This window comes from Gouania willdenowi, chromosome 9, assembly GCF_900634775.1.
Source record: "Gouania willdenowi chromosome 9, fGouWil2.1, whole genome shotgun sequence".
Classification (NCBI taxonomy): domain Eukaryota; kingdom Metazoa; phylum Chordata; class Actinopteri; order Blenniiformes; family Gobiesocidae; genus Gouania; species Gouania willdenowi.
Window position 1 is genome coordinate 22,265,885 of NC_041052.1, and position 144,179 is coordinate 22,410,063.

The 144,179-nt window shown below is 38.7% G+C and overlaps 3 protein-coding genes across 4 annotated transcripts; 2 read left to right on the forward strand and 1 right to left on the reverse strand.

Moving 5' to 3' along the window:
- Positions 1 to 7,116: 7,116 nt before the first annotated feature.
- tcf7l1b (transcription factor 7 like 1b) lies at positions 7,117 to 52,003 on the forward strand. 2 transcript variants are annotated; one of them, XM_028457182.1, is made up of 12 exons: positions 7,117 to 8,129; positions 8,243 to 8,318; positions 8,436 to 8,563; positions 33,265 to 33,348; positions 41,332 to 41,467; positions 41,748 to 41,850; positions 42,280 to 42,363; positions 48,722 to 48,865; positions 48,970 to 49,132; positions 49,268 to 49,375; positions 49,492 to 49,543; positions 51,232 to 52,003. In XM_028457182.1, exons 1-12 carry the CDS (start codon positions 7,944 to 7,946, stop codon positions 51,723 to 51,725), a joined length of 1,758 nt encoding a protein of 585 aa, XP_028312983.1. In that variant the 5' UTR covers positions 7,117 to 7,943; the 3' UTR covers positions 51,726 to 52,003. The 2 variants fall into 2 exon arrangements, with proteins under 2 accessions (XP_028312983.1, XP_028312984.1); XM_028457183.1 differs by having other exon boundaries at positions 7,118 to 8,129; positions 48,973 to 49,132.
- Positions 52,004 to 70,599: 18,596 nt separating this feature from the next.
- tgoln2 (trans-golgi network protein 2) lies at positions 70,600 to 75,851 on the forward strand. The gene is made up of 4 exons (XM_028457509.1): positions 70,600 to 70,796; positions 72,712 to 73,589; positions 74,249 to 74,332; positions 74,413 to 75,851. Exons 1-4 carry the CDS (start codon positions 70,742 to 70,744, stop codon positions 74,416 to 74,418), a joined length of 1,023 nt encoding a protein of 340 aa, XP_028313310.1. The 5' UTR covers positions 70,600 to 70,741; the 3' UTR covers positions 74,419 to 75,851.
- A 2,238-nt stretch (positions 75,852 to 78,089) lies between these two features.
- LOC114470140 (dual specificity protein phosphatase 18-like) lies at positions 78,090 to 78,905 on the reverse strand. The gene has a single exon (XM_028458150.1). It carries the CDS (start codon positions 78,753 to 78,755, stop codon positions 78,213 to 78,215), a length of 543 nt encoding a protein of 180 aa, XP_028313951.1. The 5' UTR covers positions 78,756 to 78,905; the 3' UTR covers positions 78,090 to 78,212.
- Positions 78,906 to 144,179: the final 65,274 nt, after the last annotated feature.

The window sequence follows — 144,179 nt, forward strand, 5'->3', positions numbered from 1 at the left end:
GGTCCGCCCGGACAATGTCAGTGAGGAAATCGGGAGAAAATCAAATCCAACCATGTGTAGGGAAGTGTTTCTGTTATGGTTATAGCCGTTGTTGTATAGGCTATGTTTAATTTTCCTTTTGTTGATTATTTTTATTTCAAGCATACATTGCATAGATTGATGGATAATTTATGCAATGTATGCCTTTTTTGTTTAATTTTATGTTATTTATTCTACTACTACCACCATTTACCATTTGCACGGGTACTGTGGAATTTGTTCTTTACTTTATATGTGTTTTTCAAATAAAAGAACACTGTGAAATTGAATTATTTCATTTTCTCTTTAAAAAGCAAACTTACCCCCCCTCCCCCCCGCTCTTTTGAAAATCTCCCTAATTATTATTTAAGTGTGTATCAAACTGGTAGCCCTTCGCATTAATCAGTACCCAAGAAGTAGCTCTTGGTTTCAAAAAGGTTGGTGACCCCTGATCTAAGGTGATAATCATTTGTTTTGTCCAACCGCTGCCTCGCATTGTGTCACAAACACATCAGATCAAGTCAAAGGTGATAAGAGGCGATGTAACGGATACTAAAAATGGAACTGCTCCTTTGGCTCCACACCATTGCTGCCCACTGCTCCTCAGGGAGGGGTTAAATGCAGAGAACACATTTTGTGTATGTAGCTTGCATGCCTTTAGCTTCGAGAGAGTGGGCGTGTATATTTACTGTGGAGGTGTGGCCGGCAGCAGGCACCTCCTGGAGGGGGTGGTTCACACTTTTGTGATGTCACAAAAGTCTGCTCATTTTTCAGAAGAGGGCAGAGCAGCAGCTCAGAGAGCAGGATTAGTGAGGATTGCTCAGCGATGCAGGAAGGAAGCCCGATAATACCTTGGGGGTGTTTTTGATAAGGAATTAACATTGTAACAAGGTTAAAAGCTCCAAAAAGTTGATTTAGCATGATATAGGCCCTTCAAATGAGAAATGAAAACCTCAATTACTTTCATTGAAAAAGATAATCAAAATTGTCTAATTGTCCGATTGGCTGAGCTGCAAACAATCAGACAACACGACGACTCTTGTCTGCACACTCTTGGCTGCTTTTAAACAAATTTAAAATCGGCTTCAAAATATACTTTAAAAATGTAAAACTTGAGAGAACAAAAATCTCACATGGATAGATAACAATTTAACTGATAGGAAGATTAATGAAGACATTCTACTGGACTTTCTGTTAAAAAGACCAAACGTGACTTGGGCATAATTCAGACCAGAAAGTAAGACTTCAATCTAGTAATGTGACAAATGCAACAGTTATGCTCTATGATCTAACGATTCTTCAATTCCTTTTTACGTGTAATTTTAAACAACTTGACAGGGTGCGTTTGGGCAAGCAAGACATGTTGAACACTTTACAGAAGATCAGAAAAAAAGTAGAGCCCATGGCTGCTTTAACACCTCTAAAACAGTGTGGGGAAATGGGATGAGGCAATGGGAATTACTGCTGAATTAAGCACCACTTTGATTGGAAACTGATTGACTGGTGGTTGGCAAAACATGAAAGGATGACCTTGAATTCTCTAAAGCGAGTATGGATTGGCAGTGGCACATACTGCATCTCTCTCTCGCCCTCTTTTTACACTTGCCCTTTTTTTCCCCCTACTCCATCTAACACACATGCAAAAACCATGTATGCACTCTGATAGCAGCAGCACACATTGTACTGTGAAAAAGTGTGAGCAAGCACTCACGGCCACTCCATTCCTACTGTTTCATTCTCTTTCTTTGGAAAATAAATAAATAAAAAATTCCCACATCAACGCGCAGTCACGTACAACATGCCAGAGTTTAGAGAGCAACTTCAAAGTAAGGCAGATGCAGGGACAGCACCCTCTGAATAAATTTTCTGGCCACCAGTCGATCTACCCCGAGGCTAAGATTGTGGCTGTTCGCATCTCTCCTGACCCTCATCAGCTCCCAGTTCCAACCGATCCCACTCCAACATGGCAGTTATAGATGTAAGGAACAGTGTGCTGTTAAATAGGAAGAGATGACATTTTATTTCACATATTGTATGAGCTGAGAAATGTTTTCCAAGAAATAAATAAATAAATAAAAATAATGGGAAATATGTTAACATTGGATTTTGATGGAATTGCTTCAAAACTAAACAGTACTGTATTTAGTGCAGACTGCTTTACTTACACATAACCCACGTTGGACAAATTCTTCCATCTTGTGATGAGATTGTATCTCCAGAAGGATGTCATGTCATAAAGGAAACACACACATCACAAGGAAACAATCATTTTAGACACAATGGCTTTTTATTTACTTATTTTTTTACAGACCTGCTGTTAGTGTTCTTTTGCAGCTTACCATGAACTCACCAGTATAGTTCCTGCATGCCAGTGATGTCCAAGGACACAACTGAACAATGATGTGTGTGAAAAGCATCATTCTTCAAGATGTATGTGCTTGCTTGTCTGTCGAGAAACTACTTACGAGTAGCTTTAGTCAACATGGACTCATCACTACGTGCGCACGTCTAACTGGCAAGGACGTCTCGTACTAAATGTTTTCAATGCATCCACGAACAAAAACTTTTCCTTTATGTTGTCTGTTATGTACTGTATGTAGGAAAAACAATAGTCGCTTTGTGTCAAACCACAAAATGGTGTCGCAGCTTTACATAAAACAATAGGAAACCAAACAGCTGAAGCAACATTCGGAAAATGCACTCGTTACATTCTCTGCATACTTTAAAAATCCACCGCAACCACCACCACCACAAAAAAGACATGATGATGTGCAGCCCTGGGGGCAAAAGTTTACCTGTGTGTGTGTTTGCACATGCATGTTCAGCCATGTGTGTGTATGTGTGCATGAAGAACCCTCTATCAGTAAAGGACCTGGCACACTTTTCATAGAGGCTGCGGAATGCAACTACAGTATATATTACTTTTACCTGAATATAAATACACTCACTGACAGGCAGGCACGCGCACACACATGCACACGCACGCACACACACATAGTAGGAATCTGGGGATCTAATGAGGCCCATGGAGACTCCACTGAATTGTCAGTCAATCCTCAGCCTGCTGACACACAGTCAACAACATCAATGGCTTTCCCTCCCTCACCCCCCAAACAAGGATAGGCTGTCAAACTGCATCAGAACCAAGGAGGAGTCTAAGGATCTGTTGGACTCAGTTTGAAAAGGTAAAAATAAGAATGGGTGATGTAGAAAAAACACATAATAAGTGTGCGACAAATAAAAAACAGCATTTAACGACCTATATCTAGTTCCAAAACACCTGGTTGTAAAAGGAATTTGTGTTGTGGGAGCGTGTGAATTCAAAATGTGTTCATCTGTAAAAATAATATATAGATATTGACATTTAGAATGCTAACCCCTGATTAGGCAAACGCAGTATAAACGCCTTGGATAGGAGGGCCGTTTATCACAAGCAGGACTCGAACCCATGATCTCTACACAGACAGAGGCTACAAAGCTAACCACTGCTTTGCATTACAATTTCAATCCCATTATTGATGATCTAATCACTTCATAAACAATTGAAACAACAACTAATGCACATTTTCCTTAGCTACATTTGAAACTTCCAACGCCGCATGCTGACATTACAAATACACCACATTTACATTATTGTCCTGCATTTACGTAAAATGACTGCCTTATAGCTATTCATCTGTGGCTTTATTCTTGTTTTCAAAGTACGTTTATCTTTCCTAATTGACATAAAGAAAGCTAATGATTACCTTACAAAAAGACAGACATCGCGTGTGAGATTCCGTGGTATCTGTTGCAGGCTTGCAGCATCATTAGCATAATTAGGATTAGTGGATAAACATTTATTAAACCAGAGCACTGAGACAGTGCAAACCTCCACCAAGCGCCAAATCTCCTCTTTACCAGATATTGGCAGTTATCTGAAACAGTAATCCTGATCATTCATGCTTTAATGGGTTGAGTTTATAGCTTTAATTTCTATCCCCATTAATAAAGATACAGCAGGTCCAAATGTTTGGGCATTTTTGTTTTTTTAAATCCCGATGAAATGCGCAATCTGGATTCGATTCAGATGAAACTCAGTGGGGTGATTGAGGAACCCAACCCGCCATAACTGAGCCAAATTTCATAAAGTTTGGTCAATTAAAAATGTTGCCATTGATGAGAGATATATAGAGATTTGTTAATATTTCAAACGGATCCAGAATCTGTATATTGATCATGATCTTCTCAAAAAATGTACTGGAATCTTCCATGACGTACGGTCTATTGTTTGGTTGAGATTTTGGCAAAATGTGTTAGATTTGAACAAAATCAGGAAATCAGACCAGAACATTAATTCAGAAATTCCTTGGAGATATTACCAATAAATCAATCGACACCTAATTGTTCTAATTAATATGAATAAAGTCTTTTTTTTAAACTCATAAAATAAATGCTAGTGTCAGTTTGGTTACTAATAAAGCTGTCTTTAGTGGGAAGAAACAATTAAAACCTCTCCTCATGATGCAGGTTCTTAAGTAACCCATTATAGCAGACCTTGTGTATAAGAAGATTATTTCCATTAGTTCCTTTGAACCAACGGAAAACATGATGATTTCCAGTCTTAACAAAGCAAGAAGCAGAAAGGTAAGCCAGATGTGTTCTCTTACTGTTGGCCTAAATGCAGAATTATTCAATCATCCACTTTGACAATGACTACCAAAGACGTGATGGTGTGTTATCAAACTACTAATCTTCACATAAACAGAAGGTGAAATATATGTAAAATTCTGTGTTTTTATTTAAGTTAAATAAAAAAGGCCCATCTCTAGATACAGGCATTGGTATCTGAATAAGCAAGATGGATCAGAACGTGGCCTCAATTCAATTTTATTTGAACGTTTTTGTATAATTTGAGTTAAACCACATGTATGTTAGAATGTTTTTCACTTCCTGTGTCTGTGATTGTCTATAAGTGTGTTAGCCTAATGTTTGCCATTGAGCAGTTTTGCCAGACAAATCACATGTTCACATAGATTTTCGACAACAATTCCCTTTTAGTAAGAGTGGACTCAAACACACCATCACATGAATTCAATTTCAGAGTTTAACAAATAATTTTCCGGCTTCTTTGTTGGACAACTTATTAAAAAAGAGAACATGACAACTGCTTGGATGGCGGAAAAATATTCAAAGTCATGGCCTTAAAGTTTAGAACCTTTATTAATATTGAAAATTATGAACTTTATTGTATTTGTTTGTGTAAATGATGTCATGTTAATGTTTTTGTCGTAACCAAATAAAAGATTAAATTTAAAATAATAATAATAATAATAATTGACATTTTTTATACATTTTATATATATATATATATATAATATTTTTTTTTTTTTTTTTTAAAAAGAAACAAAACATTTTGGAGTAACTTCTTTATTCAAACATGCAAACTAACAATTTGGGCTTTTTCTTTTTTTAACATTTACTTGATAATTTAGAATTAATAATAATAATAATAATAATAAGCATAATAATAATAATAATAATAATAATAATAATAATAATAATAATAATAATAATAAATTAAAAATCTAATATGAATATAAAATGTTTTTATTTTGATAAAGAATAAACTATTTTCCATTTACACTTGTTTGGATTTTCCATGTGCACAGAAACAATATTAACGCCAATTGACATTATAGTCATCAATAATAAAAGTACAAACTGTTTACAAATGTCTGTCTTTTTTTTTAGAGCCTTTTACTTATGGAACAAATTGCCTATTGACCTGAAAGACATGTCAAACTTATGCATATTTTTTAAAAAAATCTTATTTTATTATACTTTTTTTTCATCAGCCTTAATGTATACATCATGTATGCCTTTTATTTATTTGTTGGTGTGTTGAAAATGTGTCTTGATGTACCTTTTTATGTAATATTTCTATTTTTAACCATCTTTATTTGTTTTCTGGTCACTAGAACAGGGATCACCAACCTTTCTGAAACTGTAAGTTATACATATAGGTACTGAATAATCCAAAGGCCTACCAGTTAGAAAAGCACTTCTTAAATACTAAATCTTCACGGTTTCATTTTAATTTGAGGGTAAGATAATAAGGAAGGCTAGCAGTAACTGAAAAAAAGTAGGAAATGTGGAAGTGTCAACTTGCAACACTTTTTTTTTCCTAAATATGAAATTGTTTCATTTTCATTACATTTCATAGAAAATGATCACATTCCTATTTTACTAACTACTAACATAGAATAATAGTGCAAAAAACAGCATAGGATAATAGTGTAAAAAATAAATAAATACCGTCATATGATAATAGTGCAAATAACAACATAGGATATGAGTGCAAAAAATACCAACATATGATAAAAGTGCATAAAATACCAACACAGGTTAATAGTGCAAAAAATAACAACAAAACATATGATAATAGTGCAAAAAAATGTATAACATGAAACATTTCTAAAATGTAGCAATTATTGCATATTTTATAAAAAGCCACTGTGCATATATATTATATTTTTTTATTTTATATAACAACCCATACAAATCTAGAACACCACTTAAAAACATGTCATAATATTTCAGTGAAAATAAACATTAAAAGATGGTTAATTTAACACTAAAACTTTATCAGCAGTATTTACATTTACTAAGCACTCACCACATCTACAATATGTATTTACCTTTTTGAGTTTCAATCCTGGAAAGTAAATCAGATTATAGCTCATTGGTGACAAGAGCTCCCGAGGGCCCCTCACATGGTCCATGTGGGCTACCGGGGGCCCGCGGGCACCGTGTTGGTGACACCAGGAAGATCCTAATGAGGATCCAACAATGAACATATAAATAAACACGATTCCAGTCAAATATAAGTATGTTATTGTAAATGATGACATTATATAAATATAATTTTCATACTTTTTAAATGTTCATTCATAGTTAAAAAGCGTGTGTTTCCAGTCATGACTGTGTTGGAGGGAGTGTATATGGAGCTGTGTCGGTGGTGTGAGGGTTAAGAATGGCTGATGTGATCTGCATGCTGCTGAATGAAGTGTCGGTTTTCAGTTCTAAACCCCTCCTCTACGGACGGACTCAGCTTTTCTTCCACTTGAACAAACCAAGTAGTTTTCGGAGCGCATTCCGCGGCGGCAGCAGCAGCAGCAGCAGCAGCAGCAGCAATAATGTGGAGGTAAAGGACGAACACGTCCTTCTGACCAGCCCCACACTTCACCCACCCACCCTGCCTGTGCCTGTGCCTGTGCCTGGTACTCCTCTCTGTCTCCTCAACGGTTATGAACTTTGTGTGCGTCAAAGAAGAAGAAGAAGACGACGAAGAAGAAAAAGAAGAAGAAGAAGAAGGCAGCGAATCGTCGGTTTGGGAGCAAAAGAAAACGAGCGAACGGTGGAGAAAGAAAGAAAGAAAGCTGTGTTGTACCGCGTTTGTCCCCTTTTCTCCACTTGAACCTTTGTTTTCTCACACATGGATATTAAGGAGGTGAAAACGGACGTGGCTGCTTGAGTGACATATTTTTTTTCCTCCGTTTTTTATACTCTGGAGGAGGAGATAGAGCAGAGAACCTACGAGGGACCACAAAGTTGTCCACAAGGAGACGAAAGTTTGCCAAGTTGCTGCGCATCCGGTCCCAGACACAGGCTCCTATCCACCGATAGATAGTTAGTTAGTGAGAGCGGCCCAGCTCCAGCCGTGGATTACTGCGGGTTGTTAACGTAGCAGGTCCAACATGGAGCACAGAGGATGAACGAGGCACACAGGAACATGAGCCGTTATTTGTTGTAGTTTTAGTTTCCAGAGGCTCGTTTGGACTACTACTACTACTACTACTGCTGCTACGCTGATTCCTGTTGATTGAATAGAAAAGTCCTATTGTTTCCGTTTGTTCTCGACTCAACCCATCGGCTGTGTGAACATGCCTCAGCTGAACGGAGGCGGTGGGGACGACCTGGGGGCCAACGATGAGATGATATCCTTCAAAGACGAAGGGGAGCAGGAGGAAAAGATCTCCGAAAACGTGTCGGCGGAAAGGGATCTGGATGATGTCAAGTCCTCCTTGGTCAACGAGTCTGAAAACAACAGCAGCTCGTCGGACTCAGAGGTAAATAAATAAGAGTGTTAGCAAGTGCTTCCACCTTCACATACACACACACACATAAACAGCCATTAACTGTGTTTTAAGCGTTTCATTCCGACCGTGTGTTTTCGTGTTAGCAAGCGGAGAGGCGTCCACTACTAACCCGAGCGGACACGGAAAGTTACGAGAAAACACGAGACTACTTCCACGAAGGTAAAAAAAAAACAAAAAAAAAAAAAAACATGCAAACAAACACTTTACACAAAGTCCATTCCTGGTGGCAAATGTGTTCATTTCCACTTTGAATAACTACGTTTTCCCCATTTGCAGCTCTCAGAAGACAGCAAGATGGTGGCTTTTTTAAGAGTCCTCACTACCCGGGCTACCCGTTTCTAATGATCCCAGACCTCACAAACCCATATCTGTCCAATGGGTCGCTGTCCCCAAGTGCCAGAACAGTAAGTGTACCTGTGCATTGTGTGTGTGTCCGTCTACGTGCTTATTTTCTTTTTTCTTCACTCTGCTAAAAACTTTGTCCGTGTGCGGAAAAGTTCCTTGTGCTCAGCCAAAACCGCCATATTCCCCTCCCAGTGGCCTCTTAAGGACTACTAACTACTTCTTTGTTCTTCACAGGGATGTGTTTGCTCCCCTTGCCACCCACAGCCTTGCATGTTACACTTTTTTGTGTGTTTTTTTTGTTTTTTTCCCCCCCCAAACTTTATTTCAAACACAGTTTCAAAAGTATTGCACACATCAGTTCAATTCCCTCTATTTCTGTTTAATTTATTTTTTTTAATTTATTTTTACATTGAGGGAGTGTTTTTCAAGCTGCATGCTTGTTTTAATTTGAAAGGATTCTGTATTGGGTTTGGTTACTTTTTTTTTTCTTTTTTTTTTTTTTTTTCAAGATTTCTGCTCACATGCATGCTGTGCACACACATGAGGCAAAAAAAAAGTGTGTTCCTGTAGTCAAGATCCACCAGTAACAACAATGTAATACCTCACTCTGACACACATGGGAGGTGTTTCACTGCAGTGTCCATGGCAGACATTGTCCAGAGGCTTTTAACGTGGAGATAACGATGAAGGCCAAGCAAGTGTGGCTGATGAAGGGTTTGCGTAGAGTCACTTGTTGCATAGCTGTCAGTTTCTGCTTTGTCTGTGGATGTTGTCAGTATTTATTTTTTGTTGTTGTTGCCATGTCCTTAATGCAAAAACACCCCCAAAACTTGTGATATTGGATCAAGGGAGCGTTTGACTTGTTGTCCGCAGCAAAGGTCAGACAACATGTTGAAGCGAACACTGATTTGAAACAAGCATGCACGATTTTTAGCGCGTTAATCTGCTAATGTTTGGCCCACAATTCAAAGACTGTTATGCAAACTTCCTTGAAATAATCCCTGCAGGAGAGCCGTGTTCCTCCGAGCTCGTACACCCCCCCTCCTCCACCTCCTCCCCAAGCCTTGTCAACCCCCCTCAAAAAACGAGTACTTTCGTTAAGGCCTGGCAGCCATCTGAGTGAAAAGACGCCCCACTCTCCCACCCCCCCTCCTTTTCTGTCTCCTTTTCACTGTTCCAGGGCCCACTCCCCTCACCACCCCGTACCTTCCATTCAATTAGAAAGGCGTTAGTTGACCATTGTTATTCTGAGCAGTCTTGATGGCTTCATTGGAGGTCTCCATTGGGGCTCATTACCTAAATGGCTGCTCTCCTCGTGCTTGTGTGATGCACTGGAGCCGTGTTGTTTGTCTGCATTGTTGGTTTTTGGCCAGCAGAGATCGATGGTTTAAAAAGTGAAAGAAAATGATACTCTTGGAATCATTTTCTTTCAAAACTAACAACTTTTATGATAGATTTTCTAGGTTTAGTTTTATGTCTGTTATGAAATGCTGTTTTTTTTGGGGTTGGATTGTTTTTGTCGTTGAAGTGATGCACATTTGGAGGTGGGGTTTGAAATTTTGTCTAATCCCTTCAATATTAGAAAATGAAGAATGAGGTCAATGGGACAGAGTGACCTGTGGGTGTCAATCATCTCTGTGGCAGAAAACAAGCAAGCTGACAATGGCTGACATACTTAACTGCCGCCTTAAGGTCTTCATATTACCCTGGTTTAGGGTGAGGGGCGCTTAACATTTATTTTTAATTTTTTATGTTGCATTTTAATGTTTACACCTGTTCATTTCAGGAATATTCAGTACTATTCACTGATATTTCCCAGTTGCCCACACACGTCTGGCCCAAGCAGCCGAGGCAAAAAAAAAAAAAGCTCCTGAGTAACGTTTTATTTTGTATCATTGGTGTTTGGAATTTGCTGGTTGTCTGAGAGAGAGAGAACATTTGCCCACAGGGTAACTGCATTCATGTTGTCACCTCCCTGGTGTTGAGAAACCAACAATCTTGGTGCCTGCAAACACTTTATGATATTGTGTGGTTTGGAAAGCTCTGTGGGGAATGACAGATTTGTTTTATTTACAAGGAGTGGTATGTGCTTGTACTTGTGCAACACGAGGGACATTTAAATTGGGATTAATACCAAGATTTGACTTTTATTTCACAGTTGGTGTTGGCGTTTTATTCTGTTTCGCTCTACCTCTTTCCAGGCAAAGGAATTTGCTGTCTTAGGTTTGCCTCTGCATCTCCACAGTATTAAAAACTCCTGATTTCTCTCAGGCAATCAATTATTGAAACCTTGAACTCTGAGTATAATTTGAAAATAACTCAAACTGTTTAAAAGTGCACTGTTAAAGTGTTAAATTTGTGTAAAAATCGAAACATCCAAGACACGCTCAGGCACACGCTGCTGAAAACAGCTTTTCCACGGATCAATCAACCTATTTCACCACAAAGATAAGCAACAATCGTGCTGCACTAGCTAACTTTAGTTTTTAATTTGAAATGGAATATCTTTAGGATGTGAAAAGTAAGAAAATATTTGTTTGCACCTACACAAATTTGGAAGTATTTCAACATGCCAGATACTTGTGTAATTGCATACTGTACATTAGGGCTGAAGGATTTTGGAAAATAATGTAATTGCGATTTTTTTTTTTCCCCTTTAATATGCGATTATTTTTTTTCAAGGGCCTCTGGTCATTTATTTTTCAATGAACACAAGCAATAAATCAATCTGTTTCATAATAAACCATTTCAGATTTATTTAAACTTTAAATAAATATAAAATATACATTTTAATGCTCAGATTCCAACAATAAAGCAAACAAATCTGTGGCTTTACCTCTTCAGCATATCTAACTAACTTCACGTATCATCAAACATGTAAAATTTGTGGACTGCACTTCTTAAAAACTCTCTGAACTTAACAGGAGAAGAAAATAAAAATAAATAAATTAAAATTGCAGCCTTTGCGATTAGAAAATTGCATTTTATGATATCACGATAATATCGCAAATGCAATTAATTGTTCAGCCTTATCCAAGACATGCTCAGGCACACGCTCCTGAAAACAGCTTTCCCACGGATCAATCAACCCATTTCACCACAAAGATAAGCGACAGTCGTGCTGCACTAGCTAACTTTAGTGTTTAATTTGAAATGTAATAACAGAAATGTGTTTTTGGGATGTGAAAACTAAGAAAATATTTGTTTGCACCTTAAATTTGGAAGTATTTCAACAAACCAGATACTTTTGTAATTGCATAATCTACATACGGTACATGTATGTATTGGGATTCATGGATTCAAATTTGGATTTCCTGTCTGTAGTTATCCCCAATGCACCCACCCCCCACCCCCTCCTGGCCTTGGCTAACAAAAAAAAAAGTGAAAGCAGGAGAACTCATAGATTTCCAGCATAAGTTACAGGTACAATCTATTCCTTGTGAGTCATGTTTAAATCCCAAACTGCAAGACAATGAAGGATTTGATTCCTGAACTTAATTTTCTGGAAAAATTTTGGATGTGACAGCCCTATCATGAGCAATGAGAGACAGGCCTACATGGGATCAGCACACAGTTCCCCTGAGGGCCAAGCATAACTGATTTAAAGCCTGCTCAGAGCTGACATTCCGCTGTAATCCACCGAGAGCTGAGGAGGAGGTTTAATGTTTGCAGAGATGTTCCACCCGACTCCTGCTTGCTCTGGGGTGCAGGGCCAAACACTTTATTTTTCTTTGTGTCTCCTCACAGTTGGCTGGAAAAGAAAAAAAAACAACAATCATTGTTATTCCTTTGTCTGAATTGTGTTGTTTATCTAATGCCAGGTGAGTGCCACATCTAATTGTGACCAAACACTGTATCTGATGCCAGGGCTCGTCAGCTTCTTTGTCAGCACTTTTGGATAAGTCAGCAAGTACATCATCGTCCTCACTGAGGAGTGAAATGCCTCTTGTGTGTGAGAGGTTGCACGTTAGCGAGAGCGAGGTTAGCAGCTCAAACATATCTTTATCAAATACATAGTTGGACTCTAAAAGCTCCCGAGCATGATGGTTGAATAGAAAAATAAGTTGGAGATTGCGATATGAAAGCAGAGCTCGTGTATGAGTCTGAACATGTCGGTGGCTACCATTGCATGCCTCTCTGACTTCTTTTTTTTTTTTTCTCCCCCCCATTCTTTCTGCTGCTTTTGGTGCTTAAAAATGTGCAGACAAAGAAAAGTCAACACAGACATTGTCCCAGTGAATAAAAGGGCCTATCCCTGCATAAGCAAGGCCTTGTGTGTGTGGAGGTGTCTTTTCATCAGGTGGCTCACTTGGCATTTCACTCACCTTGCTGCGTTTGTGTGTGCAAATGAGCAAACATGCGATCATGCGTGGCGCACGTTTGTCTGTGCGGGGGCCCGCGAGTGTGAGGGGTGTGTGTGTGTGAGAGAGTGGGGGGGTTGTTCAGGTGAGGCTGTGTGCAACAGAGGCAGCAGTGTGTCGGCCTCACATCCTGACAACCCTCGGTGTTGTATTCCTGAAAGTTGCCGTGCAAATATTTTTTCAGCCAAGCACTGTGTCAACAGAGCTAGTGCTTTTTTTTTTCTTCTTTTTTTTTTTTAAACCAGATTTACAGTTTTTTTTAAAAGATTTTCTTGTTTTTATTTTTTTGCAAAAGTAAACATCTACTTCAGTTGGTGGCACTGTTCAATTAGAGACAAATCAAAGGTGCTGAGAGCTCAGGGTTCCTGTTTAAAGCAAATACTTTTTATGATAAATTCTAGGCCTGGGTGATAAAAACTATAACAATATATGAAGGGCTGGACAAAAAATGGACCAAAACTCATATCTCAATATTTTTTCTCAAAATGGCGATATACAATATAAATATCGATAATTTTATGTCAAATGAAGTCTGACAAGAAAGACAATTCTGGGTTAAAATGTGATGATCAAAATGCCACACAGGCACATTTATTAACATACAGCAGCACAGTATGTGCACTTAAGTCTTTTTCTCCTCTAAGGGACAGCACGTGTGAGTGAGGTCTATAGTGTGGCTTGTTTAGGGGAAGGACTGGTATTTTAAAACAAAATAAGCCATAATATATATCGATATATATTTATTTTTATATCCCCAAATATAAAACTCGATGTATCTTCAATCTCAATATATCACAATATGTATCGCGATAGATATGTGATCAATAAAAATAGAAAATATGTGCGATAGAATGTCTGATAACTTCACTGAACTGGGTTAGAAGAAAACCCAGAAGCGCAAGGCATTCTGGGGGATGTAGGCAGAAGAATGCCTGCACATTTTGTTTGATTAAGCATATATTTAAAGTTTATATTTATTTAATTGAGGGTTTTCTGTTCTTTCCATAGTTCTGTTTTAAATGGTAAATATTATGTTTAAAAAAAAAAATATATATATATATATAGAAGTATTTAAATTTGGCTATTTTTCTTCTGGTCCTTAATAAAACTAATCAATTACTATTGATATCGACTGATATGAAACACTTATATCGTGATTATGGCTGGGCAATATATCGAGATTCAAGATTTTCTATTTTGGCGATATAGAAAATGACAATATTGCCTATATTGAGATATATCTATTGTACAGTTAAACATTGTCCTTTACAATTTTTCCATATTCATGAGTTACATATTTAATAGCTTATTTTGTATTAAAATACTCAGTTAAAGCTCAGTTAGATGGATTACTGTTTGCATCCTAACCCAGACCTTTCCCTAAACAAGCCACACTACAGAACTCACTCACACGTGCTGTCCCTTAGAGCAGCGCTCTAAGGGACAGTGCTCTAAGGGACAGTAACCATCGTGTACCCCTAGGGGTACACGATGGTTCTACAGGAGGTACTTTTGAGAGAGCAAAAGGAAAAATTAACAAATGAAAGCATTAAAAATATTTGGTTTTACAATGTTTATTTTCAGTTTATTACTAGCAACTCACAAAACGACAACAAAAACACACAAAATAAGAGAATATACTGAATAATAAAAAGAACAGAAAAACAACAACAAAATGCACACATTGACACCAAAAACACACACAATAAGAGAGAAAAATACTTACTATTACCAGCAACACACAAAACGACAACAAAGACACTAAAGACAAAATACAGAAAAATATCAGAGAAACAACAAACGGCACTATAAACACACACACTGAGAGATAATAATAAAAATAGTACCAACAGCACAAAAACAGAAGAGAAAAAATATACTGAATAATAAAAAAGAACAGAAAAACAACAACAAAATACACAAAATGACACCAAAGAAACACAATATGATGGTAGACATGATCTTGGTTAGGAGGGAGATGATTTAAATGATTAAAAACTATCAAATACATCTATTCAGGAGGCACTAAATACTGTTTCTTTCCACTTATTTACAAAATGAGATTCTTTAAAATGTGTGTTATCACTCATTATGCTCTTCAGTGGTTTTTTCACAGAATTCTGAGCAAAATTTTTGGTCCAGCTCTAATCATGATATATTTTCCAGACATATCGCCCAGCCCTAATAAATTATCTTCTTGGGCTTAAAGGAATTCAACTATAAGAGTTTTAAAAAGGTTTATATTCAATATGAGTGGAATTGGAATGAATAGTTTCAAATGAGGTTGTCAAGATGATCTTTTTGCTCAATCTCAGTGCCAGACCATTCGCTTATCGACTGTTCTGGCCTGAGCGTAGCTGCTAATGCTGCCATCGTCATCACTCAGTTCACCACCGCTGTCTTTAAAAATCAGCTGATGTTATTGGTTATTTTGAGCACTGCGCATCCATTAGAAATGGTAAAAATAGGCTCAAATTGATTCCGCAGATCTGAGTGTGACGTCCCTCGGTTCAAATTTCATCGTAGAGGGCTCAACATCTTGTCCAAATAGTTCTATGGAAACCAGTAGCTGTTTATTACGGCAGGGCTTAAGTGACCACAGCAATGTGAGCAAGGACAAATCCCTCATAAACAAGTAAGGAATGAATTAGCCCAGGTTTTATTTGTGATCATATCCAGTGGCTCATGGGTTGTTTTTTCCCTTTCATGTGATCGTACGTCATCTGTTGGACTGAGTACTATGTGAAATGGTGTCAGTCCTGGTCTGCTTCCCTCACCAGTCTCTGCGGAGCACACGAGCTGGCTTCAGTTCCTCCTGCTCGCTCATACCCCATCTCCCGCTAGTTCCCCAGCTAACCCCACACACTCGCCCGCCTGACATTAGGAATTCTGTTTATAGCGTTCCCTGGCTTTCTCGCGCTCTGGGCCCATCAGGAGCAGCTCCGCACCACTTTGAGGAAAGGATAACCAACATCTCCCCTCTCCAGCCATAGGCTTCCCGTGTTCAGCGACATCAACAAGTCCCTTTGATGTGCTACGCCGAATATGTGCGCAAATGTTTTTTTTAATTAATTTATATGTTTTTCAAATACGCCGTGTTTGGACAGAGCTTACACGGTACGATAACATTTTCAAGAAGAGATGTTTTAACTTTAGTAAATATCTTGTAAAAAGTTTTGGGTTTTTTTAAGCTATTTTGATAGGTTTGTTTTGAGTCCCATAGGTGTTAGTTTAAGCCCTTAATCTGTGGAAGCCTGCCAGTCATGTTCACGCATGTCCTTTCTTTGCATCACTATTCATTTCTAAAAGTCCAGAACAATTGCAGTCCTTCAGGTGGGTGGTCAGTGCAGGAACAAGCACTGCTGTCTGTCACTCACAACTCACTAATCGTCTTACTAAGGCCGTGCAGTGTGCATATAATTAAAATTCCATTGTGATTTCAATTATTACACTCGATCACAATTACAAAAATAACATTTTAATTAATACTTTGCAGATTTTTATTTAATTGCTTTCAAATATACGTTTGCTTTTTCTTTTTACATTTTGATTTGTGCAAAAGTGAAAATACTTTATTTTATAATATATTTAAAAAAAAGAAATAGCTTTTTGCTTGACAAATAATCGCCAGTTCCATTATGACTAAAATAATTGTGATAATTAGTTTTTCTGTAATTCACCAGCCCTATACGTAACGTCTTGCCATTACAGTTTAAATTTTTCAGATCAGAAAACTAGGGAGAAAAAGTTTAGAGGTTGAGGAAAATGAGGTTTTTATGATCATCAGCGCAGGCTTTGCTGCTAACATTGGCTCCTTGTGCTGGTCAGAAGGGGTGGGTCATTACTTTCTAAGGAGGGGAAAAAACCTAAAGCAGTAAAAGTTTCCCTAATTTCAAACATGACACACGTGTTGTTGCCTATTATCTCAATTTGTGAGTATATTATAATGATTTTGTGTCTCAAGTCAAACTACAATAAAAAAAATAATTATGAGTTTTCACCTCATTTAGCACCTCACCTTTCACAAATGAATATCAAACTTTTTAACGTTACCTTTAACTCAATAAAATAAATGTAAATAAAGCGGGTTTTATGATTTTATATTGTTTAAATAAAAAAACAAAAAAACAGATCAAAATACTTTTTAATAAACTTTAGTAGTCCAGTTAAAATTAGAAAGTGACCGTTTGAAAATATTTCTGGCTCATAAAATGTCAGCAAATAAACTTTTTAAAGAAATCCACTCGTTCAGTTATCAATGTGAAATAATAGCAAACATTTGGTAGTTTTAAATTCTGTTGAAGGATCCACAACTTAGAGAATAGGCCAACCATAATAACCACTACTGTTTAAACAGAAAAGAACCACCTTTTTCTCTATAATAATACCTTAAATGCTTCGCTCCATGCTAATAAAACATGATTGTACAGCAGGAAGAAGAAGAGGGGGAAAAAACTCTAAACAGGGTTTCATCAGTCTGGCATTCCAGGCAGCTGTTTTCAGTTTAAGCTCTGCAGGCAGCAGGAGAGGGAGAGCAGAAGGAGATTGTTGATGAGATGTGGTGGTGGGAGCATAAAACTGGGACAGATACGGGTGCTGCTATTCCTTTTTGCCTGTTATCCCGAGGTGGGCCGCTTTCCAGACCTTGAGGCTCTCACTTATCTGAGGGATTCAGTCTCCCACAGAGAGCAGCTTCTCTTGAGTGGACCGGCGCGCTCTGCCATTCCACTACAGCCCTCAGCCTGATCAACAGGCAGCAGGAGGATATCAGATCACGCACATGTAGCATCAGCACAACTATAATTTACATCAGGCCTTGCTTGAGTTCACATACAAGCGGCAGAGCGGCTCTTTCTGCACAGAGCCCGTTAAGGGCCGCGTCACACGGTACAAGTGTCGTATCGGTGAGGTTGTAATGGTCATACTAAATTAGGAAGTGGATGGATAGCCTTCCAGGATGAGGTTAGTTGACAGTGAGCTCAGCAGCTGTTCTCGTCGCTGAGGTGATAAATCAGCTCTGTTGCTTCCCACCCAGTTCGTTCCTGCGGTGGAGGAGCAAATTTCGGACCACTGACATGTCTCATGTCCCTCGACGGAGCCGTCACGTTAACGCATTGCACCTGCATCCACGTGTGACCCAACACTTGCAGACACACATTTGGACGAGTGGTCTAACCTTATGTCATGCCAGGTATTATGAATCAAAGCGCACGTCTATATTTATTTATGGTTTAGGCAAGAGCATGAGCATTTCCTCTAACCTACATATATTGAATATTTAAACCCACGCTATTTAAACAAGGCATGGGCAACTGGCAGCCCGGGGACCACAAGTGGCCCTTGGACTAATTTTATATGGCCCCCAAAGTAAATGCACAAACTCAAGAAATGACGGAACAATACATAAAAGGACAACAAAATACAGCTAAAATAATCAGAATTACTCCAAAAAAACACACGAGATGACAAGAAAAATACACATAACGATTAATCAAATTTTAATTGTGATCACAATTTTAGTTGCCATGATTAAATTAACCTGATCGTCAGCATTTAATATACGGCTCTACACTCTGTAATAGTGTATTTATTCAGTTAGCTTTTGGTTCATTTCAAATTCTTGGGCTAATTTTTAAAAATATTTTTTTATTATAATTCAATTTTAAAGCTTACATTTACACTCCAAACTGTACACATATGGTTTGTTTAAAAGTAGTGCTATAAAAACAGATTTCTTTTAATATGATAAATAATTTTGATTATAATCGTGATTACAATATTAATCAAAATAATCATGATAATCATCTTGGCCATAATCGTGCAGCCCTACAAGAAATAGACAAAACGATAACAGAAATACACAAAATAATAAATTATGCACAACACCATACACACAATTACTCAAAAAATACACACATGACAAATTATATACAAAACATCTTTAAAAAATACACACAGTGACTCCAAAACTACACAAAATGACAACAAAATTCCACAAACCCTTTGTTCTTTCCTGTATTAATGCTCAGATTGATCATTTTTCTAAATAATAACGTGAATGTTAATAATTTGGCCCCTGGATAAGACGATCACGTTTTTGTGGCCCCCACTGTGTTAAAAGTTGTCCATCTCTGATCTAAACCCTCAGCCATATACTGATATATCTGATGTGACTAATGGGCCATCTGCATTCTGAAGTTTGCTCTGCCTCTAAAACCAAGTACTAAATGTCCCGGATCGTATGTTTGACAACGTAAATCTCAAAGGGAGCCATTAAGAATTTTCCATGCTTACTACAGCCTCAATACACCAGGGGAAGAGGAGACTTAAAAGATGAAGTCCAGAAAAAAAACCCCCAAAGATTATTTTCAAAACTGAGCAGATGCATCATAACAGACTTTGTTTCTCCTCTAACATTAGAAAACCTGTCCAGTGCAACAGTCTTTTCTCAGAAACTGTTTAAGATAGGATGACCAAATTCGGTGTGTGGCTTCAAGGTATCAATACCTTGATGGAGTTAGAAAATGAGAAGGGCGCAATAATTTTTTCCGGAGTTATTGCCCTTGTTCGGATTTTCTTTACTCTGTTCGAAGTATCCTCAAAGGGGACAGCTTTTCTAAAGGCTGGGATACACTGTGCGATTTTTTTTTAATCTTCGTGCTCAGCCCTAGCTCAAACTGTGTGACTCAAGTGCGGAGCCCGAATGTGCGCAGCTCACGATGCATGTTCTCACACTATACGGACCGACACTCTGACACGATCTGACTGCTCACATTGTACGTTCATACACGACACGTCGAAGTCTTGTTTCCGGAAATGCAACGTACAAACATACCTCTCTTCGAGGTGTCTTCAAAGGGGACAGCTTTTCTTAGAAACATTTTAAGACATTTAGTCATTTTATATTCTGATGTGATAATATTTTTTAATGTATACATCTATGTTCTTAGATTTAGGACATTTAGGAAAAGGTTGTGAGTTATAATGACAACCATTCTGGCGGGGGATGTTGATGACTATGTCTTTGTGTTTCAACTACTTTCATTTCTGTCATTTATTTTAATCATAAAAAGCCAAACAATTTTCTCCTTTTCTAGATAAATTACAGTGGTTTGCTTGATTGAAACACTGAATGTGGACTTCAAATCAGATTACAAACATCAAAAGCAAGAATGATTTGTCGAAAACTAATTTTAAAAAAAGTGTAAAAAATGTCTATTTGGTGAATAACAGAAATACTAAAGTAGAGTTTGCTCAAGAGATTATGCTGCTTGTCTTTATGCTGGTAAAAACTTTTTTACATAGTCTTAGACTCTGGCCAAACGAACATACAACAGCTGATCATTTTAACACCTTGATTTGCGTTCATTTTCACATTTCGATTGGCTCCAAAGTGAGAGGGAAAACCCTGTGAGTTACAGAGCTGCTTGTTTTTGATGCAGTATAACTCGGATTATGCAGGGTGGATATGATTTTCAGCATTAAAAATCAGGAAGAAGAACAGGGTGAAGGTAAAGCATGTCAGTGACTCAATCACTTCAGGGAAAACTTAGCTGTATTGTCTGCCCTAAACAAACCTTGTTATTGTTTTTTTACGTGCACTGTAGCATGCAGTCAGCCCTCTGTCAGAAGCCTGATACGCTCCAGACTGTGTTTACGTGTTCGCATTAGCCAAAACAAAACGGACATTCAGTACATAACAATCCTAGAGGGGTTAAAACTAGGAATCGCCGCTATGATCACGCTCTTAACCTCTGTGTGGCCCTTCTAGACCAATTGTACTCATTAAGAAGTCACAATGTTCTGCAGGGCATCAAATTGGATTAAACCGGAGTAAAGGCAACAAGTCATCTAAAATGTGTAGCCTCCTTATCTCAGAACAAACATGTGGATCCTGTTGGAATGAATGGCAGAAAACCTGAGACTTTCACATTGCCTCTGAGGATATCACTCCTTCCTGACCATATCTGCTCAATTTAATATTTTGAGGTAATGAACTTGATTAGTTACGAGTAATTACTGATAAATAGCCTTGTGCTTAGCAGATAGCAGAGAGTCTTTAGTTATAGGGGGATTCCCCTTGCGCCTGTCCTCAGATAATCAGCATGATTAAGCTTCTTTGTTCTGAGATCTCATCATTTGATTCTGTCAGATTGACGCACTTTGTAGAGAAATGTGTACCGAGGAGAGGTGATGCTTGGTTTAGCTAAGTTTGCCTGCACATCAACACCTCCTGGAATAATCCTACATTCATTCACATGGCTGGATACCAAATCCCTACAAATTTGCCTGACTTACTTGCGTCAAGTTCAGAGTAGCTACATTACGAGAAAAAAAAAAAAGATCTAATCAGCCCTATGTGACATGGAGTAGGCCAAGGAGTCCTTTTGTTTGATTTGTACATGGGCTGCAGGGGCTGGCCATTGGAAATCCCTGAAGCAGGCTTTAGGGGCAGGTCTGATTCTCGTGTGAAATGGGAAGGCTCTATAGCTCTCGGCTGACTTGACTGGGGCTGTATGGGTGTGTTGGCAGGGGGAGCGCCAGTCATGAATGGGCTCTTTGACTACCTCAGACTTGCCCTGAAAGGCAGGACAAAGACCCCAGGGCAACGGCTTAGAGCCTCACAGCTGAGCTACAGAATGCTTGGCCCAATCTTCCTCCCTCCTCGGCTGATTTAAATACTACAGTGGCTTTCAGGCGTTGTGACGACGGAGACTCGCATTCAAGGCAGCACATTTAGCGCCGACTTTCCTCCTTGCCAACCCCCAGTGCTCTGATGCAAGAAGTGTGTTTACGTAATCGATTGTGTTAAAAATGTCATCAGAATTACTGGAAAAGGGGCATCAGTGAAAAGTTGTTGAAAAAGAAAACTTGTGTTCTTCAGATTTGTCAGATTTGAATTTTCTTCAGACTTGCTGTTGTGTGTTGGTGTGTGTGTGCTGCTAATTACAGAAGATTACACACCCTTTCCACCTCTGTATGAATTGAATAAATTGGTAAGTAAACAAAACATAACTGGGTGCGCACCTCTAATTGCCCAACTATTTTTTGACAGATCTGTTGGACTCTTCAGCATCAACATTTTTAGTGGGAGAATAAATAGCCATAAATCTTTTCCGTAGAGTTAATGGGGTTATTCGAGTCCTGTCCAGACACTCTCTCTCCACAGAGTGTCTAGTTTCAGTTGTCACTCACAGCTTTGTTTGGCCCCCACCCCCTCCCAGCCCTGGGTGAAGGGTTAGAGGTCAAGGTTCAGGGCCAGTTGGCTGAGTGGCCACAAAAGCCCAGGCTTCCCCTCAACACATCCGATCCCGTCTTCTAAATGGGCCTGCAGCCACAATGCAGGGATCAGTTTGCACCATTTGTCTTAACCCGTTATAACGCGGGATTATTTTTGACTCCTCGTGTTCAGAGTGGAATTATAAGAATATTCAGTTTCATCGTGACAATGCGTAACTGGTTAGAATTTGAAGCTCTGCTTACAGTGAAATGTTTTAGTAAGAAATATCAGTTTGTTTTCTTTAAACTTCTGTTGTTAATTAAAGTTTCGTACTGGTTGCGTCCCATGACCTTTCCTAAATACCAAAACTTGCACCTCCAGCAAAATGTTCACACAGGTTGTGAAAAAAAAAAAAAAAAAAGTAGTTTCTTTGTTCCAAACCCCCAAAACTTTAAGCCCCCACCCACTATCTCGACTTCTCTCCCTGCCCCACCACCACCTAAACATGTCCTCCAGCCAGGTTTATTATGCCGTTTCACGCAGACCAAAATTGCAGCTGCATGGAGAACAATCTGGAGCACATTAGCTCAGGCGCTGTGATTTATAAATTGTTTCTCAGGCCATAAATCCCTGCTGTAATTGTGCACAAGCACCCCTCTTTTTCTCCAGTCACACTCCCTCCCTCCCTGCACCATTTCCTTCTTTCTTTCTCTCTCCTTCCCTTGCTCTCCCTCTCTCTCTCTCTGTGCAGCTTACAGTTCATGGGTTAACATTTAATTGTTTGCAGAAGTTTGCATTGAGCCGCAGTCGGTTGCACTGTCGCACACTATCAGGACTCGTAGGAACAAGTCTCGACGATGAACAAAACATAAAGTTTTCGACTTCATGCCAAGCTGCACGTAAAACCTTTTTTTCCTTTACTGTAAAAGTGGGATGGGGTGCATTTTGTCTTAGACTCCATGTTTCTTGCGCTCCATGCTCTGCATTCCTGAATACTGTGTAATTGTAAAGGGGCCTCTCCTAAACTCTGTCCCCGGGAATTTGATATTTACAGCAGCCCCTGATCGTAATCACCTAGCCATTCTTATTAGGTACCATTGAAACTGAAAGATAGCAGCAGCTGTATGCCTTGTTTAAAATAGTATATCCAGCCTTGAGATCTCAGTGGCCTGGTTAATGTCTTAGAAAGGAGACTTTATAAGAAAAAGAAACCTGTACGTGCATATATATTCACATCATTCCTCCTGGACATGGTCTATGTTCATTCTTAAAAAGTGTAAAACTGATTGTCTTAACAAAGACTTTTTTTTTTTTTTTAAAGATTAGTAATTATCTATTATTGTTTTACTTTCTAGAAACCAGATGAACCTGAAAACGGTACGGGACCTCATGATCCTGCTTTTTGATTCCCTTTTTCCCCTCTCAGCCCTATAACACTAGCCTGAAGGACACATTTATTCTTGACTAAGTTTTAGACATGTAAGCAGAGCCTTACATGGGAATTAATTTACTGCTCAAAGCATGACTTCAGTTCACGATTTAGCTTCCAATATCACCGTGCACAGCTTGATGAAAATGAAGCCTGTGGATATCGAGGAAATGACTTTTACAAGTGTTTCAGGTATAAAATGTGTTGGCAACCTTCCAGACCTCCCCAAAGTCTGCTGACAATACGCGTAACTAATCCTGGGGGATGTCATGGTGGTTTTTCTTTTTGTGCTGTGTCATGCGTTGTGAATGTCAGTCCCCGTTTTAGAAAAATGTCTGTTGACTCTTAACTCTATTCACTATCATGCTTTACAAAAAATAAGTTTCATCGCTGCAGGTTTGGCTTTGATTTCATCAAATTTTCTTAATTTTTAACTTAAGTTTGGCTAGTATTTATAAATGTTGTGGGCTTCATTGCCAACAGTGGGCCTCTGTGTCACCCAGTGACAGGAGCCAGTGCTGAAACATACCTGTGGCATATGAGAGAGGGTGTCTGTGTGTGTGTTTAAGCAGGCGGAGACAGAGTGAGTTAGCAGTGGGGTGATAGGGATGTCAGGTAGTAAAAACTGAGATGAGGCAGGGCCCACAAGTCCGAGAGGTCTGGAGATTTGCGCCTTTGCTCTTGGAGAGCAAACACAGGAGGCATCTGCAGGCAGCTGTGAGTGAGTGTGTGTGGGAGGGGGTTGGGGGGGCTGCTGCCTCTGCTTCTCAGGACAGGGGGTTGGGGGAGTGGAACTGGGTGGTGGTGAAGAGACAGAGCAGAGGGAGGGGGTGGACTTGCAGAGTGAACACAATCAGCCCTCTGTTTTCATAAGACTTGTGGTATGTGAGAGCAGAAACAAATGTGTTTAATTTAGCCTCTCTCTCTCTCGCTCTCTTGGTGACGCCCACTTTTGCCCACCCTTCTTTAAAAAAAAAAAAAGCTCAACTTTTTCCCGTTGTTGCTTCTCCTGCCACTGTCAGTCGCTTACAGGAAGTTTTTTTTTAATACTTTAAAAGATGAAAAAGACACCAAGGAACAATCTGCCACTGTGCCCTGTCCAAAAAAAAGGAGAGGGGAAAAAAGGCACACTTTTAGCGAGCATACTCAAGTTTACTCTTAGTGGGTGGGGGTAAATATTTATCTGCAGTTTCTGGAAAAATTACGAGAGAAAAATTCTGGTTTTCCGTTTTCCTGATGTGGCATTTGCTCTGTGCATTAGAGCTGGGCGATAGGGACCAAAACTTATATCTGGATATTTTTTCTCAAAGTGGCGATATACAATATTAATCTCAATATTTTGAAGTAGTCTTACAAGAAAGATAATTCTGGGTTAAAATTGCTGATGAAAAATGCCACACAGGCACATTTATTAACAAAAAACTGCACAATATGAGCCACTTTTGGCTTTTTCTGTTATGAGGGACAGCACGTGTGAGTGAGTTCTGTAGTGTGGCTTGTTTTCATGCTGTTGTGACTCCTAAAACGAGTATTTTAATACAAAATAAGCTGTAAAATATTTATCTGCAAAATATGGAAAAATTGTAAAGGACACTGTTTGACTGTGCTCTATGAATCATATTAAATACTTATATGATGTGCTTTGTACTATGTGAATAAAATAATAGTATATAGTATAGTATAAATAAAAAACAAGCTAAAAAAATACAGATATATCTTGATATAGGCGATACTGTTATTTTTCTATATCGGCAAAATAGAAAACTCGATATATCTTGTAACTCGATATATTGCCCAGCTCTACTGTGCAGCATGACAAGGTGCATGCTGGGCTTATTATTGCCCCCTAAAAAGCCTTGGCATGAAGACACTGAATTATTTCTGTAGCTCATGCTGTCTCAATTTGTGTTTGGTCATAAAAGAAAAATTCCAAGTCTCACTTGTATGTCATGGCGTAGACTTGACGCGCACACACACACACACACACACACACACACACACACACACACACACACACACACACACACACACACACACACACACACACACACACACAATTGATTTCCAAGTTTACTGTAAGCATTTAACCCACCGCTGGTAACCACCTCATGTTCTGGAGTTAATTATACTGGTGTTTACAGCTGTGAATTTCAATGAAATGAGGCTACTCCTCAAACAGTAAAAAAAACAAAACGTCTTCCTCTGAGACTGGGAAAACGATCACAAAATGGAACTAGATGGTATTTTTGACTCGGATGTGTTCCCTGCCTTGACATCAGATCACACTGACATTAGGGGAAGCAGTTTGTGACAATTGAAAGCAGATCTCTAAGGTACTGGAAACCACATAACTGACTTCACATAATTGACTAGAATAGCTTCGCACCCTACTTTCTGTCTTTATGAGAAGGCCGTGCTCGTACCAGATGCGTGATTATTTTCTGCTGTGCCTAATTACACAGTGTAGTTTATGTGACCTGCTGTTGTGCACCGTCACAAAAATTACCCACTTCTTCCAAACACAAAACCTCACTTTGCTTAAACAGGCTGATTAAAATTACCTGAAGAAAGAAAACAATTGCAGCCTTCATTTTTTTTTTTAAAAAAACACCCCTTACCAGCTCTATTGGATATGGGATGCTATAACTTTCCATCTTGTCATGCCAAAGAAAGAAAGACAGAAAGAGAGGAGGGGGAGGGGGGGGGGGGACCTCATAACTGCTTGAGTTGCAGAAATGCTAATGCCTGTTAAAGTTGGTGCTCACTCAGTGGGATGTTCACTAAGCATTGTTGGAAAGTTTGTCTTGGCCATGTGTTCACTTAATGCTGTTTTATTGCAACAGTAAATACTTCTTTCCCCCCATTAAGTAGTACGGCCTCTGCCCTGTTCTATATTAGATTTTTTTATTCTATTCTACAATGATATACTTAATTTTTGAGGGGTTATTTTCCACATATCACATTCAATAACATTTAGTAATTTTGGGGGGACAAATAACTGCTGCAATCCCAGTCATTTTGCTTATTGTCAATGACAATTATCATTTGATTATGCTGTTGACATGCTACACATACAGGTACACTAATGATGCAATGACAAGACCAATCAGTGAGCTACAATGTATATTTGTTACATTTTAATATATACCCCACCTGTTAAGCCTTTGACTAATCCCTGGAAGAAGAAAAAAAGAACGCTATGTACTTTTATTCTATTAAAACAAACAAAACTGGTGAAGAAATAAAATGGACTTGATTTATGTATAGCCTTTTAATAATATTAGTTCCAATGTGCTTTACAAAATCAGCAACATTCATCCATTCCAATGTTGACAGAGGTTCATGCAAAGCAATGATCTATGATTCAGCAAGTTAGGGCGCACTCCACAAGCAATCCGTGGCAGGCCTAGGCACGTTTTAAGATACATTTGGATTGTTTGGCTAGTGTGAGACCCCCCCTTACTGTGCCCCCCCCCCTTTACAATAAAACTGAACATTAGTGAGTGCTGCTTATTGTTATAGTGGATCTAAAATACCAACAGTCATACAAGTGTGAGCCTTGTTTTTAGGCTCGTTCTTTATCGTGCTGCTACAACAACATACAAATAAAATTCTAATGTAACGTGTACGTCTAATAAATAACATGATAACGTTTATGTCTGAGGGAACCCAGTGCTGACCAGTAGGGTGAAGGGGTGGAGGGCTCTCGTGCTTTGAGTGTGTGTTTAGGGTTCAGTTTGACACATGGACAGGTATAGCTGTGGAATTGAACCCTCAACCTCTTGAGTAGGATATACAGTACCACCTGAGCCATGGTTGCAATAAAAAACATTTACCTAGTGGATATATGGACATGTATGTCTGTCAAGATATATGGAACAATGGAGTAGGGCTGAACGATTTTGGAAAATAATCTAATTGTGATTTTTTTTTTGCTCAAAATTGCCATTTAATGTCATGTATTTTTCAATGAACGCAAGCAATAAGTCAATCTGTTTCATAATAAACAACTTCAGATTTATTTAAACTTTAAATGAATATAAAATATACTTTTTTAAAGCACAGATTACAACAATAAAGTAAACAAATATGTGGCTTTACCTCTTCAACATATCTAACTAACTTCACATTTCATGAAACATGTAAACATGTGGACTGCACTTCTTAAACACACTCTGAACTTAACAGGACAGGACACGACAGGACAAGAAAAAAAAAATTGTGTTTTATATCGCGATAATATCGCAAATGCCATTTTTCGTTCAGGCCTACAATAGAGTTTAATGCCTAATACGATTTGGAAAAAAGTCTAAATAATGACGGTGATGATGACTTGTTGCACGAATGTGATCTTTCTTCTTTACATTTAGCCTGGACTATTGTACATTAAACAAGCTGATGTCAATCCTTCACTAATGGTCACACAAATCATTCACCCCTTGCTTCATGTAGATAGCTGCAGCATCGATCTTGGAAAATCTTGGAGAAAACTTTACTCCATGTTGTCCAGGACCTCCCTGGCGCTGCCACCCCTCTCTCCCTCTTTGCACTAATAGTTCTTTTGTGTACAAGAGCATGTTAAGAGGCCAATGAGCCTGGCCTTAATAGGCCACATCACCATAGAAACCACAGCACTCTGGATGTCTGACCTTTGACCCAGTTTTTCTACCGGCTGTGAATAAGAGTGCGGGACGACCGGCCGGGTCACAATGGAAGCCCAGCAAACTGAGGGAGTGCCCCTGTCATAGTCACTTAACTTCATTCCTTTATGGGCTAATGGACACTTCAAATGTGGTAGCCATTAGCAGTGTGTAATTCCCACTGCACTATTCCAGGTTTTGCACAGTGTAAATGTGCAGTGTTTTTGGTCCTAATAAGTTTATGCATATTTAATAAAAATCAGACTATAGAAATGAAAAAAATTTCTCGTTTGAATGACAGAAAGAGGTTTCTCACACAAGCAAGTTTTTTTTCTCCTCTTTGGATGTTTGCTCTCGCTGTAATTAATAACTTCCTCCCTTTCTTCATGGTAGGTTGCGAAACGGCACGTGATCCCCTATTCCGTAAACATCCAATGGCTCATTTGCACGATGCCGGTCAGACCGGCTGAACTGCCTGTCGTTTCCCCATCAATGACACACTAATTAGCACAATGGCTGCCAAGGGTTGCCTAAGAATTGTCACAGTAATTGTCTCTAATGTTGCCAAACAATGAGGCTTAATGCAAACTCAGAGACAGGGCGGGGGCTCCTTATCACACCTTTTTTGTCCTGTAAGCTTTTAATTGTGCTTTGTGCATAGATCAGGTTCAGGTGTCAAAACCCCTGCATGAGCAGGTGATGGCAGCAGAGCAAAGCGGGGCGGGATCGTTGTGTAAGGGGCCCTGCGGAGTTATTGTTAAGGTGGCTGTTCATATGGACTGGGGACGGTAATTAACACCTCAACCAAACAGCAAGCTGTGTGGCCCATTTGTTTTCTGTTGGGGGGTAAAAGAAAACAATGGGGAGGGGTTCTCCACACAGTGGGTGATTGACATTATCTGCTGTGGCAATCCATGGAGGCATTCCTACTGCTCCACTATTCAACACAAGTTGAGCGAAGCTATTTGACAAGCAGAAGGCCTGCAACGCTGAGCTACTGGTTCAAATCTTTTTTGTTAGCGTATAGTATGCAGAAGTAGGACAGACACAATCACCCAGTACCATTTTAAACCATACCCATGACCAGGCTTTTTTCAGTTTAACCCAATTTATTGTCTGCTTCTTCCAAGCTGTACTTTTTGTTGCCTTTAGCAACAGTTTGACTTTTTGGTTTCTGTGGTCGCTTGCAAAGTTTAAAAAGTTTTTTCTCTCCTTGGCAGTGTCGTTGACTTAGTTTGACAGCAAATGTCCAGACATCTGTCTCTCCTCGGTGCTCTGATGTCGGGCTGCAGTGTGGCAGCATTCGGTTCAGAGATGACAAAGACTCTTGGCTAAATCTTCCACCTTCAGTGAGAGAAATGTAACAATTAGAATCCAGCTCTGGCAGGCCAAATGCCCCAAACCATATGTTGTATTCTCAAAAAACAGAAGGGCTCCAATGCAGCTGTTAGGAAAAAAGAAAATGTCATGGCATCACTGCCACCTTTGTCGCATATGGGCTCTTTAAAAGTGGAGCAAAATACTGATTTCTATTCTGAGTGTTGGAGGCAGCAAGTAGGCTGGAAGACAATTAGAGAACTGCAAACATGGACCAGATAAACTTCTTTTCAGATGCAAACTTTCTTCAGTACTCAGTCCCCGTGTTGTTACCATGACACACTGCTCCCAAGAAGATCCTATGAGCCCTCGACATATGTCTTGTGTTTTTTCAGATAGAATAAGACCTTTACTGTAAGGCAGGGGTGTCAAGCTCATTTTAGTTCAGGGGCCAAATATAAAGTAGTTTGATCTCAAGTAGGCCACAGATTTTTAGGTAGAAAAAGAACTATTTCAACATCAAGTTTGTACTTTTCACCCCGTAGGAATGATAAATGAAGTATGTAAGGCCCCAACAATATCCATGCAATAAGTGACAGACATTGTCAGTCCTAGCAGGATTTTCTCTTTTGAATTTCATTGATTTTGTGACCCATTTTTATTTGATTAGGGGAAATTATGTGAAATAATATGAGGAAAATTGAATTCTTTAAATAATCTTAAATCTAAAATGACAGCAGTCATATGAAAAAAAAAACAAAAAAAACATGGGAACATTGCGATCTTCCAAATATTGTGGAGTTTTTTTGAATTTGTGTATTTGAAACTGAATTATTTGGTAATTTAGACAATAATTTATGTTTTTTTTTCTGCCTATTTTAACTTTCTCCTGCAGGCCAAATTGGATGGTCTAAAGCAGTGATTCTCAACTGGTGGGTCGGGACCCAAAAGTGGGTCATGGAAAGCTAGCCAAAAATAAATACATACTTAATATGCCTTTTATTTTTTAATAAACTTTACTTTTGGCAGGCATGCTGTGAAATGCATGTTGCACAGGAAAATCTATAGATTTATGTTTTAAAAGGTATTTTATATTTGTGTTTTCAACAGCTATTATTGAAAAACTAAATTTAGTTAGTTGCATTCTTAAAAAAAAAAGTGGGTCGTGATTTAATGACCGTGGCAAAATGTGGGTCCCAGGGTGAGACCAGTTGAGAACCCCTGGTCTAAAGGGCCAGATACGGCCCCCGGGCCTGGAGTTGGACATGTGTACTCCAAGGCATCGCCATTTACACGATTGATTCAAATCTGTTTTTATTGGCTCATATTTACTTGATTTACTGAAAAGCAACACGTCCGATTCAAGTTGTATTCTTTTTGCTGGCCTCACACGTCTTTAGAATTCTTTTACTTTGGCATGGATGTTGCCCAACAACTCTCTTAATAATTATTCAACAAAAATGGGAAATGTTGAAGACAAAATAATGAATTATTAAGAAAAATAACAAAACCATTTGAGTTGGGCATCTGCTTGGTTTCTCCTTCATGTTTCAAGAGATTTATAACTCAGAAGGTGAGAGCCACACTTCCCCCAAATACACACGCTCCATTCCTACAAGTAAATGTAAGTCTTCCTTCTTTTAAAGTCTTATACCGTACTTGCCCGCTCTCATGCCATCCCCAGTGCAGCACTAAGAAAGTTTTAGCTAAGCAGCATCATCCAGACTTCCTCTCCTTTTGTTCCCCAAAACCTTTCACAGACTCTAACTTCCAGCCTTCCTCCCTTCCTTTCCCTCTCTTGTGTTTAGTGAGTGAGCAGTGTTTCTCGAGTGTGGACTCGAGCTAATGTGACAGCATGATGCTGGCATTACCCAGCAAGGTGTTTCAGTTCTTGCGTGAACAGTTGCTACACAGAGCACACTGGCAATTAAAAGAGAAGTAGGTGCTCAGGGAAAAGTGCCTGAGGGCATGTACCTCAGTCCCGGTGGTGGCTGTCAAATAAGGAATAGATTTGGTGGGCGAGCCTGGTCGGGCTGGACCAAACGCTCACAACAGCGCTTGTTTCATTTGTGGAAGGACTCATGATTGACATAGATTAGACAGGGAAAACTGCATTGTTTTGGATTTTTTCTCTCCTGAGGGTAGCATTCATTAGGCACCATGCACACAGCAGAGTAAAGTTTCAATAGGGAGCTAGAGCAGCCTCTAAAAGCAACTGCCTCCTGACAGTTGTATGGACTTGGGCCCATTAGTTGGAACCTACGATTCAGCCTTGAGCAGTATAGTGAAAATGAAGAGGGCTGATGTCAACTCCAAGAATTTCCCCTTTTTCGAAGGGAAAAGAGGGTCCCCTTCCCCCTGCCTCTGTGCTCTGTTGGACCCCAGCTGTCAGGAAACAATACCCTCTCCCTGCTCCGACAAACTCACTCCTGAAAATGTTTTTTTTCCCCTCCTCTCCCTTTTCCCCTTCTGCTATAATGTCTTTTCCATTTTTAACCCACAGCCATCCAAGCTTCCTTCCTCCTTACAAACTTTGAGTGATGAATGGAGCTTTAAAAATCCTAACCTGAATGCATCACTTCTCCAGTTTGCTTGTTTGTCATCATTTATCCTGCAACGACCCCTGAAAAGCGGACAAAGCTTTGCATATGCTTCCCTCTTGTAGTTAATTTTTAAAGCGTTTTCTAAGCATTCACCAGATGTTTGCAATAGGTGGAGTCGAGTTGCTTGCGCAGAGGAATTCATAATTTGCAAGGCTGTGTAAATAACAATAGTACACAATGTGGAGATGTAACAGTAGATTCCAAGCGGTCATCGCTGATGGGAATTGTAACCCCATTGCCCCAACGGCAAAGCAAATAATGAACCACAAAACCTCTCTGTGTTTGTTCAACAAGTCAGCATCTATAAAACAAAACCAGTTTAATGAATTGGAAATTGTACCAGAGAGAAAAATCCACATGCATGACAAGCTGCTGTATCCGGTATTTAAACTGATTCACAAACCAGATGGTTTAGCTGCTTTTTGGAACTCCGGCTTCATGCTATCCCTGCTGATAGAGGACGAAAGAGAAAAGGAAAAATAAATGCTTCAGCTTCTTGTGTCGTGCAGTAAATCACAGAAACCTCTCCTAGAACTTGTGGCGAGGGACCAGCAGCAGCAATGATCAGACAAACATTTGTTGAAACTTTTTTTTTTTTTTTGACAAGATACACAAACGGACAGAAAATGAGCTTACATGTCTACTTAAAGTGGTCTGTAGGTGTGGAAAAGAGGAAAATAGTGAGGCTAAAAGTAAAAGGCTGAGATCAGGTCAAAAGGCCAAACGAATGCAGTGTGTGGCGCCCTGCCCATCCTTTTGCTGCCGTGTAGATGGTCTTCCTTCCAGCTGTCTCTTCCCACCCGCACAGCGATGGGCGCCCACAGCTGGCCGCTTGTTTTTCCTTGACAAACGGCAATTTCACAGTTCTTCACTAGTCCGCTGTGTTCACATGGCTTTCCCTGCTCGCCCTGTGCCAGAACTCTCTGTCTGACTCCAGCAGTTATGTGGCTCATATACAGGTGTTTGCTGCAGTTCTCTGTGGGTTTAACACCATTTACAGCACTTTCACATACAGGGGGAAAAGGACTGCCTGCTTTTCTTTTATAGTGCAACTTCTTTTACAGTTATTTTATGTGTCTAAACACCTTTACTATTTAAGAAAAATTTTCCAACTTAACATGCATTTGTGTATCCTGTAGTAGTATTTCTTTCCATCTGTTTAATTCTGTTTTCCGGTTTCTCCCCAACAGTACCTGCAGATGAAATGGCCGCTTTTGGACGTTCCTGGATCTGCAGGATTAAAAGACTCTCGTTCACCAACACCAGGGCATTTAGTAAGTGGATTTTAACACTTAACACAAAGATGTGGATATAGTGAAACATACCGCTTTGCCAGAGAGCACACATTTGACATCTTTCAGACAGATTTCACAGCCTAAATGGGGAAAAAAGTGCACACCATGGCCCTCATTTATCAACCTTGAGTGAAAACGGGTGCAAATGTGAGCGCACATTTGGTCGTACGACGAGACTCGCGTGTAATTTATGAAGCATTCCTGTTTCATGATCAGGTGTTAATGAATTTGTCACTCCATGCCAATGCAATGCAAAATGGGAACAGGCTAAAATAAAGTGGTATCAGTAATAATGTGGGCTTTTAAATTCATTTTTATTTAATTTAATACGTTTAAATAATCGGTTCTGATCTGTTCTGAATGTGTGTCTGCTTATGCTTAAATGACAGCTGAGGTTTGTTTAATAATTATTTTCAGACTTAGTCAGATTTTGCTGTGCTGCACCTGAAATTTGCACAAACAGATTTGCATACATGTGCTGAGACCTTATGTGAAATCTGATGGTAATTTACACTCATGCCAAAATTGTTAAATAATAAGGCTTGCGTGGATGTGGTCCGGCTCGCAGATGTAAGCATATAAATGGTTGATAAATGAGGCCCCATGTGTGTACTCTTTCTTACATTGTGGCACTAATAAGATCTTCCCCTAAGGCACTATGCCATTAAAGAGCATTCCAGTTGTCAGATGAACCATGTAAACCAATTAATTTTCTACCTGAGTCATACACATTCATAAATCAGCCCATCTCTATATTTACAGGTTATTCACATTAATGATGCTACACACTGGACTTAAAACCTGCTCGTTCTCACTATGTATGTATAACTTCTGACCGCTGTTCCTGCATCAGCCACAGGCCAACCTCACAGCCTGTGCGTCTGTGAGTTCTCGCCACAATAACTCATTCTCCCTCATAAATCTCTCAAGATTTATCCTCCTTGCCATTCCTGAACTTTCCCACACAGGTGTGAACTAGTCATCATGGTGTCTCACTCCCGTTAGATAATGCGGGACCTCAACAGACCTGTTTGGTTTGTGGCTTCACTGAGGGATGTGTGCTCTGGATTGAAAACACGAGATAACACAAAGCCTGGAGCATCTATCTTGCATCTCACCTGTCGATGCTATCGGGGGGGTTGTTTTCGGCTTCAGGAAGTCGTTTTCAACAGTGCATGGAGCAGAAAGCCGCTGTCACTACACTAAAGTAAAAGGAGTCGTTGTGACTCAGCCTCTTGACCTCACATATCCTGACTAGATGGGCTTTGCTGAGTCTTTGGTTGATTTGCTGGATCCCATAATTGCTGTGACGCGTTCGACAAAGTCCCCTTTGAGAGCTGTCAATGGGAATTTGTGAAGTGCACAGAGCTTGCTCATGGGAGTCCAGCATTGGTTTGTGCCTCAATGAAAACCTATTAGTTATATTTTATGAGAATAACTGCTGACCTGCCCCTGACCTTGTTGGTTTTGCGGCAGTTGCAATAAGAACTGACTATTACTAAAAGAAGGCAAGAATTGGTCAATATTCAGCAAGACAACAAAAAAAAAGTAGACAGACTGATTGACTCAGACTGAGCAAAGGGTGCAATGTTGTTTAGAAGTAGAGTACACATGTAGCACAACAGCGTTTAAGTTACCTAAATGAAAAAAACTAAGGGATCTGAAGTGGGATTCTCAAACACAGGGTACCGCATATGCTACCCATTGGATAAAATGTAAAAATAAATAAGTAAAAAACCTGCAGTGCCCTTGTCTTCCTGAACCCTGGGCCAGGTGCCCATATGCCCCTCTGGTGTGCCGCTACTGAAAGGGGGTAAGACTTATTATGTGCTCATTACTCCAGCTGAGGAGAGGGAAGGGGAGCGGGAGGGGAGCTGCAGGCGGGCTCCCCAGGCCCTGAAACTGTGCTAATGAGAGCAAGGGGAGCGGATGGGCACACACAGGGGGTTAAAGATTACTGCCTACAGCCAAGAGGAGCCGGGGAGAGCGACCTGAGGAGACACCAGCAGGGACCCCTGAAACAGACCTGTTCTATGCAGTCCAGCTTGTTACCATTCATGATAAATCATTGTGTAGATAGGCCCCAGTGTGTCTTTGATAATCTACAAGGATGTTTGACTCCAAATATGCAGGATGCTTGTTTACTGATATGGGTTGGCAGTTATTTTTTTTTCCAAGTGCTGCTTGATGAGGGTAGGTCACCGTTTGACTTTTAGATAGTGCAAAATTATCTCAGATTCCTGCTTATCTGACAGTGATGAATAAATTTGCTTTTGTTAAAGACACGTTTCAAAACAGCCAAGTCTTCCGTGACAAAGAGATGTCCAAGCAACGGCTGTTGCCAATGAGCAGATTAGGTCCACAAGGCCTGTATGCTAATCGGACGCTGCTCCGCCCTGAGATTCTCAATTATTCAATGGACAGGTTTGTTTAGCATTCAGTTGGTATTGCTTCTAGTAGTCATGTTGGAGTTAGTGCTCGAGGTGGGGGTGTGAGGACTGCAGAGAGCAGAACAAGCTTCTCAAGCTCCTTTTTTTCTTTTTCATGAACACACCCACTGCTCGCCATGCATACAGACAAACCTTCGAAAAACCCATAGAACCCCCTCAAATCTGCCTCTGTCCATGTTCAGAGGGCGGCCTCTAGATGAATAATACATCAAAAGCGCTGCAGGGCCAGGTGATGCAGTATAAGGGAACCTATCGGCTCATCATGAGTGACCGAGCTGGAGAGGGAGCAGAGCGGTGCTGTGGAGGTGATGCGTGCGGCTGTAATCTCACAGTCAATCCCTACAATGTAGTGATTCAGAGTCATTAACGTGCTGCCGATAATGATGTCAAGGATGCGCGTTCCCCTCACTGAGGTCACTCAGTCACTTGCAGTAATTTGTCAATCAGGCCTAATCTCTGTGTAATTGCAGACTGAACAGACTCTGTTATTCTGGATTAGAAGGAGCTGTGACTGCCTTAATGAGGAAGGACTGACCAGTGTGTGCATCTCAGTCACTTATCAAATTACAGTGTGCTTTCTGCCTTAAAATGGGCTGCTTATACTTGACAAGGACACAAGAATCTCTCCTTTTGTTTCAATATTGCATTAGTGACTCGAGTCATCAAGTCACACAGAGACCTGGACCTGTCAGTGTGTCATAAGTCACTGAGTCGCTGGATTGTTTAAATGACTTCAAGTGGTATAGTCCAGATCAGCATTCTGCAGCTCTGTTTATGTCTGCTCAGCTTTTAGGACTTCACATTTTAAATCAGTACAATAAATAAAAAAAGGTCCCCCGCACTCCCCCGCCCTACCCCTCTCATAGCACTTCCTATGCGTCCTTCTGACCCATATTTTTAGGCCGGGCTCCTGGACTTGAAACGCCACTCACTTTGTTCTTCTTGTTGTTGTGTACACTAGTTAAAACTACTCCTCTGTTATTTGTAAACGGATCGGGATGAAATTTGGGAGGTATAATCTATGGATGTGTACACATCAACACTCGTAGACCGATTTTCGATTTCGGGCCCCAAAAGAAAAAACTATACAAAAGTCAATTTCTCATTTATTTGTGACTCAAATATTATGACAGTCGGTGGTGGTACCGAATCATTGGCACATACCGATATATAAATGGGGCCCATTACCCCGTAGGTGTTACGAGGGTACCATGGGGCCCCCGGGGACCCCATCTTTCAAATGACTACTCCTTTGTTAGTTGTCATTAGATTGGAATGCAGTTTGGTATGAAGACTTTATGAAAGAATATGATGAGATGCTCTGAGCTTTTTTTTTTTAAAATAGGGCCCACCCCTCATTTCTGTTAATTTCCAAATTTATGGGAACATAGTCATGTGATATATCGTTTCAAAGGTCAGTCAACGTAGATTACGATTATGCCTCGCACTATTCGATTTGTGAGTCTAATATTCCGACCGTTGATGGTACTGAATCATTGACACATACCAATATATGGATGGGGCCCATTACTCCATATGTGCCACCGTAATGCTCGTTGAATCGGGCTGTAATGTGACATGGATATTCTATGAGCGGATGTCAAGAGCCTCTCGGAGACCTTTTACGTGCTATTCGGCGTGGAGACGTTTTGCGGACCCAGCCATTGTTCATCCAAACTTGTTCCAACAGAGCTTTCAGGGGAAGTCTGGTGAGATTTTTCTTGTTTTGCATTAGGCAGTGAACAACTGGGATCCAACGTGAAATCAAAGGCTTTGGGAGGACTGAACTGAATACTGATCTGAAGTGTGCAATCCTGCTGTGCCGCTGCAGAGATCCCCTTCAGAAAAGCAATAAGGAGCCAGTGCTTTGATTTCAGCCAAATTCTGCTTTAAGGAAGAGTTCATGAGCAAGATTAGCCTTGAAGCTGTTTAATAATGGTACAGGGACCAGGGAGAAATGTTAGCGTTTGTCTGTCAATGCACAAATATTTATAATCAAGGTTGGCTTCAAGTAAGATTTCCTTGTGTTTTTGTCTATACATGCTTTGCTGCTTTTACTAGCTCTCCTCATTTATTTAATGTCCACTGGGTATATTGGCCTTGGTAATCTGATGCTGCTGTGCACGGTATTATTCTAACCTGGAGTATTGCTGCCATTGACCTTTTCGGAGGCGATGACCAGACGTAAAGCACACGTTGTCTGTGATGAATGGCACAGTTTTTGGAGTGAGTTGATTTTAAAGACATATGACACGGTCAGTCCCCTCTCGCGTCCGCTTCCTGTTGGCGTTGACAAACAAGGCTTGGATTTCTCAGCATGCCTGGCATTCTTTTCACCCTGTCTTTCCTGGAGTTTTGAAAGGCCTCTGAGCCTCCCACCCAGGATCGCCCTGCATAAAGACACACAAAGCTGCAGGGTTATTCAGTTTGTTCTAAGCTCTCTTCCCCATCGGCTGTTTGCCTAGTAATTCAATTCAGATGTGCAGGATCCAAAAACATGTTTGCTTGAATGAAATCCACCCTCCACCCACCCTGACCAAGGACTGTGCTTATCTTAGCACCGTTCCAAGTTGGACAGCCAGGCAAGGTACTACCATCTCTGCCTTTTTAGCTTCAAACCCCTCAGGGGACGCACATCTTTTTCTCCACATGGGCTCAGCTACTTTTTCAGCTGTTTTCCCCCAATCTTAAGCTTTACTCTCATAATGTCAAATTGCTCTCAGACCTGTTCTAAAGGGTTTTCACTCTTCAACTATGCATCGCTGTCGACCTGTTTGCAGTGAGCACTTCCACGTAAAAGGAGTGCTTTCTGCCTGTGAAGGGAGGGAAATACCATCTGGAATATGTTCTATCGCGTACATGTTGTGTGTATTTAAAACACTGCTTGTGTTGCTTGTGGTCTGCCTTTTACACGTTGCTTGTGAGTCGGGAAATCAGACATGACGCCGGCATGAGGTGAAGGAATATTATTACCACTCTACATATTTCAAGTCAAAGAGGCATTGATATATTAGTGTGGGGGCCTCAAACTCCAGTCCTTGAGGGCTGCAGTGTTGCATGGTTAAGTGATCTCCTTTCCAACACAGATTGTGTGAAAATTTCTACTTTAACTGTATTAAAGCATGTTGACAGCACATTTTGATTTAGTTTTTATTGTAGTCCTTTCACTAAGATGCAAGTTTTTGGGCAAAATTTAGTCATCAGAACTCTTTTAGTTATAGTCTAGTTTTAGTCAACTAAATCTATTACAGATATAGTCGACTTAAATATACAGAATAAGAGTTCATGCTTTTTTTTTTTTTAGAGATTCAAATACCATTTATTAACCTGATATGGTTATTATTATTTATAAATACACTCAGACAGATTTGATGTGATCACTGTGTAAGACCACATGATCACATGAGTTCTGATTGGATACCATCCAATGTGACAAAATTAGAGTTTAAAAAAAAATGTATTTGTTAATGAAAATATCAGTATTGTTTGATATAGTTTTCATTCATTCATTCATTCATTCATTCATTCATTCATTCATTCATTCATTCATTCATTCATTCATTCATTCATTCATTCATTCATTCATTCATTCATTCATTCATTCATTCATTCATTCATTCATTCATGTACCAGTATTTTTTTTTAGGTATAGTCTTGTTTTTGTCACTTTAAAAACTGACAGAAAGTTCTTAGTCAAGTCAAGTTTATTTATATAGCACCTTTCATATACTAGACAATTCAAAGTGCTTTACACAAAACAAACATAGTAGCGCTAGCACAGCATAAAATTACATTTAAAAAATGAGGAAGAATCAAAACACGTAAAACAATATCAATCACTCAAACAAGATAATATCAGATTAAATAGTGTCACTGTTTAGTTTTCCTAGTCAACATAATGAACACTGTAAAGCAGGGAACTATTTAAAACAGGAACGGAGTTTGTGATCTCTTAATTCGTGCTCAATCTGATAATTTTGTCCCTAAAATAGGTTTTTTTTATCCATAATTAAGAAAAAAGATGTGGAAAACCATATTAATTTATTTATGGAACTTGTGTCATTTAGTCCAAAAGAAACACACAAAATGTGGTAGTTGGATAGGTATGCTTAGTTAGTTAGCTGAAAGTATTGCCCTCAAACTTTGAAATATGTTTAGAGCCCATATTTCATGTATTCCAGGACTTGAATAATTAATATGCATGATTTCCAATTCTCACTGAACCGCTTCCCAAAATGTGTTGGCACTGAGGTCTAGAGGTCTCAAACAACCCTCACAGTATATGGGAAATGCAGGCATATTGTACATCAACTAGAACAACAAAGCACATCTCAAATATACATGACATGAGGGACCTGGGAGTTTGCTCGAACAAGTTGACACCATTTCTACTGCAAACCTTCATCAAAGGCCTTTCTGTGCTCTGTGAAATTGTGTTGCTCGGCCCACCGTCCCCTGCCTTGACCTTAAATGCTCCAAATGTGGACAAACCAAAACAAATCCCTGATTCTAGCCGTGTTTAACACCAGTAAATATTTTCCTTGCTTCGTCTGCGTTGCCAGAATCAAAGCTGGCTTTAAACACTGAAGATGCCAATTTGCTGGAGGTTTAAAGGGAGGAAAAGGTTGGCCCTTCCTTTGAGGAAGAAACACTCCAATTTTGGAACAATTCTAAGCAGGGTGAAGCAAGAGTGTACAGAAGTCTCAATGCAAACCTTGTTCCCCTGCAGACCATGTTGAAGAGACAGAGGTTGGGGAGGGGGGTACTGAAGAAAGGTTAGCCCGGAGGAACAAGACTCCTTTCTCCCCTCCCTCCCCTTGACCCTCCCATGTGACAAGTTGAGCCAACAAGTGCTCCATTCAGCCAGGCAGGCAGGGGAAATGACTGCTAGGCCGAGGCACTGCCTAATGAAAGTGGAGACGCCGGTTATTATTGTTATTATTGTCTTCACCATCCCCACCTTGGCCATAATGTGGCCAGGATCCGTACGGGTTTAGAGTTCATGAGTCTTGGTTATAAAACTGCACCGCTTGTCGTCTGTTACATTTGATATAAAGGAGTTTTCCCTCTATTGTTGACTTCTTTTCTGTTTACCTGAGCCCAGGAGTGTGCGGTTGTGGCTTTGTTGTGAAATGTCTGGGCTTGGACCCTTTGTGTTTCCTGTTGGACTGAACAAACCGTTCTCTTCTCGACTAAATAAGTGTAATGATCCTGGCATGTGTTTGCAGGGGCTTTTGAGTGCTCCTCTGTGGTGCTCCAGATTGCATCACACGATCCAATAAGTGTGATGGTGTTTGTGGAGAGGAATTGCAAAATGATGTCCTCTTTCTTTACTGAACATCTATTGAAAAATTATCTGTGTGGAATAACTGGCTTTGATATATATTTAAAGAACAACAACAGTAAAACGAATCATGAAACGAGTTGAAATGATTGCCATTCCTTAAAAAAATGAGTTGAAATGCAACAAACTAAAGAAACTTTTTGTGTTTTTTTTTTTTTTTTTCTTCAGTCCAACAAAGTCCCAGTGGTACAGCATGCACCTCACGTCCACCCACTGACGCCCCTCATCACTTACAGCAACGAACACTTCTCACCTGGAACGCCACCATCACACCTCTCACCAGAGATCCTCGACCCAAAGACAGGTAAAGGACACTTATTCCAGGTTTTTACCATAGACTCTATTTAAGAATCTAAGTTAATACACTTAACATTTTTTAATCACTGCTGCTTCTGTTTGGTAGAATCTGTGCATGTTTTTGTTTAAATTCTCTTTTTTTTTCTGGTGCCAAACCTTTAAAAGTGACTATTGATGTGGGGTTTTAATCTTCAAAAGAAAAAAAGATGATTTGCATTCCTAAAAGTGATGATATAAAGGGATGAAAGCATTTCCAGTGCAGTTTTTAAGCGTTTCATCCCTTCCAGGTATCCCCAGGACACCTCACCCATCGGAGCTCTCTCCATACTACCCACTGTCACCTGGTGCTGTGGGCTCCATCGCACACCCTCTGAGCTGGTTCATGCCACAGTAAGTCATTGTTCTCTCAGTACAATAGGTAGAGAAAAGTTTTTCTATACTAAGGTTTTCTCTCATTATGTTATTCTGAAAGGCACCCAGTGTGTTCACTTTCTTCATATGGGATGTTGCATTACAAATGTGATAAAGCGTAACTGGTAATTTAAAAAAGTTTTAAATGGGATTTCATAAAAAATTTAGCTTAGGACATTTGTTATAGTAGCACATGTTGTCTATAATGCCTTTTAGGAGAAGTGTTGGGTTATTTAAACTCAAAGTTGCATCATATTGTATTTATGCATTAAGCAGTTTACAGGAAAGGAAAAAAAAAGTTATTTGAAATCTTTTTGCTCCATCATAGCTATTATTTGAGTTAGTAAGTTAGTGGAGGCAGAGCACCGATTCACTGTGTCACCCCTCCATCTCCCCTCTGTTTCTCAGGCAGGGTCAGCACATGTACTCCATCCCTCCAGGAGGATTCCGTCACCCTTATCCCGCTCTAGCAATGAACGCCTCCATGTCAAGGTGAGTGGATCACGTTCTGAAACGGCCCCACCCATTAAAAATGGGATTCATCTACTATTGCACACTTTTATGACAGGGTGTCATCACACTTCCCCTCTAGTTGTTTTTTTTAATTGTAGGCCTGGGACAATACACGATAAATCAAGTCATCACGCAAGAAATGGAAATGAACTAGATAACTTTGGCAGCTATGTGTTGGTTTTCCTCGTCTCCCGCCTGCAAACAGGTCGTGAAGCGTGTGCTCGGCTTTACAAAGAAGCTGTAGCTACTGTTACTATGGTAAAAAATACTTGAAAGAAATGCGTGTATTGCACTTAAATGGGTGTATTTGCATTAATATTAGACCCCCAGCCAATGTGGGATCGATATATCGACTGATATATGAAATAAAAAAAACATTGATATGCACAACATGTATACTGTACATCACCACAAATTCCTATAATACTCAAAATAGGATTCAAGACAAAGAAGCAGAACACTACTAAATTAAAATAAGGAACTTGAATTACTAATACTGATGAATAACTTGTGAAACCAATGTTTCTGGAATACAATGTGAAAAACATATTTCAGAAGTTGCTCAAATCTCAAACAATAAACATGAATAAATCATTAAATGCAAAATGTAACTGTACATGAACAATAGCCAGACTGATTAATCAGCTGGGTTATTGACCGATGTCCATTAATGCAGGACCACCAGACTGAGGAACTCCTTCTTTCCCTCTGCCATCAGACTCCTCAACAGCTGATCATAGGCTCCATTCATTCTCCCACTGCACAATACACTTTATTCTTTACATTTGATTTTTCTATCTTTTCTACCTTGTACATACAGTATATAACTTTATTATTTTTTTAAATTATTGTAATTATTATTATTATACTTTTTGTTGCTTTTGTTTTTTTGTTTGTTCTTTGTTTTTTTCTTTGTGGCATCAAGTGTGGACAACAAAGTAGGAATTTTCATTCTGTGCATATGGCAAAAAACAATTTGAATTTAATCTGTAATGTCTAGAATCAGCCGCACCGATTAATCTGTCTGGCTCTATTTATGATATGTTATCATTAAATTAGTGGTTAATTGGGTTACAAATGAATGTTGACAGTAATATTGTTTTCATCACAGTCCTACTGGAGTGTTTGTTGACTGTTGGTGGGACTTCACAGTAATGCTGAACAATTAACCTTAATCGCATCGATATTAAGGTTTTCACTACTGCGAATACGTAACCTCAGATGGTGAGGTTTTTCTTCCGTCTCCATCATTTGAGTGACGTATATGTTCGCCAATCAAAATTGCTGAGAACCGCCTTCCTGGGCTGCTGGCCAATCAGAGATGGCTACAGGACACATGCAACTACACCACAACAACTACACTAGGGCTCTATGAAATCCACGTTAACGGAGTCACGGAATCAATCAATGAAAACGTAATCTACTGTTGAACGCGGAAATAGACAGACTCGGGTTGAAACGCCATCACCGTGAAGGAAAGGACGTTTTTTTATGCGAAAATGTCCTCCCCACTCATCCTGGCCGATTCCTAAATCAGAGCCGACTAGTGCCCGCTTAACTTTAACGTGTCTGTGAAAACAACAGCAGCTTTAATTAGTTTCACCTGCTCAGAGCGTTTAAACATCATCTCATCAGAACTACAAAAGATCCATTGTTGACGAGACCATCAATGCCAGGGATTGTAGAGTCTGAAACATCATAGGTTAATGATAACTTCTGATACTGTCAAATATTCTGTCCCCTCGTGGTGAAATAATTGATGCATCCTTGCGTCCATTTATTTTCGTTTAATCATTATGGTCTGGAATGATGTCATCAGGATTATTTGAATTAGGTTAATTTAGTCATTTAAATTAGGTTAATTTAAATATCTGGAAGTTGATCAAATCGTAATCAATAAACCTGATCAGATTCAGTAAACCATTGATCTCTGAGGGGGAATTGGGTGACATTAATGCTGTTCTCATACATATGACATGAATAATTAAAAAGGAGCAGAACAATCCATGTCAGTACAACTTATATTTACCTTTTAATTGTATCTTACTCATTATTTTAAATTACATTTCTATTTTTGACATACATTTTGGTTTTTTATTTAATTGGTATTTATTTTGTTTCCTCACAGTACAACTTGTATCTTCCTTTTAATTCTAACTTACTTTATTTTTGACATACATTTTTGTTTAATAATGGGCTTTTTGTTTATTAGTATTTATTTTGTTTGCACACAGGAGTTAAAAAACAAATATTTTCTAAAAAAAAAAAAAAAACTAAAGTTTTAAAAATTGATGTGGAAAACACTGCATTTGGAAAAATGCATATACATTTAAATGTATATCCAATCCAATCCAATCCACTTTATTTATATAGCACATTTAAACAACAAAACGTTTCCAAAGTGCTGAACATGCGACCACAACAATAAAACCAAAACAATACAAATGAGCTCTGCCACTAAATGAGTATAAAACAATAAATAAAAATAAAACAGTTTAAAAGAATAAATATAAATAAAAACACACTAAAAACTATAAATAAGAATAAAACTCAAAAACATAAAATAAAAGACACAGAGGACCACACAACTTACGCGGTGCTAAAAGCCAGAGAATAAAAGTGAGTTTTGAGACGAGATTTAAAACACTCCACGGTGGGGGCCGTACGGATGTGGAGGGGAAGAGCGTTCCACAGCTTAGGGCCGACAACGGAAAACGCTCTGTCCCCTTTAGTTTTACGGTTCGCCTTCGGAACCACGAGCTGGAGCTGGCCCTCAGACCTCAAAGCGCGCGGGGGTCGGTAAATTTGGATGAGGTCTGTGATATACTGAGGGGCCAGTCCATTCCAAGCTTTAAAAACAAACAATAAAATTTTAAAATCAATTCTAAATTTAACAGGGAGCCAATGCAAAGAAGCAAGGATTGGGGTGATGTGTTCACGCTTTTTGGTCCCTGTTAAAAGTCGTGCCGCTGCGTTCTGGACTAACTGCAAGCGGTAAAGTGCCTTTTGGCTGATGCCTGAGTAAAGTGCGTTGCAGTAGTCCAGACGGCTTGAAATAAAAGCGTGCACGACTTGTTCAAAAAGATTAAATGATAAAAAAGGCTTAACTTTGGATAAAAGACGAAGATGATAAAAACCCGATTTTAAAACGCCATTGATCTGTTTATCAAATTTAAAATCACTGTCTATGGTGACGCCAAGGCTGGTGACTTTGGGATGCAAATACTTTTGGAGTGATCCCAAGTCTGCGAGGGTACATCCAAATGCCATTATTTCTGTTTTTCCCTCATTCAGTTTTAAAAAATTCTGGGCTAACCAAGCCTTGACGTCACCCAGACAGTGGAGCAGGGGTGACAGGGGGCTGTGGTCATTCTTTGCAATGGGCATGTAAATTTGACAGTCATCTGCGTAGAAATGGTAAGACATGCCATGTTTCTTAAAAATCTCTCCAAGTGGGAGGAGATATATAGCAAAAAGAATGGGACCCAGGATAGATCCCTGGGGGACTCCACAGTTAAGTGGGGCAGAAGATGAAGTGGAGTCCCCCAGCCTGACGGAGAATGACCTCTCCGACAGGTAGGACCTAAACCACTCCAACGCGGTCCCCCTGACACCCACGCGATCTCTTAGGCGATCTAAAAGAATTGTGTGGTCGACTGTGTCAAAAGCAGCCGTCAAGTCTAAAAGCACTAAAATGGCAGAACCTCCAGAATCAGTCATTAAAAACAGGTCATTAAAAACCTTTAAAAGTGCAGATTCAGTACTGTGCAAAGCTTTGTAGCCTGACTGATATGGGTCTAAAGTGCCATTTTCATCTAAAAAAGGTTGCAACTGTGCAAAAACGCATTTCTCTAAAATTTTCGATACCAATGGTAGTTTGGAAATTGGGCGATAATTCGCCAAATTTGCAGGGTCAAGGCCAGGTTTTTTAATCAAAGGCTCAACTACAGCTTTCTTACAAAAAGCTGGCACTATGCCAGTAGCCAAGCTGCTGTTGATGATCTCCCTAACAGAAGAGCCAATGGTGTCCCAAACCTCTTTAAAAAAGCGAGGAGGGACCGGGTCTGTGGGACAGGAGGAGGGTTTAAGTTTTTTAACTATCCCTGTGAGCACAGACAATGACACAGACTCAAACTGACAGAAAACAGCGCAGCATTGAGTGGATACACAACTCCACACAATAAAATATAAAGTATAAGTATAAAATATTTCAATAAATGGAATCGCACTCGCAATATCTGTCGGAAAAATCGCAATTAGTTCTTTTTTTTGTCAGAATCGTGCAGCTCTACTTCACAGCTACTGTACATATTCCAGGTTTCTGAGCAGTTCTTCCACTTGGACTGAACATTGCCAGGTTGTAGATGGTGTAGAGCGTCAGGACGGCACAGCAGTGTGAAGACTGAGTCCATCAGAGACTTCTCAAACAGACCCAACACATTATTGGCATTCAGCTCGCCTTTCCTGTCTTTTTCTCAGAGAAAAGACAGGAGAGACGCACACTGCAGAGATGAAAGGGCCGCGCATCGATTAGGATGAATCAAAGCTCATCTGAACCTACACGTCCCATCAGACTAAACTTACTGACCCTCTGTCAAAATTGTAAAGATTTGTAGCGAGCCTTCCGGTGTTAAAATGAGATGAAATTTTCAGAGGGGCGTCTGTGATCAATAGTGCTTGTAGTTCTACCATGAGATGGACAGTCTCATCCTAATAAACCCGCACAGTAGTTTGGAGCTTGTAACGTTTTACACTTGTTGCATAACAAATAGAGATTTTTGTGTTTTGTTTAGCTCCACAGCTAGTCTGATTCATATCTAACATACTGATTTAATTCCTTGTTAATTCCAATTTTAAGGATGTGCACTAGGGCTGGGCGTTATGGACCAAAACTCATATGTTGATATTTTTTCTCAAAGATTCAAGATTCAAAGTGTTTATTGTCATGTGCACAGTAAAGAAACATTTTTCCCGATACAATGAAATTTCTATTTTGCTCGGTAGAAAAAAATAGAAAAGTCAAATATAAATATAAAGTGTGCATTGTGCAAAGTGAAATATATTCCATCCTATTTGCTGTTGAGGAGTCTGATAGCAGAGGGGAAGAAGGAGTTCCTCAGTCTGGTGGCGATCTAGGATATAAATCTGGATAAATTAAATTTAAATTAAGTCAGATCAGAATTTTACTGCAAAATGCAACACAGGCAGATGTTTTTAAATTAACAGACAGCTGCACAATATGGGCCACTTTTGACTTGTTCTCCTGTAAGGGAACGTCTGTGTTAGGACACACTGAGAAATCTAACTGTGCTTTACACGCTGTTCTGAGAAATAGTGAAAACTGTTACTCCTAAAACAAGTGTTTTGATACAAATTAGCTATAAAAAATACAAATATCCACAGTTACATGATTTAATTAAATTATTCCGAATTAAAGTGTTCTGTTTCGTGTTTACATGGAAATAGTAATTCCGAATTGAGGTTTACATGGAAAACGGGTTTTTTTGGCTATATTCGATTCTGCTTTAGGTCTGGGGGTTGGGAAACGTTTCTGAGTGAATGGGGGGCGAACGTGATGTCATTGCGACTGACCGAGCATGTACAGGTTGACCCGAATTAACTTAAAGTGGAATTAAATGTTAGATAGATAGAGGAATCATTTAAATTGGAACTAAAATGGGAATAAACCAGCCACCTAATTCGGATTCAAGTTTAATTTGGAATTACATTTGCATTTGGAATTAAGTGTTTACATGGTCAGTTTAATGATGATTTAACTTTTATTGTGATTTAAAGGGGAATTAAAGCCCTCATGTAAATGTGGCCATTGTATATGCCTGAAGGAAGCATCTTAACCTTTAACACTGACGGTTTTTAGAAGGTGTGCGTGCGCGCGCGTGCGTGCGTGCGTGCGTGTGTGTTCCGGTACAATGCTCCTTTGTATCAGCGGTTTGAAACTGAGAGAAACACTTTGTAAAGGTGTTCTGTGTGGACGGCCGTCAGAACGCTCTCTGCGGTCTGGATGGTAAGGCACAAGGTTTCAGGTGTCACTGCCCTGCCGTAGCCATGGCAACAACTCACTTCACTTTTCTCCTGCCATCGTGTAATAAAGGGGCTTTTGAAAAAGTCTTTATTTGAACAAAAAAGCGAGCATGTAGCCCATTGTGCGTGTGTGTGAGTTTAGTCTAGACTGAGTCAGTAGGCAGAGTGAGTTTGAGCCAGAGGGTTCAGCAGGCCCGTTATGTGCCAAGTCAGGTGAAGGTTTTCCTGTCAGGCTGACAGAGGCTTTACTGTAAAAGCTCACTGTTAAACGTCGCCTTCGTTTCTGCCCCCACAGCTTAGTGTCCAGCCGTTTTTCCCCTCACATGGTGACTCCACCTCCACACAGTCTCCATCAGACTGGCATTCCCCATCCGGCCATCGTCTCCCCTGCCATCAAGCAGGAGCCGGGCGGTGAACACATCAGTCCTTCCATGCACGCGTAAGAGCAAAACGAGTTACCTGCAAAACTTGATTTTCATCACCACAAAGTGTCCTGTCCACTGATCACGTTGGTAACAGCCTCTGTTTAATATTTGGGATCAGCAGAAAGTCTCCCGTCCCTCCCAAGAAAGAAGAAGACAAAAAGCCTCACATCAAGAAGCCCTTGAATGCTTTCATGCTGTATATGAAGGAGATGAGAGCCAAAGTGGTGGCAGAGTGCACTCTGAAAGAAAGCGCTGCCATCAACCAGATTCTAGGAAGACGGGTAAGTAGCACACAGATATTGATGCATGTTTGGATGGTGCTGTGTCTTTTTTTTTTTTTTTTTTTTTTTTTTTTTTTTTTACGTGCGTGTGCGTTTGATTCATGCTCCTTTCATGTTTTCTGCCTTTGTTCTCAGTGGCACTCTCTGTCCAGAGAGGAACAAGCCAAATACTATGAGCTGGCCAGGAAAGAGAGGCAACTGCACTCCCAGCTCTACCCTGGATGGTCAGCACGAGATAACTATGTAAGTAAAGGACGTCAGCGTTCATATGTTACTTTTTAAATTCAGTTCCCACAGTGAATATTTTCAGCATGTCCAAAAAAATGACCGTTTTTGAACGCGTTCTCTTACCTGTGCAGGGAAAGCGGAAAAAGAGGAAGAGAGAGAATAAACCAGACTCTAAACCAGAGGGTAAGGCTCCTGTTTTTTTTTTTTCACTTTAAAACTGTTTTCCTTCAGCCTGGCTTCTCCTCTTCCTCTAACCCTTACTAACTTCTCCCTGCTTCTGTCCTTTGCCAAGCAGCTTATGAGCTACAGTGCTAATAGTGGCAGGTATGTCTGCTCTCCAATCAAGTGGCCACCTTCAAAAATAGCAGACCCTTTCACCCACATTTTAACACCCATTTCATGGCGTAATACTTAGTGGTTCTCAACTTGTGTTTCGGGACTGTAAAGTAGGTTGCAGACTCACTTTTAGTGATTTTTCTTCAGCATACAAAGAAAGAAAAAGAGCTTGTGCTTTTATTTTGAATGGATTTGATAGGCTTTAAGCAGCAGAGTATGGAGAGTTCACACCTCAGATGTGGGAATAATTTGGCTCAAACAAACATTACAGTAGTCTCAGTTACTTTACATACAGGATATGTGTCAAACTCGAGGCCCGGGGGCCAAATTTAGCCCTTTAGAACAGCGATTCTCAACTAGTCAGTCGAGACCTAGAAGTCGGTCGCAGACAGCTGGTCAAAAAACAAATATTTAATGTCTGTCATGATGGATTTGGCTTTTATTTTGAAAGAAACTTTTCTTTTGACAGGCATGCTGTAAGATGCATGTTGCAAAGGAAAATATTTATTCATGTTAAAAAAAAAAAAAAAAAAAAAAAAAAGATTATATATGTGTGTTTTCAACAGCTATTTTTGAAAAACTAAATTTGATTGGTTGAATTCTAAAAAAAAAAAAAAAAAGAAAGTGGGTCGCGATTTAATAACCATGGCAAAATGTGGGTCCCAGTGTGAGACCAGTTTGGAGCCCCTGGTTTAGAGCATCTGATTCACCCCGCAGGAAGGATTACGGTAATAATGACAAAGGGAACATGAATCATTGTGTAAATTTACCAACTAATTCAGTTGTAGATATCTCAGCACTTCCAAATACTGTACACAAATTCAATGAAACTTCACAATATTCGCTGTTTCCCATGCCTATATCACATGATGGCAGTCATGTGATATTATTCTAATTTCAAATCGTTAGAGGACACCAAAATGTTTCCAAAATCCTGCGATTTTCTCAAAATGATTCATCATATATTCCCTAAATGAAAGATTCAAATTGGTCACAAAATCAAGGACATTTAAAGTGAAGATCATGCAGTGACTGATACTTCACTTATTGTTTAGATAGTGTCAGTGCCTTCCATGCTTTATATATTATATTATACGTGGAAGTGCAAACAAGGACACATTATTGTTAAAGATGATTTGTTTTATCCCCTAAAATCTGCGGCCCACTTGAGACGGAACATATTAGTTTGACACCCCTGCTCTACAGTATTCTTCTTTTTCAATAATTCAAATGGACACATGTATTGAGGATTTAAATCTTCTTCCAGATTTGGGTCATACAAAGAAGGTTGTTTGTTGTCGTCCTGATGTCAGACATGTTGAGAACCACAGTTTTTAACGTGCATACCATGAACAACATCCTGCTTGAATCGCATTGTTGCAGCGTGTCTGATAAGTTTTTCACGAGTCCAACATCATCCCCGTTAGTAATCACTCATTCACTTCAGCTGCAGCATTGAGGGACTTGAACCAGATTTTGAAGCCGTGAGCAGATCCATAATTCATCGTCCTCTCGTCCTCTTTTGTTTCTCCCAGACTTCTCCATACGGAGCAAGAAGCAGTGCGTGCAGTACCTTCCCTCGGAGAAGATGTGCGACAGCCCCGCGTCGTCTCACGGAAGCATGCTGGACTCTCCGGCCACGCCCTCGGCGGCGCTGGCCTCTCCTGCTGCTCCGGCCGCCACCCACTCCGAACAGGCCCAGCCGCTGTCACTCACCACCAAACCAGAGGGACGCATGCACCACCACTTCTCCCTCGCTGGGAAAGCTTCAGGATCCACATCCTCCTCCTCTTCCTCCTCCAGCTCTTCTTCCTCTGCCTCTTCCTCCTCCCAGCCCACCATCTCCATCCCTATTGGTACTTCAGGTAGCCAGCCGAGCACCCCCATCCTCACCCGGCCCATCCCCTTCACCTCTCTGCACCACTCCATGCTTTCCCCACCTTCCCCCTTCCACCAGGCAGCCCTGCACTCCCATCATGCCCTGTTCCAGTCCCAGCCCCTCTCTCTGGTTACCAAACCAACTGAATGAAAACACAACTTTCTGCCATTTATTGTGCTGTATATTGCTTTACTTTCAAATAGGTATTAGAAGAACAGTTTTTGTTTTAAAATAACGAAAAGGAATGAATATTATTGGTCAATATTTGACTGCTTCCTTTTCTACATCTCTCAATGAAAACAAAATGTATTTTTTTGTAAAGTTTACTGCAATCCCAGTTCTTTTTTTTTGTTTTTTTTGATGCATTTATCCATTGAACTTCTTCTTGTATAAAAGTCCCACAAATGTACATAGTTTCTTTACTAAAGTGAAAAAAAGAAGGAAAAAAAAAGAAACATAAGACACTTTTTTCTTTTTAGCCAAAACCTGATTCTTGTTAGTACAAATTGAAGGTCATAGTACTGACCAATAATTGCTGCCCTCCCCTCTTATTTTTTTTTTTTAAATTCACACGTGTGTGCCCCTCCCTTTTTGACATGTTAAATAAACATTTTAAATTGTTTCTTAACACAACCGTCTGTCTTCTTTTCATGTTCTAGCTCTGAGATGGGCAATCTTTACCGCAGTGAGGGCCACAAAAATGGAATTTTCAGATCCGAGAGCCACATTATCACAATTCCTGTCAGTATTTAGTATAATTACCTGTCCCTGCATCAACACAGGAAAGAATGAAGAATTGTGAGTGTTTTTGTTGGAGTTTTGTAAACTGTATGTCTGTTTTTTGTGTCTTTTTGTTGTTATGAATGTGTTTTTGTAGTCATTCTGTCTAATGACGTTGAGTCATTTTTGTGTTCATTTTAGGGGTGTCCCGATCCGTTATTGATATCAGTCAGAAAATGAATATCAGATTTTATCGGACTGCATCTAAAATCTCCGATATATTTTATATTTATTCAATTGTAGAAATTATGTTGAAGGTTAAAATTATGTAACCAATAAGTTCATAATAAATGGGTCAGTTTTTCTCATACCAACTGTTGCTGACTATTGTTCTCTGTTTGAGTGACATCACTTGATCAAGACTTTTCTAACATTCTACACTACAAAATAAGTCATAAAAGTATGTATGATTTGTGCTGATATCGGATCAATATTGGTATTGACCAATACGCAAGGCTGCGATATCGCTATTGCATCGGAAGTGAAAAAGTTGTATCGGGACATCCCTAGTTCATTTCATTTATTTTTGTTGTCATTTTGTGTCATTTGTGTATTTTTTGTTGTCATTTTGTGTACTTTTGTGTATTTGAGATTACTTTTAGGGCCACACAAATGTACGGTAGTTGGCGGGCCACCAGTTGCCCGTGTCTATTCTAGCTTCTTTGTGATGTAGAAGTAACTGCACTGTATGTGGAGTATTATTTTATTACGGCAGTTCACATACCCAACGTATTTGTTTTCATGCGTCGTGTTCATAATAAGAACATCATCATGAAACCATTGGTGACTGTGGGGAAGACTTTAATCATTGATAAATCAGAATTAGGCTAACCGCTGTGGAAAGCAACAAATGAAGAAAATAAAAGCACGTCTGCCTGGAGTACAGCGCCTCATAACAATGACAAAAAAAAGCAGGTCAGGCTCATCCTAACGCAGCAAACTCTTAACCGAGATCCTTTTGGGTTCTTTTTTGGACTTTTATTGCGTCTTTCTTCACCATTTGGCACACAGCTTAGGCTTTAATTAACTCTGAGGTAGTGGGATGGAGCCCTGGGGACCTAATTAGGGTTTTCAATTATGGAGAAACACACACAGGGTAGGTTACGGAGTGATGCAGAGATGGACTGATGATGGTGAAGCAGAGAGTAAGGGGCGGAGTCAATTACATTTCTGAATTACAATTACGTGTTCAATTATCCATGTTCAATTACAAGTCAAGGTTACGCTGACCAGCTTTTCTTCCAATTACAATTGAAATTACAATGATTATTTCCCCCTGAAATCACCTTAATTACAATTACGGAGCGTTTCATTAATAAGCCCATAAAACGTATCCTTCCTCTTGTGTTAGCTGTCAGTTTGACCCTTGTCTTAAATCAGCTGTAAAATACACAAAAAAAATATTATCCATCCTTATTTATGAAAATATTTGTATTAATATTTTTGATTGTGGGCATCTGAGCCTTTTATCTGTCAGTATACCCCTAAATTTCAGCTTAAAAAACTTGATATGAAACACAGTTTTGCGTTTAATTCCATTGTAAATGACAGTTTCTCTAAAATGCCAATTACAATTACAAAGTGGTTAACAGTGAAAGTGTTCATTTACAATACAAGCTGATGATCATTGTGACAAAATCCAATCACTTCCTACTATAGCCTCTAAACCTGTTGACACGTGGGGCCCAGTGTACGTCAGCCCTCAGCTGTCAGTCGTCTTCTGCTCTGTTTTAAAGAATCATTAGCTATAATGGTTCTTTGCTTGTTTGCTGCTCCATCTTACATCATTCCAGGCCCAGACCACAGCGCCTGGTGCCACCTTACCAATCCATCAGTGAAATTACAGGTAATGAGTTGTCAAAACAGCCAGAAAATCTGTCTCCTCCCAGGCCGTAAACCCAGAGCAACGCTCGATTCTTCCGAGACAGCGTCCTTATTATAAAACCTGCTTTTCAAAATCTATTTTTAATTCTGACCGTGTCTGACTATTAAGTGATCCATTAAAAACTCTTTGTTATACTTTTACAAAACTGCAGCTATTTATTTTTTTATTTTATTTTTAATATTCTTGTTACTGTTGTTACTTCAGTCGGAGCGTAATGTGCCATTTTTTTTTATAATGTTATAAAAAGCAACTGGATGCTACTTCACCCAACATCTGGCATGTTAGCACGAGGTCAGATTTAATGCATGGTAATTTTTGCTCATTAAATTCTTCCGATCTCATGCCAAGAATCTTCTTTCGGGCTTTCCTTTGATCCTGAATTTATTCCAGGTTAACGATTTGATCATTCACATCCTGATCATCACACACACACACACACACACACACACACACGCACACACACGCATACAGACATGCACACACACACACAAACATAAAACATGGGTTTAATCTAATCTATAACCATTGGAATCACATGGAGCTAAATGTGTTTCTGGGGCAGTTATTAATTTTTCACATTTAAAGATGATCCAATGCTGATAATCATGTATGCTGGGTGACTACTGTATAATATATTAAATGGATGAAGAATGCAACACAATCTGAACTCACAAGTTTTATCACTTTTTGATTACAAAATAAGCAAAACAGAAGTATTTGGCCAAACTAGTTATTTAGGGGTTGGGCTAGGTCGCATATCACCAGTATAAGACTATCTTAATGCTTCCATACTGTATATCAAAACTTTTAGGACAATGTTATGCTTCTAAATTTGTGGGAACATTAAGACCTTTTTTTTTATATACCAACGTGACTGGACCCTAGAGCAATGGTTCTCAAACTTTTTGGGCTCAAGTACCCTCTTTCTCTTATTTCTGAATACAACATTTTGCTCTAGAGAGCAGTGGTTCCCAACCAAGGGTACGTGTACCCTTAGGGGTACTTCAACACACCTCCGTGGGTACACAGAAACGCTTGTAAATTTATTTTCCTGAAATTTTGAGACAAATCTTAGCTTGCTCACAGACATTTTCCTTATCCATCAATAATAATACATTGTGGCACAACTCTAAAATACATTAAAAAAAAAGGTGAAGAGCAACACCTAAAATGGTCAAAACATCATAAAAAAAATGAGTGAAGCTTTAAGACAAGCCTTCTGACGCAAATGAACAAAATAAAGGGGTACTTGCCTTAAGACAGAAAAGAAAAGGGGTACATTGGACAAAAAAGGTTGGAAAACACTGCTATAGAGCATAATGATGGAATGAATGAGTGATCACACACGTTTTAAAGAATCTCATTTTGTAAATATTGATGGATTGATTTTATTTAAGTGTCATGCACATGCTGCACGTGCCCCGCCTACGTGGGCATACGAGACACTGAACCAACATGAACAACAAACAGATGGCAACAAAAACAGTCTGCGACAAAGAGCATCCAACCACAAACATCCTGCACAAAACTTCTCATACTGGATAGACAACTTTAAACTGTAAATGAGTGGAAAGAAACCGTATTTAATGAAGTGGTTCCCGATCTTTTTTTGGATTGTGACCCCATCTTGATATCTAGAATTTCTGACGAGCCCAAAGACGTTTTTTTTCCTTCTTGAATTAGTTTTTGATCATGTTTGAGCTCATATATTATTATTATTATTATTATTATTAATAAAAATTTTTTTTATTTATTTATTTTTTTTACTGCATTTTAGTTAAATTAGATGTATCGTTCACAAAGTGAAAGTATCAAAATACAGTTGTTTAAGATTGTGTTGTTTTAATTAAAAAAAAAGAAGAATTTTAAAAATTCAAAAATGTATCTGAATTTTTCATAAATTTCAGGCGACCCCATTCAAACTCATCAGGTCATTACATATCTGGGGTGGGACCAAGACTGACACTTTATTTGTTAATTTTCCTCTCTCTCTCTGTAGTGCCATCACATACTGTACCCCTTGGAGGTACATGTTCCCCATTTGAGTGACACTGTCCAAGTCCTTTTTGTATATTCTTTGCAATGTAATTGATGTGTCAGTGAGCTGGGTTGTTCTAAAAGATCAGTTTCCTAAGGCTTAATCCACAAACTGAAATATTAAGTGCAGTTAAAAAAAAGTGATTAAATACTGTCTACTTTGTAAAATATTGCTAAATAATGATTGTCTCCTCTGTCAGAATTGTGAGAAAATGGCCTCTACACCATAAATTAATCAATAAGAAAAAAATTGTCAAAAAAATAGCCAAAAAAATGAACTCGGAATGTTTTTTCTATCATTTTTATTTAAGTTGATAAATGTTTCTGAGTACCACCTGCAAACCTAGACCATGCTTTGATGAGTGTGGGGCAGCCTGCATAGAGCCCTGACCTTAGGGAGAACCTTTGGGATGAACAGGAAAGGACCAAGCCGTCTCATCCAACATCAGTGCCTGTCCTCATGACTGCTCTGCAAAATGAAACTTATTCAACATCTTAAAGAAAGCCTTCCAGTGAAGGAAAGTGGAAGCTTGAGTAGTATTTGAAAACACTGTCATTAGACTTTATCCAGATTCTTTTGTCCATTACAGTTTATGTGTGATGGAGGATGTCTCTGTCACTGAAGACAACCTGGAGGAGCTGCTGAATCATTTTGTCACATCTGCACTGAAGATACAGAGGCTGTTAAAAAGCATCACCTCTCACCATGTTTACCTACTCAGAGGAATCCACCCCCACACCATGCATCATGTCCTCCAATAGCCGCGTTCACACAAACATTTGTTGTGGAATCACACTATCACCGGCTCATGTTGTGACAACTAAGACATGTTTGATTCCTCAAAAGCTCTGTGACACTTGTAAGCACACACTCACTCCCTCTCTTCACTCTGATCTTCATAATGTTTGAGCATTGAGATATTAACCCCCTAATATTCTTATTATGTCACTACACTGACACAGCAGATTTCACTCCTCTACACCAGTGTTTCCCAACCAGTGGTACGCGTACCCCTAGGGGTACGTGAGCTTCATTGCAGGGGGCTATTCATATGTCCGTCAATAAAATGATACGTGTGCGCAATGACTTGTTTTTAAAGTTTAAATGCCTGTTTAAAGAGGACATATTCAAAGAAGCTCCTTTTGTGGTAAATGTCATAAAGGCTATAACACAGGCAGGTTAATTATTTGTTTTGTATTACATTAATTTTTATTTCTTCTTATTTTTTTTGTCTAATTTCAACTATTATTTTTATTTAACAACAATATAATCATAATATATTAGTATTAATAATACAAACATTTACTATAATATTATTTCTTATATTTATCATTTTTATTGCCTTGAAGGCAACATCATTTTATGTTATAATATATTAATATTCATTGTTCAATTTATGAAGATGAGATAAAATAACTTGCATTGAATATCCAGTTGTCCATGTTCTACTTTTGGAGAATCATGAACACGTATGAGTGAGGGGGTACTCATGGTACGACAAAAAGACTCCAGGGGTACAAAGGACAAGAAGGGTTGTGAACCATTCCTCTACACAACACGATCACACAATATATTAACAACATGCTCATATCAATCTTTTTCCTGTCCTCTAGAACCCCTGAACCCGTGTATTTCCTTCCTCACTCGTGTAATACTGCCTCCCCCCACCCCCCACCCCCACCCCCCCTCTCTCTCTCTTTAAAAAATTGGCATCATGAAGTCTTTCTGAAGTATGAAATATTATGTTATTTGGTATTAAAATTATCACATTATTTATTAAGAAGAGATGAAGGAAATGGACAGAATTTTCTCTGGAACCAGAAACTTACCAGAACCTAGAGAGAGAGAGAGAGAGAGAGAGAGAGAGAGAGGAGAGAGAGAGAGAGGGAAGAGAGAGAGGAGAGAGAGGAGAGAGAGAGAGAGAGAGAGAGAGAGGGAGGGGAGAGAGAGAGAGAGAGAACACCATCAATAGCCAAAATACAACTCAGTAAATGGTGACTTTTATATTAAGGGCATTAAGATATTTTATTGACAGTCCTAAATCTTTCATGTACAGTGTTTTTACTTTACTGGCTTAATTACTGGACCATTATTTTATATCACAATTTAAAAACAACACATAAAGTTCATTACTTTATTACTTTTGCCCGTCCATCTGTTACATCCTCTTGTCAGTTTAATTGCATTTACTGTACACTATACTGTATATACCTTAGTTTTGTAAGGAAATTATCTATTTGTTCAAAATTTGAGTTGGCAATAAAAAAAACATTTCACATTTAATTTATTTTACTGATAATCTGATATAATGAGGTCCTTTCTAACATTAACCTCTGATTAATCTGGTTTTATTATTCTCATTTTGCCTGTCTGTCACGTTATATTATCTTATGTTAAAGCTGCACAATCATCTCTTTGGTATAGTTACAGAGATTTGACACCATAAAACTACTATATCGACAATAAATAGGATATGGTTTGCCAGATGTTTGTACGTTATGGACTGTCCGTCTAAGTTATTGACTCTCTGACCTTATATTATTCCTAATAACAGGAAGTGTTGCATGTGGAGTCCCAAAGCGATATTAATTGATTGTTATTGTAACATTCACTGAGCTCAGCACAGCTCAGCTGGTGCCTTTGTGGGGACAGGTATGGCTGGCTGTGAGCTTAAGAACCTCCCTCATGTTTTATTCATACCTATTTGACCTTAAAGATGGAAATGCAAATGAGTGTTAAGAATGAGAGGGATCATCAGACTTTTCAAATGTCAAATAGCTTGCCACAATTAGGACATATTCATTACAAGAACCCACAGGTCATACACACCCAGCTGAGATGTAAAACACCTCCAGTTAAATATTTAGATTATTATCTGCACCGTAAAAACAGCTGTGTACTTTTATTAGTCACCCCTGCATCATTTACTACATTTCTACTGTGTTTTTCCTTAGTTCAAAAATAAAAATAAAAAATAAAAATCCCAGTTATCCAGCCCTTTAGAGCATCCAATTCAGCCCGCAGCAGAAAGCAAAAAAAGTCAAAGAAACCACGAGTCATTGTGTCAATTACCAACTAATTCAGTTGTGGATATCTCCAAAATGTTAAAAACATTTCATGAAACTCCACAATATTAGCAGAGCGTACATTCCCCCCCCCCCCCCCCCCCCCCCCCCCCCATGCTTATATCACATGATTCAAGTCATTTTTAATCTGAAATTATTAAAAGAACTCTAAATTTTTTCACAATCCTGCGATCCTGCAAAATCAAATAAATGGATATGACTTCTGCAGGGAATGATGTCTGTCACTTATTGCTTTGGAATTTCATCATTTCTTTATACGTGAAAGTGCAAACTGGATGACAATAGACAATAATGATTCAATTACTCATTTTCAACTTAAGATTAACTGCTTCGTATTTGGCCCTAAAACTTTGTCTGACACCCCTGATATAATAAATGATTCTCAAAGCATGGTCGGCGGACCACTGATGGTCCATGTGGGCCTCGTGATGGAAAGTTTTTGCATTCTAAAAAAGTTGTGAACAAACTTACATCAGAATCAGAAAACGTTTTATTACTAAGTAGAATTTCACAATACCAAGGAATTTGTTTTGGGTGATGGTGCAAAAAACTGAAACAGTATAATAATAATAATAATAATAATAATAATAATAATAATAATAATAATAATAATAATCTATTTATAAAGCAATAAATCTCTGTGTGGCTCAAATATCTCTGCAGTTCAGGGACAGACAGAGCTGAGACTTTCAACATGGCTGCTGCTTGCTTCAAAGGTGTGCGACGTGAGATTTGTTTGGACTGAAATGATGTGTGTTTAATTCAGAATTAAATTTGCATTAGGAATGAAGTGTTTACACGGTCAGTTTAAAGAGGATTTAACTTTTATTCAGAATTAAAGAGGAATTAAAGTTCCCATGTAAACCATCCATGAAAAAGCTACTTAACCTCCCACTTTTCTGTACTTCCAATGGGCACTGCACCAGTAGTAACAATAATAATAATAATAATAATAATAATAATAATAATAATAATAATAATAATAATAATAATAACATATACACATTCAGTTTTAAACATAACATGTTTAATTCATTCTAATTAGCTTTATTTTTCAGTTTTTTTTAAAAAATGTAGCCTTTAGATTAAAAGCACAAACAACAATTTATTTTTACTCAATAAATTATTTTAGAAAGAACAGCCACTATTATTGAAGCGTTCGGTTTCAATGCAGAATTCAAACTCCCATCTATGAATATGTTTTTTTTTTTTTCTTGCGTTCTTGCTTAAATCATTATTATTTTCTCAAGAATTCATTTAAAATATTTTATATAACAATATATAGAGAAAAATATACTGACATATACACATTCAGTTTGAAAGATATTACGTGAAAACTTGTTTACTTCAATCAAACTATTATTTTTTTTTTGTTGATTTATTTTTGGCATGAAAGTTGGTGTTTTAATTTTCCTCTGTGAGCATTTTCTATGTGACAGTGATTTGTCATGGCACAGCAATGCTGCCATCTGCTGATAAGGTCACATACTGAAACTACTACTTATTGTGAAGTGTCAGGCATTGACCTGTGGGTGGCAGACTTGTTGCCTTATCCATTTATTGTGTAGAAAACCAGTTTGCAAAAGCAAGTATTAAAAAAAAAAAAAAAAACCTTCAAGCTCATTTCAGTCGTTTCTTATCTCACATTTCTGCTTTAGTTCAGTGTTTATGGGTGAAAGTACAATAGCAGGATGTGAGCCTGAGCTGAAGCCCAGTGTGGCTCAAATATTTAGTCTCCTTTTGTTTCCTTGTGTACCATTCAAACAAACCAATCATGTACTTCTGTATATGTTCTCCTGATGGATGTAGATATAAGCTACTGTACATCTATAGAAATGTGTTTAACAGACCAACTCGGCTATAGCGTAAACATAGAATGCTCTGAAATAGCTCAAGAATTATAGAGTTGTGTACATAGGAAACGTGCAGTGGGAGTTACTGAAAAGGGCGAGAGGCCGCCTCATGTCATCTCAACTCAAACAATTGAACATTAACAAAAAACATTCTTGCCAACAGTTTATCTTGGTCTTTTGGTGTGTGATAGAAGAAGAATCTAAAACAATATTTCTCACTTGTCTTGGGGCAAAGTCTTTTAAATTCAAATTCCATTTCTGTCTTTTGGCTAAAATCTGATTGAGTTTTTTTTTATTTTATCATTTACAATTTCCTATTTCATACATTTGAATAGGACGACGTTGGTATGTCAGATTACCTCTGATAAGCTGTTGATTCACGTGGTCTCAGTCAAGTTGTAAGTGGAGAATTATTGTTTACACATGTGCCGGAAGACTGACATAAGGAGGGGACGACCGTACTTATTTGCTTTACACCAACGGGCAGAAACACCTCAAAGGCAAATAATCACCTGCAGAAATGTAATAATACTTTGCACCAGTTTCCAGATCACATCACGCTCGACAAGCGGAAACCTTTCCCACCCTTGGCCTGGATCCAGGAGCAATAAAAACACTGTAATCATAATTCTCGCCACAGTATTCACACAGAAACATCCTCCTATAGAATGGTACAGGCCTCCTATAGAAACTGTTTATCAAGCGTGGAATGTGATGATCTCGTCGAGTTTCCACTGTGGATTCTTTTCTAAAGGGTTCTCTTAGCCTAGCTTAGCATTATAGCTCCTTTTAAACGTTTTGCTTCACAGCCGTATTCTTCTGGATTTCTCATCCACATATGTAATATGAGAATAATAATGTTGAACAATTATGTTATTGCTCTACCTTATTAACAAAAGGGGAATAAAGTTGTTGGAAAAAAGGGGAGGAAATGATGTAACTTCCACTCTTTAGAGATACGGTGTAACTCTAGGCCACTAGGGGCGCTAGACCTGTAACTTTCACCTCAAGCGCCCCCTAGTGGCCACAAGTACTGCAGCACTGTCGCAAAAATCAACAGTCAGTCAGTCAGTCAGGTCAGCCTCTCTTATCCTTTAATTGTCCATGCAGACAGTAGTTGATCTGTAAATGGGCCACCTTCTTTTACCTTTTTATTTTTTATTCTTTTACCTTTTTACCCTGGAGAGATGCAACATTGGACCTAGCTGGTGAGTTTTTTAACCTTTGATGTGTTTATTCCCTGGACCTGGGAGGAAAATCCTGCCTCCAAAAAAAGGATCTGCCTGGAAGCTAACAGCACATGTTAGACAAATGTTTGGCCAGGCAAGATGGCGCCTGTGCTCGGCCAAGCCTCTGCTCGACTCCGATGTCGGCTCTTGTTGAGTGTTTTTGCAATTTATGTGGTCATATCAGCCCCACTATCAAATGGATTTGTTTCTGCTGTCCGGAGTTACGATCGTGGCTCTCTTTTTCGCATAAAGGAGTCTATGGAGTCCCTATACAGTAAGTGGGACAGGTACAAACAAACTTTTCCTCCCCCCTTTGTTTGCCCGCGGGACTCACCTGAGTACGTGTTGTTGTCTCGAACTCCTGGCAAAAAGAGGAGGCAGAGGAAACGAGGCTGTCGGTTCGGCGTCCAAGTTAGACGCAGGTGGGCTCCACGTTTGGGAACCGACGCCCTGGATCGCCGGGTCAGGTGCTTACGGAGGATTCCTCTCCTTGGTGTGCGCCGCGGTGGCGCCGCGCTCTCCTCCCGTGTCATCTCCTCCGGTTCCCCGGAGCCAGTGCAACGTTGGAATTGTGACCGTTGGGATACATCGCCTCCATATCTTTCCGTGTTTACACCGGTCAACAACCACTTGACTTCCCGTCACAGATGGAGAGCACATGACCGTGTTGCGTGCCTTCGACCAATCCCGCTGTGTCCAGCTCGTACAGCTCCAGCTGACGCAAAGTCCGTGACGTCACCCTTGATTCGGCTTGGCCTATTGAATGCCCGTTCTATTGCAAACAAATCTTTCTCCTTGAATGAACTGTTTACCATGAAAAACATGGATTTTATGTTCATCACGGAGACATGGCAGAGAGAAGAGGAGTTTATTCATCTAAATGAACTCTGTCCTGACGGCTGCTCAGTTGTTGGGAAGCCCCGCTCCTCTCGTCGCGGAGGAGGTCTTGCTATGGTTTACAGGGACACTTTCACCTGTAAAGTGATGAATACTCAAGTCTTCCCTTCCTTTGAATCACAAATGTTTAAAGTTGGTTCGCCCCGCTCATTTTATTGTATGCTGGTTTATCGTCCCCCTGGACCTGCTGCTGCCTTTTTAAAGGATTTTAGTGACTTTTTATCTTCAATAATCAAGTTGGAAAATGTTTTAATCCTTGGAGATTTTAATATTCATGTTGACGACAGCACATCCTGCCCAGCAGTGGAACTTTTAACAATGATTGAAACTTTTAATTTTGAGCAACACGTCTTCGGCCCTACTCATCAAAAGGGTCACACGCTAGACCTTGTTTTTTCACTTGGTCTTAATGTTGCCAACCTTTGTATAGAGGATGTCCATATGAGTGATCATTACTGTGTTTTATTTGATTTAATCTCCAGTCCTGAGCCTGTCCTTTCTGAGTTTAGGTCACAGAGGCGGATCATCACAGAGAACACAACAGCAACATTTTCTGCTATGTTTAACTCGGAACTGTTCTTGCAATGTAATGATGTAGACAGTCTCATCCACAGCTTCAATAGCCATTGTGAGTTCATTATGGATCTGGTTGCACCTGTCAAATCCAACCTGGTGACTCGCAAAGCACCGAGTCCCTGGATTAGTGATGGTATTCGTGATTTGAAGAGACTATGTCGAAAAACTGAGCGTCTGTGGAAGTCTTCCAAACTTGAGGTTCATAGGTTGCATCTGAGGGAACTTATGTCTTCTTTAAACGAAATTATAAAAAATGCCAGATCTGACTACTTTCGTCAGCTGATCACTTTGAACAAGAAAAAACCTCAAGTATTGTTTGATACTATCAACTCTATTGTATGTCCTGCTGCTCCTCTTACACCTGTGTTCTGTAAAGCTGACAGCAATGATTTCCTAAACTATTTTATCGATAAACTCCAGGATATCAATGATAATCTTCCTTTGCTCTCGTTCTGCACACCTGGTGCTGTTGAGCTTGTTTCCCACGAGTGGTCCTCTTTTAGCCTTGTAACACAGGCCGATGTCTCATCTATGGTAACCAAAATGAAGCCCTCTTTCTGTGTGTCTGATGTTCTGCCCTGTAGATTTTTTGTAAAAGTCTTTGATGTCATTGGCCCGTGGGTTACCGATCTGATCAACCTTTCCCTGTCAACTGGTGTTTTCCCCAGTTCTTTCAAACACGCAACTGTAGAACCACTTCTCAAAAAGCCCAATCTGGACCCAGCAGATTTAAAAAACTTCAGGCCCATTTCTAAACTTCCGTTTTTGTCCAAAGTGTTGGAGAAGGTGGTCTCTGATCAGTTAGTACCCTTCTTGGAGAAACACAACATTTTCGACACTTTTCAGTCCGGTTTCCGTAAGAATCACTCCACGGAAACCGCCCTGCTTAAAGTGTCCAGTGATATTATGATGTCCGCGGACTCTGGAAAATGTGCTGTTCTTGTGTTGTTAGATCTCTCGTCAGCATTTGACACTGTGAATCATCAAACCATGTTGACAAGACTGCGTGACCTGGTTGGAATGTCTGGACCAGTCTTGGAGTGGTTCTCCTCATATTTGTCGGGGAGGAGTTTTAGTGTCTATGCAAATGAGTTCCTGTCTGACCCTATCTCTAAACCTAACTCTAAACCTAAACCTAACTAAACCTAAACCTAACTCTAAACCTAAACCTAACTCTAAACCTAACTAAACCTAAACCTAACTCTAAACCTAAACCTAACTCTAAACCTAAACCTAACTCTAAACCTAAACCTGAACAAAACCCTAAACCTAACTCTAAACCTAAACCTAACTCTAAACCTAAACCTATCTCTAAACCTAACTCTAAACCTAAATGTAACCCTAAACCTAACTCTAAACCTAAACCTAAACCTAACTCTAAACCTAAACCTGAACAAAACCCTAAACCTAACTCTAAACCTAACTAAACCTAAACCTAACTCTAAACCTAAACCTAACTCTAAACCTAAACCTAACTCTAAACCTAAACCTAACTCTAAACCTGAACAAAACCCTAAACCTAACTCTAAACCTAACTCTAAACCTAAACCTAACTCTAAACCTAAACCTAACTCTAAACCTAAACCTAACTCTAAACCTAAACCTAACTCTAAACCTAAACCTGAACAAAACCCTAAACCTAACTCTAAACCTGAACAAAACCCTAAACCTAACTCTAAACCTAACTCTAAACCTAAACCTAACTCTAAACTTAACTCTAAACCTAAACCTAAACGTAACCCTAAACCTAACTCTAAACCTAAACCTAACTCTAAACCTAAACCTAACCATAAACCTTACCCTAAGACGCTACGTACGTGTACTTGGATAACCGTACCAATAGCACCGGAGGTTGTCCGTACGGCAACCGTACAAATAAATACTTTCAATAGAAATTGGTTAAAATGCTCTTTCATTGACTATTGCGGTGTTTCTCAAATGGGGGTAAGTGTACCCCTAAGAGTACGCAATCGCACAACAAGGGGTACTTGAGAGAGAGAGAAAGTGAAAAAAATAACTAACCAAAGCATGAAGAATATTGGGTTTCATAAAGTTTATTTTCAGTTCAAAATGATAATCATAATATTTTTGATGAAAATAAACTTGATTAGAACATGAAGTGAAAATACATTTGTCCATCTTGTTCCCACACCAGGAGAGAATAAATCCATTCAGGAGGCACTAAATACTGTTTCATTGTACTCATTGTTAGAGTTTTGAGATACTCTCGTGTTCAGTACCTGAGATTATACAGAGAGACATAGTCAGAGGTTCTGCTTTGGTGAATCAATCAATAAATTTATTACAGATGAACAGAAAACGAATCAACAACAACAATATCAAATCAATAGGAACTAGGAACTCATCTAGTACACAGCTGAGGGCCTCAGGGTTCTGCTCACTGCGTAGTTTTCTCAGCATTAATATTCTATGTTGTTATTTAGTGTCCCCTCCCTGGGCTGGAACATGGCTGCACGTGTCTTCTTTTGTTATGATACGTAAAACATTTGTGATTGTCAGGGACAAATATGAGCTCATCAAGTGATAAAGACATACACAAATTATATAAGTCAAAGCGTAGATTTCAGAAGTTTATATCAAACAGTATTATTTTAATTAGAAGATGTTTTACATTTAGAAATCAAACGATCAGTTATTATAGTTAGTTAAAGATGACATTTACTGTTGACATAAACCAATACAAATTATGTTCAAGATTATTGGTTGATTCATTATCATGTATCACTTAGGGGTCTATTGTGTCTATTTATTAAGTATATGTATATTAGTTGTTTAATGTGTCTCAAGTTTAATATTTTAAATTGAATTATTCTTATTTGTTACCGATTTAGATTTTGCGCATTTTGCTCAAACTGTCTTTTGTAGTGTTAATCTGTGTCCCAGTTATTTATATCTGATTTGTCTCATCGCTTACGTACTTGCTCGTGTTATTGTTAGATTTAGATTAAGTTGAAATCAGATGTTCTAAAACTGTTTGTTCCAAAAAATAGACTGTGAGAAAGTTGAATATATTTCATTAGGAGTAAATACGAGTTAGTGGACAAGTCATTATAGTTTGTTAAAAAAAAAAAAGAAACTATAAATAATGATCCATATTTACATTATTTACAAAATTAGATTATTTAAAATGTGTTATCACTCATTCATTACATAATTATGCTCTGTAGTTGTTTATCATTGTATTTTGAGCAAAACGTTATAGTTCGACAAAGGGGGAACTTGGATTGAAAAATAAGAGAAAGGGGTACTTTGGGCCAAAAAAGTTTGAGAACCACAGAACTACTGTATGTGTAGTTTACTTGTATACCAGTAGAGGCCTCTGCTACTCTCCATACTTTGTAGCTTCAGACCATAGAGAAATGACAGTGTCTGCTGCCTACCCAGAATCCTCAGCGGTGAGTATTGATATCACAAGGTTCATTTCACAAACAGTGTGCACTAAAACCAGAGGTGGCAAAAGTACTAGACTTCAGTACTCAAGTAAAACTATAGACACTTGGATAAAAAATTACTCTGGTGAAAGTAAAAGTATTGAAGTTGCTTCCTTACTTGAGCAAAAGTAAAAAAGTAAATGCTACTAAATGAACAAATGTCCCTTAAATATTAAGACAGGGTTTTTAAATTAGTAAATTTCATATATTTTATGACGAAAATTTTATGTAGAAAACAGGTACATGGAAAGAAATGAAATCGGTTACCCTTTATGAAAACCTGGAGAATTTAGCACTCATTATAAACACAATTTGTAAAGGCAATTAAACCAAGAGCAGCTTTGAGTTTAACATTTTTAAAAACCTGAAAATGTTTACTCTAAAACTAAGGGACTTGCTTAACAGATCAAAGTAAAAAGTCACCAAAACAACAAAATACTCAAGTAAAGTACAGATACCAGAAAAAAACTTCTTAAGTACAGTAACAAAGTAGTTAAGTACTAGAGGTGTTACTTGTCACCTCTGCTCTGAAATGTCATTAAAGCGGATAGACAGGACGGCTGCTGTACGAGGAAACTTTAAAGACATTTATCAGATTTCTTCATGAAAAATTTCATCAAATTGGGCTTAGCTTGGGCCCCTGAACTAAAATATCCTTAATGTGTAAATGATATTCAAGATTTAATACTCAATTTTAATTTACTGGTATTGGCACTCTCAGGAAACACACCAAGATTCAACTATAAACAACCCCACACTGAGTAGAGATGGATTTAATATTTATAGATTAGACAGAACTCTATTCCTCTATTCATGGTGGAGGAGTTGATTGTTGCGTTCAGATTCACATCCCCGCCAAAGTTAGACATGATCTTACAGTCAAGGGAGTAGAAGTAATGTGGTTACAGTTACAACTACCTCATCTAAAGCCTGTTCTCATAGGATGTTGTTACAGACCACCAAATGCTGCAATAATGTACCTCAACCAAATCTGTAAAATATTGCTCTCAGAGGAGACGGATGCTTTTTCCTTCGTTCCCTCCTTTTTTCCTGCTTGCTGCTCTTTGTCTTGTTTTTGTCTTGTCTTAATCTAATAGGACCCTCTATCTGCATCCCAATCCTAAATTTAAATCATGGAATTGATCAGCTGGTCTCTCAACGCTATTGGTCTAATTTCTCAACAAGAAGGACAGGCAATGGGAGAACCCGTATGTCCTGGGATGTGGAAGAATTCCACCAGATTGGAATTATGATAACAGGTCTTCTGCTGATTGGAACTGACATTTTCCTGATTTATCGCAAAATTTAGATTACATTGGCAGCATTATTGGAAAGCCACTAGTCATCGACAAAAGGGGCCGAACTCTCAGAACTCTCAGATGGAATCAATCCAATGTGGTGAACTTTTAAGGAGGAGTGGAGAGTTTGTGTCAAGGGAAGTGGCCACATAATTGGATTACTGATAAGAATGACCAGGAACAATAGGGCTGGTAGTCAATGTTGTGACTAGCCTGTCTGAAAACAACTTATCTTCATTCATTCGGCCCCTTGAGATGAACAGCCTGTTGTCAAGGTCTGTTTTTTTCTCTACGCTGTTCCATTGACGTTATGTTGATTTGATACTCTGACCTTTCCCTCACTTTCCCTTGAACACCTGGGATCTTCGTCTTGGCTAACAAACTCTTGAAGTCATTTTTACGTTATCGGCATTGGAGAAGTGTGAGAGACTGCAGCAGAGTCTCAGAAAACAGGCATATGCTCACATGATCACTCCCCCACACTTTCCCACACAACCCATTTTTTTCACCATCTCCTCCAGCCCTAATTCCTCCTCCTTCCCTGCAGATGGCAGCAGGAGGCGAGGCTGTAAGGTCAGCGCCACCCTGTGGCTGACCTGCGAACTACCGATTTTAAAGACCCATCCCCCTGGTGCTAACGTGCTGTTGTATTGAACTGAATGTTATGTTTGTTGGTTTTTGTCGCAATATTTGCTGAGGAGTTTTTTCAGGATCCCAAACTCCGCCCCTCTCAGGGCCTAGTCTGAGTTTGTCTTTTTTTACCTCTTCTTCTTACCCTTGTACCCTGTTATTTCTCATATAAGAAACGTAGCTCCGCCCTATTGCTGGCTGCTCCGCAGTTCTCCTGTTCTTGTCCCCCCATGTTATATGTGATTGTCTTTTTGGTTTCTTGGTCGGGATGTAACTGAAACTGAAATTCCCCTAGGGTTTAATAAAGTTTAATCAATCAATCAATAGGGCATGTGATTCTGAAAATGAAATGTATTTTTTTAGGTGATTTAAATATAGAATGGAAATCTGGAAGTTGTGCTCTAAAGAGAAAATTATTCTCATTTGGCAATACAGTACATGTAATTTATCATAGTTATTTAACAACTAATAATATTAAGAATTGAATTATGCAATAAATGAATCGTTTCTCAAATACATGGTAAATGGTAAATGGACTTGATTTTATATAGCGCTTTATCACCACACTGAAGCAGTCTCAAAGCGCTTTTACATATCAGCTCATTCACCCAATCACTCTCACATTCACACACCAGTGGGACAGGACTACCATGCAAGGCGCTAGTCGACCACTGGGAGCAAGTTAGGGTTCAGTGTCTTGCCCAAGGACACATAGTCAGGTACTGGGATCGAACCCCCAACCTCACGATCAGAAGACGACCCACTACCACCTGAGCCACGGTCGCCCACAATGTGAGAGAGAGAGAGAGAGAGAGAGAGAGAGAGAGAGAGAGAGAGAGAGAGAGAGAGAGAGAGAGAGAGAGAGAGAGAGAGAGAGAGGACTGAGAAGAGAGAGCGAGACGGGAAGAGAGAGAGAGAGAGAGAGATGAGAGAGAGAGCTGAGAGCAGAGAGTGAGGAGAGAGGAGGAGAGAAGGAGAGAGGAGGAGAGAGAGGAGGAGAGAGAGGAGGAGGAGAGAGAGAGAGAGAGAGGAAAAAGGAAAAGAAAACGCAACCCTGTGGATGCGTGTGTGTTGTGTTTGTGTGTTTGTGTGTGTGTGTGTGTGTGTTTAAAAGAAAAAAATAAAATAAAATGCATGTAATGAATTTGATGAGACCCCCAGGTAGAATAGCGACTGAGATTTCAGAAGCTAATGGAATGAAATGAGACAATTGTCGCAGTGACAGCTCTTTGCCTTTAGATGGCAGTAGAGATGATCGTGTGATTTTTCTCGCAGAAGAAGAAGAAGCAGTAGCAGTAGTAGTAGTAGTAGTAGAAGAAGAAGCAGGTTCCCTCGATCACGGAAGTAGAAACAGGACCTGGGTGTCATCAACCGGAGCTGTTCAGACAAAGCTTTGTGTGTTTATAGATACATTCAGTCAGTGTGAGTTTACTGTGGATACAATGAGGACAACATCAGCGACCCTCACGGTGCTTCTGTGCTGCTTTTTGGCCACAGGTGAGAATATTTGTTTTGATGTTTTCTCTTTCATTATAGGTTCAGGCTTTGTTTGCTACAATAGAAGGACGGAGATCGGACTTAATGCGAGGTGGCGCTGGGTTTTAATGACGTAATCTTCAATCAGACTAATAAAATTATGTTTCAGGTCCAACAAAGGGTCCAATATTCAAAATCAGAATAGAGACCAGTGGTTCTCAAATGGGGGTACGCGATGGCACTACAGGGGGTACTTAGAGAAAGAGGAAAATGAACAAACGAAAGCATTAAAATAATGTGACTTTATAATGATTATTTTTAGTTAGACATGATAATTAGACTGAATGTTATCAGGACCTGTACAAAATAGGAGAAAAATATACTGAATAATGAAAAGAACAACGATAAAATACACAGAATGTCACCAAAAACACACACACTAAGAGAGACTAATACATAATATTACCAGCGACACACACTAAATGAGAGAAAAATACTATCACTAAAAAAATATACATAAAAATAACACAGAAAACATACAAAATGCACACAGAGAGAATAATTTATGTAATAGCAAAAACCCACAAAATGATAAAAATGTTCTTGATTAAAACATGAACTGAAAATACAAGGGTCAGTCTTGGTCCCACATGACTGTAAATTATATATATAAAAAAACTATCGCAATAAATATTTTCAGGTGGCGCTAAATACTGTTTCATTCTACTTATTTACACATTGAGATTCTTTAAAATGTGTGTTATCACTCATTCATTCCATTATTATGCTCTGTAGGTGTTTTTTCCACAGAATTCTGAGTAAAACGTTGTAGTCTGATAAAGGGGGTACTTGGCTTCAGAAATAATAAAAAGGGGGTACTTGAGCCAAAAAAGTTTTGGAACATTTTCTGTTTTAATAATCCAGTCTTTCTGTGCGTAATAAGCTGTTAAAGTTTTATTTGTTTTGTAATTTGAACATCCAAATCCCTTTATTCCTTTTTTTCTTTGGACTCTGTAGCCTAATAATGCACTGTCATTTTGTACAGCACACATACTGTACATTGGCTTTTTTTCCCCCGAAATTTCCTGTAAAGATGTTAGTCTAAACAAATATTTCTAAGATTGAAGTATATGAAATTGCACATTACTTAAGAGATGGACTTGCATTGGATTTGGGTTATCTCAAGCTTGGATCGAGAAGCTTTTTCTAGGAATTTGTAAAATGCATAATGGTTAGAATTATGTTCGGTTTTGTTCCTTTGTCCATTGTTTATTTGAAAACAAGATCCTCAGCAAATAAGCCCAGCCCAGTAATTAAGCAGGCTCATTTCAGCTGCTTGCACTGTGATCACTTTCTTTCAGTCATCACCATAGGTAAGGCTTGGAATGTAGATCAATGTAAACAAAGTGCTTCGCCTTCTGCCTTAGTTCTCCCGTTACCACAATGGACTTGTTTAGCACTCACAGAACACCGCTCCGATCTTGCGGTCGATCTTTCGCTCCATCCTACCCTCACTCATGAACAAGATCCTGAGATACCCACTGGGGGCAGGACCCCTCCCTTGACCTGGAGTTGATATTCTGTCCATTAAAGTTATGAACCGAATCAGTGACAGAGGGCAGCCTGGCGGAGTCCAATCCTCAGTTGGAACAGGTCCGACACACGGTCAGCTATGTGGACCAGACTCCTGCTACTTTGGTACAGGGACTGAATGGATCCTTACCCCCATAGGATGTCTTGGGGGACAGCGTCGTAATCCGATTGGGGACTAGATCATTTTTAAATGACTTAATATTTTGTTCTCAATATATATATATTGTGTAATATATATATATATATATATACAGTATATATCATATCAATATATAAATTAAACATGTAATACATTTTAATTAAAATGTCTTGCAGCTTTTACATTTGCCGTCTTTATCAACAGGCCTTTCACAAGACCCGTATCCTGACATTTCAACTAGCGATGCTCAATCCAATGGAAACAAAGGTGTCATGACAAAACCAGCCAATGGCAGTGAGCCACAAGCAGATAATGTGTTGTCCAGCGGCCCAGCATCAAGTATCGTAAAAGAGAATCAGACTGAGACGAAACCAGAAGACCACAACCTGAAAACACAGGATGGAAGTGGTCAGACTTCAAATGCTACTACACAACAGAAACTTCTGCAGACATCTCAACAAACTAACAATAGTGATAAGGCCTCTGGGATTCTTGAAGGCAAGGGCCAGATGACAGAGCAGTCCAAAAACCAATCCAAGGTTCCTGATTCTGCAAATAATGCAGGAAAACCAGATGAACCAGATAAACCGGAAGACAAAGCTCAGGTGGAAAATACTAATAGTGAAGAAAGGAAAGAGCTCACACCTGAAAGTGGTGAAAATCAACAACAGGCATCAGAAACTGGTGAAAAGGTTCCACAAGTAGAATTGGGAAATGCTGGAAAGAAAGATCAAGCAATCGACAATGCTGAAAAGAATAGTGAATCACCTGAAAACGATATTGAGAATCTGGATTCTAAAACCACTAAATCTGAAAGTGGCAAAATGACACAACAAGAACCACAAACTGAGGTAAATGACTTGAACCCCAAAGGAGAAGGAGGAGGAGAAGGAGGAGGAGAAGGAGGAGGAGAAGGAGGAGAAGAAGGAGGAGGAGTAGAAAACAACATTGTAAGCGAACGAAAACCTGAGTATGTTCCTGGAGTAAAGGAGGAGGGAGAGAGCAGCCATTTCTTTGCTTATCTGGTTTCTACAGCTGTGCTGGTGGCAGTGCTTTATGTCACTTATCACAATAAACGCAAGGTATGGTTACAACTTCCTTTATATTGTTCAATTCCTGTTTTGCAAGTGCATCTAGTTTTGAAACCTCAAACGTTTTTTCAAAACCAATGAATGCTAAAATGTTTGTTCTCACAGGATTTTGGAACCTGAACATAGACTATGAAGTATCTAAAAAAAAAAAACAAGACACCTTTTGGCCATTTTGATATTGTATATGAGAAGAAACTGTAAAGTTTGCCTTTACTTGTCCAACAAATACAGAGAAGCTTTCTAAACATTATTTATTATTTCTTTTGGATACTTATGGCAAAACCTTGTGCTGTTTATGCTATAGTCAATTCAATTTGAATGGGATTTTAACTTAAATAAATGTAATGTCTATATATATATATATATACACAGTTACATTAAATGCATGATATATATATATATATATTACATGCATTTAATGAAACTGTGAGTAACCCCAGGTGGCCTTTCTATCACTGTCACATGAGCCAGTGATCAGTCAGAAACTGTTGCAGATCAAGGAATTGAAAGAAAGAAAAACCTCCTAATTGCAGCATTATGTTTTTTTCTTTAAGTCATTTTTTGTTGCTTGTTTTAAGAAGGAAAAACAATGACATAATTGTCAAGTTCTCTATTCTGGGCCTTTTACTTTTCTTGTTTCTTGCCTCTAGATAATTGCCTTTCTTTTGGAGGGGAAAAGATCCAAATCAGCACGCCGACCTAAAACCACACAATACCAAAAGTTGGAGCAGCTGGTAAGTTGCTTTGAAAAATGAAAAGTAAAGCTCTCAATAATAGTCTTGATGCTATAACTTTGTTTTCCCTTTTCTTTCAGATGTGATCTGAAATATTCTGAAGCAGAAAAAAACTTTTGGATGTTTGAAATAATGGAGAGAAGATTGTAGTGGTGCATGTTTCATCCTTTTTTTTTTTGTTTTTTTCTCACATTGGATTTTAGGTTCGTTAAAGTGTCTTTTAATTCTTTTGTAATTGACCTGTGGGATATTTATTGCATGACTATGCAGGAAACACTGTTGCCTTACTGGGAGGTTTGGTAAGATACAGTGAAGGTAAATTGGGTGTGCTGGGTTTGCACTTGTCATTGTTCCACTTTTTCCAGCAATCCAGTCATCTGGCCCTGCTGAGGCCCTGACTCAGGAGAGTTTGGTAGCGAAAGAACTGCTTTGTTTCAGCCTTGCTAGCTAAATCATCAGCAATTGCACTTTGTATCTAATAAGCCATCTAAATATTTGTGTAGAATTTAGCTGTAGTTGGAAAAAATATATCGAGCTCTCATTGGGAATGTGTTAAAGCGTCACAGCTCTGCCTATGTTTACCAAAGGAAGATGTGTATATATACATGAGGCTAGTTAGTACATTCTCCATTAAACGTCTAAATGGTGTTAGCTACCAACAGTTATTACTCACTTGTGTACCAGTAATTAAAGGCATACAAATGCCCCCTTTTTATTGGCTAGAAGACCTTTGTTAGCAGGCTATCAATTGGTTAGCTTAGCCTGACAAATGCTAGTTTTGCTCTAAAAGAAAATCTTAAAATTTTCATAAAAATGTATTTAAGTCATAGTAAAACAGCATTAAAATTATACTTGCCCTAATTTTGTTTGTAGCATTTAAGCTAGCTATTTAGCTGCAGCTATCACATGCCTATCTATTTATGTATCGATCATTACTGTTTGTCATACTAACATTCTGGTGTTCATGCTGTCGACACTGCTAAATTATGGCCGCTCAATATTTTTTCCTATTAACACAATTCTTTGTCTTGGCTGAAACTTTTCAAAATGAAACCAAATTTGTTTTTTTTTTGATTGCATTAATTTATGCCAATGAATGGAAATGTAGCTGTTAGGTTGGTCACATGCTGGCTTTGATCTTTCTCTGAGGTAGATCAGTGTTCAGATATGAGATTAGTGCCAAATTGTGGATGTGTTTACCGTGACTCAGTGTTGCTTATATGTTGTCTTTGTTTAGTGTGATCGCAATTAGAAAGTGCTGTTAGATTTTCCTGTTATTTTCTGAGCGAAACATTACAAAATATATATATATATATTTTTGACATCTCTGCTAAGGAAGAACATTTGTAAAAAACCTGTGGAAGTTGTAATATTTCTTGTGAAATCGTCACAGTTTGAAACGAAGACTGTCTATCTAAATGTTCAATGAAGGGTATTTATTTTGTCCTCTTTGGTTTGACAACACATCAAAACCATCTTTAAGGGTTTTTCTAAAATAAACTTTCCCCTCTCCTGAAAACATGATCTCTTCCCATTTCTGTAAATTGTCACACATTTATATTCCACAGTTAAGTAGTGTTTTACTTGGTATTTTCATAAGCAGTTAGGAATGAAAATGTTTCTTATAAATCGTCATTCTAAATGTAAGGGAGCGATAGAGGATTATGAGGATTGCAGAGTTCACATTAGACATGATTGTACTTTTATTAGCAAATATACAAGGACTTCAGGTGTATTATTCAGGTATATGACACAAACAACCTGCACAGTGTCATACAAATGTCAAGTATGCAAAAGCAGTGTCAATCTGTGGAGTTTATGTGCGAGTTAGGCAAATTTGAGCAAGGCACTATGGTAGTTACTCCACGGCTTAATTGGTACAGAAAGTCAGTAAATGCAATCTTACATACATGTAACATTGAGTTAGTCATAATTTGGTTTTACAAGTTCATATAACCAGAGGTGAAAGTAACGGATTACAAGTATGTTAATGTAATTGAGTTGCTTTTCTGGGCATATTTCTAAATCAGTAATTCAACTTGTACTTAAGTACATTTTAATAGAAGTTAAGTCATTCTCTATATTTCTACACCCAACCGAACAACAATCAAATGCATCACATCATAGCCGACCAATCAGATTAAATGTAATACATGGTGCCAAAACAGCATTGAATGCTGGTTTTTTCCCCTCAGTTTTAGAATTCATAAATGTAGCTATACTTAGAGCCTGATATATATATATATATATATATATATATATATATATATTTTTTTTTTTTTTTTTTTTTTTTATTTATTGGTTAACTTCATTGGTATTATTTTTTTTTTTTTACATTTAGACAAACCTTTTATTTTATACAGTTGGCTTTCTGGAAAATAAATTAAGTTCCAATTGCAAGATTTAATCTATTCCATTTTAAATTTATACAGATATTTACTGTATGCAAGTGGAGGTGAAAGTAATGAATACTTTGAATACTATTTTATTGAGCTACTTTTGACTTGTACTTGAGTATTTTATGTATGACTTACTTGTACTTGAGTACAATTTCAATAAAGTAACAGTACTTCTACTTGAGTAGGACATATCAGTACTCTTTACACCTCTGCATATAACCCAATATAACATAATATGTAAGGTTTAATTAGATATTTTCCAGGAAATTAGATCTCCTGACTGCTATTGATCTATAGCAAACACTACATGCCTCTGTGGATCAAAGAAGCCATTGAGATCAGGAAGCAGAGCTTTAAATCAACAGGGATGAGGAGACATTTGTACTCTCCCACACCTGGGTCTCTCTTCTCCAGAGACCATCGGGCGACAGGGGGTGTTGGACGCCCCGAAAAATTTCAAAAGGACACATGAAAGCGATCAGTAGATGCTTTCTTTAAAAAAAAAAAAAAAACTTGTAGGGACACATCAAAGCTATCACTAGATGCCTCCGAGGAAGACTGACAGTTGGCAGTTGAAACATTTCAGTAGATCTAATTACCTGAAAAATGTAACAATGTAAACGACAAAAACAGGATCAACAAACTGATTCCCAGACTCACTCAAGGTCACATGATATGAAAAGAGGATCGGAACAAAACTGAAAACTGTGCTAAACTTTGAAGCCCATCCTCTGAACAGCACTTTTAATAAGTTATTTCAGTGATCGTCTGGTGATGCCTTAATGTTCCACTGAGCGACTAAGAAGTCTTTTATTCTGGCAGCAATCCATTATTTTAATGAACATCTGCGGTAGCTCTAAATCATGTCAATGACATTTTTATTGTATTTGACCTATTTAATTTAAATGTTTTATTTTAACGTACTTTTAATGTCAAGTGTGTGTAAACCATGCTACTTGGTGGCAAATACGTTTACCCACTGGGGATTATTAATAAAGTTTCTCTAATCCAGTCCTCGAGGGCCAGATTCTCTCCCCGCTCCAACACACCTGGTTGAAACCAATGTGTTGTCATCAAGCTCTGCAGAAGCAGATACCGAGCCATTCAGTTGATTCAGGTGTGTTGGAGCAGGGAGACATCTAAAAGTATCACACCTGCAAAATCTAATCTAATCTAAAAAAAAAAAAAAAAATTGCCTTAATAAAAGACTAAACAAACTTGTTGGACAAATTAAGCCACAATAAAGATCACATTGATTCCCATTTATCGTGATAATAAATGTCTTCCAGATGACTTGAGAAGAAAGACAATGAACTTTGACACATTCCATAACTGTGATAAAACCCATTCAGCCCTGCTAGGGAATTTAATGACTCCAACGGTCACATATTTATTAGAAAATAAATAATTAACAAAAATGGAATGTCCGAGTGGGGCACAGTAATGACAAAGATGAGTCCAGCAGATAGTAGATGTCCTCCTCACAGGGGGGTCATGTTTCTGGCCTGGGTCTGATAAATGTCTGGTATCTCTCCCATGGAAGAGGACACCATTTGGACAGAGTTCATCCCTCTGAGATCCATTTCAAACCGGATCAACTGCTTCCAGAAGCCGTAGTTAGGTCTGACTATGGGCCTACAGCTCCTCAGCAGAGTGTGGGCCTCCAGCAGCGTCATCCCACAGTGTTTCATCAGATAAGCTAAGCACAGCGCCGCCGAGCGGCTAACTCCAGCATTACAGTGCACCAGAACACGGCCTCCGCTCCGCCTGGTTTCCTCTATTCGATCTGAGACCTCCTCGAAGTGTTCACACAGAGCGGCCTCAGGGGAGTCACACACCGGGATGTGGATGCAGTCCATCCCTGGAGGAGCAGAGCTGTGCCGGGTCTCAGTGACGGTGATGATGCAGGTGATGTGATGTCCGTTCAGCTGGTGGACGTCATTAGCAGCGCTGCTGTTGCTGAGGTACAGACAGTCTGTGACTTTACACAGGCCTGACAGACCTGTAGAGTGAATGTGGTGCATAAAGGAACTGAAACCAACAACACTGCGATTTACAATAAACACACACACACTTCTAACCAGAGTACAGGAAAACACGGCTACGGCAACTCCTGAGGGTCAATTTTATTGAACAGCAGTGACTGAAGAGCTCTCTGCTGCCTCCTGCTGGAACATGTAGATATTGCCAAGTGATAAAAGAGAGGGGTCCACCCACGTGATAGAGTCATGAACTGTGAACACCCCAATTTCACCTGGTAGGTCCAAAATTTGTTCTGATTTTGAATTTAATAGAACATTTTGGATTGTTTTGTCAGTGAAAATGATAAGCAATAAACCTATATTCAAATGATGAACTGGTTCTGAACACGGTGAGGTTGCGGTGTCTGTGTTGAAGTCACATAAAGTGTGTGTGTGTGTGTGTGTCACGTGTGCTGGCTCGTCGCCTCAGCCAATCATTATCGCTCACCTTGTTTTTAACCCACCTCCTCACTACAGCTGCGTATGGAGCCGGGGATGCTTTCGGATAAAAGTTTATTCAATCAATACACGTAACGCACTGCATTTAACGTTCAGTAACGACAACGGCGTTGTAACGGTGTAGAAAGTAATTCGTTAGATTACCCCGCTACTGAAAAACAAACGCCGTTACGTAACGCCGTTATTTTAAACGTCGTTATTCCAAACACTGAAAATAATGCTTGATAATTTTTGACTTTCGGGGGTGCCTTAAACTTTTTTAGTCTGGTGGCCAGGTTAGCACCTAATGTTGTTGTTTGGTGCACACACACACACACACACAAAACAACTACCTTAGAGGATTAATGTTAAAGGTCTCATGTCATGCTATTTTTCACCCATCTCCATTTGTTCTAACAACTCTAAAAACATAGTATTTGAGGTTTATTTTCCCAAACTCGCCTTTTTTCCAGAGTTTTAGCCTCTGAAAAGTCACTTTCTCAGAAACTCTACACAAACAGGCTGATTTGCGGCCTACTTATGCATATTCATGAGTGGGCGTGTCTACAGCCTGACACTGACTTCCTCCTCCCCGCACAGTGATGTAGGGCCAGAAGACGGCCCACCCTCCTCCCACCCACTTTGTAGCTGAGCTCATGCTGCTTTATAAACATTAGACAGAGCGTAGGGGCGGGGCGTTTGCCAGTACATACATAGACTGTAGAAAATACATACATAGCACTGCGCGAAGGACACTGATATGCTCACCTTTGTGGGCGTGTCTGTTTACATGTCAATCACGGCAGAGAGCTTCCTGGAGGTGTGGCTTCTCCAGCTCAGTGCCACGTCAGATTTGTCCTCAAAGTGGGAACGCGTCATCAAATTGGAGCGAGGTGTTTGGGCTCACCCTGCAGTAAGAAAGGAGCAAATCACCCTCTAGCTAACAATCAAATAAATCAATAAAAAAAAAAAAAAAAACCCTTTGAGCATGTGTATGAAGCCCAAATAGCACTTTTATGATGTTTAAAGCACAGAAAAGTTGATTTAGCATAACATGGGCCCTTTAATAGCTCTACATTTCACTTTAACTTCAACTGAAAATAAGAAGAAACAGTTCTGCAAAGCCTTGAAATTGAAGCTTTCTAATGAATTGACTGAAAACTAAATGTACAAATATCTCCTTTTAAACATTGAAAACCAAATAAATCAGGAGCCGACTGCTTTCTTTCACCATGTACCACCCCCAAATTTGAGATGCACAAATGCCCACACCATCATTTGCGCATGTTGCACACACAGTCTTTCAATTTATTCAGATCCAGATCTTTTTGGACATGCATGTTCTCTATTTTCTATAGAACGTCCAAGATGTTCAACACTGTACAAACTGCAGGAGTGCTTGGTAAATCAACAGAGGTACGAGGTACTCAACAATCTCAAAGAAGAATTAATCATTGAATGAATCAAAACTGTTTTTTTTTTTTAAACATACATATATAATAAGACAGAGATTGCATGGATCTTGTAAAAATGCAGTTTTTACCACTCAAATACAAACTTAAAGGGTAGTGACTGTTTTCAGTAGGATAGGCTGCAGGTATCGTCCTTGTTTTTTTTTTTTTTTTAAAAAAAAAAAAAAAAAAAATATATATATATATATATATATTTATATAAATATATATGACACATTTTACATGCAGTGAGTTGGAGTATTTTTCCTATTTTGCACAAGGAATAATTACTGACGTTCCACCATCTTTGTCTTATGTCTGCATTTGCCTGTGAGCCAACATGATAGTCTGCATAATAATTCTGTATTTTAATTCTGCTCCAGAAACTACATGATCTCTGCAATCAGGTGTGTGGGAAAAATATTGATATCAGTATCCGTTATCAGCCAAATAAGTTGTAAAATACAGGAATATCAGAAAAATAAATAAATAAATAAATAAAATCCAATACTATTCATCCCTAATTAAAACACAATAAATTAATAACTGCATTTTGAGTGTATGTCTTGTAGTTTTGTGATTCTTATCATTACATGACACTCTTTTTTTTTTTTACCCTAACCCTAATCAAACAGTTAAACCCCCCTTGCAGTGGTGAGTCTGACCCATTTTTGATTTACATAAAGGAATATGAACCCCCTCTTTTATGGTTGCTACAGGCAAAGCAGCCCCTTCATAGACCCTGCAGGAGCAGATAGAAGTGGAAGCAGCAAAGAGGCATATGATGTACTTGAACTATTACATTATGTAATATCCCTGCAAAGAGAGACTGCATTAAGAGTTTGTGAGCAGAGCCTTGGTTCTCCAGAACTGGGAGGGGCGCAACTTCAAATGTTATATTTACCACAAATATAAGAAAATAAACAGAATTAACATCTGATTATGTATTTTTCAGTAGTTTTCCTTTGAACTGGTGATTTGATCTGATGTGTGTGTGTGTGTGCATGCGTGCGTGTGTGTGCTGCAGTCCGGTTGCCCTGGAAACAGATGGTGAAAGCAGAAGGCTCACACAAAGAACCGTAAACCTGTAGCAGCAGCTGGAGAGCGGCTCCCTCATTAATTCAGTGAAAGAAGCCTGTGTTCCTCTCTTTGTCCCGCCCGTCTCCATCTTACCCAGGCTTTATTTCCACATTGGACGGCGGTCAGTGTGCAGCTGTTGCCTCCCATGGCTGCAGGCCTATATACGAGCTGTTTGCATAGAAGACGCATCATAGCGGCCGGTCGTCGGCTGTAGGAGCTCCATAGCCGCACCCGGACAGTGTTTGTGGGACAGAAAGCCTTCATCATGGGAGAGGAAGAAGAGGAGGAGGAGGGAGCATCTTCTTTGTGCATCGTTTGTTCTCCGGGACCTGTTCACCGGTTGGTAACAAACACCTTGTTTAAAGTCTATTATTTATACAGCAGAAGAAAAGACAAACAAACAGATTAGATGAGTGTTAAAATGCTGTGATGGTCTGATGTGTTCCTAAACCACAGCATTACTGGGTGTTTCCAGGATGCAGTGGTAAGTTTTTCTAAGGAAAGAAAGCCTTGTTTACTAAATTGCAAGGTTATTTTTATTTGCTGAAATCAACTTAAATGATTCAGCCCAATGCTTGCTGGGCCATTCAATGGTGCAGAGTGACTAAGGTTTGAAGGAGTCCTTCACAGCTATAAGGTCTTCAGTGTGTGTGTTAGTGTTGTGCTCAAGACCACATTATCCGAGACCAAGACTTGCCCGAGACCAGAATAGACTTTTGGGAGTCGAGACCGAGTCAAGACCAAGACCGAGACAACACAAGACCAAGACATGACCAAGGCTATGAAAATCCATTTCAAAAACCATGAAAAGGTTGAATAGTGAAAGAACATTCTCTCTTTAGTTTTAGTTTCCTTAAAATACATTTGACAGATCTGAAGAAAAAAAAGGTAATGCATGAATCAAAGATATTTATCATTTTACCAAGTTTTTCTCCTCATTATCACATTAGTAAAGGTGAAGAATAGCAGGAATCAGTGCTGGTCTTGACAAAAAAATCCCGAGTTAAGGCGCTCCGAGAGCGAGACAAGACAGAGTAAAAATGCTTTCAAGTCCAAGACAAGACCAAGACCTTTAAAATGTGGTCTCAAGAACAAAATCAGTCTGAAGTACTACTAGTACTACACTAGTGTGTATGGTTGTAGGGTCTAGTATAGATTTCCTGTTCAATGTTCATCTTCATGGTACCATGATCATTGACACTTTAAAGAAGGTACAATCAGTAAACTAATCAGTATATTGATCCAAATCCTATTCCAAATTAAATCAGTTCAATTCAACTTTATTTAAATAGTGCAAATTACAACACTAGTCATCTCGAAGGGCTATCAAAAATATAAAATTCTTAAGAAAAATTTAAAAAACCCAACAAATCCCCATAAACATGCATCATGAGAAACAACTGCTTGTTCCTTTATCCCATTTTGAATGTGTCCTGAACATTTATTCAAAATCTGTCACTTTTTGAGTTAGTTTGAGCTTTAGTCTAAAACAAACAAACAAACAAACATATAAATGCTATGAGCAAAAACAAAACCTCCTTGGCATGGGTCATAAAATGAACTTTGAGCTTATGCTCGACCTGTGAGCTAATATTATGACTTACGTGTGGAATCATGTTGTGGCATATTTTGCGTTTATATTTTAGGTGACTTTTCATCAGTTCCGCATGGACTCCATGGCTGCAGTCATGTGACCAGTTAGGGAACTGGGAGGATCCAAATGGAAACAAACACCTGAACAGGTTAAGTGCACCAACTGGAACTTTTTCTGTCGTTTTTTTAAAAATGATCAGATCTGACAGTTTTAACATCCAACTACTTCATACAATTTAAATCACTATAGTGATTCTGAGGTCTGTTCATTAAGAGGACATTTGTCTGAAGCATGTGTTTAAGAGGAGAACAGATGAAGTCATTGTGTGTGTTGGGAGGGCACTGGGTTGTGTCCTTTTTCTACTGCTTTGTGTTGTGTCTCCTTCTCCAGTTACACCCATGAAGAAGGACAATCAGGCTTCTTTCTACTCATGGTGGCTGTGCTTCATCACTGTGTGCAGTGCTGCCTCACTCAGGTACACCATCTCACTGCAGATTTACACCACTGGGACTTTTATATCGCTCATATTTCCTTTAAAAACTCCTCTTTGTGACTTGTTATTTAAGTACAGTCGAATATGAATTATCCAGCTGGCTTTTATGGACTCAGTCTTGCTATTGGCCAAATATGGAATGTGTCACTGCACATTTGAGCTGAAATTCTGCTGCTGTGCAGATAAAATAAGAGCCGATAGGGATTAGTTATGTACTAAATCACAGCCATATTTTCTGCATTCTGCCACAGGATTATGATTAAGTGAGGAGTAATACAGCAGATGCCAAGATTAGCATAATCTGCTTCACAGAATTATGTTTTCAACATTATTGAGGGAATGTCTGTGAAGAAAAAACTACATTAACTGTATTTTACGTCATTATATCAGCACCAACACTTTCTGTGATGTCATTTTCTCCTCGTAGACTGATGGATGATGCCATCACTGTAGTCCTTCAGAGGGAGAAGATCCACGTTCCAGTGTTTAACTGCAAACCTCTGCTGCTTCTGTGAAGACAAGTTTGAAGATTCTGTAGATTTTACGTTGCCCTGTTTAGTTAAGTGTGGCCAACCATAGGTGATGTAGGATGATGTCATTGCAGCCCCTCTTACATGTAGTATTTAATCATTATTTGTGTGAGCAATACATTCAACAACCCTCACGTACTTCCTCAGATCAAATACACCCACACAGCCACAGAACACCTCTCGCACTTGTTTTCCTCACACTGTTTTCTCACATTCTCTCTGTACTAGTCACTGCAAGAGATGTTTTTTTTTTTTTTACGGTCCGAATGCATTTTAATTTTAGCAAAGCTGGCACTCTATCATGCCAAAACCCGCGCAGCAGAAGCTTCTTTAAGCCTGCAAAGTGGAAAAAAAGGAAGAAAAATCTGCTAAAGCGTGTGTGAATGACTGTATTAAGGATGTGTGATTCAGTGATTTACACAGTTAGATTGTGTTTGTTTTTCAAGTTTGGTCGAGTACCAACTATCCATGGTGTGTGCAGAGGGTGTTTGTGTGAGTGCACGAGTTTTTTTTGCATGTAATCTATGGTGCACTCATACCAGTGTGCATATGCATGTTCATGTCCGTTAGATGGAGTGCTTTTACAGCTGTCCACAGGCTGCTTTCATGCTGATTCTTTTCTCTCTGTTTATTTTTTTGATGCTACTTCAAAATGGGATGTTCCAGATAAGGGATGAAACATTATTTACAAGTGATTTGCAGCATTTGTAACAAACACATTGGATTCAATACGCATTCCAATGATTTAGAGATCTCAAATGTATTAGAAAATAAGGCAACACTTTACTTGAAGTTTTATACGTAAAGGCTGATGTTACGTTGTCATTATTACGACATGACACTTGTCATTAGCATGAATAAGGTGTCATGAAGGCTGTCATTTGGTGTCGCTCATTACCCTAACCCTTTGTTACCCTAACTCTAACCCCACTAGATCCCTCCACCTAACCCAAAAAAGGCCAACATAGCTCCAAAGGTGAACGACACTTAATGACAGCCTTCATGACACCTTATTCATGCTAATGACAGATAACGACAGCATAATGTCAGATTCCTAGCTCTTTGATGAATTTGTGATATGGGTTTGATATCGTACAAACCCCAAAAAATGACAAACACCCCAAATCTGAGGTAAGGCTATAGTAAGGCATAAAAATTGAAAAATGATATGATGTGCATACTTATACTGGGATGAAAATGCAGTAAGGCATGAAAAATAACAAAAAAATGACAAACACCCCAAATCCGAGGTAATAGTAAATCATAAAAATAACAAACACCCCAATAAACAAAATCATTAGAAAGTACAAATGAAAGACAAAAAAGTATTGTGCGAAGAACAAAATAATCACCAATTTACTGTCACCTACTGTTAGGAATAGAAAAAGACGAAAAGCAGTCTGCTAAATATATATATCACCTTCAAAATAATAGCACAGGATTCTGCATTTTCGGCCAATGGAAATGCTTGCGTTACACTAATGTAAGCAATTTGCTTTTCGCTTCCTGACCTACACGTTTAGTAACCCGGGGCATAGTTGTAACATTGCTTAAAGAGCCCCATCATTTAGCACACATACACACACACACTTACCTACACACACAGTGCAGCAAATGCTAACGATAAAGTGTAAATAGTGTTTTTTATACCCAGGTCTGGAGCGTACTAACTAATATATGTTTCTTACTAATATCTAACAATACTAATGTCTGCTAACAGTTGGATGGTTACTAACCTATACTAAGAATGCTGATGGCTGGCTCTTGTTCTAACCCACTGACTAACACACTCTGCTTTATGCCCACAGCCCTCTCGCATGATCCTGCAATCCTTCTTTTTTTTTTTTAGACATGATCCAATTAAAATGAATTATTCATGAAGAGAATATATTAAGAAAAAGTGTCTCAGCATGTCCCGAGGAGGGTTTAAGGACTTGAGAGAGGAGAGTTTACTTTACTAACCAGGAACAGAGCAGCAGAACCAGCTGCTGTATTGTAAATGAGTTGAACACACACCTAATTAGATAAAAAAGATAATGATCTTTTATATTCTCCAACCGTCCCACCCACACAGGCTGTTTTTCCCTTTGTTGGGTCAGTTTTTTTGGGTGCCTCTGTGGGTGCTGTTGTGTGTGTGCTCAACTATTCCAGGTGAGTGTGTGTTTTTCATCACCACAGGTTGTCAAACAGCAGCCAGGGAAGCCTCTGTTATACTAACTCCTCGTGGTGTTGATACTAATAGTGCTGATGCTTTAAAGTCCTCCTCCTTCTCTTACTAACACCTTCTTTCTCTACTTTAAAGGGATTGAAAACCAAAGCATGACTCACAGAACTGAGTGTAGCACAGAAGCTTTCTAAACGCTGCACCTTTATATATATATATTTGTTATGCTGGTCCATTATTTTACCATAAAGAGGCCAGTTTAGTCTTCGGTTGTTGAATTAACACAACTAACCCGAGCTCTGTGCTAACTAACCAACTAACCAACTAACTAGAACTCACTTTGGAGAAGCACTTTGAATCCAAAACACTGCATTCTCCTATAATATACTAACAGTTTTAGGAGATACTAGTGTGTTTGAGTGAATGGTCAATGGTGTGTGTGTAATGAAACGTTTGTGTGTTAATCTTGTAGCATCACTGTTTTTGATAATGTCCACAGACACATAACAGTCAATATCCAAATGTATGAAGTCTTTGATTTAAAACAACAGTGCCACCTTTTCTCAATCTGTCATTACCACATCACTTTCTATCAAAAATGGAAAATAACTGTCAAAATAAATGATTTTTTTTTACATTTTCAGCCAGTTTTAGTCTTTATTCTTAAAGTTAATTGTACTTATTTTATACATTTATGCACAAAATGCATAGTAAGAGTGTACAATGTTGTTAGTTTATCAGTTGTCCTGTTTCTGGGTGTCATAAACCATGGAAATAAAGTACACTTTAATGATTGTGGCTTTTGTTTTTGCTTAGAAAGCTTCAACTGAAACCTAAACACTGTAAGTAAGTCGTGTACCTGCTGCTTCACTCACCATTGTTAGAAATGCAATGAATGACTCCATGAATTAAAGCAGAACTAAGTAAATTTTTCACCTTAATAAATCCTTCTCGTAGACCCTGTGAGGGTAATACAAGTGTTTTTGGGGTGATCAGGGGTCTTTCATCTACCCCTGCTGTCTCTGGCCAGAAAACAGCACTTGCAACTTTCCCTGCCTCAGACCTGGTGGCAAGAAGTACTGCTTTATGGCAGCCCAATACAAACTAATGCTAGAATGTGACCAGCCCCGTGGCTGCACACGGTTGTCTACAAATTAACTTTTCTCAAAGTTATATCAAGGCAGCGCCAACAAAAAAAGGCAGAGAAAACAGAGCAACTCCATGCAGTGACAGCTCAGCAGCAACACACAGCGTGTGTGATTGCACAACAGGCACGCGCAGACACTCGCAACCCAGCGCTCCATCAGGCAGCACACACACAAATATCTATCTATCTATCTATCTATCTATCTATCTATCTATCTATCTATCTATCTATCTATCTATCTATCTATCTATCTATCCATCCATTTTCAGAGCCACTTTGTCAACACACAAACAAACACATCACACACATTTCCACACTCCCTTCCGAATTACTCCCACATCATTCATTTATTTTACTTGTCTTTCTTCCTCATACTGTTCACATGGGACTATATGTGGGAAAGTACTCTTAGAGTCACTGTTGTATTAGGATTTTTCAGTGATGGTTGCTACCGTCTTGGGAGAGCAAAGGTGCGCATGTAGCTGTGGTGTGGGGCAGGCGGCGGGGGGTGTGGAGTGTTTACGACAGTGACATAACCAAAAGGAACCTTTAGGGGGAGAGCTAACCGCTAGTTATTATTTTCTGCTTTAATCCATAAATGAGGATGTAAAGAATAATGGAAGGAATTCAGATATGAATAAAAGCAAATTGGTTGGAAACAAAGCAAGTGTCATGAGTCTGCTTATTTAGTCACTCCCTGTTCCTTGATTTTGCCTGTTCCTGTCCATGTTTTCCTGCTCTCCACAGCTGCTCCTCATTCCCTTGTCAAGTTGGAGGAGGTTATATATACTCCCTCTGTTCAGTCAGTTTCTTGCTAGATGGTCAACCTGTGAAGAGAGACTTTCAAGCTCTTTGAAATTATTGCGAGTTCCTGATTCTGATTGTAAAGTGTGGAATCTGTGTTCCTTATTAATAAACAAATCCGATTGGGGAATATTTCAGTTATCCTCCTTGTTTCGTTTGGGGCCCGTGTATTCAATCTTTTAGATATTTCAGTTTCTTCCTACTCCTTCCTGCGTTGCATTTGAGTTCTTCTGTATACCCGTGATAGCAAGCATGGATTTAGGATTCCAAACACAAATTTTTGGACCGTGGGAAATACCAGGAAAGCAGGGAGAACATGCAAACATCACAAAGAACGGTTTTTGCTCTTCATCCCGGGAGTTGAACCCAGCACCTTTTTGCTGCTAGTCACAACACAATGTTACGAGAAACGTGACATTGTAAGAGAAATAATTATTTCTAATATTTCTAATATCTAATATCATGTCCGTCAGAATGAATAAATATTATGCTCTGCTGCACGTAAAATATGAGGAAATCGTGTTGCGCTGCACGGAAAATTAATCAAAGTCATTTTTGTGTCATTATCACATTTAAAGCTGTTGAAACAAAATAAAACAAATATTTTCTATTAAAATCAAAGGTTTTGAACCATTTTTAACCTGGAGACTCAGACTCAAACATTAGCTCAAAAAATAAAATAACAATGTGAAATATTACATTTGTGACTGGACAATGTGGGACAAGGTCTCAAACAGCAGTCTGCTGCATGCTGTGATGTGCGTCCCTCTTTTTTTTTACACATTCCCTGCTTTTTATAGCTTTCCGTTTACTCTGAGCTCCATTTGACCTCAGACATGCAGCAGAAAAAAAAATAAATAAATAAAAAATCTCAGATATCAGTTGTATATGAAAAGTATTCCTGAACTGAAATGCATTTGTATTTAAAGTATACATGAATGTGTAATGTGACATATTTCCAAACTGTCAGTGATTTGATGGACTCACTGCATTGCCTTCCACTCTTTGTAAAGGGGGGCAGGCTTCAGCATCATTAAACCCTGAACTGTATATCACTGTGCATTCAAGGGAAATTGATGGAAAACTCAATAAAAATGGGTTGAATGCCTGCAGATTTACAGCAGGGGGCAGCACCTCATCATGTCTCAGAGTTTGTTAGAGTTTGGTTTCCACACCCAGTTTAAATTCTTCTAAGGTTTGTGCGTTTAAGGTGCTGAAAAGATCTCAGTTTGGTTTGTATTTAAAACCACATTTTGAATTGCTGCAGCCAAACCTTGTATACTTAAGATTTGCATTGAGTTTTAGGTTATATCAGTCAATGTTTAAATGGTGCATTTTAAAAGGCAATATTGAGCTATTCTTGGTAGATACAATTTGACACTACAGAAGTGTTAAAATAACACTACTATATTTATTTGAGATTTAACTCCAAGGATAAATTTCACCACAGCTGAGTAAACCATCGACACATTAGTGTGTAAAATTAACACTTAAGAGTTATTTGAGCCTCCAGTGTTAATCTTCTATAACGCAATGCTGTGTGAAAGAGTGTTGTAGTCAGAGTAGAGTAAACGATCAACACCGCTGCGAGTCCTTTATACACTCTGCAGAGTTTTTTAACCTGTAGTGTTAGGTTTTATTAACACCGCACAGTGTTAACCAGTGTTAAGTTTTTACTCAGTTATGAGTTAATTTTACTCTGAAATTGCAGAAAGAGTCAATTTAACACCAATTTTGATAAGGAATGAATAGACTTGAATATAGTGTTAAATTTAATTCTTTAAGAGTTGATTTAACACTGCAAACTTTACTGTGTGGGACCTGCTGCCATAAGTTAACCATGTACTACACCTTGTCACTATTCTTTAGATGCATTTATGCATTTTTGTAGTATTTTGAAAATGTAGTTTTGCTATAAAGTAATACATCATGAGCACAGTCTGTCCATTTTAGAGACACTTTATTTGTCCCAATCTTTGAAACATATGAAACAACAACCTTGACTGTCGTGTCTTTCTGCTGGTGTCATAAATATGTTTTTCACTGCCTGGCTAAGATGAGGGAAAGAAAACCTTCATGTTCCACTCAGCCCCCAATTTGAGCTCAATGTGATCCAGATGACGGGGGTTTCTGAGGCTTCGAGGCCCAAGGTCTTCATGGGTCAGCTGTAATTCACCACAGAACTCTGAGAGCACAGTCTTAACACACACAAAACCCCTCACAGAACATTTAGGCTCCACTCAAAGTCTTAAATATCACACAAACTCCTGTTCAAAGGCAGCTATGCAGGGATGAAAAACAATTAATCGGGCTAATGATGTCCTCTATAGTGAGTGGTTCGTCGTGATCGTGCTTGTGCTGAGGTATGGACACACTTTGAGACATTCCGAGGAAAAAAAGAGGGTAAACTTGCTCTTGTTTAGAACAGACATGGACCACTTTTTATCGCGTGGGGGGGGTTACTAAAATGTGATTGTCTTATCTGAAGGTCACATTTTATATATTTTTCTCTCATTTTTGTGTTTTTTATTTTCCTTTAGTGTGTTTTTCTGAAATTTTGTATATTTTTTTGTAGACTTTTTGAGTATTTTGGCTCTTTTGTGTATATTTTTTGATTTGTTGTCTTTGTGTATTATTGTCTTTTTGTGTTTTTTTTGTTCTATTTGTTTATTTTTGTTGTCATTTGTGTTTTTGGCTCTTTTGCATATTTTCTGTCTTCTTGTATCATTGTCTTTTTGTGCATTTGTGTTCTTTGGTTTATTTTCTTGTTCTTTGTGTATTTTCCTTGAATTTTGTAGTCATTTCCTGTATTCATGCTGTTATTTTTGTGTGTTTTTTCTTTTCCTTTAGTGCATTTACTTTTTGGCTCCACAAAATTGAACCGAGGGCCGCCTGTGGCCCGCGGACCGCCGGTTGCTCATTTTAGTTTTAGAATATATAATCCACTTTCTGTGAACTCTGTCCTTGAATGAAAAAAAAGGGAATATTTTAGCATGGGACGTATTTGTGTGTGCACACGTGTGTGTGTGTGAGATCCAGGAGCAGCGCTCTGTAAACCGAACCTCCATCACTGGGACGACGTCTGCTAAATAACAGCTCACTGCCTCCTGAGTTTATATAATCTATAAAAGATGGTGTGGAAGACAAGCAGAGGAAAGTCTGTGTGCTGATGTAATCAACGGGGTTGTGCACTGTGAAGTTTAAAATAATAAATCCACTCAAAGTCAGGTCAAGGCCTGAAACGGGGATTGATCTTTCTACGAGCATGTTCTTGTATATCTGAATGAAAATGTGAATGGTTGTGCAAGTAAAACGTGTCACAGTGACAGTGTGATGAGGATAAATGCTCAGTAAAAATTATAAAGTTAGTACGATAGTATTTTTACATTATATTATCATATTAGTATTACGCAGAGGTGTGAAGAGTACTGATATATTCTACTCAAGTAGAAATACTGTTACTTGATTGAAATTGTACACAAGTACAAGTAAGTCATACATAAAATACTCAAGTACAAGTAAAAAGTAGTTAACTTAAATAGTACTCAACGTAAAAGTTACTAGTTACTTCCACCCCCCACGTGACAAGATCTTGCAGAATTGGAACTTTATTTATTTTCCACAAACGCAAACTCTATAAAATAAAACGTTTGTCAAAATGTACAATTCTTTTTTTTTTTTTTTTTAAAATAAAAAAACACCAATGAATTTGAATCTAAGCATAGCAAAATTTATGAACTCGAAAACGGAGAAAATAACCAGCATTCAATGCTGCTTTGGCGCTGTGCATTGCGTATGATCCGATTGGTCGGCAATGATGTAATGCATTTGATTGTTGTCTGGTGATTTAATTTTTTCTACTTTCACAATGTCTGTTGATCATTTAAAAAAATAAAAAATAATATTAATAATTTACTCATGGATAGGCAGGTGTAGAACAATCTGTTTTAGATCATGAAAGATGGATTGAAGCCAAAAAACACAAACTAAGCTTTAGTCTACAGATATTTCAAAAATGTCCGCTGCTAGCACAATCACTTCAATGGTGACATTTAACTCATTTGCAAGGCCATTTTTAAAAAGTAAAAACACCTTCATCTTTTAATAATGGTGCACTCTCAATGATTAAAAGGACCATTGATTATTAAATCTAATTTGTTGAGTTGGGGATCACATATCCAGTGTGCTTTATTTGTCTCCCTGTTCCAACACATCTCACGCTCTGCAGAAAACCTGGAGGTAACGCCTGTTTTTATTATTGCTAGATATGAACCTTACAGTTTCAGTTCAACAGAACACATCATTGTCTGAATGTACTGTATCTGCAATGTGTTGCTTGGGTCTGTCAATGTTTATCTTCTTCTTTTTCAGTTTTGGGGCTTTTTGTTTGTGTGCAAACAACGGGTGCAAATGTGAACGTGAAGGTGCAAACTGATGGTCCGATCCACATTTTGCTCTTTTGATATGCCTCCCCATTGCACAGCTTAATCTATTCTCTACATTGCTTTATTGTTGCATTTTGGGTAAATTCGCATCACAACAGTGATTGAATCAAAAAAAAATCTGCTGCCATTCCCAGTAACTGATGGATCTTTCAGGGTGATTGTTACTGCAGTTATCGCAGCTAAACATCCTGTGAAAATGGGAGGCAGAGAGTCCACGGCCTTCCTAAAAAAGCCTCTATTTCTTGTGTCTGTTCTGCAGCCCAGATAAGCAGAGCAGCCGGAGAGCACCAGTTTGTTCTGCTGGCTGCTGAATGATGGACAGTAATTAAAAGTTAGATAATAACCTCTTCACACCTGACATTTCAACAGGGAGGTCCTGGACACCATTATCTACATATAGATTAAACAGCGTAATTGGGAGAGAGATAGGGTTAGGAAGATCGCAAAGGAAATAGAGGAGAAAAAAAAGGCCGAGCCATCTCCAAACCATTAGGCAGAATATCTGAGTGACACTCTGATTTTCCTTGTCCTGCTAATGCGACAGGAATTGAGCTGAACTAAAAAGCTAAATGAATGAAGCCTATCTCGGTACGGTTATTACCGGGGCAAACACCGGCCATGGAAAATAGCTTTAATTTCATAATAATTGCTGGATGGACAGGACTCATTAAAGACACAATGTGTGTGTGTGAGAGAGAGAGAGAGAGAGAGAGAGAGAGAGAGAGAGAGAGAGAGAGAGAGAGAGAGAGAGAGAGAGAGAGAGAGAGAGAGAGAGAGAGAGAGAGAGAGAGAGAAATTATGTGGAACCTCTTTCACACAGCAGCACACACACACAGCAGCAGCACACACAATTTTTCAGAATTACATAGAAACTACCTTAAATACAGATCATTAATAAATAAATAAATAATGTTTTTAATTGACAAAACTCCAGCATAAGCATTTGGGAAAAAAAAGTAATAAAATAAAATAAAAAATAAACAAAATATAATAATAATAATAATAATAATAATAATAATAATAATAATAATAATATGTCCCTTGTTAAATCATTGTTTTATCATACATTTAAAACATTCAAATGCTTTCAAACAGTGGGAGTACAAGAACACATTGCATTGCAGGGGGTATTTGGAATGATTTGAAACATTTATTTAAAAATAATATAGAAATGTTCCTTGTTCCGTTGTAGGCATTTTTTTTTTTTTTTTTGGTCAATTTCACCACAAACTAACATCACCATTGCTCAATAAAATACTATATTTTTGTTGTAATTTATTGAAACAGGGTTATTTTATGCTGTAGAGGCCATTTTCTCACACTTCTGATAATAGAAGACAATAATTAGCAACATTTAACATTGAGTTGAATTATTATTGAAGTAACCATAAAAAAGTTGCATGTTATTTTAATAAATAAATAAATTACAGTTTAAGTTACATTCACCGTAGGGAACCAATTTTCGAGACACAGTTAGGTGTTTAGGAGAGGCTGCTGTCCCATAAATGACAAAGCATATGAAATCATAGAGAGGTATATTGATATAGAGGGGGTACGCATGATTTGACAAAAATGCAAAATGGGTACACGAGACAAAAACGATTGGGAAACAATGCTTTAAAGCATTTTCCTCAATAATCCTTTAAAATAAATCATGAACTATGATTTTATACACATCCAATACAGCGTGTGTTCTGTAACCTTGCATGAAATATATAGACAAATTCTCATGAGGGTTTTTTTTTTCTTGAATCCAAATAGTTCCATAGAAATAACTGAGTATTTTACTGTAAATGATCTGTTTTGTGTTTTAAATGGGACTGTAGCTAATCACTGAGTTTTTGTTGGGTCCATAACAGTAATGCAAATGCAGAGTTGATGCATCATGAGTTCACCAGCAGCCACACACACGCACACGCACACACACACGCACACACACACGCACACACACACACACACACACACACACACACACACACACACACACACACACACACACACACACACACACACACGCACACACACACAGTGTGGACAGGTGTCTGTTATACGGATAACAAGTTCAAACAGGTGCCATTGATACAGGTAACAAGTGGAGGATAGAAGAGCTTCTTAAAGAAGAAGTAACAGGCAGAGGTGTAAAGAGTACTGATGTATTCTACTCAATGGAAGTATTGTACTGATTGAAATTGTACTCAAGCACAGGTACAAGTAAGTCATACATATAATATTCATGTACAAGTAAAAAGCAGCTCAATTAAATAGTATTCAAAGTAAAAGTTACAAGTTACTTTGGCCCCTCACATTTCTTTTTGGGAATAAATCTTGCCACGGTTCATTTGCATACAGTAAACATCTCGTGTATAAACTTAAAAAGAAAAAGAGGAAATCTTGCACAATTGGAACATAATTTATTTTTTACAAAGGCATCTGTATGAAATAAAATGTTTGTCAAAAGGAGCAGTTATTTTTTTTTTAACCAATGAATTAATTTCAAGATAAAACAATTCTTAGCACTTATGAATAACCAGCATTCGATGCTATTTTGTCACCATGTGGTACATTTAATCTGATTGGTCAGCTATGGTGTGATGCATTTCATTGTTGTCTGGTCATTTCATTTTTTTGTAGTTTCACAATGTCTGTTGATCATTTTAAAACAAAAAATAATAATTGACTAATAGTAACGGTTGGGTGTAGAAATGTAACAAATAACTTTGCTCCTTTTAAAATGTATTTAAGTAAAAGTCAAATTACTGATATAGAAATATACTCAAAAAATTACCCATAAAAGCAACTCAATTACAGTAACGTGAGTACTTGTAATCCATTACTTTCACCTCTAGTAACAGGTCTGTGAGAGCCAGAATTCTTGCTTGTTTAGGAGCCAAATACGCAAAGAATTTACAACGTCTCTCACAGTTGAAGTGTACTTATGATGAAAATTACAGACCTCTCTCATCTTTTTAAGTAGGACAACTCGCACAATCGGTTGCTGCCAAATACTTTTGTGCCCCACTGTAGCTGCCAAACAGTGTTTATTCGCTATCATGATTCATAGGCTGCTTTGGTGTTTAGTTTTTCCCCAAGTGTGCAGAATCCATTTACCCTCCTTGGAGACACTTCTCTCTATATTAACCAGCTTCCTCCATGTTCTCCTAATGAGTTTTGCTCCCACTTTGTGCTGACGTCATTGATCGATACGTTCTTTTTAAATGAGCACGTAAAAAAAAAAAAAAACCATCTCCTCCTGTAGTCGTTTTGTGAAATACGAGCACACTTTGGCATCTTGTTGCTTTTTGTTGAAGTTTTTGTCGAACAAACTCCAAAAAAACAATGTTGGGATGTTTGGTTCAGCTAAGCATGGAAATGCTACACAACAGACAGCTGCTAACAATTACCGAATAAATCATCGTGGTCTAAATTGCCAAATTAGGTCTACATGTGCTCGTGATCATTTGGAAAATTGAGAGCTCCATTTATTACACTTTTTAGGAGCGATTGAGGATTTTTATGTCTGCCTGGTAAGGATGGATTGGCAGTTTGCACACCTGCAGCTTTCACAGCTCTGAATCCAGCCTGTCTCAGACTTTTGGAAAGTAATTAAAAGATAACAAATATTTTCAGGATAACAGAAAGTTTGGATCTTTATTGCTGATATTAAGCTTAAAAAAAAAACAACACAAAAAAAAAACAGAGAATTTTGACCATCATGTTTCTGAAATGTGTGCAAATCAGGTTGACAGTGGACATTAAGGAGGTGAATGATAATACCTCACTGCTCTAAGGCTGCCAAGCCAAAAATGGTAACTTTAAGTTGCCAGCTTGCTGCTTTTTTTCCTTCTAATTGTGAGTGTATTCAGTTAATATTATGGTTTATGGATATCTTCCTTTTGGGTGTAATTTAGCGACAGATTTTGATTGTTGCAAAACATGTTTCACAGAAATATGGGCGGTTAGGCTGCTGCTTAATGCAATACTTTATAGAAAAAAAAGATATTTTTGAAATAAATAAATAAATCAACGCTCACTGCTAAAGAGTTTATAAGCACGGCAGAAAATGACAACTTTTTGACCATCTTGTTGAAGTAGATTATTGTTTTTGAGTGAAGTTGCTCGTGTTTTTCTAATATGCGTCTCTCAAAAAGTAAAGTTAGACCAAGTAAGTAGCATCAACAACTGGAGAACAATTATAAGACAACCCTGATAGCACGCATACATCTCGCCGACGTCGGCATGATGAATGAAGTTGCATCGGCGAGACGTATTATGGAGAGTGTTTGCTCATTGGGCAGACGTCGCGGTGACATCGGCGTTTGGACGATGGATTAAAGATGCTCAGCGCGGCCTCCCTACAGCTTATATTAACCTTTATTTAGCTCGAATCATTCAATTAGTATAAATATCTCCATATCCACAGTCTAGTATTTACTTCAATCTGATAGGAATATGGCAATATCACAACAAAAAAAACAAAAACAGAAAAACAACAACAATATACTACCACTAAATAGCTTATTATGTGTGGACAAAATAAAGAGAGACACAGTTCATGATCATAAATGTATTTTCAGCAGCAAAGCCAAAAGAGCCCCAGCACAAAAACAGCTTCATGGAAGTGACATTTATAGTTGTACAATTTTATAAGTGGTGTCACCGATTTGAGGGGAAAAAACACACAATTACGCATTAGGAGTAGAATGCCGACGTACGATCTGAGGCCGACATCGGCGAGACGCATGGGTGCTATCTGGGAAGGTGCATTAACAAATCAAGATACATTTTCATATTATCCATTACGATATATTATAATAATACATTACATTATATGATATATTATATTGTACTTAATTACACATTTAGAACTTTAACTTTAGAACATTAGAATTTGAACTGTAGAACTATAACTCCACATTACCTTTTAATAAAGTGAGTTTAAAATGCATACTCCATCTTTGTTTCTCATGTCCTGTTTATTTGCTGCTCACCTGATGGATTCAAACATGGATGTCAGTTTTTAGAGCCAAACAGTACAATCAAGCAGGACTTTTGCTCACCTCTGGTACAATTCTAGGTACGTATAAACTTTAGAAACTGACCGTGTGCGTTTAGTTTACATGTGACTGATAACCTGTGTGTGATGTAACCTTTTGCACTGATTCGCTCTCATAAACTGCTGCAGACAAGTAGGCACAGAAGATGGATGGAAGAATACCAGCAAAATGAGTCAAAAAATAAAAATAAAATGGGGTTATTGCAGCTAAGCAGGTAATTCACATTTTTAAAGGACGATCTTGCAACACTACTGTGCAGTAGCTTCTGTCATCTGTGGCTGCAGATGTAGCTTACACTCATCTGTACGAAGGAACAGTAGTTTGTATTGAACTTTGAGTTTCTGGTGAGAAGTATTAGAAATGTGAGTTGTAGCCATTGAATATGAATAATAATCTTCAAATGTTTGGTTTGGGTGAAAGGCCATAGAGCTATGGTGCAGTTATCAGTAGTACCACTAGATGCCCCCCTTGTTGTAGTGTAAGGGCTGCCCTGTTGTGTTAGGAGTGAGTACCTGAGCCTTGTGTCCATTGCTTGTCTCTACAGAGCCTGGGTTCATTCATCATGTCCAGAGGTGCAAGTCTCTTTAAAACCAAACAACAAAACATTTCTTTACTCCCCTTCTTCTTTTCTTCCCCAATCTTTCACCCAGCTGTTGTCCTTTCCTTTTTATTCTCTGTCTGTTTCATTGTGTTCATCCGTCTTGGATAAAGGGATCGCTTTACTGTTTATACAAGCGGATTGGTGATGCTAACAGGTGTAGGGTAATGGGATACCTACACTGGCAGGCGAGCAGTGAAAGGGTCAACGCCCTCCTCTTCCTCACACTCACAGCACCGATACCCTTCTGATGGATTGCACCACCATTCATCTAAATTATGTCAGTGGCAATGAGCTATCAGTTCAATCTGGTCCTAACGAAGCACAGGGTTTGTTACTGTTGACACTTCCTCAGCACTCACTTCTCCTGCTGATTACTGTCAGGCTCTGCAGGAGTGCCTGGCTTTGGGCTGAGGTTACACATGGCTGCACACTGTTTGTATGTGCGCGGCCTTTTCTCCCACTGCCACTTCAGAGTTGTTGAGAGGCTGTTATCTGTAAAAGGATATCCCATTTATCAGCTGCAGATTGCTGTTGCATGATCTCTGACATGCAGGGAAATGTATTTGTGTTTATGAAAAAGTTTATTCCAGGTGTAAACATGCATAATGTGCACATTTGGGTTTACACTAAAGTTTTTTTTAAATGGATTCTAGTAAAATATTAGACTGTATTGTATAAATAAAGCAGATGACTCAGAAATGTATGCTGTAATCTAGCCATGTTAGATCCCACATACTGTATGTCTTCCTCCTGAGCCTGGCACTCCTGGAATTCTTTGCAGCTGCAAAACAGATGTTAGATTTCTTTCTTTCTTTCTTTCTTTCTTTCTTTCTTCAGATTTGAGGCAAGAAAACAACCGATTTCATAATCAAGCATCTTCACTTAAATTCCCTCGATTTAGTGACCAATTTTGTCGAAAATTTTGTGGAGTAATTTGAGGAAAATTTGCACGATTTTGGAAAAATTCTTCCAACATTTTGAATTTCAAAATGACTGCCATCACGGGATTGAAGTGCGAGAAAACAGTGAGTCCTGCTAAATGTTGTGGAGTTTAATTGAATTTGTGCATTTGGAGGGGCTGAGATATATCTACAACTGAATTGGTTGGTAATTTCTACAATTTTTCATGTTTTCTTTGTCATTTTGACTTTCTACTGCGGGCCGAAGTGGATGCTCTAAAGGGCTTTGAGTTTAACACATGTGCATTAAAGTGTCAGTGTGGCGCTGTGTGTAGGACCTGCTAGAATCTACTCAAGTGATTTCCAGATAAGTTTTAACAATATTATATGTGTAAGTAGGCTAATTATCTGGTAAATTATTAGAAATCCAATGATTCAAAAGCCTATAGACAACATTAAGCATTTGCATTGAGTTTCATACCTGATGAATAAATTCAATGTGGGGGGAAAATGTCATGTATGTCTGCCAAAGACAAAAGAGTGACACAATACAACCGCAAACAAGTTCAAACTACACGTCTGATTAATTAAGTTCCTGATAAAGCCTTGTTTACCTAGTAGCTCCTATTCAGGTCCAGTTCCACCATTGTCCCACCAGACCGGGAGCCTAAGGCTGGGTACACACATAGGCAATTGGGCTGTTTTTGTCCTGATTTCCCCCTGCAGACCAAGCACGGCAAATGCAAGATAATCTTTTGTCGATTATAGAAATATCGTGAGAACTCCTCTGTCTCGTGACGTCACAGTCATCCAACCGGAGTGCACCGTGGCGCACTCAAAATGCAACCGGTGGAGGTTACCGGACGGCGGGGCAATACCGGATCAGTATCCAGTAGAAACCCCCAGTCACACTGTCTCTTCAAAGGCTCAGATTACATCCACATGCATGTTTTTGGACAATGTGAGGCACCTGACCCAGACATACCTGGGGAAAACCTTCAAACACTACACAGAAACACAGCCATATGGTCCTACAACCATGTGACCGCGAGGCAGTTTTCCACACATACATTCATAAGCCATTCCCTTTCTTTGTTCTGGGGGATTTAACTTCAAAACACAGTGCAGCCGTTCAGCAAAATAGAGAAAACAAAGACAATCTAGTCTCTTCTAATGATTAATATTAGCTTGGAAACAAGGAAATCCTTAAAGCTGAGTGTGTAACGCCTGTACTTATGTGGGTTCATTCGTCCAAATGCTCTGTAAGGTATAACGCTTCTCGTTTGCTGAAGGCGAACACACACCTCTCCCTTCAGACTTCATAACCCAGCAGGGGAGCACAGAAGCAAATAAACCCACATTATGTTGGCTTTGTAATTTGCTAGTTAATTGAGCCTAACGTGTTGTTGGCTTGTTATTGCAGATAAATAACCCAATAAATGTCCTCCAGATTATATTATCGCAGTTGTAAAATGCACCGAGGGAATCACATCCTCTATATAAGGAAATAAATAAAGAACACATCTTGAGTGCTCGCCTTCCTCGTTATCTTTTTTTTTTTTTTTTTTTCAAATTGGTTGTTCACCCATTAAAGCTAAATATAGTCAGAGCAGAAGCTGATACAGAAATAATATGCAATACTTAGTTGTGAATCTTCACCCTGAAAATGCACACTCTACCACTGGCTGACAGTGAGTTCTCAGCGGTTACAAAAGAAAAAAAAACTTTCACAACATTTGCATCATTCTTTTGATGTCTCGACATTATGTGCTTTATCTTCTTCTCTTTCTTTATATGAGTCTCTAAAAACCCAACGTCTGACAGACCTGTGTGTCATCTCCTAAGAGAGAGGTACTTGACTGAAGTCTCTGTGCAGACAGTACAAAGCTTCCACATTGGTCCATATTCATGAAGGTGTAGCTATTACTGACATATTTTCTTATGGGAACAAATCACCAGCAGGGTGTGAAGATGCTGCTGCGTAGACGACAGTCTCTGGAGCTCTGTCACATTCAGCTGATCAGAGTCCAGCCTCTGTGTTCTGCTTGTCGTCTGGGGAAGTTCCCATTTCCCATGGACAGGACAGTGTTTGCGGCACCGCCCTCCCCGATAGCCCCCCCATAGCTGAACCATGAGTCCATGATGGGAGATGGGTCACACGCTGACAGGAGGTTGGCTGGGTGGCAGAGATTAAGGTTTAGGAGCATACAATCAGACAAACGTTCAAGACAACAAAGGAGTATTTGTTCCATCTTGTGCACTCTGTAGGTTTGGTTTTACTGTCAGACTCATATGTCAACTCATGACCTGCAGTGATGAGAAAAGCTCCTCTTCAAAACAAACATGCATTTTCAACTGTTGTTCACACAGCTGTGAAAGTACAAATGGCCATCGTGTTACAATAAATGTATCTCAGAAGCCTCACGAGGGAAGATGCCTCCTACACTGAAGAGCCATTCCACATTCACATGCATGCTGCTTCTACTGAATACAAGATTAAAAGGAAAGAAACAACCCCCACTCAACTAATCTACCTTGCTCTATGAATGAACACATCTTCTTGCGTGAGAAAATACATTTTTATTTAATTTCACTGACGACAAAAGACACATGTGTGCACGGTCCACTTATAGCAAGGATATGCAACCATTACAATAAAAGTAAGAGGTCAAATAAATAAAAAGTACAAAGACAGTATGTAACATGTAATTTTAAAATATTGATAAGCGCAAGGGAATTATCCCAAGGTGATGAGAGAAGATCTTCAAAACAAAGAGATGCTCCACCGAGTCAAAAGCCTTGCAAAAACTAAAAAAAACAAGCCTCTTCAAATACACCCGTGTAGTAATGAAGGTCAAAACAACTTTGTTTTGAATGGACCTTCATTTTAAAATCAGTTTTCACTAATAATGGTTTAGCAAACTTTTTCCAACCTGGCAGTGATGGCCAGTGTTGTAGTCAAGTCATCATAGATGGAGTCCGAGTCGAGTCCTCTTCACCTTGAATTACGTCAAACGTCATCATATTTTTTACATGTAGAAACAGTGTCGGCGTCATGGGGGGGCATTCGCGGGCAGTGTCCCCCCGCTGATCTACTGTTTTGTGTAGTGTACGGCTGCTCCAATTGTTCTAACCGAATAAAGGAAAAGAGATTTTATAGAGTACCAAAGATTGTCTTTCACAAAGGTGAGAAATGTAAAAAGCTCACAGAACAACGCCGTAAAAAGTGGATTTTAAACGTACGTCTGCGGTCGGGAGGAGCCGAGTTTGCTGATGCCCGTGTCTGCAGCATCCACTTCATCTGAGGTATGTTGGCGAGCTAGCATTAGGTTGTCGTTAAATGCTCATTTACTATTATTTACCTTCTTTCTTTCACCCCTGCTGCACACTGCGCCGAATCTGTGCAGAACATACCCGTAGCAGGAATATATTGACGTAATGTTACGTAACTTATCTCTTTAAGAATGCACATTTGTCAAGTTAAAAATACGTCACAACTTAACTAAATATTGTGGAACCATTGTTTGAGTAATTTCAGAGGCCCTCATTGTCATTATTTAGCTATAGCTATAGCTGTAACTAGCCTTTTCTCTTTCCCTCCTTTGAGAATAAGAATAATCAAACCATGCTTAATAAGCTACTAGTTCACTTAACTCACTTTTTTTCTATGCATGGCCAAAAAAACTGATAAAATTTGGTGGGAGAGAGGATGTAGCGTATAGCGAGTGGCAAATCAGTAATGACAGTAGAGCTTCCTGACCTATAGCGAAGGTTTGTGCTAGTTTTTTAAAAAAGCAATATACATCATTTTGATATGACAGATTTAGTGGACAGAGATTAGAGTACAGAGTTGCACTCTTATCTCGTAACCAGTATTCCTATAAGTCTATCACACGGAAAGTTGCATCCATAATCAGGAAGTAGCCGCTCCTGGAAATAGATGTAAAATGTTAGCAGTAAAGACATGTTAGCTGACAAGTTGTTCCAATAGCTAACAACTTTGCCATTGATCAGTCTGAGTGATTTACTTGTGTTTGCTCGAGCCGCTTCCCTCTCCACTCATGTTCCTTATGCAGTGTGGCCTTGAACGTGCATTGTGCGGGATTGAGGGTTAGCAACAAGTCAATAACTGAAACACAGCAGAGCAGTGAAGGTTACAGAGGTGTTGTATGCATGGCGACTGCTAAATGAGTCTACCTATGTGTGTTTTTGTGTTCGTGAGCCTAACAGGGCAATAGTCTGTTACGAGTGCTAGGTATTCCTCCTCTACCTCATTAGTGCTGATTTACACCACAACTAGGTAAAAAGAGGCAGGATGGACCTCCCACCTACCCCCACCATTTACAAACACACACACACATGCACAGATACACACACTCTGCCCAGCTCTGTCTTTTCTCTCCCTCCTCCTATCTCTTCTCATTCTCCTGCCGCGCACAGACAATGGGGCCCTGGAGAATACCGGCTTGTGCTGAATTATTCAAATCAGCTGTGGCAGCAAGCCGGGGAGCAAAGGAGGGAGGCAAGGAGGCAGAAGAGAGAGGGAGAGAGAGAGAGAGAGAAAAGTGAGAGAATGCAGGATGATGGGAGGAGAATTTGGATGGAGAGAGGCATTGCAGGAGTGGTGAATCTGTTGTCTGTGCATGCAAATAGCCTTGTGCTCCACTTTCCCTCGCTCTCCCTCTGCCTCCGAATGAGTCACCCCCTGCCCTTCACTGCTTCATTAATACGCATCTGTACCCCGGACCTTCCCTCCACCTCCTTCTTCTGTGCATTCCAAGTGAGGAGAAAGAGAGAAACAGGGAAGAGGGGGCCGTAGTGGGGATGAGTTGGGAGGTGGGAAGAAGCTCGACAGCAGCAACAGCAGCAGCAGCACGCTGTTGGCAGGAGGAGAATACGCCGGTAATTAGCCAGCCCTAGTACAAACGAAGATACCCAGGAAGGGGATAGGAGAAGAGTGGGGAAGGAAAAAAGAGCAAAGCTCTGAAAACAAGCCTCCTGCCAGGCTGAACTCCCCAGAGGCAAGACCTGGACATGACGGTGTGCAGTCTAGGAACAAAGGAATGAGAGGAGAGCTGGGGAAAAGATTGGAGGCTGAAGAGTGGGCCCATGACAGCACCTGCAGAGATGGAGAATTGTGTGTGTGTGTGTGTGTGTGTGTGTGTGTGTGTGTGCGTGTGTGTGTGTGTGTGTGTGTGCGTGTGTGTGCACACGTGCACTTGCGTGCATGCGCGTGTATGCATGAGAGGGAGAAAGTTGGTATGGCCCTGTAGACATCTAGTAAACGTGCACACTTCTCAGAAAGAAGTAATGATATTTTCAATGTGCAGATTCAAGATTTATCAGGAAATCATCTACCTTAGATTGAAGAATACTGTTGTTTGATTTCTGACAGCATGCCTCTAATACCGAATGGTTGTCTGAATCCACTAATAATCCAGTAAAGTATCTATCATTAGGTGCTAGAGATGTAACGATTAATCGTAAGGCAGTTAAAAATCGATTCATAGGTATCACGGTTGATATTGATACTCTGAAAATTGAATCACAGTACTTTTTTTAAACAACAGAGGGCGGGATCTATTTATCCTTCTCTTGTCCAGAAGTGTAGGCGGTGGGCGGAATTGCCTACTACTCTTAAGCATATTCATAAATGATTCCTTACCCCTTTAGCACCGAAAGAATATCTATAATATTTTGTGAATATCTGTAAAAGTCACGTTTTTTTATTAGCTCTGTCTGCTAGTATAGCATCTCTTCTTCACTGCTAGAATAACTGCACGCCAACCGACCACTGGGTTACCTGCGCCCTCTGCTGGTCCAAACAAATATCTGACATAAATACAGTGCAATGACTGTTTTTTAAAGTCCAATTTTTAAGGCACAAAATACATTTTCAGTTGCACTTTTAAAAAGAAAAGGAACTATTATGCAGTTTTGCATTGTTTACTACAGAACCAGAATTTAAATGAATAGGCTTCTTCTTCATTTGTATTATTCCTTTATTTATTTCATTCAGGATTTATTTTTAGGTAAACTGCATTGTTTTGAATAGTTTATCAAGGGATTCTTTTGACAATGAAAAATAAAAGGAAAATAGTACAGTGTTTTCTAAAAAAATAAAAGGAATATTTTTTTGTCTACAGTCCCATTTTGTAAAATAAATAGTGAGAGAATCGTATCGTGAACCCAGTATCATGAATCGAATTGTATCGGGAGTTAAGTGAATCGTTACATCCCTATTAGGTGCATTTTAGTCCAATTTGGAATTGAGAAAGTATTTATCACGACATCTATTGGGAATCAATACAATTTTACATTTGAATTTATACTAATCATAAAAGATCTAATGGATCTTTTGGACCATGTCGAGGCTTACAATGATAGGATGACAAAATCAATTGTTTTTGATTCTCTACACTAAAATGTATGTAAATAGGATCTGTGTTTTATGTCTACAATCAACACATACTGTATCTGGCATTATATGTCATTTTTAAAGAAACACAGGGCAAATGGTACTAAACTTGTGTGTAAACCAAATCAAGCTTTTCATTATAATTTTCTTTGCCACACTTGGCATCCTATCAGTTCTCAGAACAGAAATTCTGAGCCACGCGCATGTAAATCAAATTGGTTTTCCCGAGGTTTATTAGTTGCTCTACAGCATTTGAATGAAATTTGGTCAAGTAGAGCAGGGTGATACAAACAGTTCATCGTAAACACCAAAGTCTAAATACTCCAACAGAATGGCTCAGCTGAGGTGCTGCCGAGAAACATCAGTTCTGAATTTGTGAGTCTTAAATGTATTTAGGGGTTGGTGCAGTCTTTTTGCAGAGTTTTTGGCAAAGTAAATTGCAGAGGAAGGAGGCTTTGATAGAAAAGACTGTCCCCCCAAGTCTGGTGCCTGGTCCTGAATGGAAGATTAGCATTGAAGGAACTGAGATCAATGGAGGGAATGTGTTGTTGCTTTAAATGTGAGGAGAGGAATTTCGAAAGAGATGTGTCGTGAGATGAAGAGCCAGTGAAGGTTGTGGAGGACTGCAGAGATGTTTCAGAAGCACAATGGGAGAGTGATGGAGTGGAAGTGATAGTGGACCACAATAGACAACACATTTGTAAATAGATAGCCTTCATTTTTGTGTGCCCGCTCAAAGATGCTACAGACTAGAGCTTTTACCGGCCAAAAAAAGTAGACCCCACCTGACGCAAGCCCGACAGAACACGGCCCAGCCCGTCCGACCCGAATGAAGCCAATGTCTCTTAAAGCCTGAACCCATTTCGATACTATTCAAATCCGTGCGCACATGTAGAATGATCCGATGCAAGTTTCGTTAATAACTCAGCTGCTACGTAAATTTTTACTTCTGCTGTAAAGCATGATGTATCACTGCTGTAACATACACAACTCAGAGACCTGCTCTCTACATATGAGACAGAACACGGCTCCACAATGAGTCAGTACTAATTTGTGCGTCTTTCTCGCGTTAAATGGAACCGCATAACCTGACCATTTATTTATCCGTGCAACTCATAGATGTCATATACACTTCATCTTTGGAGTCTTTGGGGGGTAAAGCCTGGAAAATTCGGCAATCCTAGATAAATTTATCCCCAAGTTGGTTGAACGAAAGTCGGAAAGTTTATCCAGGACAAGTAACCATGGTGATTTATCTTCTACAGCTAACATGCTGCAGAGCAGGTTAGCAACCAGGATAAAGTTCTGCCTGTTGATGCTCTGCTGTCAGTGCTGTGAGAAATGAGTGTTTTACAAAATGTCCATGGCTTTTATACATGGTTTTTCATAAATATTATAAAAAGTCATTTGATTTGTCCGTTGACTTTTGGTTTTAAGATTTATTTATTATCACAGTTTATAAATAAAGACGAAAAGAACACATAAAAAGACAAGATTTGAGCAATGAAAGTGAGAAGGCAGACGGTTTGTTAGGAATATTTTCCTTATTAATAAAACACCAACACTGAAAAGTTAGAAAAGATACAGAATAATCTGACTTTACTCATTACGACTGCAATGGAACTAATAGAAGATATTTTTTTCAAGTGTGCCCTAAAAATAAGAAAATGGATACTGTATTGTTTCACATTATTCTGACTTTCACTTTACAATAACTCTATTCAATTCATTTATTTTTCTGTCAGGCATCTAATAGTAATAAATCCTGCTTGTGGAATTGCTGTCAGACATTTCATTTAAATGGATTATTGGAGTTATGTTTTTTTTGTAAATTATAGATGACAAATCCTTTCTTGAAATGTATCTATATGTATATGTAACATAGCCTCACTTATTATGAGATTTATACTTTCTTTTCAAGTTTATAGAAGATAATAGAATGAAATAGACCTTTATTGAGTTCCCAGAGGGGAAACAAAATTAAAAAAAAGTTTGTACAATACTCCCCTTGTGTCCTGCTCATGTCTCCACCTCCTAGTGATGTCAGTGCGTTTGGGTTATGACTGTGAGTGATTAGCACCCAGGTGTGGTCTGTTCCCAATCAAGCTTCCCTCACTATTTAACTGAGTGTTTGGACACAGAATGATGGCTGCTTCATTGTTGTATTGTGTCTTGCTCATGCTCTGGTCCCATGATGTTTTTCCTTATGTCCAGTTGAACTGTGCCTGCTCCTTTACTTTGTACTTTGATTTTTTAAATTAAAAAAATCAAATCCCAAGTCAAATATCATGAGCTTTTACTTTGAAAGTTATATCTACAGGTGCTGGTCATATAATTAGAATATCATGAAAAAGTCATTCCATTCAAAAAGTGAAACTTGTATAATGTATTCATTCATTTCACACAGACTGACATATTTCAAATGTTTTTTCTTTCTGATGATTATAACTGACAACTAATGAAAACCTCAAATTCAGTATCTCAGAAAATTAGAATATTACTTAAGACCGATACAAAAAAAAGATTTCTAGAAATGTTGGCCAACTGTTGTCAGTTATAATCAACATTAAAAGAAATTCCCTTAAAATATGTCAGTCGGGGCGGCCCGGCCCACCGCGCCAGCGGCACCCTCAGCGAAGGCGCTCCCCAGGGAACCAGGCCAAGGCCCCCAGACCGGCCGGCGGAGCAACCCACCGCAACACCCCGCCACCCAACAACCCAGGACGCAATCGCCGCCCCCAAGAGCAGCCACCACCAACGCCACACCCTCCCCGGACCTCCCTGTCCCGAAGCCACGAACCCCACCACCCCAGGCCACCAGACGAGCCAACCCCCAAGCTACCCATCCGGTGCAGCCACACCCCAAGGGCCACCCAGACGCGTACGAAGGGGGCAGGAGAGCAACACCAAACCGCACAGGGACCACGAGAGCACCCGAAAGGGACACATGCCCCCACAGAGGCAACCAAAACAGCCCAGCAACCCACTCGAGCCACCCAGGTCAAGGCCACCCTACAAGCCCATGGATGTCCAGGTCTACAGTTAGATCAGTGTGTTAGTAAAGAGTGGTGCTGGCAGTTGCTTGGTAATGTATATTTTTGAATGTATTCTCAGTGTATACATTTTTTTTGCAAAATTGGCTCCCAGCACCTCCAGTGGTTCAGCCCTGTTCTCTCACTGCTAGGATATACTGTAGTTTCCCTGAAAATATAATTTTTTTTAATGTTATTTTTGTCACGTGGGCATTAGGAAAAGGTTACTGAATATGCAGAACAGGATGATTTTGTTCAGAAATAACAGTACTGATTGTGACAATGCGTGCATCTATACTAACTCTCTCTCTTGCTCCCTCTTAACTGTATAAACTATATCTGAACAATCAAAATGCTATCCAGACACAAATATCCCAAATATTTATCAAACTCTGAACTAACAGCAGCCCTCTATCAAACACCCACAATATGAATGCAACATGACGGGTTTATCATACTGTCAAACCTAGAGACAAATAAAGACTAATTCATGTGGTACAGCCAGGCAGCGAACCGTCGCTCATAATCGTTTTCGGCTCCTCCCCCAAATGACGCAAGCCTCGATACGCGTCTCTTGGAAATAGTCCCTTCATTACTCGACTCAGGCTTCGTAGCCTCTGCACATCTTGTAGCATCACCACGAAGGTCAGTGACGTGCCGTGACAACTAGGGTTGGGTAGGCACGTTGCAAATCGAGACCACCAATGACAATTTCAAATGTTTCTGCTGGCAAGTGTTAATTCAATTCAAATCAACTTTATTTGTATAAAGCAATTTACAACAGTCATCTCAATGCACTTATCAAAATATAAAATTCATAATAAGAAAGAAAACAACAAGATCCACATGAACAAGTATTTAGCCATCAAACAAAATCAACATCGTAAAACACAGTGGAAACACAGAAACACGGAGAAAATGACAACAACAACAACTCGGAACAGCCTCAGTGAGGAGCATCCACAAAGCAGCAACAGCGGTCACATGGAATCAATTCACTAATGCACTGTGAACTTACGTATAGCATTTAGCACAGCATGGTTACGTCCAAAGGCAGCTCTCTACGCTGCCTTTCGACGTAAATGGTTTTCATCTTGGGGAACTGACTGCACATGCGCAAACATAAAAACATGCTATGGGAACTGAGGCAGAGCAGCAACATGCCTTTGGGAGGGTGCGTGGTCTCCTCCTGCCTGACAGCGGAATGAGGCTGTGCAGCCGTTCCGGGAAATAGTGCTGTTTAGTAATTTGGGCTATGAAACGCACAAAATGCTGACACTTTCAAACTTATAGGTACTGTAGGCTATTGGAAATGGAAAAATAAATAATTTATAACTACATTATTATTAAAACAAATAATCAAAATATCAATTCACCCTTGGGTAGGCACTGCCTACCTTGCCTACCCTGACGGCACGTCACTGACAAAGGTGGTAACTGCTTTAAGTAGGATAGGCTGCAGGTATCTTTGTTTTTTGTGAACGTGAGTTGACATTGTGACATTAACATTGTGCCAGGCACAAATTAATATGTATATGAAAACTCGTGCTGAAGAAGTAAGGGGAAAAACCTTCTGCTATACCACATAATGTAAGAAGAAAAAAGATCCCTCCAGGACTGGAAATTTCCTCATTAAATAAGCTCTATTAAGTCTGGTGTTATCAAAGGTTAATGAACTTGAATTAAATGAACAGATTTTGACCTGTTCCTGCTAATGATGAGTTTTAAAAATTGGCAGGTGTACATTTTACAGGGTTTTCCTCATTCAGCTATATAAAAAAAGTTGAGGAATCACATAGCTATCACACTTATGACAGGACAATATTCATCCCTGATTAATTCACCCACGGACAACTAGTCTGCTGTTATTTTGATATATCCTCAGGTAGGACAATTTAGTCACAAGACAACTAATCATCATATTGATGTATTGTATTCAAACTTTCTATTGGTTACAATACATGTGATAGAAACCTGATAATGATTCAACAAAATACATGTATGAACTACACTTACATTGTTAACAAGTTCTATGCCCTGGTCTGTGAGAAATCTTCCAGGGGGACCAAAACGGTAGATGGTGTCAATAGTGTTTGCCCCAACGTTACTTTTGACAGAAACTAGTACTGTAACGCAATATTTTTTAAAGAAATAACGTTACCGTTACAATATGGTGCGTTTGTCCATTACTTTGATGGCTGCAGTTTACTTCCTGTTTACAATGGCGCAACATATTTTTGTGGGATGCCGTGCAAAACACAGGAAAACAGAAGAAGAAAAAACATTGTCAGCGTGTTTCTGTTTACATCACGTGCACCAATTATTTTCGAGTCAATGCGAGAGCAGGACGTGCTTCTCAGAGTGGAAATACGCGTAATATTTTACTCATCTGTCTCCAAAAGATGCATCGGTGAAGCTAAACTAAGCCTCTGCACCGAAATAACAGCGGATTTTATGGATTTTAACGGACTGTGACTGTTATCCAGGGACATGTCAGCAAAGCTATTGCACGGTATGTTGTAAATAAGAAGCCTGTCGCCACTACTGCTGAGTCACTGCTATAGCAGCTCATTAGACTGATATGTTTAGCATTTGTTTTTCTGAAGCTAAACACAACCGTTTTATGATGCTGAAGATACTTTAATTTTTGATCTTTGATTTTGAACAATATTCAGGTTGTTTTGTGTTTTATTGATTTCACAATTTCTTGTAACATTTTTCATTACCTCCGAAATATTGGAATTTGGAAATATGGGTGTTTGTCACATTTTTTTCATTTTTAATGCCTTACTGCATTTTCATCCCAGTTTAACTGTGCTCATCATATTTAAACTAGTTTTAAAGGTGTTTTGATTGCCTTATCTCTCTAAAAAAAAAAAAAATGCAATTATTATGCCTTTTTTGCCATTTTATGCCCACCAAAATGTGGGTGTTTGTCACATTTTTCTAGCTTTACTACATTTTAACCCCACTTTAAGTGTGCTCATCATACTTAAACAAGTTTTAAGGGTGTTATGATTGCCTTATTTCTGAAAAAAAAAAAAAAAAATTGCAATTTTTATGCCTTACTATAGTTTTACCTCCAAAATGTGGGTGTTTGTCACATTTTTAATGCCTCACTGCATTTTAAAACCAGTTTAAGTGTGCTCATCATAATAAACTAGTTTTAAGGGTGTTATGATTGCCTAATCTAAAAAAAAAAAAAACAACCTAAATTTCTCAATTTTTATGCCTTACCTCCAAAATCTGGGTATTTGTCACATTTTTCATGCCTTACTATAGCCTCCATAAGAGATTGCCATCCCACTGTTTCACCTAGAATTCTCAGTGGTCTCCCATCCTAGTATTAACCAGGCATGAGCCTGCCTAGCTTCTGAAATCTGAAAAGGACAGTCATAGACAGGAAGGTATGGCCTTGATGGTATTAATTCCGTAATGTGGGTGTTTGTCACATTTTTCTCATTTTTCATGCCTTACTGCATTTTAACCCCAGTTTAAGTGTGCTCATCATAATGAACTAGTTTTTAGGGTGTTATGATTGCATTACTTCAGAAAAAAAAAATCCCTTATGCCTTACCTCCAAAATGTGGGTGTGTCTCACATTTTTCATGCCTTACTACAGCCTCCATCAGAGATTGCCATCCCACTGTCTCACCTGGAATTCTCAGTGATCTCCCATCCAAATATTAACCAGGCATGAGCCTGCCTAGCTTCTGTACAGGAAGGTATGGCCTTGATGGTATTCCCTCCGAAATGTGGGTTTTTGTAACATTTTTCAAATGTTTCATGCCTTACTGCATTGTCATTTCAGTTTAAGTGTGCTCATCATATTTAAACTAGTTTTAAAGGTGTTATCATTGCCTTATCTCAGAAAAAAAAAAATCCCAATTTTTATGCCTTACTATAGTTTTACCTCCAAAATGTGGGTGTTTGTCACACTTTTCTCATTTTTCATGCCTTACTGCATTTTTCTCAAATTTCCCCCAATTTGTGAGTTTAACACATTTTTCATGCCTTACTGCATTTTATGCTAGTTTAAGTGTGCTCATCATAATAAACTAGTTTTAAGGGTGTCATGATTGCTTTATTTCAGAAAAAAATTGTAAAAACATTTGCACGTTTTATGCCTGACTATAGTCTTACCTCCAAAAGGTGTTTGTCACATTTTTCACATTTTTCATGCCTTACTGCATTTTCACCCCAGTTTAAGTGTGCTCATCCCATTTAAACTAGTTTTAAAGGTGATATGATTGCCTTATCCCTGAAAAAAAAAATGCAAAAAAATTTGCACTTTTTTTGCCTCATAACCTCATAATGGTGGGTGTTTGTCACATTTTTCTCATTTTTTTTTTTAGCTTTACTGCATTTTAACCCCAGTTTAAGTGTGCTCATCGTATTTCAACTAGTTTTAAGGGTGTTATGATTGCCCAATCTCAGAAATTTTTTTTAAAAAAAAATTGCACTTCACCTCATAATGGTGATTGTTTGTCACAATTTTCTCATTTTTTTTTAACTTTACTGCATTGTAAGCCCAGTATAAGTGTGCTCATCATATATAAAGTAATTCTAAGGGTGCTCATCATATTTAAACTAGTTTTAAATGTGTTGTAATTGCCTTATCAGAAATTTTAAAAAAAAAAAATTGCACTGTTTTTGCCTTACTATAGCCATACCTCTTAATGGTAGGTGTTTGTCACATTTTTCTCATTTTTTTTTAGCTTTACTGCATTTTAACCCCAGTTTAAGTGTGCTCATCTCATTTAAACTAGTTTTAAGGGTGTTATGATTGCCCTATCTCAGAAATTTTTTCTAAAAAAAATTGCACTTTTTTGACTTACTATAGCCTTACCTCATAATGGTGATTGTTGGTCACATTTTTCTCATTTTTTTTTTAACTTTACTGCATTGTAAGCCCAGTATAAGTGTGCTCATCATATACAAAGTAGTTCTAAAGGTGCTATGATTGCCTTATCTCAGAAAAAATTTTGCACGTTTTATGCCTTGCTATAGTCTTACCTCCATAATGTGTGTGTTTGTCACATTTTTCTAATTTTTTTTAGCTTAATTGCATTTTCACCCCAGTTTATGTGTGCTCAGCATTTGTAAATTAGTTTTAAGGGTGTTGTAATTGCCTTATCTCCGAAAAAAAATTAAAAAAAAATTGCACTGTTTTTGCCTTACTATAGAATTACCTCATAATGGTGATTGTTTGTCACATTTTTCTCATTTTTTTTAGCTTTACTGCATTTAGTTCTTATGCCTTACTATAGTCTTACCTCCAAAATGTGGGTGTTTGTCACATTTTTCTCAATTTTCTTACCTTAATGCGTTTCATCCCCAGTTTAAGTGTGCTTATCACATTTAAAGTAGTTCTAATGGTACTATGATTGCCTTATCTCAGAAATTTTTTTTTAAAAATTTGCACTTTTTTTGCCTTACTATAGTCACCTCAAAATGGTGATTGATTGTCACATTTTCCTCATTTTTTTTAGCTTTACTGGATTTTAACCCCAGTTTAAGTGTGCTCATCATATTTAAAGTAGTTCTAAGGGTGCTATGATTGCCTTATCTCAGAAAAAAATTTAAAAAAAATTTGCACGTTGTATGCCTTACTATAGTCTTACCTCCAAAAGGTGTTTGTCACATTTTTCTCATTTTTCATGCCTTACTGCATTTTCACCCCAGTTTAAGTATGCTCATCATATTTAAACTAGTTTTAAGGGTGCTATGATTGCCTTATCTCAGAAAAAAATTCTAAAAAAATTTGCACGTTGTATGCCTTACTATAGTCTTACCTCCAAAAGGTGTTTGTCACATTTTTTTCATTTTTCATGCCTTACTGCATTTTCACCCCAGTTTAAGTGTGCTCATCATATTTAAACTAGTTTTAAAGGTGTTATGATTGTCTTTTCTCAGAAAAAAAAGTCTAAAATTTCTTAATTTTTATGCCTTACTATAGCCTTACCCCCAAAATGTGGGTGTTTGTCATATTTTTCATGCCTTACTGCATTTTAACCCCAGTTTACGTGTGCTCATCACATTTAAACTAGTTTTAAAGGTGTTATCATTGCCTTATCTCAAAAAAAAAAAAAAAAAAATCCCACTATTTATGCCTTACTGTAGTCTAACCTCTAAAATGTGGGTGTTTGTCACATTTTTCTCATTTTTCATGCCTTACTGCATTTTAACCCTATTTAAGTGTGCTCATCATATTTAAACTAGTTTTAAGGGTGTTATGATTGCCCTATCTCAGAATTATTTTTTTTTTTTAAATTGCACTTTTTTGCGTTACTATAGCCTTACCTCATAATGGTGATTGTTTGTCACATTTTCTCATTTTTTTTTAGCTTTACTGCATTTTAACCATAGTTTAAGTGTGCTCATCATATTTAAACTAGTTTTAAAGGTGATATGATTGCCTTATCTCTGAAAAAAATGTAAAAAAATTGTCACTTTTTTTGCCTTCCTATAGCCTAATCCCCAAAATGTGGCTGTTTGTCACATTTTTCATGCCTTACTTCAGCCTCCATAAGAGATTGAAATCCCACTGTCTCACCTGGAATTCTCAGTGGTCTCCCATCCTAGTATTTACCAGGCATGAGCCTGCTTTGCTTCTGACATCTGATGAGGACAGTCATGGACAGGATGGTATGGCCTTGATGGTGTTCAATCCGAAATGTGGGTGTTTGTAACATTTTTCAAATTTTTCATGCCTTACTGCATTGTCATTTCAGTTTAAGTGTGCTCATCACATTTAAACAAGTTTTAAAGGTGTTATCATTGCCTTATCTCAGAAAAAAAAAAAAATCCCACTATTCATGCCTTACTGTAGTCTAACCTCCAAAATGTGGGTGTTTGTCACATTTTTCTCATTTTTCATGCCTTACTGCATTTTCACCCCAGTTTAAGTGTGCTCATCATATTTAAACTAGTTTTAAAGGTGTTATGATTGTCTTTTCTCAGAAAAAAAAATCTAAAATTTCTCAATTTTTATGCCTTACCCCCAAAATGTGGGTGTTTGTCATATTTTTCATGCCTTACTGCATTTTAACCCCAGTTTACGTGTGCTCATCATATTTAAACGAGTTTTAAGGGTGTTTTGATTGCCTTATCTCAGAAAAAAAATTTAAAAAAATTTGCACTTTTTTTGCCTTCCTATAGCCTTTCCCCCAAAATGTGGCTGTTTGTCACATTTTTCATGCCTTACTACAGCCACCATAAGAGATTGAAATTCCACTGTCAAACCTGGAATTCTCAGTGGTCTCCCATCCTAGTATTAACCAGGCACGAGCCTGCTTAGCTTCTGACATCTGATGAGGACAGTCATGGACAGGATGGTATGGCCTTGATGGTGTGCAATCCGAAATGTGGGTGTTTGTAACATTTTTCAAATTTTTCATGCCTTATTGCATTGTCATTTCAGTTTAAATGTGCTCATAACATTTAAACAAGTTTTAAGGGTGCTATGTTTGCCTTATCTCAGAAAAAAATTCTAAAAAAATTTGCACGTTGTATGCCTTGCTATTTTCTTACCTCCAAAAGGTGTTTGTCACATTTTTCTCATTTTTCATGCCTTACTGCATTTTCACCCCAGTTTAAGTGTGCTCATCATATTTAAACTAGTTTTAAGGGTGTTTTGATTGCCTTATCTCAGAAAAAAATTGTAAATAAAATTGCACGTTCTATGCCTTACTAAATTCTTACCTCCAAAAGGTGTTTGTCACATTTTTCTCATTTTTCATGCCTTACTGCAATTTCACCCCAGTTTAAGTGTGCTCATCATATTTGCACTAGTTTTAAAGTTGCTATGATTGCCTCATCTCAGAAAAAAATTGTAAAAAAATTTGCATGTTTTATGCCTTGCTATAGTCTTACCTCCAAAATGTGGGTGTTTGTCACATTTTTCTCATTTTTCATGCCTTACTGCATTTTCACCCCAGTTTAAGTGTGCTCATCATATTTAAACTAGTTTTAAAGGTGATATGATTGCCTTATCTCTAAAAAAAAAAAATGCAAAAAAATTTGCCCTTTTATTGCCTTACGATAGTTTTACCTCATAATGGTGGGTGTTTGTCACATTTTTCTCATTTTTCATGCCTTACTGCATTTTCACCCCAGTTTATGTGTGCTCATTATATTTAAACTAGTTTTAAGGGTGTTGTAATTGGCTTATCTCAGAAAAAAAAAAAAAAAAAAAAAAAAAAAATTGCACTTTTTTTGGCTTACTATAGCCTTACCTCATAATGGTGGGTGTTTGTTACATTTTTCTCATTTTTTTTTTTAGCTTTACTGCATTTTAACCTCGGTTTAAGTGTGCTCATCATATTTAAACTAGTTTTAAGGGTGTTATGATTGCCCTATCACAAAAACGTTTTTTAAAAAAAATTGCACTTTTTTGACTTACCTCATAATGGTGATTGTTTGTCACATTTTTCTCATTTTTTAGCTTTACTGCATTTTAACCCCAGTTTAAGTGTGCTCATCAAATTTAAAGTAGTTCAAAGGGTGCTATGATTGCCTTATCTCTGAAAAAAAAATGCAAAAAAATTGCACTTTTTTGACTTACTATAGCCTTCCCTCATAATGGTGATTGATTGTCACATTTTTCTCATTTTTTTAGCTTTACTGCATTTTAACCCCAGTTTAAGTGTGCTCATCATATTTAAAATAGTTCTAAGGGTGCTATGATTGCCTTATCTCAGAAAAAAATTGTAAATAAAATTGCACGTTTTATGCCTTACTAAATTCTTACCTCCAAAATGTGGGTGTTTGTCACATTTTTCATGCCTTACTGCTTTTTCACCCCAGTTTAAGTGTGCTCATCATATTTAAACTAGTTTTAAGGGTGTTATGATTGCCTTGTCTCAGAAATTTTTTTTTTTTAATTTTGCAGTTTTTTGCCTTACTATAGCCTTTCCTCATAATGGTGATTGTTTGTCACATTTTTCTCATTTTTTTAGCTTTACTGCATTTTAACCCCAGTTTAAGCGTGCTCATCATATTTAAAGTAGTTTTAATGGTGCAATGATTGCCTTATTTCAGAAAAAAATTGTAAAAGAATTTGCACGTTTTATGCCTTACTATAGTCTTACCTCCAAAAGGTGTTTGTCACATTTTTCTCATTTTTCATGCCAAACTGCATTTTAATCCCAGTTTAAGTGTGCTCATCGTATTTAAACTAGTTTTAAGGGTGTTATGATTGCCTTATCTCAGAAATCTTTTTTTTTTAAAATTTGCACTTTTTTGCCTTACTAAAGCCTGACCTCATAATGGTGGGTGTTTGTCACATTTTTCTCTTTTTCATGCCTTATTGCATTTTATCCCTTGTTAAAGTGTGCTCATCATATTTAAACTAGTTTTTAGGGTATTATGATTGCCTTATCTCAAAATTTAGTTTTTTTTAAAAATTTGCACTTTTTTTTCCTTATTATAGCCTTACCTCATAATGGTGATTGTTAGTCACATTTTTCTAATTTTTTTTTAACTTTACTGCATTTTAACCCCAGTGTGTGTTCATCATATTTAAAGTAGTTCTAAGGGTGATATGATTGCCTTATCTCAGAAAAAAAAATTAAAAAAATCTGCACTTTTTTTTGCCTTACTATAGCCTTACCCCCAAAATGTGGGTGTTTGTCACATTGTTCATGCCTTACTGCATTTTAACCCCAGTTTAAGTGTGCTCATCGTATTTCAACTAGTTTTAAGGGTGTTATGATTGCCTTGTCTCAGAAATAGTTTTTAAAAAAAATTGCACTTTTTTGCCTTACTATAGCCTTACCTCATAATCGTGATTGTTTGTCACATTTTTCTCATTTTTTTAGCTTTACTGCATTTTAACTCCAATTAAAGTGTGCTCATCATATTTAAACTAGTTTTAAGGGTGCTTTGATTGCCTTATCTCTGAAAAAAAAAAAAAAAAATTGCAATTTTTATGCCTTACTATATATAGTCTTTCCTCCAAAATGTGTGTTTGTCACATTTTTCTCATTTTTCATGCCTTACTGCATTTTAATTCCAGTTTTAGTGTGCTCATTGTATTTAAACTAGTTTTAAGGGTGTTATGATTAACTTATCTCAGAAATCTTTTTTTTTTAAAATTTGCACTTTTTTGCCTTACTAAAGCCTTTCCTCATAATGGTGGGTGTTTATCACATTTTTCTCATTTTTTTTAGCTTTACTGCATTTTAACCCCAGTTTAAGTGTGCTCATCATATTTAAAGTAGTTCTAAGGGTGCTATGATTGCCTTATCTCAGAAAAAAATTCTAAAAAAATTTGCACGTTGTATGCCTTACTATAGTCTTACCTGATAATGGTGGGTGTTTGTCACATTTTTCTCAAATTTCATACCTTAATGCGTTTCATCCCCAGTTTAAGTGTGCTCATCATATTTAAACTAGTTTTAAGGGTGTTATGATTGCTCTATCTCAGAATTTTTTTTTTTTAAATTGCGCTTTTTTGACTTACTATAGACTTACTTCATAATGGTGATTGTTTGTCACATTTTTCTCATTTTTTTAGCTTTACTGCATTTTAACCCCAGTTTAAGCGTGCTCATCATATTTAAAGTAGTTTTAATGGTGCAATGATTGCCTTATTTCAGAAAAAAATTGTAAAAGAATTTGCACGTTTTATGCCTTACTATAGTCTTACCTCCAAAAGGTGTTTGTCACATTTTTCTCATTTTTCATGCCAAACTGCATTTTAATCCCAGTTTAAGTGTGCTCATCGTATTTAAACTAGTTTTAAGGGTGTTATGATTGCCTTATCTCAGAAATCTTTTTTTTTTTAAAATTTGCACTTTTTTGCCTTACTAAAGCCTGACCTCATAATGGTGGGTGTTTGTCACATTTTTCTCTTTTTTCATGCCTTATTGCATTTTATCCCTTGTTAAAGTGTGCTCATCATATTTAAACTAGTTTTTAGGGTATTATGATTGCCTTATCTCAAAATTTAGTTTTTTTTAAAAATTTGCACTTTTTTTTCCTTATTATAGCCTTACCTCATAATGGTGATTGTTAGTCACATTTTTCTAATTTTTTTTTAACTTTACTGCATTTTAACCCCAGTGTGTGTTCATCATATTTAAAGTAGTTCTAAGGGTGATATGATTGCCTTATCTCAGAAAAAAAAATTAAAAAAATCTGCACTTTTTTTTGCCTTACTATAGGCTTACCCCCAAAATGTGGGTGTTTGTCACATTGTTCATGCCTTACTGCATTTTAACCCCAGTTTAAGTGTGCTCATCGTATTTCAACTAGTTTTAAGGGTGTTATGATTGCCTTGTCTCAGAAATTGTTTTTAAAAAAAATTGCACTTTTTTGCCTTACTATAGCCTTACCTCATAATCGTGATTGTCACATTTTTCTCATTTTTTTAGCTTTACTGCATTTTAACTCCAATTAAAGTGTGCTCATCATATTTAAACTAGTTTTAAGGGTGCTTTGATTGCCTTATCTCTGAAAAAAAAAAAAAAAAATTGCAATTTTTATGCCTTACTATATATAGTCTTTCCTCCAAAATGTGTGTTTGTCACATTTTTCTCATTTTTCATGCCTTACTGCATTTTAATTCCAGTTTTAGTGTGCTCATTGTATTTAAACTAGTTTTAAGGGTGTTATGATTAACTTATCTCAGAAATCTTTTTTTTTTAAAAATTGCACTTTTTTGCCTTACTAAAGCCTTTCCTCATAATGGTGGGTGTTTATCACATTTTTCTCATTTTTTTTAGCTTTACTGCATTTTAACCCCAGTTTAAGTGTGCTCATCATATTTAAAGTAGTTCTAAGGGTGCTATGATTGCCTTATCTCAGAAAAAAATTCTAAAAAAATTTGCACGTTGTATGCCTTACTATAGTCTTACCTGATAATGGTGGGTGTTTGTCACATTTTTCTCAAATTTCATACCTTAATGCGTTTCATCCCCAGTTTAAGTGTGCTCATCATATTTAAACTAGTTTTAAGGGTGTTATGATTGCTCTATCTCAGAATTTTTTTTTTTTAAATTGCGCTTTTTTGACTTACTATAGACTTACTTCATAATGGTGATTGTTTGTCACATTTTTCTCATTTTTTTAGCTTTACTGCATTTTAACCCCAGTTTAAGCGTGCTCATCATATTTAAAGTAGTTTTAATGGTGCAATGATTGCCTTATTTCAGAAAAAAATTGTAAAAGAATTTGCACGTTTTATGCCTTAACTCCAAAAGGTGTTTGTCACATTTTTCTCATTTTTCATGCCTTACTGCATTTTCACCCCAGTTTAAGTGTGCTCATCATATTTAAACTGGTTTTAAGGGTGTTATGATTGCTCTATCTCAGAATATTTTTTTTTTAAATTGCGCTTTTTTGACTTACTATAGCCTTACCTCATAATGGTGATTGTTTGTCACATTTTTCTCATTTTTCTAGCTTTACTGCATTTTAACCCCAGTTTAACTGTGCTCATCATATTTAAACAAGTTTTAAGGGTGCTATGATTGCCTTTTCTCTCAAAAAAAATAATAATAATTGCAATTTTTATGCCTTACTATAGCCTCACCTCATAATCGTGGGTGTTTGTCACATTTTTCTCAATTTTCATACCTAATGCATTTTATCCCCAATTTAAGTGTGCTCATTATATTTAAACTAGTTTTAAAGGTGTTATGATTGCCTTTTCTCAGAAAAAAAAATCCAAAATATCTCAATTTTTATGCCTTACTATATATAGCCTTACCCCCAAAATGTCGGTGTTTGTCACATTTTTCATGCCTTACTGCATTTTAAAGCCAGTTTAAGTGTGCTCATCATCATAAACTAGTTTTAAGAGTGTTATGATTCCCTTATCTCAAAAAAAAATGTAAAAAATGTGCACTTTTTATGCCTTACTATAGTCTTACCTCCAAAATGTGGGTGTTTGTCACATTTTTCTCATTTTTAATGCCTTACTGCATTTTCACCCCAGTTTTTTGTGTGCTCATCATATTTAAACTAGTTTTAAGGGCGTTATGATTGCCTTATCTCAGAAAAAATTTAAAAAATGTGCACTTTTTATGCCTTACTATAGTTTTACCTCCAAAATGTGGGTGTTTGTCACATTTTTCTCAATTTTCATACCTCAATGCATTTTATCCCCAGTTTAAGTGTGCTCATCATATTTAAACTCGTTTTAAAGGTGTTATGATTGCCTTTTCTCAGAAAAAAAAATCAAAATTTTCTCAATTTTAATGCCTTATTATAGCCTTACCCCTAAAATGTGGGTATTTGTCACATTTTTCATGCCTTTCTGCCTTTTAACCACAGTTTATGTGCTCATCATAATAAACTAGTTTTAAGGGTGTTTTTATTGCCTTTTCTCAGAAATTTTTTTAAAAAAGATTTTCACTTTTTTGCCTTACTGTAGTCTTACCTCATAATGGTGGGTGTTAGTCACATATTTCTCATTTTTCTAGCCTTACTGCATTTTAACCCCAGTTTAAGTGTGCTCATCATATTTAAACCAGTTTTAAGTTGTTATGATTGCCTTATCTCAGAAAAAAAAAAATCCCATTTTTTCTGCCTCACTATAGTCTTACCTCCAAAATGTGGGTTTTTGTCACATTTTTCTCAATTTTCATTCCTTAATGCATTTTTTCCCCTGTTTAAGTGTGTTTCTCATATTTAAACTAGTTTTAAAGGTGATATGATTGCCTTTTCTCAGAAAAAAAAATCCAAAATTTCTCAATTTTTTTGCCCTACTATAGTCTTACCTCATAATGGTGGTTTTTTGTGACATTTTTCATGCCTTCCTACATTTTAACCCCAGTTTAAGTGTGCTCATCATATTTAAACTAGTTTTAAGGGTGTTTTGATTGCCTTATCTCAAAAACATTTTTTAAAATTTTTTTCGCTTTTTTTGCCATACTATAGCCTTACCTCATAATGGTGGGTGTTTGTCACATTTTTCATGCATTACTGCATTTTCACCCTAGTTTAAGTGTGCTCATCATATTTAAACTAGTTTTAAGGGTGCTATGATTTCCTTACCTCTGAAAAAAAATTTAAAAATTTCAATTTTTATGCCTTACTAGAAAGTCTTACCTCCAAAATGTGGGTGTTTTTCACATTTTTCTTGCCTTACTGCATTTTAACCCCAGTTTAAGTGTGCTCATCATATTTAAACTAGTTTTAAAGGTGTTATGATTGCCTTATCTCAGAAAAAAAATCCAAAATTTCTCAATTTTTATGCCTTACTATAGCCTTACCCCAAAATGTGGGTGTTTGTCACATTTTTCATGCCTTTCTGCATTTTATCCCCAGTTTAAGTGTGCTCATCATATTTAAACAAATTTTATGGGTGTTATGATTGCCTTATCTCAAAAAAAATATCCAAAATTTCTCAATTTTTATGCCTTATCAATCATCAATCTTTTATTTGTATCGCGCCAAATCATAACCAATGGTATCTCAAGACACTTTACAGTAGAGCAGTCTTTAGGACAGATTCTTCATTTTATGGATATACACATATGCATATATACGTATATACACAAACAAATGTATCCCACACCTAACATGAATTTATCATGGCGGCAAGGAAAACTTTCTGGTAAGCAGCAGGAACCTTGTGTGGATCCCATTCCTATGATGAACAGCCATCCACGTTATGCTGTGTTGGGTGTGTGCAGAGGAAAGGGTGGAGACAGAGTTGTTGAGACTCTGTAACTCCACACTGAGGATCCCACAGACCTGCAAGACAAAAGCCAGAAGGAGTACAGGAGCAAACACACAAGGGAAGAAGCAGACATAGAGGGAGCGTTAGAGAGAGGAATGGGACCCTCTCCGGTCCCTCTCTAACCTAAATGACCTCTCTCTTAACGCCCTCTCCAACCTCTCTCCAACCGAGCATGCCAGACCCCCCCACCGGCAGGCTATGCCTATTGCATCTTAACTATGAGCTATGAGCTGGTTCCTAACTAAAAGCTTTACCAAAGAGGAATGTTTTGAGTCTAACCTTAAAGGTAGAGAGGGTGTCTGCCCCCCGAACCGTGGTTGGTAGATGGTTCCAGAGAAGTGGGGCCTGATAACTGAAAGCTCTTCCTCCTATACTACTTCTAGAGACAAATGGAACAACGAGTAGTCCAGCATTTTGAGAGCGTAGTGTTCTGGGGGGATTGTATGGCACTACAAGCTCCTTGAGATAGACTGGTGCCTGTCCATTTAGGGCTTTATAAGTGAGAAGAAGAATCTTGAATTCTATTCTATATTTTATGGGAAGCCAATGCAGAGAGGCTAATACAGGAGTAATGTGATCTCTTCTCCTAGTTTTAGTCAGTACACGTGCTGCAGCATTTTGAACCAGCTGAAGTGTCTTAAGCGACTTGCTTGGGCAGCCTACTAAAAGAGAATTACAATAATCCAGTCGCGAGGTAACAAAAGCATGGACTAGCTTTTCGGCGTCGCTCTGAGACAGGATAGATCTGATTTTAGCAATGTTACGGAGATGAAAGAAGGCAGTTCTTGAAGTTTGTTTTATGTGAGAGTTGAAGGATAAATCCTGATCAAATAGAACCCCAAGGTTTCTTACAGTTGTGCTTCGTGCCAGAGTAATGCCATCTAGGGCAGTTAGGCTAGCATAGGTTTCTCTAAGGTGTCGTGGGCCCAGTACAATGACCTCAGTCTTGTCTGAGTTAAGAAGAAGAAAATTTGGTCCATTTAGGCCCTAATGTCCTTTAGACAGGCCTTAAGTTTACATAGCTGATTTGTCTCACCTGGCTTCATTGATACATACAGTTGGGTATCATCAGCATAGCAGTGAAAGTTAACAGAGTATTTTCTCATAACATTACCAAGGGGGATCATATAGATACAGAAGAGGATTGGACCTAGCACAGAGCCCTGAGGAACCCCGTAGCTTACTTTAGTGTACACAGAAGACTTATTATTCACGTGTACAAACTGGTACCTATCATATCGGTAGGACTTAAACCAGTTTAGGGCAGTCCCTGTGATTCCAAGTAATTCCTCTAATCTCTCTAGTAGAATATAGTGATCTATAGTGTCAAAAGCTGCACTAAGATCTAATAAAACCAGCACTGAGAGTCGTCGTTCATCTGAAGCCCAGAGTAGATCATTAGTTACTTTAACTAAAGCAGTCTCTGTGCTGTGTTGAGCTCTAAAACCTGACTGGAAGTCCTCGAACAGGCTGTTGTTTTGAAGGAAGTCACAGAGCTGAGCCGCCACAACTTTCTCAAGAATCTTTGAAATAAAAGGAAGATTAGATATAGGCCTGTAGTTTGCTAAAGTGCTGGAATCAAGAGTAGGTTTTTTGAGAAGGGGTTTGATTACAGCTACTTTAAAGGACTGTGGCACGTAGCCTATTGATAGGGATATATTTATTGTCTCCAACAAAGATGGGCAGACCAGGGGAACAACTTCTTTAAACAGCTTAGTTGGGATCGGATCTGAAAGGCAGGTCGATGGTTTGGAGGATGAAATAATAGAGTTAAGTTCCTGAAGTCCTACAGTATATATGTGAAACAGTTTAGGTTAGGCCTATTTACATTTAATGGTACAGCAGGCCCAGGTGAAGGCAGGGAGTGGCTAATTTTATCTCTAATCTTATTAATTTTATTGTTAAAAAATGTCATAAAGTCCTCACAGCTGAGGGCTAGAGGAATCATGGGCTCAATAGAGCTCTGACTTTGTGTTAGCCTGGCTACAGTGCTGAAAAAGTACCTCGGATTATTTTTATTATTTTATTTTCTTCAATTAGTGAGGAATAGTATGTAGATCGAGTATGTCGTAAGGCTGTCATGTATTTACTATGGCTTTCTTGCCAGAGTATTCGTGACTCCTCTGTTTGATTGGAGCGCCACATTCTCTCTAATTTACGGGTTGTTTGTTTGAGTGTGCGAGTTTCAGAGCTAAACCACGGAGCTTTCCTCTGACATTTAATAGTTTTTTCCCTCAATGGGGCAATTGAGTCCAAGGTGGATTTTAGTAGACTAGCAGAGCTATCGACAAGCAGATCCAGTTGAGAGGGGCTATAATTAATATCATAGTTATTTATTGGATGGTGCACTGAGTTTAAGGCAGCAGGAATGGCCTCTTTAAATTTAGCCACAGCACTGTTGGACAGATTTCTACTCGTAACTATTTTATTGCACAGTGCGAGATCCTCTAGGATAATGTTAAAAGATATTAAAAAGTGATCTGATAGCAGAGGATTTTCAGGGTAGACTTTTAGTTCATTAATATCAAGGCCATATGTTAGAACAAGATCAAGAGTATGATTTAAACGATGAGTAGCTTCATTAATAGTTTGAAAAAAGCCAACTGAGTCTATTAGGGACATAAAGGCTGAGCTCAGGCTATCACTATCTTTGTCAACATGGATATTAAAATCTCCTACTATCAGCATTTTATCAGAACTGAGGACTAAGTTTGATATAAACTCAGAGAATTCTGATAGAAATTCAGAATAAGGGCCTGGAGGACGGTAAATTATCGCAAATAAGACTGGCTGGCAGGTTTTTGATTTGATATGAGATAAATTTAGAACCAGGCTTTCAAAGGAAGTGTAACTGGTCTTTGGTTTAGGATAGATTAGGAGAGAGGAATGATAAATTGCTGCTACACTACCTCCACGGCCTATGTTTCGTGGCATATGAGTATTTAAATGACTGGGAGGAGTGGCTTCATTTAAACTAACATATTCATCTTGATACAGCCATGTTTCAGTTAAACAGAATAAATCAAAGTTATTTTCTGAGATAAGGTCGTTTACTAGTAGAGATTTGGATCTCAATGATCTAATATTTAATAGAGCACATCTAATGGTTTTATGTTTTGGTGTTTCTATATTTGAGATTTTAATTTTTTTCAGATTTTTATAATTGATAGCTCTTTTATTTGATTTTATGTTAAAATCATTGTGAAATTTGGGTCGGGGATCAAATAGAACCCTAAGGTTTCTAACAGTTGTGCTTCGTGCCAGAGTAATGCCATCTAGGGCAGTTAGGCTAGCATAGGTTTCTCTAAGGTGTCGTGGGCCCAGTACAATGACCTCAGTCTTGTCTGAGTTAAGAAGAAAAATTTGGTCCATCCAGGCCCTAATGTCCTTTAGACAGGCCTCAAGTTTACATAGCTGATTTGTCTCACCTGGCTTTATTGATACATACAGTTGGGTATCATCAGCATAGCAGTGAAAGTTAACAGAGTATTTTCTCATAACATTACCAAGGGGGATCATATAGATACAGAAGAGGATTGGACCTAGCACAGAGCCCTGAGGAACCCCGTAGCTTACTTTAGTGTACACAGAAGACTCATTATTCACGTATCCTAACTATAGCCTTACCCCCAAAATATGGGTGTTTGTCACATTTTTCATGCCTGACTGCATTTTAACCCCAGTTTAAGTGTGCTCATCATATTTAAACTAGTTTTAAGGGTGTTATGATAGCCTTATCTCAGAAAAAAAAAAATCAAACATTTCTCAATTTTTATGCCTTACTATAGTCTTACCTCCAAAATGTGGGTGTTTGTTACATTTTTCATGCCTTACTGCATTTTAACCACAGTTTAAGTGTGCTCATCATATTTAAACTAGTTTTAAGGGTGCTATAATTGCCTTATCTCTGAAAAAAAAAAAAAAAAAAAAAAAAAATTGCAATTTTTATGCCTTACTTCCAAAATGTGAGTGTTTGTCAAATTTTTCAAGCCTCACTGCATTTTAACCCCAGTTTAAGTGTGCTCATCATGTTTTAACAAGTTTTAAGGGTGTTATGATTGCTTTATCTCTGAAAAAAAAAAATCCAAAATTTCTCAATTTTTTTGCCTTACTATAGTCCTACACCAAAAATGAGGGCGTTTGTCACATTTTTCACGCCTTACTGCATTTTAACCTCAGTTTAAGTGTGCTCCTCATAATAAACTAGTTTTAAGGGTGTTATGATTGCCTTATCTCAGAAAAAAACTGCAATTTTAATGCCTTGCTATTGCCTTATCTCCAAAATGTGGGTGTTTGTCACATTTTTCTAATTTTTCATGCCTTACTGCATTTTCATTCCAGTTTAATTGTGCATATCATATTTAAACTAGTTTTGAGGATATTATGATTGCCTTATCTCAGAAAAAAAAAACAAAATAAAATTTGCTAAATTTTGCAATTTTTATGCCTTACTTCCGAAAAATGGGAATTTGTCGTATCTTTCTCTTTTTTATGTCTTACTGCATTTTTACCCCAGTTTAAGTGTGCTCATTACATTTAAACTAGTTTTAACGGTCATGTAATAGCCTTATCACAGAAAAAAATCCCAAATTTCTCAAGTTTTATGCCTTATTATAGTCTTACCTCCGAAAAAAAGGAGTTGGTCAAAATTTATTCCGAATGTTAATTCATATTGCTTTCATTTATTTATTTTAGAATGTTTTTTGTGCTTATGTTTAACATTATTGCTAGTTTTGTACTTAAGCTGTAAGGGTACATTCTAAGGCTAAACACAACCGTTTTATGATGCTGAAGCCACTATAATTTTTGATTTTTGGTTTTCAATAATATTCAGGTTGTTTTGTGTTTTATTTATTTCACAAATCCTTGTAACATTTTCAGTGTCTGCTGGTCTCAGGTAAATAAACTGGTATTTCAGTCAGATTGGTGTTTGTAAAGACTAATACTGGACAGAGTTTAATTCTGTGAATGTAAATGATTAGAAACTGCAGGATTGTATACAAAAACATTTCATTCATCAGTGGATTTTATCCAAAGCAATGTTAATACAGGGGCACAGTTGATCAACAGTGGATTATTTTATTATTACAGCACTGATATGAAGCTGTACGGCCACAAATGACCCAAAAAATAATACATTTTTTATTTCTACTAACTCATAAGTTACTTTTTCCAGTAATGCATTACTTTTTGGTGTAAGTAATCAAAATAGTAACAAAGTTACTTTGTGAATGAAGTTACTAGTAATGGTAACTAGTTACTTTTTTCAGTAACTAGCACAAACAGAACCTTCCCAACAGAGACAGCCGACTTGTCTTTTATTGGTGTGGCAGTTGTCCATTTCGTAAAGAGGTCGGTCATAGTGCAGGGATACCAGTTTTCTTTCTCAGTTTTTGGAAAAGGACCAATTAAATCGACTCCATCTATCGCCCATGGCTCTTCAATCTGAATGGTACGGTAGCCTGCATCTTGATCGTCTGATGTTTCTGGTACTGTAAACAGGTTTTAATCTGATAATAGGATAACTAAACATTTAAAACCAACTTATTTGAACTTGACACTTTACTGCGTGTTCAATTTCTTTCAAATGAAAGATAACCCTGCTATACGTATGTACACCCACAGAAATGCATGTCAATGATATTGTCTTTAGGTAGATGTGGTTTAGTTGAAGAATTGCAGGTAATTACATGGTCAGTAATTGCTGGGAAAATTAGGTTTTAGTTTATTCTGTAAAACTAACGGGGCATTTTAAACAGAAAATTCGGTAAACTCATTCAGCAGTCCCACAATTTAACAAACCTGATCGGCAAGCCTATGAGGTGGATGTACATGCAAAGTTATTTGTTTTAGACAGATGAACACTTACATTTTTAAATGAATAATGACATAACAAAGAAAGCATTGGATAGGAGAGATCTGTCAGCTGAATTATCAATTCATTTAATTTTTTAATAAACTTTCCCAGTAATGAACATCCTTTGTTATATTTGTCCTGTAGTACAACATTGTCACTTTCTTCTGTGTCCTCTAAACTCCCTGGTGACCTCCAGGTCCAGGGTCATCATGGCACTCCATCAGAACTGTTTTCTTCATCTCTTCATTAAAGATAACTAAACGTCTCTGTCTTTTTGGGTCCGACATAGTGTAGTACTTGACCTAGGAAAATACTAAATTATTAAAGATATGTATTATACACAAAATATTGCCATACTCAAAAAATAAGACTTGACTTGAAGGAATTGTGTTTGTGCCTTTGAAATTACTTCAACTTTTGAACTTGTTATTAAATAATAACAAGTTCAATATGGCCATTAAATTGTAAAGATAATATTATCATAAGTTATGTTTTATTATTCTTTGATATTTAATAATAATTATTCTATTATAATTAAATATTTCAAAATGATTATTTTAACAATGTGGAGGACATTATGAAATAAAAATAGTTTTTTATTTTATAAAATCTTGGAAAATAAATAAAACGTCATAAAAAGTATGACATTGGTAAAATAATGATTATGAAATATTGAATTATAATAAAATAATAATAATTAGATATTAAAGAACAGTAAAAAACATATTTCACAAAATGTGATTATGTGGGTGGTGTATTAGTATTAATGTGGTAGCAGTTGTTGACTACTATTGATTGAAGCAAACTATGTGTGTGTTGATGCTTGTTTGTTGGTGGAAGGCACAATTTTATGATCTATAGGGAGTCAAGTAAATACGCCTTTTCTTTTTACTTAATTTCAAAGTTTTCTGATCTCGAGTGTGTGTCACTAAAAGATTGCAGAGTTGAATATTCTTGTAAATCCATATCAGATAAAACTGGATTATCATTCAAATGAAATACAGTAATTGTTGGAATATACTCCCCAATCCAAGTTCAGTACTTTAATTGGGAAGTACCGTACTCATTTTGCTATCATGGAGGTAGTCCCTTCTGACTTGGCTGTGGATCAATAAAACTCCTGTTGTTTGAGAGCGTCTGGCCCATCCAGCCATTGAGACCCCCAGGAGATACTCTGGCTGTGTTTGACACACACAGTGCTTCCTTTCAGCACATAAATAGTGAGCCAGGCTACCCAGTGTTCCCACAAATACTTTGGAGTGTCAGTCCAGGGTGCACTACTGGGATATGATTTTGGCAGTGGCTTTTGCAGGGCTCAGATGGACGAATGATAACGCCTTCTGCCCAGAAACCCCTGGAGGACAGAGTGAAAGAGAAGGTGAGACAGGTGTGTTTATGTTCAACTTGTTGCCCCTTTCCCCACCAGCTTCACTCACATAAAGACGCACACAAAATGAATTCCATAGAAATCAGAATGGCAAAGTCAAACAAATGAAAAAAACTGCTGATGGATGTAACTTGTTGCTTGCTTGGCTTCTGTGCACTGGGAGATGTAAAATAATTTAACACAAACAAACAAGCAAACAAAAAAACTCTCGCCAATCTGTTTTTATTACTGTTCCCATTGTACAATATGAGAAGTCACTTTACAGTCATCAGATGCTTTATGATTTTAATATAAACAGCCCACCATGATTTTTGAGTAAGCATTAGACTATGCAGGGTGTTTGAGCCGCAGGTTGCACAGCCTCGAGTAATCAAGGATTGAGGAATCTAATTAGGACAATTAAGACCTAATTACAGTGTAACAGATACAGCTGCCAAAACCCAAGACCCCCAGAGTGAGGCCTTTGTAATATAACCCAGTCTGGTGTGTCCTCCACACTGTATGGTGCAAGACACGCAAATAGTTCTGTCATGAATAAAGGAAGCTACATTTAAATATCATTAAACGTTGATGGGCTCCATTTATTTAGCACTTAAAACCATCCGAGTGGTTTCAATGCGCTTAACATTGTTAGCGACATTCACACGGGCAAACGCTCAGACATTAATGCCACATAGCTGCAACGCAGGTGCTAAGTTAGCTTTAGACACAAACCTGGGCTCAATGTCAGAGTCAGGCTAAGAACACTTGTGTACGCGCCTCTGGATAAGAAGGTAACAAAGAAATGCAATTCATTAGAAGGACATGTCCTCCAAAATGTCAAGGAAAAGTAGCTAATGAATGCTCGTATGGTGGGTTGGTATGCTAACAATGCTAATATAATCTTTCCCGTCAGTCAAGATAAATCTACTCAAATATCAGTAACTACTAGCTGAAAAACAAGTAAACAAACAAGCTGTCAATTTATAACTCATTTACGTAAAAGGTGTCCATTTCAAACTATCTTTTGGTCAATACCAACATACATGTCACATACCTGAAATGGATGTTAGCAAAACCTTCAGGCCTACTCGAAAAATCTCAGATTGAACTATATATGGCAAGACCTTCAGTGGCAGCAAAAGAAAGAGAGACAAATGACATAGGTTCATCAGCAACTTATAAACCTCTTTTCAAAAGGGAACATTTTAGCCAACACTTTATTTTTCAGGAGAAGTAGAATTGAGATAATGACAGCCACTCTGAGCTTACAGTAAATGTTGTTCTGTTTGGTGTTTATTTTATAGAGGTTTTAATACTTTGTTTGCACATCCAAAACCTGTTATTATTATTTTTTGTTCGAAAATGGGCCTTAATTACCTTTAATCATCATTTCAAACTGTATCAACATAGAAGACTTAGTCTTCTATCACTGGTGCATTACTGTCTATCACTGGTGCATTACTGTCTATCACTGGTGCATTACTGTTTATCACTGGTGCATTACTGTCTATCACAGGTGCATTACTGCCGCCCACCAAAAAGGCTTGTGAAACAGTTCATGCAAGTTAGCATGTAAATAGCAAAATTATTATAACGCTACATGTCAATTTAAGTAATTCAGACATTCATACAGTATTGTATGACGTAATACTGGTTCTTGACGTGTTTAAAATAGCATGGAAAAAAATGCTAGCATATAAATGTGGGTTGGGGACTATATGTCATACATGAGTAACACGGCATTCCACAGCCCTGGAAGTGAAAAGAAACAGGGTATCAAAGAGGGGTGTTGAAAATAATTGTTATTACATAGCATTACGATGCAGAAGGTCTACAACAAGGCATCGATGCATGGACGTAACTCTTCCTGTTACAGACACTGCAGCCTCGATATGATTCATGTAGCTACTTCACAGTAAAGGTAATACCACCAATCTGATTGGCTGATGAAAGGTCTATTCGTCTGATGCTACGACTACGGCTCCCAGAGCGTCCAGGGCCTGTTGGGCGTGTTCAAGCCTGAGGCACCTGGAGCAGACCTGGTGCTTGTCCCGCTCATAAATCAGCTTCCCGCACCTGCAGAGTTGAGCTTCCGAGCTTCTAGTCCCTCCAGTCTTGCGTGGGGCCTTCTCCTCCATCCTTCTTCTTCTGTGTCGAGGTGCAGCATATGGGGAGGCAAGCTAGCTGCTAAGCTAGCGGAGGGCGACAGCCAACACCTAGTGATTGCATGGGGTGACAAGGGTGGTTTTGACGTCGAGCCAACAACGGAGGGGCCGGTGTCATCCTCGATAGCCATGGGGGGTGACAAGCAGTGGTGTGCCGAGCCAGAGATGGGGTTGTCAGCGGTCGGCCTTTCCTTCGACAGGGGGGGCTTTGGAGCAGTGTAAGTACCAAGCGTGGGGACAGGGAAGTCACTGCACACCATAAAACTTCAAGCGGAAAGGATACACAAGGGCGCCCAGCGGCAGAATCCAAACGGGTCCACCTGTGGACGGTTGAGCTGCTGCGTAGAAAGCTTTCAGAGCGAGAAGAGATGAAAGAATGCCAATGTATTCTCCGCCTGCCCTACTTATAGTAGGTGGGACTAGCGGCGTATGAATACATCTTTTATCATCCAATCAGATTGGCGGAATGAGGTCTTCTGGATATGACGCAGGGACGTGTATACCATAGTGAGACATCGAAACAAATGTTGTGACAGAGAACAGCTAAAGCTAGAGCTAATCAGCTATATTACAGCATTAATGAATCTCATGTCTTATAAACAAAAATGTGTTGAAATCTTTTTGGCACAAAGTGAAAATGTTTAAACTAGAATTTAGGATTATATCCCAGACATTTATTCATCTGTGCACCTGTTTTATACAAAATAGTCCAACAGCTGTTGGTTGAATGTACTAAAATGGCTAATCTAATCACACTGATGCAAGAAGAAATAATGAGGAATAGAAAACATAAAAATAGACCCTTAAATCTGTAAAACATTGTATTATGTGTGGAAGACACATTTGGCAAACAACTCATGAATGCACAGCTTGTACATTTACAGTAGATAGATACTCCTTTAAATCCACAATTATCCAATCTGAAGGGTCAAAAAGGCAACATTTTAAAATAAATAAATAAATAAACCATTTTAACTGTTGTATGATGTGAGCTTGAATGTAACTTTAACAAAATTATTCACATTCGTACATTAAAAATACATTTTCACTGGCATTTAAAAGCAGAACATTCACTTCTCATTTGACCTTTGCAACTTGACCCTCAGCATTTAGCTGTCAATGTGTTCTCGAGCACAGATGCAGAGCTGAGTTTGCACTCTCCAATCTTTGCCATTTTTCAAACTTGTGCACCACAAAAGATCTGTAAATTAAGTTTACTGTGCAAATTGAATGAAATTGCCCCGACGACCTGCAAGAGAAACCTTTTTCTATTGTCTAAAGAGACTTTCTTTTTTGCCAGATATATTGTTTTTTTTAGTTTCCAAAGACAGTTCAACTCTGTGGCACAATTTGAAATGTACAAAATTGATGCCAAAATGGAAGTATCTATTTCTGCATTAAAAAAAAAAAAAAAAAACATTCACTGACCTTCATTCAAAGACAATCTGCACATACGTGTCTGACGTGTTTCAGTTTGATGTTTGTTTGTTCAAGCTGCTATCAACAGAGGAATAAGCAAAGGATTGGCATATCCACAATGCAAACTTTAAAATCAAACTCAACCCATTTCTGATTGTGAACCAGACTGTCTTTGTTGCAGAGGAGCTACTAATACCACAAAGAATAAACCCCCTCAACAGACGACAGCAGTCAGAGCTGCTGTTGAAAAGGAAGGTTACTACACCTCAGTGGACAGCACAGGTTGTGTCCCATCACCTCAGGAAGTCATGAGATTAAAAACACACCCACACACACACAAATAGAAGAAACTTTCTGAGGAGAGTGGAAAAGGGATGACAGAGTGTCTGGGTGCTGACACCTCTCAGGGGTGCTCAGGTCGACGATCAACAGCAAGCTGGTGCACCTTTGAGTTGACAAAAATATACTTGTATGTCCCGCGGTGTCGAAATCTTTCTATCTGTAATGAATGGACTGATTTAGCCTCAAAATATCTGCTCAACATTGATCAATTTCCATCACTCCCACACCCTATTTCTCAGGTGAATACAACTGGTGTGTTCTCACTAAAATACTAGTTATTGAAATGCAAACTTATTTGGTACTATACTCAATGACAGGGTTGGGGTAAAATATAATTGTAATCGCGTAGTTAATAATTAATTACAATTATGGCGTAATTATAATTGTTATTGTAATTTTAAAAATCTGTTGCCGCCATAATTAACATGTAAACGAGTCAAGATAATTAGTGAGGATGCAGGAGGCATTCAACTTTTTTCAGCTTTTTCAACCCATTTCAACTTTTTTCAACCTTATTGCAAATGTTCAGCTAATGCCTGGTTAGTGCTAATGCTATTACTCGGCTATTGCTAATGCTATTGCTAGGCTATTTCTAATGCTAGGTCAATGCTAATGTTAGGCTAATGCTAATGCTAGGCTAATGTTAGGCTAATGCTAGGCTAATGTTAATGCTAACACTTGGCTAATGTTAATGTTAGGCTAATGCTAATTCTAGGTTAATGGTAAAATTAATGCTAATGCTAGGTTAATGCTAGGTTAATGCTAATGCTAGGTTAATGCTAGGTTAATGTTAATGCTAACGCTAGGGTAATGTTAAGATTAGGCTAATGGAAACAATGCTAATGCTAGGCTAATGCAGAGCGACATGGGCCAGCTCTGCATCCTCACTTGCATTTTCTTCAGGAAATACAAATATTTTAGTTAACTTTCTAATTGTAATTGCCATGAAAATTTTCATAAAAAATTGTCAATTATAATCTAAAGCAAAACTGGGAAACCATGTAATAGTTTATGTACAGTTCTACACATTAACAATGATTGAAATATGTTTCATAAAAAGTAATAATAATAATAATAATAATAATAATAATAATAATAATAATAATAACAATAATAATAATAATAATAATAATAATAATAATAATAATAATAATAAATAATAATCTATATACAGGAACAAAAATGGCTCAGATGATTCAGAAGCCTAACAAGGTGACCAATAGATAGGAAAGAAATGAGATGATAGACATTTGGTTTTAGTGTATTTTACTGATGATTTAGGACCCGTTATTATAAGAGATGCTAACAGAAAGCTAACATAAGAGGAAAGTTAACTTTTATTATTTATTTCAGACTCAGTAATTGTGATCAATTGTAATTGAACTTTAGAAATTGATCGAGAAGGTAATTCTGATTCGCTTTCTGAGAATAAAGAAAATGTAATTTAATTGTAATTGGAAAGAATGCTGGACACTGAAATTGTAATTGAATTGTAACTGAACAGGGGTAATTGAAAACGGAATTGTAACTGAGAAATGGAATTGACCCCAACCCTGCACAATGATTATCCAATGAAAACACAAACGTCTGCTATAAAGGGGTCAAGTCAAATCCTAAAGGTGTGTTTTTGTTGGGATGTGTGGAGGGCAAACTCAGGAGAGAATGTTCATATCTCGTTTGCCTCAGTAGTTTTTTTTTTTTGCTTAATTGTCAATAGCTTAAAAGTCTTATCATCCCTGTTTTGGTTTAATCTAGTTTTTCAGTGACTCCTAGCCCACCTCCTGTTCCACATAAGCACCTAATGGTCATGCCACTTCCCATTACAAATGTCATTGCTCATGCTGTGCTCTCCTGCCCATGTGCATGGCCAGCTGCTCAGAGGGGAGAGTAAGGTGAGGAGAGGCAAAGTGTCAGTGTATCATGTATTAATGTTGCTATTCTTCAGAGTCAATAAATACATTTGAGATTTTTTTTCTTAAGTAAAAATCCAGAAACATGCCGTAATAAAAGAGAATGTAAGAAAAAAAACAAAACAAAAAAAAAAAAAACCATTAGTACCCTGTAGCTTTTAAAAAGCATTCCGTTTAGTCAAGCAATGATGTGAATGTTAAGAACTTTATGTGATAGATTGCCCTGAGCTTTCGTTATACCAGGTTAAGTTTAAGTGTTCATTTGTCACACCACTTCACAAATATCACCCTTTATGAGCCTTTTCTGCAAAGATTGGAAAAAATATATAAATAAAGTCGAACAATAAATTTTCGCCCACTGGAAAGAACCCCTGAACAAAGCCGCTTAAATTCTGCAATAGAATATATTTTCACAGTTTGATATCACGTAGCTTTTGTTTCATCTCGTTATCCTGGCAAATGTTATTCAGGACTCCAAAGCCATTCTCACACAGAATACACCCACTCCACAGGTACAGTCCTTCCTTTTCTCTGCTAAAAAAGCAGGATTTGACAAGTCCTCCACCTAAGCCTGCCACCGCTTGGACAAAGCAGACACTATATTCAGCAAATGAGGCAGGAAACACAGTCTGTGGTTGACTGGTGCGAAGGTGGAGGCATCCAGGGGAGAGGGAAGGAGGATCCTAAATCCTTTCCAAATGAGAGTGTTTCACAGCCGGGATGATCTCCCTTCCTCCCGAGAAGGTCTCGTGGATTGACCTGCAATGCTGTTACTGAGAGACTGGCCTGAAGCCAGGGTATGAACAGAAGGTCTGTGCTCTGAAATGAAGATACACCAGTTAATATAATATGTTTAAGTGATTTTATTTCTATTTTATAAATGCATTTTCTCTGGGTGTTTCTATTAGTGTGATTGTGACCAGATACTCACAGGGTTTCTGGTGTGTGGTGGAAAAGGAGGTTTATTAAAAAAAGTTGGCAACATTAACAATTCTCACCATTCCTGTCTAATTCCCATCATGTTTGTTCTCACTGAATAAAAACCAGCTTCAAACTCTCACAACCCAAATACAGCACCTTTCTGGGACAGAACTGGTGGTTTCATCATATGATTTTTTTTTTTCTTCCCACTTTCATTTCTGACATGTTGCCTCATCCTAAAAGAGTTACTTGTTTGAACCAGGTGCTCAGCTAGAGGATTTCTGTGGGTATATGGATTTTCTCTCCAGGCCCGCGTTGACTTGAAATTTTTTTTTAGACTTCTTAAGAATTTATTTTGGCTAATTCAATTTAAACAATGGGATTTAGGTGTGGGTCTATTTGTGTCATGGCCTCTCTGTCTAAGGAGGACTTCCACTGGCTAGTGGGTCATCATCAGATGCTTCTTAAAAAAGCCCACATGAAGTGTAAATAATTTGTGAGTAACAACCAAAACACTGCAAACATCTTGAAAAAGCCTCAGAATGGATTGGACCCATCATGGCAAATAATTGTCATTGTGCCAGCCTCCATCCATGTATTTATTTGGCTGTCTTCCTTTTCCTCCTTACTTAGGTTGTGTTTCGGTGTCTGTGTGACAGGTCAGTTGTGTAAGTGTCTGTTCTCTGGTGTGAGTATGAGAGTGTGTATCTCTCATCTGTAGGTCTTCCTTTCTGTCTCCGTATTCTCCCTCTCTGTCTTCGTCTCTGGCGTACGGCTTCCTGTTTACCTGGTCTGTCTCTATGTGCAGTTCTTGGTCTCTGGTCTGTTCTTAGTTTGTGTGGCTCTGTGTTGCGGTGCTTAGAGTGTGTGTAGCTCAGATGTGGGTGTGTTGTGTTGATGTTTCAGGTTCGTGTTGTGAGGCTGACAAGTGTGCTTGAGTGTCTGTTCCGCGTACGGCAGGGCGGTGCTTGCGTGTGTTATGTCTATGTAGGAGGGTATAGGGAATTCTGCATATTAGGCTGACTTTTACGGGTGGCTCGGTATGGGGAAGCACTCGTTCTTTATGTAGGACCCCCAGCTGTGTGCATTGACATAATACTGGGTAGACGCCACATAGGCTGTCGGGAAGTAAGAAATATGGCAATCATCTTGGTCCAGTCATCCTACCTGTAAATATAAATTGAAGCAACCATGAATCCAAGATGCCAGAGCACTGCAGGGCGTATTCCTGTGCAAAATGGCAAACTATTGAGAACAAAACTCGGGGGATTACTTTATACAGGTATGATTGAACATTGTTTTTGGTTGTATTGTGTGAATCGAATATTGTTATTCAACGTCATCGTAGCCAGCTAACGTTAACTAGGCTACGTTTACAGCCGGTGTTCACCCGGCTATTAGGCCAACTGAAAATGTATAAATCATATATTCCATAACGCAGTGTTTCTAAAATGCTGGTACCCCTAGGGGATATACTATACATATATATATATATATATATATATATATAGTGTCTGTGCAAAAAAAAAGAACATTTAAAATCATCAGTAAAAACATTTAACCACATCAACAAAAATGTTACATCAACAACAACATGACCAAAAATTTCTCTCTCAATCACACGCAGGAGAGAAAAGAGGGGTTTGGTTACTCTTTAAGTACAGAGTATCGATACTGTATTGGGTTCAAATATACCGATTCCTACTCCGAAGCACACCCGCTAGATCCCATTCTCTCACCAACCAGAATCTTATCTCTTATCCAAAACTCAACATTCTCCCAACTAGGTTTGCCGTTTGGCGTAAGTTACCATGGTGATTTACCCCAGTAAAAAGTTAACCAGCCTCGTAGTAAAAGAATAAATCACGGAAGTTAACGGTAAAAGAGGAAAACCAGTTCCGCAGTAAAGGTGCACTGTGTACCCTGATTTGACCCTGATTGTCACGGGTAGCAGACAGGACCCAATTGCAGGACTCAGAGGCAGGATTGTGTTACAAAGTCTTTATTTTAACCACATATAGCACCGACTGACGTGAGGAACAGGGCGATCCTCAACCTGGGGTGTGCGGCCGACCTGGACTCCAGACTGACGAGTAGGACGGACCAGACGTGAAAGACTAACAGACCAACAAGGAAGATACACACAGACAGGATATATATAGGTGATGTGATTATAGCAGATTGACTACAGGTGTGGTGCTGACAGGAACGCCCAGAACATGTGACCCTCCCACTAGCTGAAGGTGATCCTCAGCCTAGTCCCTGACAGTACCCCCCCCTCCACAACCGTCCCCAGACGGCCCAGGCATTTCAGGATGCTGGCGATGGAAATCCCTCACCATGTCCGGGTCAAAGATGTCCCTAGAGGGAACCCATGCACGTTCCTCAGGACCATACCCCTCCCAGTCAACTAGGTACTGAAGACCACGTCCCCGCCGACGAGCTGCCAGGAGCCGCCTGATAGTATAAACCACCTCACCATCTACAACCCGGGGAGGAGGAGGGGCCCTAGAGGAGGGAACCAGTGGACTAACCCTAGCAGGTTTAACCATGGAAACATGAAAGGTGGGGTGGACGCGGAGTGAGCGAGGCAGGCGAAGGCGAACTGCAGAGGGACCAACCAGCTTAACTATCGGATAGGGTCCAATAAACTTAGGGGATAACTTCTTGGCCTCCGAGCGGATAGGCAGGTCCCGGGTGGAGAGCCACACGCGCTGGCCGACAGAGTAAGCAGGGGCGGGAACCCGACGCCGATCTGCGAGCCTTTTACGCTCTGCAGAGCACTGCAGGAGCCTGCTTCTTGCTTTAAACCAAGCACGCTTGCAACGCCGCACCAACATCAAAGCAGACGGTACACTAACCTCTGATTCTAAGGCAGGAAACAGGGGAGGTTGGTAACCAAAAACACATTCAAAGGGAGACAGCCCAGTGGAAGAACAGGGAAGAGAATTATGGGCATACTCTACCCAGACCAACTGCCTGTACCAAGAAGCCGGGCTGTCAGAGACCAGGCAACGAAGGATGGACTCCAACTCCTGGTTTACCCTCTCCGTTTGGCCATTAGACTCGGGGTGGTAACCGGAAGAAAGACTCACGGTCGTTCCCAACAGTCTACAAAACTCCCTCCAAAAACGAGACACAAACTGAGGTCCCCTGTCCGATACTATGTCCCGTGGGAACCCATGGAGGCGGAACACATTAGTCAACATCACCTCTGCTAGCTCCTTGGCCGATGGGAGCTTCACCAATGGCACAAAGTGGGCCATCTTGGAGAACCGGTCCACCACAGTAAGAATGGTAGTAAACCCCTCTGCCTCAGGGAGACCAGTGACAAAGTCAATGGACAGGTCTGCCCATGGCCGGCTGGGTACCGGGAGTGGCTGTAAAAGACCAGAGGGGCGAGAACGAGAGGTTTTGTTACGTGCACAAACAGGACAGGCACTGACATACTCACGGACATCCCTGCTCATTCCTGGCCACCAAAAACGTTGCCTCACCGTGAACAGGGTGCGCTGACCTCCTGGGTGACAAGACAAACGGTTAGTATGGGCCCATTGAATGACCCCAGATCGTTGTGGGGAACACACAAACAGGCGATTAGGAGGACAACCTGGTGGTATCGTTGCCCCCTCCAGAGCCCGCCGAACCCGCTCCTCAATCTCCCACGTCACCGCCCCCACCACACAGGTAGGAGGTAAGATAGGCGTGGGGGAACGAGGAGCCGGATCCGGCTCAAAGGCACGGGAAAGAGCATCAGGCTTCACATTTTTTGAACCAGGGCGATATGACACCACAAAATTGAACCTGGTAAAAAACAGAGCCCACCGTGCCTGACGAGAGTTTAATCTCTTGGCTGATTTTATGTACTCAAGGTTCCTATGGTCAGTCCATACCACAAAGGGGTGCTCCGCACCTTCCAAATAATGCCTCCACTCCTCTAATGCAGACTTTATGGCCAGGAGCTCTCGGTTGCCAATGTCATAATTCTGCTCAGCAGGGGTCAGGCGCCTGGAATAAAAGGCACACGGATGCACCCTACCATCTGCAACGCTCCGCTGAGACAGAACCGCCCCAACACCCACATCTGAAGCATCCACCTCCACCACAAACTGCCTCCCTGGATCTGCAATACACAGCAAAGGTGAAGATGTGAACCTGGCCTTGAGTACAGAAAATGCTCGTTCAGCCGAGGGATTCCAAGAAAACGGAACCTTGGGAGAAGTTAAGGCATGCAGAGGCGCAGCAATGGAGCTAAATCCTCTAATAAACCTCCGATAAAAGTTAGCAAACCCCAAAAAACGCAAAAGTTGTTTGCGGTTACCCGGGATCGGCCATTCAGCCACAGCTCTGACCTTCCCCTCGTCCATCTCAATCTGACCTTCAGAAATTACATGTCCGAGAAAAGAAGTTGAGAGAGCATGAAACACACATTTCTCTGCTTTCACAAATAAACGGTTACTCAGGAGGTGCTCCAAAACAAACCGAACATGACCGACATGACTAGCTAGGTCAGAAGAAAAAATTAAAATATCGTCCAAATACACGAACAAAAACTTATTTAGCGCTTCTCTCAGCACATCATTGACCAGGTTTTGGAAAACTGCAGGAGCATTGCATAACCCAAAAGGCATCACCAAGTACTCATAGTGGCCTGACAGAGTATTAAAAGCAGTCTTCTTAAAGGTGCAGTGGAGGAATTCTTAAGTCTCACCGGAGCCCACCTTAACCCAGGTGAGACTGATCTTTTAACGGGCAAACTGCAGCTCTGTGCCCTTGCTGGCCGCAGTACAGACACAGGCCGCTGGTTAGACGCCGATGTCGCTCCTGCGTGGAGATGCCGGTGCGGCCAAGCTGCATCGGCTCGTCTGGATGCTGTGCAGCGGTGAGTGATCGCTCCTGTTGCGGAGCGGGGCGGAGAGGGGCGTGGTCCTCACGTGCGTTCGTGGCTCCTCCTCTCGGCGCGTCCGTCTGCCTGAGGCGTTCACGAACCGCCAGACGATTATCCATCTTGACAGCCAGGGCGATCAGGGAATCCAAGTCCTCCGGGAGATCCATCGGAAACAGCTGATCACGGACAGGCCCGGTCAGCCCATAGAGGAAAGTGTCCCTCAGTGAGGCCTCGTTCCAGGTACAGTCCGCGGAGAGAGTCCGGAACTCGATTGCGTAGTCAATCACTGACCTTCTGCCCTGACGCAGCGCTGCCAGCGCCCGTGCCGCCTCCTGTCCACCAGGGCGTCTATCAAAGATCTTTGACAGCGCGTCAGCAAACACGTCCACAGACTCACACAGCCGAGATCGGCTATTCCACTCCGCGGTGGCCCAAGCCTCTGCTCTCCCCGATAGGTGGGAAATCATATACGCCACCTTGGACCTCTCTGTTGGAAATGTGCCTGGCTGCATTTCGAAATGGAGACCACACTGGACCAGGAAGGGTCGCGAGTCTCCGGAGTCCCCAGAGAAGCGCGCTGGGTTTGACAGCTGTGAAGACGGGATCGCTGCGGCAGCCGGCGAAACCGATGGGAGGATCGGGGCCTCCGGAGCTGAGAAACGAGTGATGAGCATCTGGACCTGTTCGGTGAGTTGAGTTAACTGTGTTTCCATTGAAACGTGTCGACGTGAAAGATCTTGGAGCCCCGCCGTTAACCCAGCCAACTGCTCATCATGTTGAGTGAGGCGGCTCCCCTGCTTCCTGATCGCTCCTCGAAGCTGGTCAGAGTCTGCTGGGTCCATCATGGTTGGTCTGTTCTGTCACGGGTAGCAGACAGGACCCAATTGCAGGACTCAGAGGCAGGATTGTGTTACAAAGTCTTTATTTTAACCACATATAGCACCGACTGACGTGAGGAACAGGGCGATCCTCAACCTGGGGTGTGCGGCCGACCTGGACTCCAGACTGACGAGTAGGACGGACCAGACGTGAAAGACTAACAGACCAACAAGGAAGATACACACAGACAGGATATATATAGGTGATGTGATTATAGCAGATTGACTACAGGTGTGGTGCTGACAGGAACGCCCAGAACATGTGACCCTCCCACTAGCTGAAGGTGATCCTCAGCCTAGTCCCTGACACTGATTCTATAAAACAGAAATGAGCAGGTGGGGGCCACAAAACTGTGATTGTCAGATTCGAGGGCCACATTATCAACATTCATATCAGTGTTTAGAAAAAAGACCATTTTGAGTGTTTTTAGTCTTTTTGTGTATTTATATTGCTGTTTTGTGTGTTATGAGTAATTTCTGTGTAATTTGTACGTGTTGTCACTTTGTATATATTTTCATATATATTTCTGTGGAGTAATTTTCTGTATTTCATTGTCAAATTATGTGTTTTTCTTGACGTTTTGTGTTTTTTGTAATGTTTTTGTTTTGTGTATTTTAGTTTTCTTTTAGCATATTTTGTTTACTTGGGTCGTCGTAGATATTTAATGTATTTTTGTTTCCCTCTTGTGTTTTGTAATTTTGTGTGATTTTTTAAAATTTCTTTTGATGTCATATTGTGTATTTTTGCTATTGTTTTTTGTGTTTTTCTGTAATTTTGTGCATTTACTTCGGGGGCCGCACAGGATTAGCCCGAGGGCTGCATGTGGCCCTCAGGC

Excerpts from the sequence above, each read along its gene's own strand:
- LOC114470140 (XM_028458150.1), bottom strand. The coding sequence starts at position 78,755 with ATGCACCACATTCACTCTACAGGTCTGTCAGGCCTGTGTAAAGTCACA.
- tgoln2 (XM_028457509.1), top strand. The coding sequence starts at position 70,742 with ATGAGGACAACATCAGCGACCCTCACGGTGCTTCTGTGCTGCTTTTTG. Across the intron at positions 70,797-72,711 it reads GTGCTGCTTTTTGGCCACAG|GCCTTTCACAAGACCCGTAT; the intron begins GTGAGAATATTT and ends CTTTATCAACAG. Across the intron at positions 73,590-74,248 it reads CTTATCACAATAAACGCAAG|ATAATTGCCTTTCTTTTGGA; the intron begins GTATGGTTACAA and ends TCTTGCCTCTAG.
- tcf7l1b (XM_028457182.1), top strand. The coding sequence starts at position 7,944 with ATGCCTCAGCTGAACGGAGGCGGTGGGGACGACCTGGGGGCCAACGAT. Across the intron at positions 8,130-8,242 it reads GCAGCTCGTCGGACTCAGAG|CAAGCGGAGAGGCGTCCACT; the intron begins GTAAATAAATAA and ends TTTTCGTGTTAG. Across the intron at positions 48,866-48,969 it reads ATCAGTCCTTCCATGCACGC|CAGAAAGTCTCCCGTCCCTC; the intron begins GTAAGAGCAAAA and ends ATTTGGGATCAG.